This window comes from Erpetoichthys calabaricus, chromosome 2 (assembly GCF_900747795.2).
Source record: "Erpetoichthys calabaricus chromosome 2, fErpCal1.3, whole genome shotgun sequence".
Lineage (NCBI taxonomy): Eukaryota > Metazoa > Chordata > Cladistia > Polypteriformes > Polypteridae > Erpetoichthys > Erpetoichthys calabaricus.
Window position 1 is genome coordinate 106,105,309 of NC_041395.2, and position 144,179 is coordinate 106,249,487.

General features: G+C 39.8%; 3 protein-coding genes across 5 annotated transcripts; 1 reads left to right on the forward strand and 2 right to left on the reverse strand.

Annotated features, from left to right (window-relative positions):
- Window positions 1-23,195: 23,195 nt before the first annotated feature.
- On the forward strand, window positions 23,196-24,593 carry fshb (follicle stimulating hormone subunit beta). The gene is made up of 2 exons (XM_028793185.2): window positions 23,196-23,406; window positions 24,147-24,593. The coding sequence occupies exons 1-2, from the start codon at window positions 23,245-23,247 to the stop codon at window positions 24,363-24,365; spliced, it is 381 nt and encodes a 126-aa protein (XP_028649018.2). The 5' UTR covers window positions 23,196-23,244; the 3' UTR covers window positions 24,366-24,593.
- Window positions 24,594-33,717: 9,124 nt separating this feature from the next.
- On the reverse strand, window positions 33,718-44,243 carry LOC127526727 (uncharacterized). 2 transcript variants are annotated; one of them, XM_051923195.1, is made up of 2 exons: window positions 43,900-44,243; window positions 33,718-35,711 (listed from the first exon to the last, which is right to left on the reverse strand). In XM_051923195.1, the coding sequence occupies exon 2, from the start codon at window positions 35,621-35,623 to the stop codon at window positions 34,730-34,732; it is 894 nt and encodes a 297-aa protein (XP_051779155.1). In that variant the 5' UTR covers window positions 35,624-35,711; window positions 43,900-44,243; the 3' UTR covers window positions 33,718-34,729. The 2 variants fall into 2 exon arrangements, with proteins under 2 accessions (XP_051779155.1, XP_051779156.1); XM_051923196.1 differs by lacking the exon at window positions 43,900-44,243 and adding an exon at window positions 42,069-42,195.
- Window positions 44,244-59,005: 14,762 nt separating this feature from the next.
- Window positions 59,006-112,076, reverse strand: arl14ep (ADP-ribosylation factor-like 14 effector protein). 2 transcript variants are annotated; one of them, XM_051923197.1, is made up of 4 exons: window positions 111,939-112,076; window positions 69,248-69,776; window positions 60,434-60,561; window positions 59,006-59,584 (listed from the first exon to the last, which is right to left on the reverse strand). In XM_051923197.1, the coding sequence occupies exons 2-4, from the start codon at window positions 69,680-69,682 to the stop codon at window positions 59,356-59,358; spliced, it is 792 nt and encodes a 263-aa protein (XP_051779157.1). In that variant the 5' UTR covers window positions 69,683-69,776; window positions 111,939-112,076; the 3' UTR covers window positions 59,006-59,355. The 2 variants fall into 2 exon arrangements, with proteins under 2 accessions (XP_051779157.1, XP_028650069.2); XM_028794236.2 differs by lacking the exon at window positions 111,939-112,076 and adding an exon at window positions 104,209-104,472.
- Window positions 112,077-144,179: the final 32,103 nt, after the last annotated feature.

A 144,179-nucleotide genomic window follows, 5' to 3' on the forward strand; every position in this document is an offset into this window, starting at 1 on the left:
CGCCTAAGGGCTGGGGAGTTCAGGTAAGATTCTCCATGTTCGTGTTGACCAACCCCACACTTCGTCCATCCATGCAGCACTGGTGGCACGGTAGGAAACAGTCCTGAATAGGGCGAAAGTCTGATGGTAGGGCACAAGCTCGATCACACCCGCTAATACATTAATACAAGATACAATTTTGAATAGCCATTTAACTTGAACTATAAGTCTTTGACAATGCGGAATTTAAATCGGAGTACCTGGACGGAAAACCACAACAATCACGGGGAGAACGTGCGACCTCGACGCGGTCGACGTGCGGACCTGACTCGAAATTTAAACCCAGAGGGTGTGGAGTTAGTGCTGCCCTAATAATAATAATAATATTAATAATAATAATAATTAGAAGAAGAAGACGGCTACACATAAAGAAATGTATATCAGACGGTTTTAACTGCAAAAGCTGTCGATTAGTTTTGGATTGATGTCTTAATCCACGAGTGTGCGTGATTGTGTGTGTGTAAGAGGAGCATCTCTGCTACAGAATTCTGAACGAATACATACGAGCGATGCATCTGTTTAATCGTGTTGCAGAAGAAGGCTCTGTTTCTGATGCATAGAGCATTTTTCTGCCACATGATTAAACAGAGGCATCCCTCAATTATTCTTTCATATGGTGCCTTTCAATGTGAAATATACCGACTAGCGCACAGGAATGTAAGCAGCAGTGACGCCCGTGCTGTCGATACTGTGAAAGGCAGCCTTGAGCCCATGCATAATGCATGCTGAGTAAATGCGCTCAAACAAACAGCGGTATTCTGAACGATCACCTTAGTGTTCCGTAAAGGGGTGTGGCTACGTTTGTAGTTTAGCGTCAGAAGAGAGGAGCAATAGACCGCCCATTAACATTACCGACAGTTCATTTCCAGTTGTCGATAGTACACTTTTAAATTAATAACAAAAGGTGCCTTCCAGTTCCACATACAGTACGCTCTTTTTTGCAGAGAAAGGGTAACGTGTTCCCTTCTGAATGAATCGTTTTTGCTTTTAAGAGGCGCGATGTAGACAGAGAATATAAAGCTGTATTTGGGCCCGGCACCCTTGGATTTAGAATACCTAAACTCGCATGATGTCTAATGCCCAGTTAGGTAGGCAATTCAGTTATGGTGGCAGTTTCAGTAAGGCCCAGTACAAGTTATCAAGCTGTAAAGAAACAGAGGGGTGAATTTAGATTAGTGATGTCCAGATGAATAGTAGTTGCCTAATTCTTTAAGACAGGGCAAATATGCTGGTGATGCAAAGTGTCTACAGTGAGACAGTTTGCCCTGTATGCATCCATCACAAACACATGTGGAATAAACACTAAGTACTCTGACAGCCAATTCATGCCAGAAGGGAGGAATGAGTATAGGAAGGGTGTAGCACTAAAACAATACTGAAACCATTCACCCTAATGCTAGAGGCAGTGCTTTTCAGTAACATGTCTGTTAAAGTCCATCACCCTGATCTACACCCACAAAAATAAAGGTGCCAATGTGATTCCTTAGAACAATGCCATAGGGGAACCATATTTTTTTCCCAAAAGAACCATCCACATGAAGGATCAAAAAAGAACCTTTTATTTAAATCTGTAAAAGGTTCCATAAATATCCATGAATATATAATAACAAATATGTGAAATTTCAGTTGTTTCACAATTTTAAAAGGACATTTGCTATATGCAGTAACACAGGCTAAGTTCAGGTTTTCTTGATCTCTCAGTATCCTGCTAGGTAGACTGCTATACAATAAAGATTTCTGTTTTGTTTTGTCCACATGTTAGGAACCTTTTCAAAGTCCAAAGAACCCTTCCCAGAATGAAATGGTTCTTTGTCAAGCAATGGTTCCACAAGGAACCACACAACCCAGTAAAGTGCCATTTTTGAACCAATCTTTTTAAGAGGGTAGTCTCGGGTTTCCCCTGTTGTTTGGTGCAGGTTTGTGTTGTGAACAATCACAGATAATCTTCCTTACTTTTAGGACTGTGTTCAGTTTCTTCAGTTTTCTTAGATTGTTTGCTGTTTCTTCCATACAGTAGCTCATTTCTGAGAAGCAGTCTCAGGTGTGAATGTGAGCTAAATTCTCCTTCACACCAATGTCAGCTACTCATAAATTCCATGCTTTTTAACAGTGTGCTAAACTCAAGCATATCCAATTGTTCTCAAAAACAAGGAAAAAAAAATGCATTTATTTTCCAAAAAGGCTAAAATGATAAAAGGAGTTTCTTCACTGGCACTAGCCAGTCTTTCATTAAGACACAGGTGGTACGAAAATATGGCACTATGACAGATTGCACAGTAGCACCATAGTGAGATGGGGCCTGACCTACTGTTGGGTGTCATAAGTCCTGGAACCAATGAGATATTTTTACTGACAAGTTGTCCTTGACATATTTTGTGTTGTCCTGCCTTTTTTACCTTACACTTCTTGGGTTCATCTCTTACCGCAGTTCAGAGGCAGTCCCAAGCCACTCACAGGCACCATTACCTGATTGTGGGGATGCCAGGGTGTCCAGATTAAACAAGATCTCTGGATGACTTTTCCTTCAAGCACAGCTCCCCGATTGTACTCTTTCACTGATTCTTGTTGTATGAAATGTCCCCTGGGATCCCGATTACCCAACGCCCACCTCCGCCCCCTGCAGCACCCGTCCCCCTATCACAAGATATGCAGTTGCAGCGTTTCCATGAAGTCTTTCATCACAAACTCTTCTCAGATGACAGTGCCCATTGTCCGGAAACAAGTGAAGCGGGCAGAGCACAGAGGGTATGGGCGCAGTGCAGAGTGTTGTCAGCTGTTATTGTACCAAGGCTGTGTGACCGTTCAGCATTTTCAATTATTCAGTAAGAAAAGAATTGAGTGCATTTTCCCTGTAGATGGGGAGAGGGTCTGCTGATCATCAAAGGAGGCCTGAAGGTTTTTATGGTCTCTGAGCTGCAGGAATGATCTCCACCTTCACATAAATAAAGACATAGACTCTTATTTTGCCTGCAGTTTTGGAGGATACCTGTAGCTTACATCTTATTAGTTACATTTATTCAATAAAAACTTATTTTATTTAGATCAGTAGCTTATGAGACTCTAAAAGATAGTTCCATCATGATGAGATGAGATGACATTCACACTGACAATGAGATTCTGCTGCTGTGAGGCTAGTCCCATACTGATAGCTTAGTCCTGCTGGTATAAGACTAGTCTCACACTGACAAAGAAAGACAGCGCTTGAGTGAAACACAGAGCTGGATCCTGCTGGGATGAGATCAGGCTTGTATTAAGTGAGATGAGAGCAAACTCAGATTTGCTAACTAAACTGCAATGAGATGAAAACAGCCCTGCTGTCACAGAATAACTTTACTGGAATGAATGGAGGTCCACACTAACAAAGAAATACAGAGCTAGAGCAAAACCAGTCTCACACCACAGTTCCTAGACTTAGTCTCATTGGACTGAGATCAATCTTACCCTCACAGCTGGGTTGTGTTTGGACAAACTCAGTCTCATGTTTAGAGCAGACCCCTACCATGCAGAGACCAATCCCACAAATAACAATCCAATACTTGCTGCTAGAATCTGATGGGATGAGTCAATTCTCAAGCTTACAGATGAGATTTTCCGAGATACTGGACCTACAGTCACATCTGGGTGATGATGGGATGAGAACCTTCCTACACTGAAAGTTGCATCTCCTAGAATGAACCTAGTGCCACACTCACATTTACTCAGTGAGATGAGAGTAGACCTATAGTTACAGCTGGACTCTGCTGGGGTAACAGGAGATCCACACTGGCCAAGAAGTACAGAGTGGGAACAAAACCAGCCCTACAATAAAATCAATACCTGCTGGAATGAATCCATTCACACAATCTGACCTGGACCATACTAATATGAGACTAGTCCCAAACTCATATCTATACCCACATGGGCTGAGAAACTGCCCATACCGCTAGCTAGGTCCCCCAGGGATGATATCAGTCCTGTGTTTACAGTTGAGCCCAAATGGGATGAAAGAAGGTTTCCATTCAGAATAGAGCCCTAATTGGTCAGATCTAGTCTCTCATCAAAAGCTGGGTCCCTGATGGGAACGGATCACCACCATACTGCTGTCTAGATTCTGCTGGGGGGATACCAATCCAGAGCTTACAGTTGGATCATACTGCAGTGCAAGCAGATAAGTCTAATGTGATGACATTAGATGACCATTCTTAGTCAAGCTCAGCTTGGACAAGTCCAGCTTTCACTGACAACAGGACCCTATAAAGAAAAGATCAGCACCTCACTGATAACTAGACTGTATTGTGATGAGAGCAGGTCCTTTCTCTAAAAGAAAGGCTTTATTTTGAGCAGTCCATAATCACATTTTTGGGATGGATAAAATGTTGTTCCAACAGCTGAACCTAGAAAAGCAAACTTGGAGAAACACACAATGCATCTGCATTCTGAGTTAGACTCAAAAATGCCAAACCTCACCCTAGATTTTACAATTCTGACTTATCCATAGCAAATGGTTCAAAATGTTGGAAGCTATAGTCCAATATAAATGGAAAATCTCACTCACCAAACAGTCAGCTCCTGCTCTTGGACACTTTAATAAGGCATCTTTGCTCTACTCTCTGGTGGTTTTAGGATTTTCTTGACAGATGCTTAGCCCTGGCTGTATGGAGTAGAAATCACAGATTGCTTATCGTGTTGGTGGTCTCATTCCTCTAACTGTAGGTCACATCACAGTACTCTCTGAGGACAGAGGGCTTCCTCAGTAATGTAAAGGTCTCCTTCCTCCAACTATTTCTGAAGGTAAGACAAGCCTTTTGCATGACATGCTTCTTTTTAACTTTAGATCTCAAACACTCCGCCAATCAGCATTGTCTTCAGTGCCCCATGCCTTTGGAGGACTTTCTATTTTGTTCCACTTTCCTATCACTGACTTGCAGGGTCATTTTGGCTGCCCTGTCTACCTAAACACCTGTTCTTTCTCAATCCAGACACAGTATGTCTCCATTTCTTGACCCCTGGAAAAATCAATCACAGCTAGTGTGTTTAAACCTCGGCCCATCATGGTGGGCGTCTGGAAGAAAAAGTAGTTTATCTGCATGCTACTGACACACTTGTCTATCTAATGATACCTGATCTTTGTAAAAAAAAAAAAAAAAAAAGCCCAAGCACTTCCTAAGGGGCAGCTGAGGTGTAGTGGTTAAGGCTTTGGATATTTATCCCTGAGGCTGTGGGTTCAAATCCTGCTACTGACACTGTGACCATAAGCGTGTGACTTGACCTGCCTGTGCTCCAATTGGAAAGTCAAAAGAAATGCAACTAATTGTATCATAAATGCTATAAGTCACCTTGGATAGAGGTGTCAGCCAAATAAGTAAATGTGATACAATATGTTAGACTGCTGGCTTTCTATTTAAAAGCTATTTCTATTGCTTTCTATTTATCTTACTCTACTTACTTTTCTATGTACTTGCCTCACACCCCATACCTGGCAAACAAATCTTCACCTCTATTGAGCTCTCTTATTCATGTGTACAATGTCCATCATCAGGAATTTCAGGACCCAGTCTCACACTGTGAGGAGTCTCATGTCTGGTCTATAAAGACTGTCACTCTGTAAGAAGGCTTATCACCATTTCATGCAGCCATGTCCAGACCTAGTCTCAGTCTTACCTGGCAGCCTCACACCCTCGTGCCCCCACATTTAAAGTATGTTAAATAAATCCAGACAACTTCATGGCTAGTGAATGTCTTATGCACAGACTCTTCAGTGTTGGATACTTTATTGAGAACAAGCCATCAGAATAGGGCATGACTCCTCTTTATTCATGGAGCTCCAGGGCCCTGTGCAGGTCAGTCTGAAAAAGAAGGAACATCTGGTGTATTTCAGTCTGAGAACTACCTGAAGAAAAGAAAAGCAGCAGTCGAAGCTGTGCGCAGCAAGAAAAAGGCCCCCAGCAGTCCTCATTCCTTTTAGTAATTTTCAGAAGAGGATGTCCTCATAGAGCAGGTAAATGAACTAAAGGCCCTTACAGAGCAGCTAACATTATTAAAGGGGATACTGGATGAACTCTTACTAGTTGAGTGGGAAGTGTTACAGTTTTAGTCTCACTGTGAATTTGATGGCGACTTCTATACTAAGGGAGTCAGTTCTTGGCTCACTCTTCATATGACCCCCTTAGACCTGTTGGCCATGGAATTATGAGGCTTCAAGCACCACAGCACAAAGGATCTGTGGTGCACTCAAAGCCCTCTACCATAGAGCAGTCACAGTCCCAGGGGGTGCATGTCTGTCTATATAACATTAAATATAAGGCAAACAACAATGTAAACATCCATCCATCCATTTTCCAACCCGCTGAATCCGAACACAGGGTCACGGGGGTCTGCTGGAGCCAATCCCAGCCAACACAGGGCACAAGGCAGGGAACCAATCCAGGGCAGGGTGCCAACCCACCGCAGGACACACACAAACACACCCACACACCAAGCACACACTAGGGACAATTTAGAATCGCCAATCCACCTAACCTGCATGTCTTTGGACTGTGGGAGGAAACCGGAGCGCCCGGAGGAAACCCACGCAGACACGGGGAGAACATGCAAACTCCACGCAGGGAGGACCCGGGAAGCGAACCCGGGTCCCCAGGTCTCCCAACTGCGAGGCAGCAGCGCTACCCACTGCGCCACCGTGCCGCCCACAATGTAAACATTGTTTCCAAAAATAATAATTTGTGTTAATAAGTTAATAACTTCATTATTAAAATTCATTTTCAGGTATATTCTACAAACCACAGCATGCAATAAAAAAAAAAAAAGACAATGAAAGTTAAAAAGGAAGTCCGAACACATTTGTCATAACAGCATAACAATTAGCAGACAAATATCTCAAACACTGAAAAGGTGTCTTTCTATCTAAGAGGCTCAGCAGCTAAAGTGTTACCTAAATGCTAATCTACTATATAATAAAACACTACTGTCTGTGTCTGTGTGTGTATCTGGTCCCTTTGAGCAGTGTCCGTATGGCTTTGGCCTGATTGGTCAGTTTGACTTTGGTGATGCGATCATCAGAGGAAGTGCCAGGCAAGAGAGACTGAGACACACGAGGAGGATTAAAGGCGTAAAAAATACTCTCAACATCACCTTCAAAAAAGGGAAACATTTGCAAGATGATGCTTTCACGGCAGGTAATCAGGGGTAGTACAAAACAGACAGGAAGAAAGTAAGGCTCTTCAAAATGGCAGAGTCTTTTATGGAAAATAAAAAAATAGTATATTCATGTATTAGCATAAATAGAAATGAAAATTTATAAACATTAACCTTAGTGCAAGTATTAATACAAGTCAGGCATACCAAACAAATGGTTAAATAAAGGCGCATGCCATATTTCTTTTTTAAGTAAAGCTTAGCTGTAGCCACCAATATCTTATCAATTTGAGGGACAGAGAAGGGGGAGAATGATAGAGACAGCCCAAGAGCAGAGAAGGATTTTTAGGCCAACCTAAAAATAAGCGAAGCACAAGGTGAAGGCGAATAACAAAATTTGAGAGATATTGGTGGTTCCCATGAAAACTTGGGAAGCCAGCTGCAGCAGGGGGTCGGTCGGAAGGAGCAGCGAATGAGCTGTCTTGAGCGAGGTCAGCATGATAAGAAATGATTATATAAACTGTGATTTTTGGCTTGTTCGGGGATCAACTCGATTTGGCCTAATAGGGTTGAGTCTGCGTTATTGTTTTATTGCAATAAAGCTAATTACTCTGTTTGCCTATCCTCTGACTCCTAGAGCCTTCTTTCCAGTTGAGAATCTGTGGTGCACCTTCTGCCTCGACACTTTCTAGTAGGCTTTATGGGTACGCACTTGAGGGTAGAAGAACCAGGCAAGATAGGCTCAGATACAAAAGGCTACCCTGGAATGGCATATGAGTAACAACTAAGGTACACAAAGGGCATGAGATATCAACTATCAAATATTTTTAAAAGCATTCTATTACTTGTACCTAGTAAAATAATAAAGCACAGTTCCATAAAACATCATCTAGCTAGACCCCCAGTTAAAAACCATTCATAGTCTTTAAGTATCCAGAAGCCAGATTTACATCACAATGTTTGTGTGTCACAGGTGTCTGGTCACACTTATAGGTAATCTAACTTTGACACCATTAAAATATCCGACTACGCCACCCAGTTTTATTAAGAGACTGGGAACTCCTGAAATTTACCAATAATAGCACACAGGTTTCTTTAAATTGGGCGGTGAGTAAACACACAATGAAAGACACAACAGTAATTTTAGAAAAAAACAACAGTAAGTTCTATTACACAAGACAATATAAGGTACATTAAAAAGATAAACGAACATAACAAGAACTAAACATATCAGGAATCAATTTCCCTTTTTTAAAAAGGAAAATACACAGTCCACCCTCTAAAAGTCCGTTAAGAACAAGAATCGGAGGATACAACCTTTAGTGGTGCAGAGTCCAAGTTGCTCACTGTGTTACCCCAACACTTAATTGTTCAACTGTCCACGGATGCACTCTGTTCACTGGACACTCGTTCCCCTACAGAAGTTGTGTCAAATTGCTGAATCCCTGTCAGCGTCTCTTCGTTGTTCCTTTTTCTTCCACTCTGGGCTCCTTGTGTTGCTGGGACCTAGGCACGCCTCATTTCTCGTCTGTCAGCTTTGCTGGGTCCTTTCATGCAGATTCCCTCTCTCGCTGAACCCACATCCGGCGTCTCTTTGTGGAGCTGTCTCTTCCTCCCTGGAAGTGTTGCCGTCCTTGTGCCTCACGTCGTGCCAGCCAGGTACCCTTGTCTGCCTGCGAGCCCCTGTGCCCTGTCAGAGTGTCTTGGCAGCGTTTCCTGTGGACTGTCCCTCCTGCCTTCTGCTGGCCAGCAGTTTATATTTACTTCAGTCCCTGCTGTTGTCAGTCCTGGACAAACAGTTTAATCAATGGCACATCTAAAGTGCCTGGGTTTAACAATTAATGAAAACACAAGTTAACAAAATGTATGGTTACCAAACATTAATAAGTACAGATATGCTGATTAGAAACCAATATTTCCAAGCCAGGTAAATACAGACATCCTCCAAGGCCAGACTTCAAAGCAGTGACTCCCTTGCAAGACAGCAAATACCATTAATAAGTACAGACAGCCTTTTAACTTCTCACCCCCCAGTCCCAACAGTGGGTGCCTAATGGAACCACCCAGTGCACAAAAAAATGTAAAAGTGTCCCCCTCTGACATGTGTTTGTTTCAGATTTGAGAACAACAGTTAAATTCTGTCATGCAGAATGTCTCGGGCCACCTGAAGACAAGTTGTAAGATCTTAGTTTTATATTGCAACTAACGTCTCGATTTTTTTTTTTATAGATTTACAAGAAAGCTACAATTGCATATTATGGGCATAGTGTTTGTATATGAGATGACCACAGCATAATGTTAAGAACCAGTAAATGCTCTGTAAATCCCAACACTGCAGCTTCAGTCCCCTTTTAAGTCATTGAACCTGCAAGAGACCTGTAATGCACCTTGAAACCAAAGGCCATGTGATGGAATCTTAAACTGCCCGGCCAAACACTCTTCTCAGTTCTTTCATTTCAGCTCTATTTTATTTGGCAGACAATGTGATTTAATGGTTAAGATATTGCACTGTAAATCAGAAGGTTGCCAGATCAGTTCCCTCTACTCCCTCATTGTGTGACTCTGAGTCTGAAATTAAAAAATAAAGTAAATGTAACCAATGCTACATAAAGTAAAGTGTGTTTATTCTTCTACATTGGCAAATCTATGTACACAAAGTATTCACCTCTTATAAATTTCCTCTATTATTGCTTTTCTTCATTTATTCAGATCTTCAAACAAAATGTAATATCAGGTAAAGGGACCTGAGGGAACAAATAACACATTTTCCTGTTTATGTAATTTATTGAATGAACAAAGTTATTAAATACCAACAAGCAATTTGTGAAAAAGTAGTCGTCCCCTTTCATTTACTAACTGATTGTGCTACTGTATCTTTAGCTGCAATTATTGCAACCAAACGCTTTCTGTAATTCAGTATCAGTGTTTCTTTTGTGTCTCTGTGGAGGAATTGTAACCTGCTCTTCCTTCCAGAATTGTTTTACCTTGGAAAGATTGGTATGTCCTAGAGTACGATCTGCTTATTTCAGGTTCAGTTACAGCACTTGTCTTGGGTATCTGTCTGGATTTTAATGATAAAATTTAATTTTGCTTTGTTTTGTCATTTTGATTTGGACTTTTATGCTTTGGATCATTGTCTTACTGTATGATTCAACTGCACTTTCATGGACAAATGATTGGACATTCTCCTCAAGTTTTTTCTAATGCAGATGAGAATTCATAGATCTCTACGTTTTGGCAAATTTGTTTGCTGGTGTGATGTTCATAACGCAGAAGTCTGCGTTTGATATACGTCAGACACAATGAGGTCTATGTCATCTAAAAAATTCCATTTTTATCTTTTATGTCTATAGAACATACTTACTTAAGGTCTGAGGACTATCCATATGCTTCCTGGCGATGAGAGACCAGCACTTATGTCTTTTTGGTTGTCAGTGGCAATGTTCCCTCTAAGAAACAAGGGCATGTGTGCAAAATATATTTTGTGTGGGCGGTGGTGCTCTGAAACGACTTGTGCAAGGTAATATGTATTTTTAGGCTTGCAGTTTAAATATGTGATGAAGGCCTGTATTGTGATAAATTAATATAATATGTATGAAACTTTATTCATTTACCACCCAGTTATAGAGAAACATAAATACAAACAAAATACATGTAGCCAATAAGCTATCAGTATAACTGACTTGAGTATTATAGTATGACGACAAGTCAAGTAGTATAATAACTAATGCAATGTAAGTCAACTAAGTGGCAGTGGCACTACCAATAATCACACTGTTAATAACATAATGATAATACAATATCAACCATGTTCTTAAAGTATTGAAACACAATAAAACACAACAGTTTTATATATGATACAGTTAAAAATCTGGCTTGAAAAAATTAACAAGGTGGTTATTACAACTTTTCACGTCTAATTTTATATTCCTTCCACACATTATACATTTTGTACAAATCCACAGTCTTTCCAGCATATAATATAATTTTATTCGCTTAAGATAATCCAAATGAGTAACGTCAAGCTTGTTTCGTGTTTTCACTGTAACACTATTCATGAGGCTAAAACCTCGTTCACAATCAGCACTGGATGCTTGAAAAGTAAAGCAAATATCAATTAACATTGTGAGTGAGCTAAATTGTTCATCATTTAAAGTTACTCCTGCGATTTCAGGTAGTGAATTTATGGTACCAGATTTCAGTTTCTCTCTGATCCGAAATTTGAAGTCATTGTATTGAGTAATAATCAACTCATCATTTGTTGGATGTAACAAATCTTTATTCTTTACGCACAGTTCTTTTATCTCTTTGATACCAAAATCAAATGCACAGTTTTTCAAACCTGTGGGATTGAAAGATGTCCAAAATTGTAGTTCATCCCCTGGAAATCTTACCTTTAAGTGATCACAGACTGATTGTATGAACTGTGTGATTTGTCTTTTGTCAATGCCTTCATTTTCACTCAAAATTTGTTTGGCTTTATCATTCCAGTAAACATTCTCACCCAGATATTGTGCTTCCAATTTACAGATTTTAGAAAAGCAAAATTGATGTGCTTCAATTGGTGATAAATTTCTTCGTTGTAATAACATGGATAAATTAGCTAATTCAGTTAAAACATCATTTGCTGTATACAGAGCAATCTGATACAGTGGATCTCGTAATGATTTCAAAACATAATTACAAACAGGATCATTGCAATCTTGCACTTGTTCTTCACAGAATGCAGCTAAAACATCAAGATTTTTAACAAAAGTACTGACAGCAAAGTGATGTGACAACCAACGAACTTGCTGAACTGGTCGAAATGAAATTACATCTATATCATTTACATTTGCCAATTCTTTAAGTGCACCTTTTTTAACTGAAGATTGACTAAATAAAGTATAAACAGTATGCAAAAGAATCTCAATATTTTTAAACAAACTAACATCCTTCCAAGAATCAGTAAGTGCCAAGTCTTCTTGGTGAGCAACACAGTGCTGTTTAGCAAGATGAGGAACCGTTGCCTTGAGTAAAGCGGCCAATCCATTCCGATGGTCTAACATAACTGATGCCCCATCTGACGTTATCATAACCATGCGGTTCATATCAAGTCGATGATCAGTGTAGTATTGTCTTATTGCTGCCTCAAGGGCTGAAGCATCACATGCTGTTAGCTGAATGATCCCACCAAAAACGGTTTTGTAATCACACAAATTTGTTGGACGATATTTAAAGTAGATGATTAGCATTTTATGTACTCTTATGTCAGTACTTTCATCAACGATGAGTGTGTGGAACGATGCAGCTCGAAGTTCTATAAATATGTTGTTTGCAACCACTTTGTTGATTGCTTCAACAAACTCAAAGGCGTAGTTCTTACTTCGCCAACTGTCTGGTATAGAAACATATTTTCCCATATGGTCGTGAATCATTTGCACTGACAGCATCGAAGCGTTCATCCTGATGGCAAGAAGGACATTATCCATTAAGATTCGAACTTGCTCCTCATTTGATCACTGGCGCTCGTTATGCTCAATTCGTTCTTCTCACTCAGTACTTGCTTCAACCAGAAGATGTTTCAGGTCGATTCCATGCGAGCGATTGTACAAAATTTCAACATTTTCTAAGATTTTCTAAGTTCTACGCGACGATAAATGTCGTTTACAGTAGTCAAGTTTCTACGTATCCCAACGCTTTCCGGTGACATATTTGTTGTCTTTGTTAGCCTTATTACTTGAACTAGCAGCACAGAACTTACACTTAAGTCCATTCTCATCTTAGTATTCGTATATGCAACCTAATTCAACCGCAACATTCTTTGAATCTGGCGTATCTGTGGTTACTTTTACTTTTAACCACTCAGGCTTAAACGAATCTCGCGCTTTCTTATTTTGCATTTCTTTACCACTTGTTGTACATGTTTTTCTCTTCAACATTTTAAAATATCGACACGAAAACTGTTAATTTAATGCACTACTGTATGTCTAGAGAAAGCAAACTGAGTGAAGTACAGTAGACAGTACAGCGACTGGTCACTCAACGAAATAAAATGTGCTAGCAAATGTGGCTCGCTGGTTATTTACACGCGCTGGAGTGTAAATGACAGTCTGCCGCCTTTATCTCACTTCACAGGGTGACGTCACTGATCATCACTGATGATCTGTGCGTGGGATTACAAAATGACTGCGGGGCAGGTTTGGCCGCGCGGCTTAGAGGGAACATTGGTCAGTGGGTTATGCCCTGCTAGCCTCAAGTGAAGCCCATTTTTGATCAGTGTCTTTCTGATTGTAGTGTCATGAACATTGAACTGTACTGAGGCAAGAGAAGCCACTACTTCTTTGATTTTTTTTAATATATATATATAAACACGCACCATCACACACAAGTGTTTAGTGGACACTTTCAGGGCTACAACAACGTAAAGCAGTACCACTCCACACCAAGACTGAACACTGTTGCTAACTCCTTCTCCCCCTTCTTCTGTATTCTCGAAGATCACCAGGAAGCCAACTGATGTCACTTCCTTTACATTCCACCAAAGGTCTACACTTTCCAGGATGTCCACTAAATAAAACAGCCAAAGAGTGGAAGCAGCCATTCACTTTTTTACCAGTGACTGAAGGAGACAGCACTCCTGCTAACAGTACTTGATTGTGGCTGCAGCCATTTTTGACTTGAATCCCATTTTCTGATTTGCTTTTTCATTTTCACCAGTACAAGGGTTTCACCAAGGAGGTGCTCCAACTCTTCAACCTTGTCTCATTTGTTATTCCTACTATATATAGGTATGTATATAGTCATGCTCATGAAGTTGTGGATTTTCTCACAAGTAATGGTTCAGGTTGTTTCAGGTAGAAGAAAGTGAGTGGTGTGCCAAAATTAACATGATTTCCATTTCCTCTAGTATGGAAGAGGAGCAGCCGGAAGATGAGTGACTTCACTTCGAGCACGATCACCACAAAATCCATCCCTTCCATTCTCTTGATTGCTTAACTAACTCTTCAACTGGAAGTTGGCATTCACTGTCAGACGTACTTCATAGGAGGATGGATCTCCACTTCAGAAGTACTCACCAGTGTGACATCTCACACACAAAGAGGAGGATTTAATCCCATTGCACACGAAACGGGACACACACAAAGAGGAGGATTCAACAAGCCACAAGCACACAAAAAAAAAGAAGCCGCGAGCACCACACAAAGCCCATTGGACACGAAACGGGACAGACTACGGACATAGCACACGAAACGTACACAAAAACGACGATTCAGACCCACGACCACAGTAACATAAATAACAAATGACACACAAAGCCCCATTTCTAAATGAACCGTCCGTATTAAACATACGTCATCTCAACACGTTCACAATATGCAGCATAGGTAGATCTCATTACAATGAGGCACTATTAACCGTTCAACCGCAGAAAAGGCTCCATATTAACAGTGAGTGCGATCCTCCTTATTACTTATCCATATTTCTAGAAGAAAAAATGTCTCGGCTCCAAAAACGCAAAGCTCAACTAAAGCTTCTAACTAACGATGTACCTAAAAGTAAAAACTTTATGAACTGCATTAGATCCTACAATAGTTCATTTGCTTTTGCATCTACCGGAGTAAATATCAGGCCACCAAAAGGCAATGGCCCATACTGCTTTCCCATATGTGCACAAATACTGCATCGCATTGGAACAGTGCACCCTGAAACAAATCAACAACGCAAATATGCACAAATCTACATCCTAGATCCACATGACGCAATCTATCAATCAAAGTGCTGCATCGCAACAGGCACGGATTCAAAACGAAACACCTCCCGTCTCAGACATACGTTAACGGCAGCGAAGGCTACAACGGGCTACTCACACAGCACAGGTAAATCGATTACAGCTCCAAAACAACATGTCCCAAATACTACACATGCAACAACGCGCCTCTCAAACGGCACAAGCAAAACATACACCAGGAAAATTCATTCGGATTAATGAATGTCATTTGCAAACATTGTCATTCAGTTCACTTCCCTGAAGAAACAACTGGCAATACAAGTAATACATTTACACGTTGTTGTCAAAAGGGTCAAATTACACTGCCTCCTTTACATTCATATCCTGAATATCTACAGAAGCTTCTAACTAACGATGTACCTGAAAGTGAAATCTTTATCAACTGCATTAGATCCTACAAATCGGTATCCACTATGAACATTAACGGTGGCACTGCACGTGACATCCGTCTTGCAAAAATGTTAATTATTGATGAATGTACAATGGCATCCAGTCACTTACTCAACACCATTCATAAACTTCTACAAACGTTTATGAATAATAATATTCCCTTTGGAGGAAAGGTACTTTTATGAGGAGGAGATTTTAGACAGTGCTTAGCTATTCTTCCACATGCCATGCGCTCAGCTATTGTTCAGTGCACCTTAAAATACGCAGACAATTGGCATTGCTTTCAAAAGATACAGTTAGTAAAAAACATACGATGTCCAGAACCAGATCATAACAATTGCTTATTACAACTGGGAGATGGTACACTCACCAATGCAGATGGACTTCACCCACATATTATTACAATTCCTCAAGCCTTTATCTGCGACGACTTAGTTACAGACAGATTTGGAACAGCAATCTCATTAGACCAAATGCCCCTTTTAACACAACGCACTATATTATGTCCAAAAAATATTAATGTGGAAAACATAAATACACAAGTCATTCCATTACTTCCTGGAGAGACACAACTCTTTCTAAGCTCTGACAAACTTGACTCTGATCACAACAATAACCATCTTCATTGACATTACAAGTTCTGACCTGGAATTACCTTTTACACTTAAACGGCGTGTACAAAGAAATTTTCAAATAAACCTTTACACTGTGCCACACACTTTATTGTTTGCTTTCTATTTGCATCATCTACACCTTCACACTATTCTATATCTCATTAATACATCACGCTCTTTGTCATTCCCAACAATAGGGGTTGGCGAGCGAAGCGAGCAGGGGGCGGAGCCCCCTAGTTCTATACTAATACTGAGTTGGGCCTCCTATTGCACTCAAACCATCCTCAGTTCATCATGGAATGGATTCTACAAGATGTTGGAAAAATTGTTTTGAGATTCTGGTCCATGTGACATAACTGTGTCGTGCAATATCTGCAGATTTTCATGAGTGTGAATCTCCAGTTCAATCACATCCCAAAGGTGTTCTATTGGTTCAGATTCAGTTAATGGGAGGGCCACTGAAGAACGCTGGACTCATTCTCATGTTCATGAAACCAGTTAGAGATGACTTTTGGTTTGTGACTTGGTGTATTATTATGCAGGAAGTAACCATTTAAAAATGGGTAAATTATGTCCATGAGGGGATGCACATAATCAGTAACAATTCTCATATAGACAGTGGCATTCAAATGATATTTGATTAATGACTTTATTGTCTGTGTGACTCAGCAGCAGCTAAGATTCATCAGACCAGGCTACATTTTTCTCATCTTCAGCTGGCCAGTTTTTGGTGATCCTGTGCCCCCTGCAGTCTCAGATCTCTGTTTTTGGCTGACAGGAGTGGAACCCAAAATGTTCTACTGCTTTCTCAGCCCATCCGCCCCAAGGTTTGACATATTCTGTATTCTGAGATGCTTTTCAGCTCATCACAGTTGTACAAAGTGGTTATGTGTGCTACTGTAGATTTTCTGTAAACTCAAACCATTCTGGCCATTCTTCTCTGACCTCTTTCATCAACAAGGTGTTTCTGTTCACAGAACCAATACTCACTGGATATTTTTTTCATTTTTTGTATTCTAAGTAAACTCTAGAGACTGTTGTGTGGCAATCCCCGGATATCATCAGTTATAGAAACATTTATTCTTTTCTCAGAGCAAAACACTTTAGTTTTACTTATGGAAACAACATAGACACCTGTTTCATCCATTCATCCATCTATGTCTATTTGAAAAGCTAAAAACCATCCTGAAACAAGGCAGGTCTCCTCTGCACAGAGCACCAGTCCATCACACAATACATTCACAATGGGAAATATTAGAGGTGCACAACACCCTAATTGATACATTTTTATGATATAAGAAGACACCAGAGTACCTGAAGGAAATCAAGACAGACATAAGGATACCAATCAATCCCCTACACAGAACATGACTAAAGAATGAACTGAATCCAGGTCTCTAGAGCTGTGAGACAGTACAAGCTCACCTTTAACAGTTGTTGCACATTATCCAGTTGAAAACCAGCAGGTCTGATTCACTCCATGGGCCACAATTTTCAATGAACTATGTAAAAGTCCAACCACAAACACAGATAAAAAAGAATTTATGCCCATTTTCTTTCAGGGTAAACATAAATGGTAAATATAAGTTATAATAATATTAATACTTTTATATTGGGTGTGTGTGTAGAGTTGCGTTCTGGTGGACCAACCGATCCACAGTTTATTCCTGACTGTTTCTTGTACTTGTGAGGTTGGTCTGAAAACAGTAAAAAATTAATACCTTTCTCACTTTTAGAAAACATTTATCCAGCTTGTTCCACAGTGGCTTTCAGAGAAGTATCTCATGAGAGTCTTATATTATGATAAACAGTTCAGACCCTGTCAAGGTGGTGGGTACCATGCAGTCCAGTCCAATCCACTGTGTATGCATCTGTGCTTATGAAGAAAAAGAGATATTAGGCCTGGTTGGAATCAGGAGCACAGATTCGAACATGTGAGTGTATTCCCTTGACACTGGTGCTAGTCAGATTTGACTCGCAGTCAGAGGTGTTAAATAACGAAGTACAACTGCCTTGTTACTTCACGCAAGTACATTTTTAGCTATATTTCATTTAGGGCTACTTTTAGTCTTACCTCACTACATTTTTAGGTCAGGTAGCATACCTTTTACTTCATTATATTTTCCAGCAAGCCCTCATTACTTGTTACACAGACCAAACTATTATAAATTCATAGCAAAAGACCTATCAGGTGTGTTGTCAACTTAGGTTATAGTTCAATGTTGCTCAGACACAGCCTATATAATGCTATATATCATTCAAAAATTCAAATTGCAATAGCACGCATTCCACTGTTCATTTGTTAGGTCGTTCCCATGTTTCTCATTCACTGTTGAGACACGGAAACTGAATTTTCAATTTCACCACGGTTGTATTTGAAAAACAGCACATAAAGAAATATCTGTTTTCAAGAAATCATCTTCAAATTTAATAAAGCATGTTGAAGTAAGCATTTTTTCCCCTCTTCTTAAGCTGTTTTATATGGAGCCTCTAAAGTCCCAATCTTATGCAAACAAGATTTATGGGCACGAGTAATATCTTGACAACACAAGTTATATATTATCTGTGCAGTATCTGTACGGTATGTTGTACATACAAGATATTGTGGTGGATTCTTACGAGCCTGGCCACAAACATCACTGGTTAACTGGAGAAGAAAGACTTAGGGTTCCAGTGAAATCTCCTGGCCTGTGAGGAGTTTTGCTGTCAATTGTTATGTGAGAGCTAATAAAAGGAGTGTCAACTTTCCTTCAAGCAGAGAGAAGTAGTTATGTTGCTACCTTATAGAATTTGAGCTAACAGAACACTATCCTGCAGAGCCACAATGATTAAGGAAAATTTAGGTGGCTTATTAAGTGAGTGATCTAGTTGAGCTAAGGTGAACTTTGTGAAGTGATATATTTTGTCTTGGTGAATTAACCTCCTTAGCGTTAGACCCGAGAATCACTTGGGCTGCAAAAATAGTGCTTAAAGCGGTACTCCCAAGTGCCACTCAGGGAACTGTATAGACGCGTCTCACATAAGTGTTACAGCAGAGGATTACTCAGACTGCAAAAGTGCCAACAGTGTTGGTGCCGAGTATTGCTCTGGAAATGATATAGGCAAGTCTTGCATAAGTGACAGGCCCGAGTGTTACTATACACAGGCCAGAGTGTGACACGTCTTCTCCTAGCGTCATAATGGTGTCTTGTAAGAAACTTTTTTCAGCAGCCCAAGTATTGCATGCTCTTGACAGTGAGGCAAGCAGTGATGACAAAGTGAATCCGTCTTCAGGCAGTGAAATTGAAACGGACAGTGAAATTGAAAGTGATTCTGATGAATACGAAAATGATCACTCGTGTCAATCACACGTGCAGTGTGCTGTTCAAAAACTGATCAATCTGGAAAAAAGATACACAAGGAATCAAACTACTATTGTCTCAACTGTGACACTGGATTGTGTATTTCACTATGCTTCAAGATATACCACACAAACCACACATTTTGACAGTATATATTGTATTATTATTATTTTACTTTCTACACTTCTGACTTTGTACTTGTAGTGTTTTGCACATTTTATAGCATAAAGATCAGATTTAATAAATATGTAATTTCTCAAGTCAAAAAATGTAACACTTTTTAAATGTTTTTTCGAGAAAAAATGTAATGGTAAGGAGGTTAATGGATAACTACTGCAGATTTGTTATTCTCTCTTCCACTGATTTGGAACACTGCGGCTTGACATGTCCTCTCACCACAACATAACCGAAGTACTTGGCTTCAGTCAACTCAAAATAGCATTTCTCAGGGTTGATCAGCAGATAATCCCAGGTGTTGGAACAGATGTTGACATCATCTAGGCAGCACTAAAGGCATTATGAAACCTAAGCAGTCTGTCCACTACATGCTGGAAGGTGGATGACGCCACATGCAGCCCAAAGGGTAAGATTCCATCAGGGGAATCTGCCAATAGCCCTTTGTCATGTCTGGGTACCTGGCACTCTAGGCAGTCATCCACCCTGGGCATGGGGTAGGCATCAAACTGGGAGAACTGGCTGAGCCAACAAAAGTTGTTGCAGAAGGGGCAATTCCATCAATTTTGGGGACCAAAATGATGGGACCACACCAAAGGCTATGGCTCTCTTCAATAACCCCCAGTTTCAGCATACGCTTGATCTCCAGTTCCACCTCAGCCTGCTTGGCGTCCAGTAGGCAGTGTGGTGGTTCTCTAATCATGACCCCCAGGTGGAGTAACAATGTCATGGTAGATTAATAATAATAATAATTCATTACATTTATATAGCGCTTTTCTCAGTACTCAAAGCGCTATCCACACAGGGAGGAACCGGGAAGCAAACCCACAGTCTTCCACAGAGATTAGTAAGATGTGGCCTGGGTTGACATTCACCACTCTGGTAATGGAGGCAATGGCACTACGCAGGTTGCACTACGCAACTTGCTTTTCCACAGAAGACTCAGGGTCTCCATGAAGTTAAGTTAACCGGCATCCATAAAGAGCACTACTCTGGAGCTCGGTTGGCTGCTAGAATCTTTCCACTCCCACCAGGGTTTAAAGAGGATGGCATAATACCTGCACTCTCACGGGCACTGATTTGGCTAGGATACTAGATTGTCCAATTCAAACAGAGATAAACCAGTAGAGGCCTGAGGGACCTCACAGAAGGCAGACAGGACAAGAGGAAGAAGTTGATACCAGTCTCACCCTTCTGCCCACGCCACCTTCCTCAACATCTGTTTGAGCATCTGATTAAAGCACTCCACCAGATTATCCATTTGAGGATGGTATATGGATGTTTTGAGGTGAGTGATGAAGAGCAACTTCCCTGAAGGTGGCAGACATTAAAGGAAATAACCCCTGGTCTGTAAATTCCATGGGGATTCCCACCCGCTGTCACGTTTCAGCCTGCATTTTTCCCCTGACTGGTGTTCAAAGATGTGTTATATGTTTGTATTGTTTAATTTTATATTATTTATTTGTATTAATATTTCTTTTTGTTTATAATGAATCTTTTGTGGGTGGCTCCCCAGGGAACAGTGCCACCTTCCAGTCTCCACTAGGAACAGCCTTCCACCCTATTTAAGGGAAAGCCTCTCATAGTTACTGGTGGTTCATTGGATGTACTAGGGAGTGGAGAGTATTTGTGAGTTTCAGTGATATTGCTAATGTTTTCTGGATTATCAGCCCTGTGCTTTTTGTTTCAGTTTTGTCTTTGGATTTCGTTTTGGGACTGTGATTATTTATTCTTTTAACCTTTGTTCTGTTTTTGGCCACGCTTCTGGATTCTGGATTGGGACTTTGCTTGCTGTGTATTACCTTTTCTGTTCTTTTCTGCTCCTTAGAGCTGATAAAATAAACCATTTATTTTTTATAAAGATTTGTCTCTGGCCTTTGGGCATCTAATCAGGGTATTTAATGGTGTTTTCCACCTCTAGTGGGCAACTTTGGATAGGGACTCTCCAGATCATGACACCCATACAATGACCCCCACAAGTTCCCATTCAATAATTTAGCAATAGCCACACAAATGAAGATGGCTCCAGGGTATGGGGTGGCATAATTGACTATAACTAAAATAACTAAACTATATAACTAAAATGTATTTATTGCCCCATGCCGAAGGGTTCAAGCCATCCAATGATGTCTATGCCTATCTGCTCAAAGTGAATATCAATCAGTGACAGTGGGAAAAGAGACGTGCAGTCTCACTGGGACATCTAGATAAGACTTGTAAAAGCAGCATACTTCTTCATGGAGTCCCAGCTCAGAAAAATGGGCCGAGATCATCTCCAATTTTTTTGTGCACTGAGTTGGACCCGCAAGAGATGCACATGCGCCAGTTTATAAATCTTGTGCCTGTAGGGCAGCAGGACTAGGAGTTGGCTTCACCTTACTTCTTGGTGTTTTATAAATTATTCACAAGCTTAAAATGTGGCCTGGGTGGCAAAGACTCGGTGGTTGTCCTTTTATAGAGGCTAGAGAATCTGGCATAGGCCCCATGGGCGGTCCGCTCATATCAGCAGTCCCGGCCCCCATCTGTAAGTCTGCCACATTCTTTGAGGCCATCCAGCAGAAGGCAGTGGGGTACTCCAGTGAAACATTGTGGATTTCAGGTAAGACCAGCCCTTTTTCCGTCATAGTGTTGTGGCCAGATGTATTGGTGAGCAATGATGGACACATCACTGACAGAATCATAGAGCATTTGCATTTATTATTCCGTAGTGCATTAAAGTAGCAAAAAGTGTTGTTTAAAAATAAAGAAATGTATTGCATTTGCTGGACAAAGCCTTGTATCTTCTCATTATTATAAAATGTACTTTTACTTTTGGTAGTTGAGTACTTTTGAAAGCTAATAGTTTTTTTTATTTTAACTCAAGTATTTTTTAACTGAAAAACTTCTTACTTTATATCTTTCTGAGTACTTTTCATTATTCTCTGCAGTCATACTGCAGTGCTGCTTTCCAACCACCAGAGGTCAGCCATGGTTGTGAGGCTACTGTCAAAAGCAGAAGTGGTGATGGGCATGGGCACACTACTGACAGCATCACTTGGGGGCTTCTTGCCTAAATGGTATCATTTGGAAATATTAGTAGAGAGGCTGCAGGAGTGAGGCAGGTTGGAGACCCTAAGAGCAGAGTGGAGCTGGAGTGCAGTGTTTTCGGAAACACACTGTCTGCACGCCAGCCAGTCTAGTGCGTGAGATACTCCCTGACCTGACAGCAGGCAACCTTGAGGAAAATTCACATCTCTGCTAAGTATGAGCTGCCTCCTTTTGCTAGACATAACAATTCAGGGATTTCTCTGCTTTGACCTCGAGAAGTTCGCCCACGGGAGTGCCTGGGTGGGTGTGAGCTTTCAAAGCTCTATGGTGACAGGTTTAAAGCAGCTTTAGGAGTCTTTTCAGAGGCCTTAACAGCAAAGTTCCTATTGGCCAGAAGAAAATCCCACACAAGTTATTTGCGGAGGACAGGCACTATAAATCAGGCATGATTACAAGTCCCATGCCTAACCCAACTCGCTGAACTGAGGTCCATATCAGCAAAGGTAAGCTACAGCTTCTTGTCTTGGAAAGCTCTTTAGGTAGGGGTAGCCAGTCCAAATGGGCCAGGGGTTTCTTTCATTTTATTTTTGCTTAATTAGTCAATTGCCATCTAATCGTGCTCACAGTGAACTGTTCTGTATAATATAAAGCTTGAGTAACTGGCCATTGGATGTGGCTCACCAGCAGAGTCAGAAGGCCGTTTTATCAAAATGTCACACGGCCCATCATATTTAAATGAATCTCTCTTATTCTGTGTAGTGTGAAGAGAGTAGAGATGTGTCCTGCACTGTTCCTCCTCATCCTGCTGTCCTGTACCACATGTCACTATGGTCACAGCTGCTCACTGGAAAACATCACAATAGCGCTGGATAAAGACAGCTGTGGAAACTGTTTGACTATTAATACCACAGCCTGTGCTGGGTTCTGCTTCACACAGGTGAGCTGGGGCACACCATGGCTACCTATCAAAAATGTTCAGCAGCATTTGTGTTCAGCAACCAATCCTTTTATTCTGTCCTCTGTAATCTCACGTTTGTCTTCTCTCTGCAGCTCGATTTCACTGCTCACTTCTACTCTTTGCTTGTAGAATGTTGGTTGGCATTTTCCAGCTCTTTTGAACCCCATGTTCAGCTCTCTGGTTGTTACTGCCCAAGTGTGTTCTTCAGCACTTTAATGATTCATTGATGTATGGCAGTGTCAGCATTTGACAGTTGTGTTCTTCATAAAATAACTTTTGAGTGATTGATAAATTGTCTGCTACATCTATTATCCAGTAGTTCAGTGCAGTTGCTCTGGCCTGTAGTGTTCTGAGCATTCCGATGCTGCTGGTAATAATCCTTTGTGTCTGTTCATTTCTGTTTACCAACATCCACAATTTTTTGCTTATAACCCACTTCTTAGCATTGTCTGTTCACTTTGAAAGATTCTATATGAACTAAAGACCTGCTGGGTGAATGTCCAGTGTGTTCACTAACTCTGTCATTTCTTTTAGTGTTGGACTTTGCCGCTTCTTCGTTTTCAAAGCCCGGAAGCTCATTCTGCTTTTGTCTATCATATTCCAGTTACCAGTGCAGAGGGTACTGGATGCCAGCTTCCATATCTTTTGGTCTGCCTCTTGCAAATTTCTGACATTCTGCATCTGGCAGGCTGACAATTACCCTTCTTCTTTTTCTCCAGGATCCAGTTTACAAGAGCTCACTGGCACCTTTCAGCCAACAAACTTGCACCATCAAAGAGGTGACCTATGAAACCATCCAGCTGCCTAACTGCACCGGGCATGGGGACACAGTGTATACCTTCCCAGTGGCGCTCAGCTGTGAATGTGGCCTGTGCCATACAGACAGCACGGACTGTGGATCTCCCACCTTTGGCTCGACTGATTGCCCAACCAAGTAGATTTACAGCCACTGGCTTACAATTACAGCTCTTCAACAGTGTGGGTCAAGGAAGCCCTCCTGGGGCCACTGAGACTGCCTGCCCCCACTAAATAGCCAAGACTGATGTCCTGTGAAAGGTACCACCCAGTTTTTCTGCCATGGCAAGAGCACAAACACATTCAGTCAGCTTTCACTCTGTACATTATCAGCACTTGCTGACAACAGAAAAACAAATGAAAGGTAGCAGGGGTGGGAGGAGGGTTTGTAGTGATCACACCTCGTGTGACTGCTTTCAAGTCTCCCAAGGAAGAAACAGTAACTCAATAAAGTCCGCTTTTTCTCTCAACCTACTTTATTTGTCTTGTGTCCTTGGCTGTTAATCAGTAATATCTTTTGTTGCCTCCTCTTGTTTAGCTTATTTCCTAAAGTTTATCAACTAAGGCTGCAGGTCGATAGACTGCATCAGCACCTAAATGGGCAAAGGGAGCACTGCAAATCATGTGGCACATTGAGGTCAGACCCACATTTGATGGTTTTGACAATGGTTATACAATCACAAAGATTCTTAGGACCTCATGCCCAGTGTTAACCATTTAGGCAAGTGACTTCAGTACCCAATTGATAGTAGTTGATCCAGGGCTGGTCATTTGCAGACATGCTGAAGTCAACAGCTTGCATGTAGCGACAGATCAGAGCTGATTGGCTCAAGAAATAATAAGGTCACCACTTCACATACCATAATGGTACAATATAAGCAATTCAGAGAGAGACACATAGGCCAGTCCTGTAGGCAATGTACAGTGATAGCCCATTGAAACCATCTACAAAACCTTGACTTGAGTACCAACATCTAAGCAAACTGACTAGTATTGATCATTTCTCTGGGAGAGGTCAGTGACACATATGTAGCAAGTCTACAGCACCAAACATTAACACAGAACATTAACCATTTAGAGTAACTGTCCAGTACTGATACAGACTTAGCTAGAGTTGGCCCTACATGTACAGGAATTATCCACTGATGGTCATTGAGTGACCCTGTGGTCATTTCCACATATTTGACCCCTCACAGAGATCCAGTGTTCAACCTTATACTATAGCGACTGAGAAGAGCTAGTCATTAACACACATAATGTGGACAGTCTCCATTGTATAGAGAATATCTGCTCCTTAATACAGTATAGTAATGAGCCAATGCTGCTCCTTCAAGTCACAGTCAACTCAGCAAGTCTATTGACTAACCAATATTGATCATTCAAGGAGATCATAATAATAAATATTAATAATTCTTTACATTTATATAGCGCTTCTCTCACTACTCAAAGTGCTTTAAATAGTGAGTAGAAAGCTACTTCAAGCACGGCCATTGTGTAGCATCCATCTGGATGATATGATGGCAGCAAATTTGCGGCAGTACGCTAACCACACATTAGCTGTTAGGTGGTGAAGTGGTGAGAGAGATAGCCAGTTAGAGACAGGGGATTATTAGAGGATCAGAATGACTAGACCAGGGTAGGTAATTAGCCAGGACATTGGAATAAACCTACTGTTTATGAAGCATGCCCAGGAATCTTTTATGACCACAAAGAGTCAAGACCTCGGTTTTTACATCTCATTCAAAAGACAGGGACGTTTTTATAGCAAGGTGTCCCTACCACTGCAATGAGGCATTGGGATCCACACTCAGACCACAGGGTAAGCGCCCCCTGCTAGCCTCACCAACACCACTTCCAGCAGCAACCCGATCTTTTTCTGGATGGCTTGGCTTGAACATGTTTAGCTTCAGGTGGATCACCTGTTGTGAAGTGCATGTCGCATCATTTGTATAGTGAAGTCTACTAAATCACAGAGATACTGAGGTCAAACCCTACATGTCTAGTGATTGGCCAATGGTCACCAGTGAGATAGATGATGTGGTCAGTACCACATGGTATGCAAAGTTACTGATCATTCAGAGGAATGTCGCAGTCATATCTTCATGTACAGTAACTGGTCATGGTCCATTTATGCAGGACATAAGATCAGCCCCACATTTATACTTGATGACAAGCAAGAGTCATTCAGAGAGATATTGAGGTCATTAGTGATTGTTCTCTACTGACTGATGCTGAGGTTAGTCATGCATGTATACTGACAGAGTCTGAGAGACAAAAGCATTCATCCACCTGTATAGAGATCGACCTGTCAGAGAGAACTCCATCCTTAATTTTCTAAACCTGTTTATCCAGAGCAGGGTCAATGCTGAGATGAATTCCACATTTGGACTGACTGACCAGTATTAGAAAGTCAATGGGATCTGACGTCATCACTATATGCATAGTGACTCATCAGTGCTGATACGTTAAAGAGAAATGCTGAATGTATATACAGTGACTGACCTCTGAAAAGAAATGTTGAACACAGCACAATGTACTGTTGTCGGTTGAGGGCAAGACAGGAGTCGAGATGAAATGCTGGGATGCCAACTGGACCAACCTATTTACTCAAAATAATATATTGACTCAAATGAACAAGTGGGTGATGGCACGGTAAATAAATAAAAGCAAAATGTAGCTGCAGGCTGTAGCTTAAAGGCTCTGGAGAGCAGTCAAGCTTTAGGGCTAGAGCTCCTTAGCTCAGGTGGATCACCACCTAAACGAGATACTTTCTTCTGGAAGTACAATAAAATACAGTTTATTTTTGTATAGCCCAAAATCACATAGGAAGTGCCACAATGGGCTTTAACAGGCCCTGCCTCTTGACAGCCCCCCTGCCTTGACTCTCTAAGAAGACAAGGAAAAACTCCCAAAAAAAACCTTGTAGGGAAAAATAGAAGAAACCTTGGTAAAGACAGTTCAAAGAGAGACCCCTTTCCAGGTAGGCTGGGCGTGCAGTGGGTGTTAAAAGAAAGGGGGTCAATACAATACACAAAACATAACAAATCCTCAATACAGTATAAAATAAAAAATTTTTTAGAAGTAAAAAAAAAATAATAAAAATTTTATAAGTACGGAGCAGAATTTAACAGTAGATGATATCACATAATATGATTTGGATATTTTTAGAGTCCTGGAGACCTCATCTATCAAGCTGCCTCCCCCATTTGGCCATTCCACAGCTGAAACAGTGTTGGGCCAGCCAATCCGTTGAAAGGACCCCGCTTTCCCACGATCCATGTGATCCTCCATCAGGGATGACTTTACCTTAGGCAGGCAAAACAACTTGGCAGGTGGGCCGTGACACCAAGTGCCACATTTGAGTACCGAGAAGAGAAACAGAATAGGTGAGGGTTAGTATCCAATTCTAACTATCATGTTACTTATGTTTTAGTGCTAATGACTAACAACAGAGATGCAGTATGTACAGTTAATCAGCAGCTCTAGTCAGGATATGCTAAACTGAAGTAGTGAGTCTTCAGCCGGGATTTAAAAGCTAAGACTGAAGGGGCATCCCTTATAGTAGCAGGCAGACCATATGGTATGCAAAGTGGAAGTGCAATGCGATTATAGCTCGTGGATAAGAAAGGGCAGGATCAGTTACCCCCTGGTGTCCTGGGTGGTAGTGCTTACCTCTCATGAGCCTTGAAGGTGACTTTCTGACGGGCATGTGTTGCAGTGTATAATGACTGACCATTCAAAATGATGCTGGGTTTAGCCACACAAGTATAGAGACAGAACAGTCAGAGAAATGTAAGCTCAGTACCACTTGTGTAATGATTGGCCAGTCCTGAGAGGTGCTGAGGTCAATCCAACATGTTTAGGTAGTAACCTACTGCAAACTATTAAGGAATAGCAGATGTCAGTGTCAAATATATAAAGCTTGACCAGCCAGAGAAATGCTGAGGTGAATTCTATAATTACACTGTCTGATCAGTGCAAAACAGGCAGAAGAATGCGGAGATCAGCATTGCATGCATGGCGACTGACCAGATCTAACTACTTAAAAGCATTGCCAGGTTCAGTACTCTATGTATAGTGACTGACCGTCGATGGGAAGTTTAAATAAATGGTGAGGTCAACACCCTATGTACAGTGACCGACCAGTGTTGACTACTTGCAAAAATGCTGACACCAGCACTCTGTATGGTGACTGGCCACTGCTTATCAGTTTGAGGCCAGCAGCTTCGACCGTATAAAGTGACTGTCCAGTTTGAATCACACAAAAGAAATGTTCAGGTCAGCAGCTTTGTGTATAGTGACTGACCAGTCAGAGCAAAGCTGAGGTTAACCACAGAAGTGAATTGACCGAGCAATTGTCCTCCTCTCTTGCTTGTTCATGAGATGCTGAGGTCAGTTCGACGTCCCACTCTTTGGCAGAGCAGGCTTTACATTTTGAGTAAATATCCATCTGCTTGTTGCCATTTGTTTTTCAGCATCGTTAACTTGTCTCTCAATCACTTGACAGGCTGAAATATGGCTGCTATTAGAGAAGCTGTCAACACAGGAAGAGAAGCACCAAGAGAATGAAGAGGAAAAATCTGAAAGAAGATTGAATACAAGATGATTCACCCACCACATTGTCAGATGTCAGGAAAGTAAGTCATGGTTGACTGGGGAGGCAGAGAGGCCTGGAGCACACCAAGCACATCTCTAGCCTGTCCTCAGACACACACACACAGCTCAAGTCACAGTCACAGCATAGGCCAAAAGACGCCATAATGTAGCATCAGGTTTGGCTCGCTTAATTTGTTTGAGCACCATTTAAAGTGCATGGGAAGATGTGTCCTACACGCACTGTGTTGTGTTGCATCCTGGGTACTTGATTAATCCAACTCAGGGTCACAGAGAGCAGCTACCAATCCCAACGGAGTCAGGTGTTGAGTAAATTATACAGTCCACACACACACACACACACACACACATGGCCTGTTTGGATCACCAGTTCACCAAACATCCATGCTTTTGTGAAGTAAAGTGAAAATGAATGAAGACAGTCATCAAACATGGGATTTAAACCTAGGGTTTTTAGCAATATGCCACCTTGTCATGCTGGTTAGCCAAAGGTAATAGTGTTCTATAGAGGTGGTAAAAAGAAGGAAATGTAGTCTGAAACACCGGAACATTTGTAAAAGAAAGACTATACTTTAAGGGATCATTTCTACAGTGTGTAAAAGAAAGTGAAAACAGAGCTGCATTGGTGTCATTTACTTGACTGCAGTGCATAAGATTGAGTTGAGGCCATTTAAAGTGGGATTGCCAGTGCATACAGAACATCCATGAAGAATTTCCAGAGATACAGGGGTATGCAAAGGTTTGGGCACCCTTGCTTAGGATGCCTGTACCGTGAATAGTAAAGTTAGCAGAAGATAACTGATCACCTAAAGGCATAAAGTTAAAGATGACACATTTTTTCAGCATTTTATATAAGTATATTGTTTTTGTTTTATACACTTGTACAGCGGGGACGGCACGGCTGCTGTCTCGCAGTAAGGAGACCTGGGTTCGCTTCCCGGGTCCTCCCTGCGTGGAGATTGCATGTTCTCCCTGTGTCTGCATGGGTTTCCTCCCACAGTCTAAAGACATGCAGGTTAGGTGCATTGGCGATCCTAAATTGTCCCTAGTGTGGGCTTGGTGTGTCGGTGTGTGCACCCTGAAGTGGGCTGGAACCCTGCCCAGGTTTTGTTCCTGCCTTGCACCCTGTGTTGGCTGGCATTGGCTCCAGCAGACCCCCATGACCCTGTAGTTAGGATATAGCGTGTTGGATAATGACTGACTGACATGTACAGCAAAAAAAGTAAAGGAGCACCCTGCAAATGTTTGGGCAACCCAAGATACCTGAAGTCTGTGATAATTTTTACCAAGGCCTCAGACCTGAATTAGCTTGTTAGGACTATGGCTTGTGCAGTCATCATTAGGAAACCCCAGGTGATGCAAAGGGCAAAGCCGTATAAATTCTCAGACTCCTCAAAGCTCGTCCCAACAATCAGCAGTCATTGGCTCTTCTAAGTAGCTGCCTAGCACACTCGGACAAATAAAATAACTGATGCTCCTAAAGTAGGAAGGTAGCAAAGTGTTTTCAGGTAGTTGTTTCCTCAGTTCCTAATGGTATTAAGAAATGGCAGTTAACAGGAACGGTGGAGGTCAAGAAGACCAGGAATACCTCAGTGGGCTTTAACAGGCCCTGTTTTTTGACAGCCCCCACCCCCCTTTTTTGACTCCTAAAGACAGCGTTTCTCAACCTTTAAGTATTTGCGACCCGAGTTTTCATAACAGTTTTAATCACACCCCCCAACGTTTTTTTGAAAGAAGCCCACTAATACCAATTTGTTCTTTTTAATTAATGATATAGATGCATATTTTATTATACCTACTAACTTTTATCGACATTTATCTAACTTTATATTTATTTTGCTAGTATCAGAATGTAGTTTAAGTTAATTAGTTTTGGTTTCAATAGAGGTGTTTTTCATATTTTCAATTCTTGTTTTCTTTTTTCCCACATCTTTGCGCCCCACAGATTGAGAACCACTGCCCTAAGAGGACAAGAAAAGAAAGAAAGAGAAAAAAAAACACCTTGTATGGAAGAAATCTTGGATTCCCTTCCAGGTAGGTTGGGCATGCAACGGGTATAAAAAAAAATGGGGTAAATACAATACACAAAACATTGCATAAGTAATCCTCTTCACAGAGCTAGATGACCAATCTATCATTGCCACCTCAGAAATAGAAAACGGTACAAACTGCCTTGTTCTTTGGGTCAACTCACTCACGGTTGTTTTCTGCACTGTGGCCAGTGTTGCCGGAGCGACTCGGGGGCGGGGGGGGGGGATGAATGGCGGTTTGTGTCCGTCTTGCTGCACGGTATTCACTCACTACGTTTAACTTTAAATGTTCACCCAGTGAACATGGCCAGTCAAATCGGGTAAAACATTTCTTTGACGCGCCCTAAATGATGCCCACTTGAAGAAGAAGAAAAAAAGATTTCACACAAGTCTCACCGCAAAAGCAATACAGGCCACCACCTTTACCTACGAGAACCACCTTTCTGCAATTGACAGCATCAGCAGATTGCGTGTTAACTGCGCAATTCTGTGTACTGAGCGGCTTCATTCTATCTTCCACCGCCCCATTTTGTTTGTTCTCACTTCTCAATCCGCGTGCTAAATGAAGCATAATTGATTAAACGAGCGTTAGTGCCAATTGCATGATTAACGAAGATGAATGACAGCTAAACGCGTAATTTGAGACCCGAGCTCCCTCGACTCTCCGGAGGTGGATGATTAAAACGCATGCAAGAGATCAACTGGAAGAAAGCAATATGACCGAATGCCACAGTTGCCATCTACTGGCTTTCAGTGGTACTTCAGCGGCATAAATCGGCCAAATCTGCGCGAACCCTGCTATTCAAGAGAGCAGTTTGTACGAGAGCTTGGCATCCATCCTTCAGTTCTGAAATTAAACACTAGGTGGAAAAGGCTTCTGAAAATACCGTGGCACAGTCTTTAGGTCTGATCATCAGATGTCGGTGCTGCGTCTTCCTGCGCAGGGATGCAAGACCATAAGGTGTGTGGGGGGTCTAAGGCTCCTTCAGCTGCTTGGCTACCTCAGCTTGAGCTGCTGGGTGACGACATTATGTCACCTGTCAGTGTCACTTTGAAGTGCTCTGCTTCTAAAATATCTTCAGCTCCAGGCTGCAGTGGTCTGTTTTAGTAGCCAGACTAACTTAATCTTATATTTTGCAAGGAAACCAGGGCTGGGAATGGAGAATTAATTTACTGGTCATGTGGTGCACCAAGAAATGTGTCACCTGAGTAACAGAGACGCTGTGAAGATTAGCTAAACTGAACACAGGGTGGTAACAAGCCTTGTGCAGAGCTTACTGAGTCCATCCACTGCATGCTGCTAGAGCGGAATTTTTACTTAAAAATATAAAATGCACCAAATTAATGTTTGAGGAGAGGTAACTCATCAGAAAATTACATTTTTAAAATTGTGTGTCTTCATACATTTATTCTGCATGGCTTTTAAACATTCATCTGTTTTCTGAACCTGCTTATTTCAATTCATGGTTGTTCCAGCAGGAGTTAACCCATACATTAAAATTTCCTTTAAAGCCCTCAGAAGACTGTTTTGGAGTTAATATATTCAGAAGAGGGGTTATTCTGGGGATATAGGGTCATGAGTTCAAACCCTAGACTGCTCAGTTTCTGTGTAGCATTTAAGGATGCTAACATTTCCCCTGTATGAGTAAGTGTTCGCTGCCTTGCACCCAATGCCTCCAGGACACACTTCACAACCAGTGACCATAAACCAGGATATTGGGTGGAAGAATGGACGGACAACATATTCCTGTCTCAGCCCTATGCTGCAATGTGATGCAGGCTCACTCAAAACAGTGTCCCAAGTTCAAATGGGGGAAATTAAAAGAAGTGGGACCCCAAGGGGCATCATGTAGATGGGTGCAGAACTGGATTAAACAACAGTAGCAAAGAATTACGTCATAAGGACCATTTTCTGAATTAGATGATGTTAAAAGTGATGTCCCAAGGGTTTAGTGCGGGTAATGCTGCTTTTTTAGTGATCTTAATAAGATTATAAATGATCTTAATAAGATTATAAACAACAAGTTGTCATGTTTGCAGATGATATTAAACTTGGTGGAAGGGTGGATAAAATTAAATTAACCAAAACATCACAGAGAGACCTTTACAGCATATGTGCTTGGATAGATTAGAGGCAGATGGAACTTAATGTAAGAAAATATAATGTATTACATATATTAAGTCAAAATGTTAAAATCGAATACACAATAAGAGATCTGAAACTTGAAAGTATATCTCATCTCTCTCATAGCCCTCTATAGGTGAAGAACCTAGCAGTCATAAATCGAACGTTAGGGGAAAATGGTGGACTTGTCATTATCTACATCCAGACAGTGTACAGAAGCAAACAAGAAGGCTACAAGGATGTTAGGGTACATAGCTCAATGTTCTCTTCACACAGAGAACCATAAACACATGGAATAAATGACCAACTACTGTGATAGACAGTAATACTTTGGAGAAATTCAAAATTCTTGATGTCATTTTGAAGAAATGTGCTGAATGGCCTGCTCTCGTCAAAACTGTTCTAATGTTTCTTCCTCCCTGATGCTCTCTATGGATTCTTTTACCAAGTATGAATCATTTAACAAACTGGGAACCAGGTGAGAGATAATCTGTCTCAAATGGCATACTTCTATGAAAGACTGTGCCTTCACCACAGTTGTCCTTCTGTAGGGAATGTTTTAACCTTTGCCTTGGAATCACTCATTATGTCTTTTTTAAAATTGATAATCTATCTTTTAATAGTCAGACACTTCCACACTCCTTGATCCTTATTCCACTCCTTTTCACTGTCTCATTCATTAAAATCTAGTTTGCAAAAAAATAAAAAGGGAAAAGACAGCCACCCAGAGGCAACATCTCATTTAATTTCAACTTCCATGTTCTCTATCATGCCTTTGCTGCTTTGACTGTTTTTCCACATTCAGTTCCACATGCTTCCACACACTGCACCTCTGCATTAAAGACATATGCTGGTGTCTGACACTTCTTCAAGCACAGATTATATATACAGGCCTCCATTGCATTAAGATACAAGGCATTAGTCTCATGAGGTATGAGATGCAATGGTTGAGAAAGTAGAGTTGTCCTCTGCACACAGATTCTGTACTATATGGTGTGATGTGACCGGTAAATAAGAATACGATTTTGCAAAACCATATGGACAATAAATCGATGCCCTAGAATAAGAGGTATTGGTAAAATGGCTTAAAAGGCATCAGGTGTCCAATGTACAGAAGCAGATTCACCTAGACTAAATATGATACTCTGAAGCAAAGTGGTGTGGGGGGTCTAGAGCATACATGTTCAAGTCTAAAGTGACCCATAAGGCGCAGTCTGAATTGTTCAAGGGAGAATGGTACATTTTTCCAATAATGCAAGTTAAATTCCTTAAACAGTTCAAGCATTCAAGTGCCAAAAACCCCAGAGTGTGAAATGTCCATAAGCAATTGTCCAACACTCTAGGATGTAATGTGTCTGCTGGACAAGGGCTTAAGTTTACAATACCCTAAGATGCATGGTACCCAGTGCACTGACGTAAAAGCTAATGCCCTGTAAATTGTCCAGTGCTCACAGATACAGTTGTCTATGTCTTTAAAGTTGAGATGTCCACTGCACAAACCTACACACATTCAGTGCTCTAGGATGTTAATTGTCCACTGCACAAGTGTGTAACATTCTTTAAAGCATCCATTGCCCAAGCAATGCAGTGCCCAAAGCCCTAGAGTATGAAATGTCCATTGTTATGTGGTATGTGAGGTTTTCAGCGCAAAGGGTGGAATTGTCCAATGCCTTACAGACAAAGGTGCACCTGTCTTTTTCCTTGAGCAGTGAAGGTTGTTGATAAGTCCACAAAGCATCTACTTTTTGTTGATCTCGTCTATTGCCTTTTGTGGCCATTCTTGTCTTGGATGCTTTGTCACTCTGGGATTCAGCAGGCCAACTCGGAGGTTCAGTTCCGGCAGCTTCACATAAAATTGGGCTGCTGGCTTCTTACTGTCTTTGGCACTAGAGTCTGTTTTCACTGGCACTGCCACATCTGCCTCTTGTGTCCTCTTCCTGTACTGCTGAACCTCTTCCCCTTCAAAATGAAGCAGAATGGTGTGGAAGCTGCTGCTTTCCAGGACTTGGGGACTGAGAGGGAGACTCTGAATGGATGGTCCACTGACCCACTGAATGGAAGGAGTGTAGCTGCCGTGTTTCACAGGAAAGTCCTCAGACAAGCAAATCTGAGGAAGCTTCAGCACCACACTCCTACTGAGAGAAACATTGGGCTGACTGACTTCTGGGAAATTCTTTGGCTGTTGCTCTGATTCCTGCTGTCTCCGCTTGTTCTTATGTATTGCCAACAGTCTCTGCAGGGGAAATGGTTCAGTCACCACGGTGACTGAACTATTGCTTTCTTTTCTTCTTTTTTCCACCTTTCTTTTCAAAGGGTGGCTACTGCCAACAAAGGCCTGAGAGAGTTTAGTACTCAGAACTGAAGGAAACTCCCCCAAAAGGTCAACCTCAGGTAGTTTCAAAGCAACAGGCTTCCTGGGAGGGCTTTCAGACCTTCTGAAACTCAAGATCTCAGCAGCCTCAGATTGCTCAGCAGGACTGTCCACCTCTGGTGATGGAAGCCTCTTTGAAATAAAGGCTGATGTCACTGGGGTGCTGCATGGCACCAGCGGAGGCTCCCAGTCCCCATCCAGAAGCTCCTGGTAGCGCTTCCGAGCGGCCATGTACCTGGCCGGGAGTGTGCCCCTCCTCATGTCGGTGCAAGCAACAATGAAAATAAAGAGGAAAGCAAAGGCAGTAGCCAGCAGCCCAATGTTCTCCTTCACATCAGGAACTGCTCATCTGTAGCAAAACAAAAATAAGAGAGATGGAGAAGATGCACAATAGTAAATATGAATAAATGTGAACACAATCAAGTGGAGAAGCCATGTGTTCCAATACATTTTTCTGATTAAGTTTATCAAGTTGAGGGTCTGCACATCACTGGTTGAAAGGAAGGAACTAATACTGTACAGAATGTCAGTCCATTGTAGGGCACACATTTATGTTCACTCATATAGGGGTCAATTTAGAGCTGATAAATCGACGGAACAGACAAGACTTTAGGATATGGATAAAACACAGTCCCCTCCAAAAGTATTGGAACAACAAGGTCATTTAATTTATTTTTGCTCTGCGCTGAACACACAAAATCTACATGTAAATACAAGGGAATAAAAGCTGAAACTCTGATCTCTCCTCTCATATTCATCTTTTGATCTCACACACAAATGTCTTCAGTGCACAGCAAAAACAAATTTATTGAGCTGGCTGTTCCAAGACCTTTGGAGGGGACATTACTTGAGAACCTGTAGTAAAATTAACGCAGATGTAAAGAGCACACCTGAGCTTAACAAAGATGGTTGAGAGTCAAACTGTAAATGGGATGGCAGTCCATTCCCCGACATGCTCAACACAAAATGCCACATGCACTCACAAGGGGTCAATGTACAATTGCCATTAACGTTTTCTTACACTTCGTGACTTTTATCTGCACCCTACAAAAAGGAAGAGTGTTTTCTATAGACTCAGTAATATGGCCAATTCACCAATGCTAGGAACATACATTATAGGGTAATCAGCCTAATTTTAGGCCAGTTTCAAACATTCTGACAATCATAAAAGGTGTCCGGATTTCAAGAAGGTCTTAAGTGATTTTCTTCCTAGATTATTCTGTAATGTAAAAGGCATAATGAGTAATGTTAAGCTCCCCAATTTACGAATAGGCCTTTTGGAGCCTAACTGATTTCAAATCATAAATAATAACCATGTTCAACATTTACAACTCCAAATCCTGTAGTATTGGGGGAATACGGCAATGTTTTTATATGCAGTGTACCTTGACATCGTATGTGAAAGACCAAGAGAGTGACAAGCAGAATTACCTAAATAAACATAGTGCAGAGGAAGGGCGCTCTTTCTCCTGAACAAAATAGGCTTTCCATTTTTCTTCTCAATCTTTTCCTACAGAGTAACACAAATTATTGCGGCCAGCTGAACTTGAGTATTATCTGATGTTTGTTTTGAAGTAAAATTTTGCAAGATCCTAGGTAAGGAGAGTTGTGACTTTCTGAATCATCAGTTAAAATTAATGAGAAATGTTCTTTTAAATACTTAAATACTTGGGCAATATGAGGAGCAACATTTTAGAAGGCTGATGTTCACCTTTGAGTTGGCTTCCAGAACACATTGAGTGTGGACAGGAGCAGCTGAGGTCCCATTGTCATGGATGATGACTCTACAGATCATTCTCTTCTTAATTCAGTCATACAAACATAAAATTCCCAAATTAGGTAAGCTTTACTGGCTAGTCAAGAGCAGATGCCTCATAATGTGCTCGGTTAAATTAGTTTTGTCTTCTGAGAACACTACATTGCATGCATTTTTTTACCTGTAGGTTAATTCAGGCCATGCTTGAAGACTAATATCTTTTGGCTGACCTGGTAGAACTTGGGAATTGTCCAGGTGGGCCAGAAGACTGTTGGTGATGGTATGGTGACCTGGGGCCTCATGTATAACGCCGTGCGTAGAACTCACACTATAACATGGCGTAAGCACAAAAGCGGGATTGTGCGTACGCACAGAAAAATCCAGATGCAGGAATCTGTACGTACGCATACTTTCACATTCTTCCACTACATAAATCCCGATCAGCGTGAAAAGTAACGCACGTGCACGCGCCTTCTGTCCCGCCCCAACTCCTCCCAGAATTATGCCTCTTTGAATATGCAAATCAATATAAATAGCCTTCTGTGAAAAGACAATGGGAAAAGCACAGGGGAAAATATAAGAATTTCAGCGAATACCAAGTGGAGGCAAAGGAAAAACGTACTATTTGTTGGTTTAAACAGTGGTATAATCAACAAAAGAAAGTTGATCGAGTGACAGAGTGTCGGAAAAACTCGAAAGATCAAATTCACAAAGTCGCACAGTGCCCGAAATAAAAAAGAAATCACATATCAAAGTCGCCGTGAAAAGGCGAGTCGTAGCCCACCGTCTGAGTGTCATATGAAAGCGTATTAGGGTACAAACAAAAAACATAGGCACACAGTGGGAAAAAAGCACGAAATGTCAACTTTAATCTCGAAATTTCCACTTTAATCATGTAGTTTATTTTGCCATTAAAGTAGAACATCATAAACTTCATCTTAAAATCGTTTATTTTACTAGTTTCTCAAGTAGCATGTTAAAGTCTTTGTTCTGTATTTGATCTTCTATGTGCTCTATGTGTATGAATCACTACGTGCTTCCGTTCTTTCTCTTTCTCCGACAGGACACAGAATGCATTACATTCGAGATATTACAGCTCTCTGAATAATTAAAATACTGAGATGTATACGTGATATCATTTTCATGATGATAGGAATGAAAGCATGTTATTAAACATGGGAACACGGTGGCGCAGTGATTGTTCATATCTCACGCAAGAGGCTTGCGGTGCCATGTGCGACCTTCGATGAAATAATTTATTACAGAAGTACTGTCTCTTTCAAACGTACTAACCTCCAATTCCTGTCCATACTTTTCTTTCTCCAATCGCCACACAATTAGCTCTGTAATAGACGTTAAGCCATTTGTAAGCTTAGAACGCCGATTCTTCAAAACTTTTAAGGAACATTGAAATATCTTCGTAGTACATGTTTAATTATTCTATTCGTCTATCCTTCCAGTGTCGCGTCAGCACCAGCAAGAATACAGCGCAAGGCAGGAGCTATCCTTGAACTAGCTATACGCTGCGGCACCGTGTCCTCACATGTTTAATTATTAACAATACAGATTATTTAAATGAAGTTAAAGTTTTATCTGTATACTATAAGCAACATATTTTGCTGCATTTCATCTTAAAAATGATATTGTCATCATACGCGCTTTATAAAGTGGCGCAGGTTGTGCAATATTATAACTGTAGTGTAAGTTTACAGTGAGGTGATTGTACTTATAAGTACAAACAGTTGTACAAGGAGCACTTGATGGACTGATTGAGTGCGTTTATAGTTCTTGGGATGAAACTGTTTCTGAAATGCGAGGTCCGTACAGGAAAGGCTTTGACGCTTTTTGCCGTGGTTGAGGTAGTGTGTACTTGAAACTGTATACCGATAATTCTCTTTCCGATCATCTGCTGCTGTGATTCACACTCAGATACAGTAATATAAATACTCCGAGTGGTGCAGTGAGAGTAATATGGAAAAAGATGATCCGCAGTGGCAACCCTTAACGGGAGCAGCAAAAAGAAGAACAAGATGCAGTGAGCGTAAAAACGCTAAAGCAGTTATGGTATTTGGAATACTATGGCTATTCCCTGGCCCATTATATTGCTACAGGTTAATTACAATCAGATGCATTACACTAATAAACAATATGCAGTTAATTTCAGTGTATTTATAAAGCCGCGTCAGGAATGTGGAGCTAAGAAAGAAAGGATGAGCACACAGGAACAGTAGTTTGACCATTCTGTGGACCATTATATTGTTACAGGTTAATTACAATCAGATGCATTAAATTTATGAACGATATGCGGTTAATTTCAGTGTATTTGATAAAGCCGCCGCCGTGGATGTGGATCTAAGAAAGGGTAACCACACAGGAACAGTAGCACTGCTTTGACGCTGGGTGCCGCCAGTCTGCAAAACCGAGCGGAGAAATTGCGTACGCCAAGGTATGAGTTACCGTGGAAATGTGCGTGGCTTTACGCCAAGTTTAGGTTTTATACATCGCGATTTGAGCGTGGAAAGGTTCGTACGCAACATTTCTGTGCGTACGCACCGTTTATACATGAGGCCCCTGATCTGCTGCTGGCTTGGAGTGTTGTCACCACAATCCTCAACCAGCAAATCAGATCAAAAGTCAAATGAAAATATGTGAACCGCAGTAAAATAACCAAAGGAAGGATAGAAGAATAAACCACAACTGCAATTTGGCAGAAAAGCAAAGCTTCAGCAGTGATGACAGTTGTCAAAAACTTCACACTCAGGAGGAACTTTGCTCTCCAAATTACCTTGTCCTTCACTATGAAAAGTTAGGAAATATCCACAGATATGGTGCATATCATGTAAATATCTGCAATTTGTTTCACAAATTTTACATTTTTGACACTAGGTATCATAAAATAAATTCCAGCAAAGTAATTAATTTCAAATTTAATCAGTGAAAGGGATGAGCAAAAATATACATACAGTTGTGTTCAGCAGTCCAACATCACTAACATGATCAATCACTCTTTTTGGTAGAAATTATATTTCTACATGGCAAATAATTTACTAGTAGGTGTAGTAGAGTAATAGAAAACCAACTGACTCAACAGTCATGACATGCATGCTGCTGATTCTGTGTAATTGAATCATTAATTGATTCAAGTGTTCAAAATAATAGCAAGTGTGGAGTTTAATTAGTGAGGTCATTCATTCTGTGAAAAGCAGGTGTCAATTACAGCCCTTATTTTAGGCAGGAAGGCAGCAAATGGTGTACATGCTGGTTATAGTGCACTTCTCTCTGAAAATCTGAATAAAATGGGTTATTCCAGACATTGTCCAAAAGAAGAACAGCGTACTTTGATTAAAATGTTGATTGGAGAGGGGGAAACATATAAAGAAGTGCAGAAAATGATAGGCTGCTCATGATTGCAATTGCTTTAAAATGGCAACCAAAAACTGAAAAGACATGGAAAAAAACAGAAAACTACCATTCAAATGGATTGAAGAATACCCAAAATGGCAAAGACTCAGCCAATGATCACCTCCATAAAGTTACCTGTGAGTACTGTTACAATTAGAAGACGCCTATGTGAAGCCAAGCTATCGGCAAGAAGCCTCCGCAAAGTCCCATTGTTGACAAAAAGACGTGCTGAAGAGGTTAAAATCTTCCAAAGAACACATTGACTGGCCTAAAGAGAAATGGCCCAACATTCTGTGGACTGAAAATAAGATTGTTCTTTTTGAGTCTATGAGCCATGGACAGTTTGTCAGATGACCCCCAAACACTGAATTCAAGCCACAGTACATTGTGAAGACAGTGGATCATGGTGGCGCAAGCATCATGATATAGGGATGTTTCTCATACTATGGTGTCGGGCCTATTTATCGCATACCAAGGATCATGGATCAGTTTGAATACCTCAAAATACTTGAAGAGGTCATGTTGCCTTATGCTAAAGAGGAAATGCCCCTGAAATGGGTGTTTCAACAAGACAACGAGCCCAAACACACCAGTAAACGAGCAACATTATGGTTCCAGACCAACAAGATTGACGTTATGGTGTGGCCAGCCCAATCCCCGGACCTTAATCCAATAGAAAACTTGTGGGGTGACATCAAAAATGCTGTTTCTGAGGCAAAACCAAGAAATACATCCTGGGCTGGAATACCTGTTCACAGGTGCCAGAAGTTGGTCGACTTCATGCAACACAGATGTACAGCAGTTCTCAGAAACAGTGGTTATACAACTAAATATTAGTTCAGTGATTCAAAGGAAAGCAAAATCTTGAAACATTTTTCAGTTTATACAGTGAATGTTTGAGTTTGTAAATAAGAATGCGGACACTGCTATTTTTTGAACAGTCTAATATTTCCTTTTCTTCACAAATTTTATAATTTTTTCTTCATGTTTTGATTTGGAATAGAATATGTAGTGTTCCCAGTGCATTTGCGTGTATGGAAATAAAAGCTATTATAAGGATTTTGAGCTTTATTCACTTCTTTAAACACACCGCTTATTATTCTGAACACAACTGTATATACTGTATATTCTAAATTATCACATCCATACAAGAACCAGAGACATGAATACCAATAGTCAAAGCCACAGTTTTGAAAAATGAACATTAACTTTGAAATGTAAGTGAAAAAATGTATCTGGAGAAAACAAACCACCACATGTGGAGAAGAAGCAAACTCTACTCTGACAAAACTGGGCCAGGAACTGAACTCACATCCCTAAATCCATGATGAACTACACTGAGCCACCATGATGCTACAAAAAATATGTGTGCATAATAAAATAAAAAAACAAAACCCAAAGAGGATTTGTATTTACTGTGAACCAAAGCAAAAGTATACAGCATCTAGTTGACGTTTATAAATTTGTATTTTTACTCCCTAGAGCAGTGGCTACTATTTTATAATGAAGTGATTTTTAACAAATGGTATTATTTTAGATGTTACCTACATCATGTAGTTTTTAGTGATGGCCAAAGAAAAGTTGTAATCCAATGTTTTCATGCAGAATTGAAACGTCAGATTTCTGATATAATAGATGTCCATGGTGACTGATGCTGGAGAACAGGAAACCATATCAAAAATCCCATGAAAAAATCTCACATTGTGTCACATAATCATTGTGTCAAGTCATCCAGTTGTACGCTCATTACATCAGAAACACGTACATTTTTATTAAATATTCTTAAATAAATCCGTTGTCAGAATATCTTGTTCAAATTGTTATAAATAAAACCTCGGACGTCAATCCCATGACAGAGTAGTTTGTTCCAGATTTCCACAATCTAAAAATGACAGAGATTCCTGTAGTGATGTATTAATGTTCAAGAATTGTATTATGGGTTAAGTGTCCTGTTCTGTAGCTATGATGTAACTTAAATTTGTCTAACTTCAATACGGCTAGTAAGGTAAGTGATGACTTCAGGTGTTAAAGAACATGAAATTCGTAAGGCAAAGCAGAAATAACAGCTAATTTAAAAAAAGTTAGCCTTGGGGTTAAATGTGTAAAACACCTCAGAAGAAGTAATCCTAAAAGAGATGTTTCTGTACCAGCTAGTAAAATTACACCAGATAATCAGCCCACCATAGCACCCTACAAACAAATAGCAGAAGGTAACTGTAAAAAGAGTTTAGTGATTATGTGGGCCACATACACCAGAAGAAAGCCTGTTTATCCTTTGTAGGAAATGCATGTGTGAGCAGCTGCAAAGTGAACCCAGAAATTGTAGGTGAAGGTGAAGGGAGTAAGCACAATTATATGACATGGTCACAAAATAAAAAAAAAGATCAATATAAACCAAGAAATGAAATGTAAAATGGGTAGGCACAGAAATAAATGTTTACACATTTGCAAAATTAAAAGTGAACACTGTAAACATATTAGATAGAATAGAATTATTCATCAACATTTATCCAATCACCTATAAAATGCAAATAGTGTTTAATGTAATTAATTTTTTTTAGCTATGTGAGTCTACTTTTTTAGATAGATAGATAGATAGATAGATAGATAGATAGATAGATAGATAGATAGATAGATAGATAGATAGATACTTTATTAATCCCAAGGGGAAATTCACAAATGTATTATGTTTTAAATTTATAAATGTATTAGTCTCAAACATAAAACAAAGGCAAACCATTAAGTGGGAGGAGAGAAGGAGTAAACAAAATGAAATGGCGGCATATTCTCAAAATTAAAGAGTAAGTTCTTTACACCAGCTCAGAGAAGCAGATAGTTTCTGTTAGTCTACAATTCCCCAGCAACTAGTGCCATACCCCCACCACTTAGTAAGGGCTGCTTGCACCTTTACTAGTAGATCAGAGGTTACGCTGTATTGGCTGAATGACATTTTTTTAATCCATGATCAGGAGTTTGCCTTTATAGGTTTGAATGACATTTTTAATATATTAAGTGAAACAATCTAGAGATCTAAACTAATTTTACACAGAAATGAATTGTACACAAGCTTAATTCTGAAATGTCAGAATTACAGGTACGTATAAAACCTGTCCATAGACAATAAAATAAGCCTACAAACATTCCCTTCAGCTGTCACTTTCTACAAGTATCCTAATATTATTTGCTGACATATACATGGAAAATCTAAGGGCACACTTGCTTTTTAATTACATACACCGCCAGGCTGCTGTTGCTCTTCTAGCATTTCAGACTTACCGTTTTGTTGTCCAGAAATGAGCATGGCTTTCCAAAAAGTGTTTTTTTTTTCTTTATTTGTCCCTCTGTAACATAAATTATGAAGACACACTGTTAATCTCACCTTGTCGGTGATGTGCTTGCTAGAAGCCGAAGACTGTAAGAGTCAGCTCCTTTTGACCCATCCTAATCTGACGAACACTGATGCACCGCATTCAAAGACTGGCCAGTCAATCACCTGTGTTTTAAAGACCCCTGCTTTCCCAAATTCACTCTTGCTTGTTTTCTTCTCACAGTCTGCTAAATCACTATGAAATGTAAGAGGAAGCAGACAGAGAGGAGGAAATGTCATTTTGAATTTGCTATAGCACACCCAACATAAGGATTGTGTTCACGTTTGAGGTCGTTGGTTACAAGAAATAAACACACGTCCAGTAGAGCAGGACGCCTAGGTTCTCAAAAAGCTGGCACAGTTCTGGTTTAATATCAGTGTGTCTGTTCTCTGAGTCGACAGGCAGCCTGGCAACAGAGCAGGGCTGTACTAAAGCATCTAGAATTACCATGTGCAAACATGTCAGTCCCGAAAAATCCCCTTGAACCGTATCTGTCAAAGTGGGTTTGCATGTGTTTACACAAGTAGTGCTATATCAAAGGTTTGCAGATAGAGAATGAAGCATTACTTCCCTGCACAGAAAGGAGCACTGCCATTAAGTAACATAATACTGTCTTTGCAGGACTGAGACACAGTGCGAAATCAACCACACTACTCTGACGATACGGTTAAGATACTGTTATTCTGACCATCCTTTAACAAACCTGTTTAGCACAGAGTACCAAAACAGACTCTACACAATGACAACAAACATGCAGATTCAAGGACAATATGCTAACTGCAGCAGGGAATACTGACTACCATGGTATCCCAGGCATTCAAAATATAACCTAACTGCTGGAAATTTAGAATTGTCTCTGAATGCCCAATGCTGAAGGATTTCACTCAAACAAAATTTTGAATTAGAAACCTATTGTTACCGTTAATTACTTTTTTCTGTTCTTATTTTGTCCCCATCAGAAATTTATACTGCTAAATAATTTTATTTTCCATAACAAATGAAAATTTTGGGGACTGGAAAAGATTTCTTATTCTTAGGTATTCTTTGATTTTACCCAATGAGGACCACATTAGATGCTCCACTGTGGGGTAACTTTATTTTTAATAAATTTAAATTTATTTTTAATAAATTTAAAACGTTTTCTAAAATTCTGATTTCATTTTTTCATTTAGTGTTATCGAGTGTTGCTTGATGTGTGGAAAAATAGATTTAAAGAATTTAGCATAAGGTTGCAACATAGCGAAATGTGGAAAATGTTAATGGGTATGAATAGTTTCTGAATGCACTGTGTGTGTACTGTATATATATATAATACACACACATACACACTTGCATTCATACACAAGAACATGTACAGTATTTGATATTATGACTGGTTGTTCAATTACCTCACGACTTCACTTGTAAACAGAAACTGTCTCAATTTACTGACACGAGGGCCAATAGTCTTCAGTTATACTGTTTGCCTTCCCAAGTTGTATGTCTTGAATAGAAGGCAGCTAGTTCAGTGCCACACTATGTAGTGCTTTACAATCTCCTGCCAAGGAGGTGCCGTACCAGGATGTGATGACGAAGTGAAGATGATCTGTACCATGCATCTGTAGACGTTTCTGGTAACAGATGGAGAAATGCAAGCTGGCCTCAAACATCCGAGCAAGCAGAAGTGCTGGGTAGCCTTTTTGACAAGAACCACAATGTATTTTGCCTACTTCAGCTCATTGGTAATAGTTACTCCAAGACATGTAAAGCCGCTGACCCTCTCAACAGCACCCATACATAAACCTCAACTCCCTTTCTGATCTAGATTATAGTCTGATAGGAGCATCCTACTGATTTTGCAAACATTAAGGGTGAGATTACTTTGCTGGCATCACCGACAGGCAGCACGGAGGATGTGATGGTGTGAATCCACAAATACTGATGTCTGCCAGTTAGGAAGTTTAAAATCCAGTTATAGAAGGTGTCATTAAGTCCTAAATTGGGGAGTTTGGTGATCAGCTTTGCTGGTACAACAGTGTGCTAAGCTACAGCCCATAAATGGGGCTCTGAAATCACAGATTTTAATACTCAAATGTGCCTGGAGAGTATGGAGTGCAAGACACATTCTATGTACAAAAGGAGGTGATCATGACTGTTGGAATATTCTGTTTGTGTCCAAGCACCAGTCTCTCAAAGTACTTCTTCAAGACTGAAGTGACACCAGTAGGCATTCTGACAGTCAACTTTTACTTTCTTAACCTCTGGGATAATCTCTTACTGAAGCAGGCATGGGCCACAGATCACCTCAGTAAAATAAACACAACTATTGATGTCAGCTAATTGATCACTACAAGAAATGTAATTGGACTAGATGGCTTATGAAAATTAACCCAAATGAAAATTCTGCTACACATTGTACAAAAATTCAAAGATGAATCATGTGGTGCAGTAGGCAATTAAATGGAACTCTTCTTAAAAGAAGAGTGTGATACTCTGGGCAACATTCTGCTCGGAAACCCCAGGTTCTGGCATTCATGTGGTTTTTACTTTGACACACAATACCTTCCAAAAGATTGTTGCAGACCACATACACCACTTCATGGCAACGATATTCCTTGATGGCAGTGGATAGATAGATAGATAGATAGATAGATAGATAGATAGATAGATAGATAGATAGATAGATAGATAGATAGATAGATACTTTATTAATCCCAAGGGGAAATTCACAAATAAAAAATAATAATGCAGGTAAAAACAGACAATAACTTTATATAATGTTAACGTTCCCCGGGTGGAATTGAAGAGTCACATAGTTTGGGGGCGGAACGATCTCCTCAGTCTGTCAGTGGAGCAGAACAGTGACAGCAGTCTGTCGCTGAAACTGCTCCTCTGTCTAGAGATGACACTGTTTAGTGGATGCAGTGGATTTTCCATAATTGATAGGAGCCTGCTGAGTGCCCGTCACTCTGCCACAGATGTCAAACTGTCTAGCTCCATGCCAACAATACAGCCTTCCTTCCTCACCAGTTTGTCTAGGCGTGAGGTGTCTTTCTTCTTAATGCTGCCTCCCCAGCACACCACCGTGTAGAAGAGGGCGCTCGCCACAACCATCTGATAGAACATCTGTAGCATCTTATTGCAGATGTTGAAGGATGCCAGCCTTCTAAGGAAGTATAACCGGCTCTGTCCTTTCTTACACAGAGCATCAGTATTGGCAGTCCAGTCTAATTTATCATCCAGCTGCACTTCCAGGTATTTATAGGTCTGCACCCTCTGCACACAGTCACCTCTGATGATCATGGGGTCCATGAGGGGTCTGGGCCTCCTAAAATCCACCACCAGCTCCTTGGTTTTGCTGGTGTTCAGGTGTAGGTGGTTTGAGTCGCACCATTTAACAAAGTCATTGATTAGGTCCCTATACTCCTCCTCCTGCCCACTCCTTATGCAGCCCATGATAGCAGTGTCATCAGCGAACTTTTGCATGTGGCAGGACTCCGAGTTGTGTTGGAAGTCCAATGTATATAGGCTGAACAGGATCGGAGAAAGTACAGTCCCTTGTGGCGCTCCTGTGTCGCTGACCACAATGTCAGACGTGCAGTTGCCAAGACGCACATACTGAGGTCTGTCTTTAAGATAGTCCACGATCCATGCCACCAGGTATGAATCTACTCCCATCTCTGTCAGCTTGTCCCTAAGGAGCAAAGGTTGGATTGTGTTGAAGGCGCTAGAGAAGTCTAGAAACATAATTCTTACAGCACCACTGTCTCTGTCCAAGTGAGAGAGGGATTGATGTAGCATATAGATGATGGCATCCTCCGCTCCCACCTTCTCCTGATATGCAAACTGCAGAGGGTCGAGGGCGTGTTGAACCTGTGGCCTCAGGTGGTGAAGCAGCAGCCTCTCCATGGTCTTCATCACATGTGATGTCAGAGCAACAGGCTGGAAGTCATTCAGCTCACTAGGACGTGATACCTTTGGGACTGGGGTGATGCAAGATGTTTTCCAAAGTCTCGGGACTCTCCCCTGTTCCAGGCTCAGGTTGAAGATGCGCTGAAGAGGACCCCCCAGATCCAATGCACAGACCTTCAGCAGTCGTGGCGATACTCCATCTGGACCCGCTGCTTTGCTGGCACGAAGTCTCCTCAGCTCTCTGCTCACTTGCTCTGTTGAAATTATGGGTGGGGATGTCTCTCCTATGCTGGTATCAGAAGAAGGATGTGTGGAGGGTGCAGTACTCCGAGGTGAGAGTGAGAGTGGGTTAGGGTGGTCAAACCTGTTAAAGAAGTTGTTCATTTGGTTTGCTCTCTTCACGTCTCTCTCGATGGTGGTAGCCCGCTTCGAGCTGCAGCCAGTGATGATCTTCATCCCATCCCACACTTCCTTCACGCTGTTATTCTGCAACTTCTGCTCCAGCTTTCTCCTATACTGCTCCTTTGCCGTCCTGAGCTGGACTCGGAGTTCCTTCTGCACACGCTTGAGCTCATGCTGATCACCGCCTTTAAAAGCCCTTTTCTTCTGGTTCAAAAGGCCCTTGATGTCACTTGTAATTCATGGCTTGTTGTTAGCATAGCAGCATACAGTTCTTACTGGAACTACAATGTCCATACAGAAGTTGATGTAGTCAGTAGTGCAGTCAGCAACTTCCTCAATGTTCTTACTATGTGATCCCTGCAGGATATCCCAGTCTGTAGTTCCAAAACATTCTCTCAAAGCATTCTCAGCCTCCGGGGTCCACTTCCTGAATGATCGTGTGGTTGCAGGTAGGACCCTCACTTTTGATTTGTACTGAGGCTGAAGCAGAACTAGGTTATGATCTGCTTTCCCAAGCGCAGGCAGCGGGGTGGCACTGTATGCGTCTTTAACATTTGCATACAGTAAATCAATAGTCTTATTTCCCCGGGTGTTATAGTCCACATACTGGGAGAAGGCAGGTAATGTTTTGTCCAGCATCACATGGTTAAAGTCTCCAGCGATTAGCACAAGCGCCTCAGGGTTCTGTGTTTGTAACTTAGCAACAGCAGAATGGATAATGTCACTCGCTGTCTCCACGTCTGCCCGAGGAGGGATGTACACAATGACAACAATGACGTGTCCAAACTCCCTGGGCAAGTAATAGGGACGCAAACTTACGGCCAACAGTTCAATGTCCCTGCAGCAAGTGGAGACTTTGACGTTAACATGTCCAGAGTTACACCACCATGTATTAACATAGAGAGCGAGTCCTCCTCCTTTGTGCTTCCCACAGGTACTTGCATCTCTGTTCACTCTAACTGTGCTAAACCCGGGTAGCTCCATGTTAGCATCTGGGATGGTGGTAGTTAGCCACGTTTCGCAAAAACACAACAAACTGCATTCTCTGTAGGTTCTGACATTTTCCACCAGCGTAGCCAGTTCGTCAATCTTATTTGAGATTGAGTTCACATTCTCCAGAATCACTGAAGGCACCAAAGGCTTAAAACGCCACTTTCTCGCAAGCCGCTTCATTTTTAGCTTAGTGCCAGCTCTGCTGCCATGATACCGCCTTCTTACCTCGTCAGGTAAATAGGGAACCACACCGGCACTGGCATTTGTTCTCAGCGCTCGAAGTTGAGTACTTGAATAGAGTCTCGGCGTGTAAAAATCTATGCCCACGTTGTAAAAGTAAGTGTGTCCAGGGAACAAATCCACATAAAATAAAGTGATCGGAGTGATCAATAAATAAAAATAGAAAAATAAAAGTAGAAAAGTACACATACACATACAGTCATACACAGAGCTGCTGAAAAGGCTGCCACTCTCGGCAGCGCCGGAACTAACTAACAGTGACAGTCTCAGCAAGATTATGTACCCAGCCACACTGTAAAACATTGTTCGGGAATGGTTTAAGGAGCATGAAAGAGTTCAAGGTGTTTGTAAGAGCCAATTTTAGAAAGTTAAAGTTTTGAGTTAAACTCATATTAATATTTGCTTAATTTGAATAGAATATAATTTCTTCCATAGTCATAGACAATGGTATAGTCTTTTCCCCCTATAAGTTAGTAAGAGCCTTGAGGAACTCTGGGCGTATCTCATCCACCCCCGGGGCCCTGCCACCAAGGAGTTTTTTGACCACCTCGGTGACCGCAGTCCCAGAGATGGTGGAGCCCACCTCTGAGTTCCCAGGCTCTGCTTCCACATTGGAAGGCATGTTAGTGGGATTGAGGAGGTCTTCGAAGTACTCCCCCCACCGACCCACAACGTCCCGAGTCGAGGTCAGCAGCGCACCATCACCACCATATACAGTGTTGACACTGCACTGCTTCCCCCTCCTGAGACGCCGGACGGTGGACCAGAATCTCCTCGAAGCCTTCCGAAAGTTGTTCTCCATGGCCTCCCCAAACTCCTCCCAAGCCCGAGTTTTTGCCTCAGCAACCATCAAAGCCGCATTCTGCTTGGCCTGCCGGTACCTATCAGCTGCCTCCAGAGTCCCACAGGACAAAAGGGTCCTGTAGGACTCCTTCTTCAGCTTGACGGAATCCCTCACTGCCATTCGGACTCAATGTCCCCCACCTCCCTCGAGATGTGGTCGAAGTTCTGCCGGAGGTGAGAGGTGAAGGTACTTCTGACAGGGGGCTCTGCCAGACGTTCCCAGCAGACCCTCACAACACGTTTGGGCCTACCAGGCCTGACCAGCATCCCCCCCCCACCATCGGAGCCAACTCACCACCAGGTGGTGATCAGTTGACAGCTCCGCCCCTCTCTTCACCTGAGTGTCCAAGACATGTGGCCGCAAGTCCGATGACACGACCACAAAGTCGATCATCGAACTGAGGCCTAGGGTGTCCTGGTGCCAAGTGCACATATGAACACCCCTATGCTTGAACATGGTGTTCGTTATGGACAATCCGTGACGAGCACTGAAGTCAAATAACAAAACACCGCTCGGGTTCACATCGGGGGGGCCAATCCTCCCAATCACGCCCTTCCAGGTCTCACTGTCATTGCCCACGTGAGCACTGAAGTCTCCCTGCAGAACGAGGGAGTCCCCAGAAGGTATGCCCTCTAACACCCCCTCCAGGGACTCCAAAAAGTGTGGGTACTCCGAACTGCTGTTCGGTGCATACGCACAAACAACAGTTAGGACCCGTCCCCCCACCCGGAGGCGGAGGGAGGCTACCCTCTCGTCTACCGGGGTAAACCCCAATGAACAGGCTCCAAGTCGGGGGGCAATAAGTATACCCACACCCGCTCGGCGCCTCTCACCGGGGGCAACTCCAGAGTGGTAGAGAGTCCAGCCCCTCTCAAGGAGATTGGTTTCAGAGTCCAAGCTGTGCGTCGAGGTGAGTCCGACTATATCTAGCTGGAACCTCTCAACCTCGCGCACTAGCTCAGGTTCCTTCCCCTTCAGAGAGGTGACATTCCACGTCCCAAGATCCAGCTTCTGTAGCCGAGGATCGGACCGCCAAGGTCCCCACCTTCGGCCACCACCCAACTCACACTGCACCTGACCTCCTTGGCCCCTCTCATAGGTGGTGAGCCCATGGGAAGGGGGACCCATGTTGCCTCTTCGGGCTGTGCCCGGCCAAGCCCCATGGGTGCAGGCTCGGCCACCAGGCGCTCGCCATCGAGCCCCACCTCCAGGCCTGGCTCCAGAGGGGGGCCCCGGTGACCCGTGTCCGGGCAAGGGAAAGCGCCGTCCAAAGTTTTCATTCATCATAGGAGGTTTGAACCGCTCTTTGTCTCATCCCTCACCTACGACCAGTTTGCCTTGGGTGACCCTACCAGGGGCATAAAGCCCCAGACAACAGAGCTCCTAGGATCATTGGGACACGCAAACCCCTCCACCACGATAAGGTGGCGGTTAAAGGTGGCAGGGCCCCGGGGGTGGATGAGATACGGCCGGAGTTCCTCAAGGCTCTGGATGTTGTAGGACTGTCTTGGTTGACACACCTCTGCAACATCGCATGGACATCAGGGACAGTGCCTCTGTATTGGCAGACCGGGATGGTGGTCCCCCTCTTTAAGAAAGGGGACCGGAGGGTGTGTTCCAACTACAGAGGGATCACACTCCTCAGCCTCCCTGGAAAAGTCTATTTGGGGGTCCTGGAGAGGAAGGTCCGTCGGATAGTTGAGCCTCGGATTCAGGAGGAACAGTGAGGTTTTCGTCCTGGTCGCGGAACAGTGGACCAGCTCTACACCCTTAGCAGGGTCCTGGAGGGTGCATGGGAGTTTGCCCAACCAGTCTACATGTGTTTTGTGGACTTGGAAAAGGCATTCGACCGTGTCCCTTGGGGAATCCTGTGGGGGGTACTCCGAGAGTATGGGGTACCGGACCCCCTGATAAGGGCTGTTCGGTCCCTGTACGATCGGTGCCAGAGCTTGGTCCGCATTTCCGGCAGTAAGTCGAACCCGTTTCCAGTGAGAGTTGGACTCTGCCAGGGCTGCCCTTTGTCACCGATTCTGTTCATAACTTTTATGGACAGAATTTCTAGGCGCAGCCAGGGCGTTGAGGGGGTCCGGTTTGGTGGACTCAGGATTGGGTCACTGTTTTTGCAGATGATGTTGTCCTGTTTGCTTCATCAGGCTGTGATCTTCAACTCTCTCTGGATCGGTTCGCAGCCGAGTGTAAAGCGGCTGGGATGGGAATCAGCACCTCCAAATCCGAGACCATGGCCCTCAGCCGGAAAAGGGTGGAGTGCCCTCTCAGGGTTGGTAGCGAGATCCTGCCCCAAGTGGAGGAGTTCAAGTATCTCTGGGTCTTGTTCACGAGTGAGGGAAGAATGGAGCGTGAGATCGACAGGCGGATCAGTGCAGCATCTGCAGTAATGCGGGCTCTGCATCGGTCTGTCGTGGTGAAAAAGGAGCTGAGCCGCAAGGCTCAGCTCTCAATTTACCAGTCGATCTATGTTCCTACCCTCACCTATGGGTAGTGACCGAAAGAACGAGATCGTGAATACAAGCGGCTGAAATGAGTTTCCTCCGCAGGGTGTCTGGGCTTTCCCTTAAAGATAGGGTGAGAAGCTCAGTCATCCGGGAGGGGCTCAGAGTAGAGCTGCTGCTCCTCTGCATCGAGAGGAGTCAGATGAGGTGGCTCGGGCATCTGATCAGGATGCCTCCTGGACGCCTCCCTGGTGAGGTGTTCCGGGCACGTCCAACTGGGAGGAGGCTCCGGGGAAGACCCAGGACACGCTGGAGGGACTATGTCTCTCGGCTGGCCTGGGAACGCCTTGGGATTCTCCCAGAAGAGCTAGAAGAAGTGGCTGGGGAGAGGGAAGTCTGGGCATCTCTGCTCAAGCTGCTGCCCCCGCGACCCGACCTCGGATAAGCGGAAGAGGATAGATGGATGGATGGAAGTTAGTAAGAGATAGAACCTTCTAGCTAAAACTGAGAAACAGTGTGATAATAGATCTAGTTGTGTTTAGTAAACAGGGACTTGAAAGACCCATTTTCAACTTAGAAATGGGATAAGCATACAGTTTTCTGACCGTTTTGAAATGGTTCAGAAATTTTAAGTGAATAGTAACGATTTAAGATGTAACAAGATTAAGTTTAGAATTGAATTTTTCTTATTATAAATTTTTCCTTTTTTTGCTATTTTAATTTTCTTTTTTGTGTGAACTGTTTTACTTTGAAACTTAACTAAACACTTAAAAAACGAAGATATTTTGTCTGTGGAATCATTTCTGCACGTCAGGCCTTTGTTGAATCCCGTGTTTTGAGTTAGAGCTGCTGAACTTTGGAAACTTTGGGAAAACGCAGCTACATTTTCATCAGAAAACTTGCCATCTGAAGGCCCTGAACTTGAACTGGAATCTACCATCTGAGGACAGAGGACGCTTCTGCTCCAGAACTCAACGAAAGAAAAAGAACTGAGTCATTCCGAGGTACTGTGCTCTTACCTTCTATCTCTGCATGGTCGCAAATAAAAACAAGGTCGCTGTACCTGAACTTAAGAAGATTTTAAGAGACTGTGATATTATAAAGGACATTGTGGATTATCGCTTGTGTTTTTGCCCGAGTCTTTGAAGCCTCGCCGTAAGGAAGTAATCTGCTTTGTTGGAACATCCCGATTGTGACGAAGTTGCTGTCAGGGAAGCCAGCAGTCAGTCTTTTGAGCTGTTGTCATGGCAATGTCTAAGCATAACTCAAGTGAAGTTAGTAGTGATTTGAGTACAGATTCAAAGCCAGAGAATGTAATTGGAGATCTTAAAGATCATATAAGTAGAAGGAAAGATCAGCTTTCTGTGCTCATGACTGAAATCGACAGCCTTAAAGATTCTAAAGAAAATCTTGTAGAAGTAGCACAAAAGCTTGGAATCTTTCGTGATAAGCACAGTGAGATAGAGGAGCTACATAAAAGGCTAATATCAGTGCTAAGTAAGGAAGGCGCAATTAAGAAACAAAAAATGATATTCGCAGAAAGCTCCAAGAATTGGAACAAATTTATTGACATTACAGCAGCATGGCTGAAAGATACAAATAGTCTTGTTAACCCGATCATCTGACGAACAGCTAGTTAATCAATTCGAAGAGATGCAATTGCAAGAACGCAATCATACAAAGTCAAAGGTACGACAAACTTCGTCTCAGTTAAAACACGCTCTCAAAAAGAAATGCGGCTTATCAGAACAGCAAACCGTTGCAGCTTCAACATCTTCTACAGCAGTGTTGAACAATCGACACTTGAGAGAATCCTACAAAGGTTAGATGAACTCGAGTCAGAAAGGCAGGAACGACCAGTAATTACCTCAGGGGCCCGTTCGCAGACTTACAAACAAGATCTTGTTGACGTGCTCATACAGAATCAAGCTGAAAGCCAAAAAAATCAAGCCGAATATCAGAAAGCAATCATTGAAATGGCTAAATCGTTAACCCAACAAAACATAGCTACTACTCCACCACCTCCAGCTCCGCGTGTTGAAGTACCACACAGACAGGTCCCTTTATTTTCAGGTGACCCAATGACTTATGCAAAATTTATTAGAGCCTTCGATCACACTGTAGGTGACGTACTAGCAGACCCACAAGATAAATTAGATTATTTGATTCAATATACAAGAGGATCAGCTCAGGAAATGATTAATGGTTGTACACTATTGCCACCAGATGAAGGTTACAAAAAGGCTAGAAAGCAGCTTGAAAGTTACTATGGCAGCCAAGCTTTTGTAGTAGACGCATACATAAGTAAAGCATTGAAGTGGCCTCAAATAAAACAAAAAGATGGGGAAGCCTTGGGAGACTATGCAACCTTTCTCGATAACTGTATTGACTCTATGACTAAAACAAAAAATCGAGCAGCATTTAATAGCAATGAAAATATTCGTACTACACTTTCAAAGCTCCCATATTCTCTACAAAATAAGTGGGGGGACATAGCTTATGAAATTGAAGAAGAAGAAAAAAGAGATAGAAATTCACGATTTAACTATCTTTTTACATAAACAGGCTAAGATATTTATGCATCCTATTTACCGCAGCAAAGAGAAAAAGGAAAAGACTGACAATGTTAGGTCTCCTCTTAAATATGGTCAGAAATCATTAAGTATCTACACAAGTATATCCGATAATGCCGAAAAGGGGACTCAAGAAATCTGTGTCAAAAAGACTATTAATGATACATGTGCATTTAAAAAGCCTTTTGTATTCTGCAATGGCCAGCATACTCTTGCTGAATGTAGTAAAATCAAAGAACTGCCATATAAAGAATTGACTTTCTAAAATCTAAACGTTTATGCTTTCGCTGTATCAAACAGGGGCACCTTGGTAAGAACTGTAAAGAAAGAATGAAATGTCACACATGTTCTTTTCAGCACCCAGACATCCTGCACATCAAAAAAAGACAGCGGTGCAACATCTAAAGCTACAGCTAGTGTGGCAACATCTACTGAAAAGGAAACAGAGACTGGAACTTGTAACTTTACTGGGGCAGGAGAAGAATGCGCACTGCAAGTAGTTCCTGTTGAGGTAAAATCTAACAATAGTGAAAGGTATGTAGAAACATACGCCTTTATACACCTCGGCGGTACAGTAACAATTTGCACTGAAAGGCTTCAGAGACAATTAAGTCTTCAAGGAAGAAGAACACAAGTTTAAGTCTTCAAGGAAGAAGAACACAAGTATTCCTCAAAACTATGAGTAATTATGACGATGATTCAAAAATGCTAACCCAATGTTCTGTCTTATCAGATTTACAAGTCTGTGGTCTCAATGATGTTGAATATATTGATTTGCCAAAAGTCTTCACACAGGTCTTCATTCCAGTGAACAGAGAAAATATTTCACTACAAGAAGATATCAATAAGTGGGCATATCTTAAAGAGGTACACCTAACTCATATTGACTCTGAAGTTGATCTTTTAATAGGAATCAACTACCCAGAAATCTTCGAGCAGTCACGATTCATACCTAGTCAAGGAGGTGGACCTCATGCTATGAAGACTGCACTTGGATGGGTGGTTGGTGGACCATACAAAAAGATACATGACCTTGCAAAACAAAGTGGTAAGATGCCCAAACATTGAATTGTGTGTCAATAACAGAGATTGAAGATATGTTGCTGCAACAGTATAACACAGATTTTCCAGAGCGCAGTTGTGAATAAAAAGAAGAAATGTCGCAGGAGGACATCAAGTTCATGCATATAGCCTCAGAATCTGCGACATTGGTAGGTGGCCACTATTGTTTAATTTTGCCTTTGAAGGATGAAACATTTAAAATGCTGAATAACTGCTGTATTGCTGAACAGCGTGCTATTGGACTCAAAAGAAAACTGAGCAAAAATTCAGGTTTCCACGAAGACTATAAAGCCTTCATGAAAGACATTATTTCCAAGGGTTACGCTGTCAAGGTACCCAAAGAACGCCTGAATTGGAATGAAGGCAGAGTGTGGTGCATTCCACATCATGGTGTGTATCATCCAAAGAAAAGAAAAATAAGATTTGAGTGGTCTTTGACTGCACAGCCACCTACCAGGGGACTTCACTTAATGAGCAATTATTAAAAGGCCCTGACCTAACTAACACACTCATTGGCATCCTTACAAGATTCAGAAAGGAGCCAGTAGCCTTAATGGCAGATATTAAGTCAATGTTCTACCAAGTTAAAGTACCAGATAAAGACATTGATCTTATGTTTTTTATGGTGGCCTGAAGGTAATCTAAGTAAGGACCTTGAAGAATTCAAAATGACAGTACATCTTTTTGGTGCTGCTACTTCACCCAGTTGTGCTTCTTATGCTTTGCGTAGAACAACCTAAAATGCCATCTGAACTCGTTTCAGAAAATGAACCATACCCAAGAAGACGCTGAAAACAAATTAAATACATGACTGATTTATTTTGGAAAAAAGATTGGCAAAAGAGTACTTGCCAATACTTCAAGAACGTCAAAAATAGCTTGCACCAAGAAGAAATTTTGAACCAGGGGATGTTTTAATTGTAGATAAAGCTACACCTCACAATTCCTGGGTAATGGGTCAAGGTATCAAGACAATGCCAGATGCCAAAGGTGCAGTCAGAAGAGTTTGAGTGGAAACCAAAACCAGCACACGGGACAGACCCGTGAACAAACTGTGCCTGCTTCAAGAAACAGCCAATGTTTGAAATATGAAATTTTTAAAGTGTTTGTTTGCAGTGTTATTGCTAGTGATTTTGAAAGCAATAGTTAATATAAAGTTAATTGGCTCATATTGAAGTATAGTAATTGTCTCCGCTCCTGCATAGCCAATTAGGGACCGGAAATGTAAGAGCCAATTTTAGAAAGTTAAAAGTTTTGAGTTACTCTCATATTAATGTTTGCTTACTTTGAATATAATTTCTTCCATAGTCATAGACAATGGTATAGTCTTTTCCCCCTATAAGTTAGTAAGAGATAGAACCTTCTTGCTATAACTGAGAAACAGTGTGATAATAGATCTATGTTTTTAGAACAAGTCCCAGTAAACAGGGACTTGAAAGACCCATTTTCAACTTAGAAATGGGATAAGCATACAGTTTTCTGACCGTTTTGAAATGGTTCAGAAATTATAAGTGATTAGTAACGATAAGATGTAAAAAAAGATTAAGCTTAGAATTGAATTTTTCTTCTTATAAATTTTTCCTTTTTTTTGCTATTTTAATTTTTGTTTTTTGTGTGAACTGCTTTACTTTGAAAGTTAACTAAACACTTAAAAAACGAAGATATTTTGTCTGTGGAATCATTTCTGCACGTCATGCCTTTCTTGAATCCCATTTTTTGAGTTAGAGCTGTTGAACTTTGGGAAAACGCAGCTACAGTGTTGATTTGGTCTCCAAATTCCCCATCTGTGGGATGTGCTGGAAAAATAAGTTTGATCAATGGAGGCCCCACCTTGCAACTTACAGGACTTAAAACAATCTGTGGCTAATGCCTTGGTGCCAGATACTATACAACATATTCAGTGGTCTAATGGAATTCATGCCTTGATGGGTCAGAGCTGTCTTGGCAGCACAAGGTGGTGTCTAGATATATTAGGCAGGTGGTTTTAATATTAAGGTTGATCGATTATACATTTTTATATTGGTTTCAATATTTTCCATTTTCATGATTTTTCATTCCCCTTTACCAAGTGTTGTAGTCATTTAAGCTGTTATTCACTAGTTACTGTTCTAATGAGCTTGACACTGAAGGAGCCACAGCTTTTCAGAAATCATTTTTGCTTGCCCTGGTGTCTACTCTGCTTGTCATTTGTTGTCATCATCAAAAAAATGTTATGCACTATGGCAAAAAATTCTAAATTTATTACACCTGTAAATGTAAATTTCACATTACTGTAACTTTCTGAATACAGAATAAGAAAAAAAATAGAACAGCTAATTAAACAATCTTACCTGTAGAAATGGTTGGGACAAAAACCTGTAACCATGGGAGTCCCACAGGAGTGAACTTGGGAACTACTTACCTAACACATCCAGGGGTGGAAAAAAAAAGACAAAAAGATGGACCGCCACAGAGGCTGCAGTTAGGCCAGTGATCCAACACTGTCTTTGATGGTGGTACAGTGATTAGTGCCGATAACTTACAACTCTTGGACTTGCCTAAATTACAAAAACACCCCACAACTCAAGGCACCTTTCTCAAAATCTTTCTAGAATTGCACAAATGAATACAATTACATGTAATGTTTCCACTGCAGAATTCATGTAGTGACACACATAAAACAACATACAAAAATTACCTTTATTTATATTCCCAGATTACATAAATACTTCACATTTGCAATTCAAAAACATGGAATAAATTAACATTTGGGGCTAGATCTCAAATAGTATGTACATCCAAATGGCAAAAATAAAACTTTCCAGCTATATCACTCCAAACAATGGGGTATGGAAAACTTAAAAAGTCAATCTGAAAACTAAATTTAAAATAGTTGAGCTTCAGGTGTTGAACACAAAGGGTTAAAGAACAGTTAAAAAGCAAATACAAAAGTGTGACAACCATTTTTTTTTTTAATCGGAGCAGCAGAAGCAGTCAGAGATGCAGGTGTCAGGTAGAAGACAGGCACTTAACTTAGTTCACATGTTTATTTCGAATAATTTCACCACCCTCAATCTCCACTTGCTCATATAGCCACTTGCGGTCACATCGGCATTCCACACCACATTTCCGGGATTTACACTGTGGACAGGGATAAAAGCAGCCAAGGCAGTCTTCATCTAAGCAGTCACAGAGATCAAGACCACTTGTAATCAGTAGTCCTGTGCTGTCATATACTTTGCTCTTCGAGTTAATTGTCTGTCTGTAGAAAAACATACATCAAACTCCTTTATCATCTTCAGACTAAAATACGATTGAATTCATTAAAATCATACATCTATCATGACAGAACACAGTTTGTAAAACCAATATGCAAAGAGGAAGTAAAGATGGCCTGTGATTTGCATCCTTTAAACCAAAGAACTGTTTTTTGTATTGTCCTGACAAAGCATCAAAAGATACAACTAAAAAAAACCATACCCCACACATTTTAAAAATTGGAACAATACAAGCATTTGGGGATTTTTGGTATCGGAAGTAATCTTCACAAAACAAAATCATATGTATTGACAGGATTGGAATTTAATGGCTATCAAGAGGGAAGTGGTACCTAGCACAACACGATGCACCAGGGAGGCAGAAGTGATCTGTTATTTGCTTCTGAACCATTTAGGTGCCGGTACAGAAGTTCGAAAGCTGGTATTGATAACCAATGTCAAAATTTTAGCACAGATTCAGCAACTTTAATAGCTTTTTCCATGCATACATATATACATCAAATACATCGGATACAACCATATTAAGTGAGGTCTAAATCATACAAATCCTAGGGATTAATGGTCAGGTGTCTAGATCAAGGTCAGAAATACCACAAAGAATCAAAGTTTAACTTATTTTGTCCATTCTTTCTGTTAAACAACCAATGATTTTTATTCAAAACTGCTTTTATTTTTTTTAGTTACATTGTTAATTAACATCTTCATGTACAGTAGTTAAGAGTAAACACAAAAGTTGAATGTTGGAGAGAACTTAATCAGCCTTTCCTCTTAATATAAAATTTTAAAATTTAAGGTTAACACTTGTTCTTTTTTTCAGGTGGGTTTAGCTTTACCTGTCTGCATTGCTAGAGGCTTTGGGCTGCTGCCTTCTCTTGTCTCGTCTACAGGATTCAGGAGCAAACTCAGTCTGGCGTCCAGGATTTGCAAACTGGAGAGACTTTAAGGCTTTTGCTGTTCGTCCCTTAAAGAAAGAGAGAGAGGAAAAATGTTTAAAAACAGAACAGTGCTATAAACCTAGTAACAACACACCATTACAAAAATCTGAGAAAATAAAACAAGCGAATATAAAAAGGCAATTAAGAAATATTTCTGTCAATACAGTCAACTATGAAAATGGTAGTAAAGCCTGTCAACAGTTTTTGTAAGCAGTCTCATTTTCCACTTTAGACTGTAATGGCCTGACAGCATTTTCAAACAGAAATGTGGTACATAACCAAAACATTTGTTGCTGATTTTTACCTTTCAAACCATTTCATAAATTAATCAATTTTAAAGTTTTTCCAAGCATAGGTAATACAAATGTATCCCATTTACTACTTCTTTTGTTACTTAGAAGGTCGACACAATCAAAACCCATTTATACTCGGGTCAATTATGCCCCTTCTCTTCTATGGCATCAGTACTGATTAACTTAGCATAATCAACTACAGAGATCAATGTAATTAATGCTCAAAGTTGTAAATTGAGCTACACATTTTCAGCACAGTAAGTAGCTCAACTCACTCAAGTAATTAAAAAAAAAATTAACCGTTATTAAAGAAAGGCTGCAGAATGAACTTAAAACAATATACAGTACACCTTGCAACAGAGGTCCAGCTTGCAATATACTGAACCTTGATGCTTTTAGGTAGAGTACTGGGGCTCCAAGAATTGTGCCAGTTTTGAAACTAGCAGATAGATCATGCTCACCTAAAGAATGATCTGGGTATTATTTATGCATAATTCAAAAAACTTACAATTTATCAACTTTAAAAGCACATATTCAAAAATGTACAGACTGGAATAATTCAGGTTTTAATTTTAAAAGGAATTCCAAACCAAACTAGCTTCACAGACTGACAGGTTTCCTCTCACATCAAACTTCGTAAAGCACATCAAGAAACCTCAAAGAACACCATAACTACAACTGGTTGTATTGCCTGTTTAGGGGACTAGGAGAGAATGCAGGTTTAAAAATTAATGGTACAGTGTGCACTTTAGGAAATCACCATTTGCCAACCATTATCATACATTGATATAACACTACTATGTATTGATTGTTTTCAGTTTTCATTTTTTGTAACAAAACCAAACACTTATGTACTGGGTATGATGGCAGGGTGGGGATGTAAGTGAACTACATGCACATATCATTTGTTTATTCAGTAACACACACACACACACACACACACACACACACACACACACACACACACACCCTCCAGTCAAATGGATATATTCTGTATCTTTTACCCCCCTATACATGTTTATAGTTAATTGCTTTATTATAGATCTAAGCAAGAATATAGTGTATTTTTATAATAAATACTTTTGAATTCCCACAAACTGGTTTTCAAATCATTTAGGGTTTAATTAAATTTACTGAAGTCTTTATATTGAGGTAGAATTCACATATGCTAAATAGAGCCTCTACACAGGCCTGGAATATGCAGTGTGAGTTTGTGCTCTTTCACAGTCCTCACCAGGGACTAGGTCTATAGAAAATCCTGTGGTAAATCAACAGCACTCCAATCTTCTAAAGTTTCAAAAGGACAAAAATTAACCAACACATATTTGGGTTGTAAGAGGAAAACAGAAATGCACCTACTATCTTGGATAGAAAATGTCATCCTTCACACAGATAGTAACTGGAATGGCATTTGAACACTGTCTAATGGACCAATGGGTTGCAGCAGGCCAACCACTGCACCACCCTTCCCCATTTGGGTTAATTATAAAAAATTATTCAATTAAAGAAATACTGTGTAAAATCAAATAAAGTCAGGTTCACAGGAAAGATGTATACAGATATAGATGATACTGCATAATGCATTCATTTGCAAAGCATTTTCACTTCCAGAGAACTTAAAATTATAAAGCCAATAAAACTTGACTCTGTTCTGACCAATATCTGTTGTGGCTACTGTGCCAGTTTTTTTTTTTGTTTTTTTTTTTAAACTAAAGAAATATTTGAATAAACCAATAATCTGCGCTGAGCAGACTCATGTCAATCATGGAGAATCCACTGCATCCACTGAACAGTATCATCCCCAGACAGAGGAGCAGCTTCAGCGAAAGACTGCGGTCACTGTCCTGCTCCACTGACAGACTGAGGAGATTGTTCCTCCTCCACACTATGCGACTCTTCAATTCCACCTGGGGGGGGTAAACATTAACACTATACAAGATTATTGTCTATTATACCTGCCTTGCACTCTCCAACTTGCATTTTTTTTTTTTTTTAAACTTTCACTGCGTTTTTATTGCTCTTTAATAAATATTGTTTTTATCAGTATGTGAATTTCCCTTTGGGGATTAATATAGTATATCTGTCTAATCTTGGGTATACATTTCAATTGTGCACGAGTGATGCACAATTAGTGAAAGGTGACGGAGTGGTATATTGAGTGAAAAACTATTAGTGAGCAGGATAAGTTACAGATAATGTGGAACAACTGAGAAGTGTCTAGTGAACAGTGATAAAGGACACAACATGGAGTAATACTAATGCTTGATCACAAGTTAAGGAAAAAAAAACAGATGTCCTAAAATGGGTATTTTACAATTTGCTGCTGCTTTTGGATAAATAGTTTGAAATAAAAAGGTATAAACAGCTAAAGCTTTGTTACTTCGCAAGTAGGGAAATTCCAATGTGATATGATTAAACAGTGGCTAACACTCAGACTAACAGTACAAATAAACTAGTCAGTTTTATAGAAAATCCAGTACTTACTTTTTTAGAAATATAAATGCAAATAATGATAATGGAGAAGCTTCCTGAAGATCCAGTAGAAAACAGTGTCAATATAATGTAACTGCAACAGACAAGTCTCGACTCACAGATTAATGAAGCATGAAGGCAGATTTAAAACTCAGACTAGAGATTAAGTTTACAGTAGAACACGAGTACTGTGTATTAGACTGGTACGCCCATTTAGATCTGTAGCAACCAAGACAAGCCACTGAGCAACTTCTATGGATTTTTCTACCCTCCCAATTTTCTTGTAGCTTCAGGAAGCAAAGTGGTTTTAGCTACTTAATAGCAGCCAAGGAGAAACTCTAAACATAAATTGGTTATCACAAAAATCAAATGTGAAAGAAAAAATTAAGTTACTCATATTAAAACAGTAGGTATGACTGGCATAGCACAGGTACCAAAACATTTTAAACACAAAAAACACCTAAAAGCGCAGTTGTTGCAAGACTGCAGACACTTTCATATGAAAGATTTCTTCCAGCCTGTTTAGAATTGTTACAGGGCATATTTCAATACAAGTACGGAAAAAGTAAACAAATCATCAAATTGTAACTTATGAAATAAATACCAATAAACCCCCCCAATAATCTTGGGCAAGGGGAGATTACAAAAGTTTCCCTTCACTGATAGAATAACTTGTTTCACGCAGCTCTTACCAACTTACCAAATAAGAATGCATCTCAAAGTACTTTACAAGGTTTTGTAATATGGCACACTGATGTCAACAAGAAAGTTACAAGAAAAGAAAAACATTACTCAAGTAAATAAAAAACAAATACATCTGATAAAACAGATATACTGTCCAAAAGTATCGGAACAGTAAGGCCAATTAATTTGTTTTTGCTGTGGACTGAAGACGTGTGCGAGATCAAAAGATCAGAGAGAGATCAAAGAGAAAACGGATTCAGCTTTCATTCCCTTATATTTACATCTAGATATGTTAAACACAGAACAAACCACCCAGTTTAAGTGAGCAAATATATTGTAACAATGTTTTCAACTAAATGAAATTTAAAAATGCTTAATATTTGGTTGCATAGCCCTTGCTCGTAATAACTGCACCAAGCCTACAATCCACAGACTCCACCAGATTGTTTGTTTCTTCCTTGGTTTATGCCTTTCCAGCCTTTTACTACAGCATCTTGTAGTTGTCCGTTTTGCAGGATTTCTTCCTTCAGTCTTCTCTTCAGCAGGTGAAATTCAAGTTCAAAAGGGTTAATGATCTGGTGATGGAGTTGGCCATCCAAAACCCTCCATGTTTTCCTCCTGAAGGAGTCCTTTGTTGAGGTGGCAGTGGGTTTTAGATCATTGTCTTACTGCATAATAAAGTTCCTGACAATTAGTTTGGATGTACTTCTCCATAAATTGGCAGACAATAGGTTTCTGAACTTCTGCTAATACCATCATGAGTTACATCATCAATAAAAATGATGGAGCCTGTTTTAGAAGCAGCCATGCAAACCCAGGCCATGCCACAACCTCGACCGTGCTTCACAGATGAGCTTGTATATTTAGGATCAGATCCCTTCTTTCTCCATAATTTGGCTTTTCTATCACTTTGGTAGAGGTTAATCTTTGTCTCATCAGTCCATAAAAGTTTTGCAAATTCCAATCTGGCTTTACAATTTTTAATGCTGATTATTGGTTTGCATTTTGAAGTATGGCTTCTATATTGTTTTTTCTCCAAGTCTCCTTTAAAAAGTGGACGAACAGTTTGATGCCTGTTGCTCAGTACACTCGGTACACTTTTTCAGGACATTCCAAATTGTGGTACTGGCTATGTCCAATGTTTCTTAAATACCTCTGAAGGATTTCCCCCCTTTTCTGAGCTTCAGAATGGCATGCTTTTCTCCCTTAGACATCTCTCTGGTCTTCATGTTGGTCTATGCTTCTTAACTACAAATGCAGTCTTCACAAGTGAAAGACAAAGCTTAAACTGGGTGCAGATATCCAGTGCACCTTAATGATTAAACAATCTTATATGAAATACCTGGGTCACAAGAAACACCTGTCACTTTGTCATGTTCTACTTATTCTCACCTTAAAAATTGGGTGGTTTAGTTGTTTAACATATCTAGATGTAAATATTCATATTAATCTTTTGTGAGTTTGTCCTTGCTGTTCCAATACTTTTGATGGGTACTGTTTAACTAGTAGAAGATTGGCACCCTTATACACAGTCATGGCCGAAATTATCGGCACCCCTGGAATTTTCCTTGAAAATGCACCATTTCTCCCAGAAAATTGTTGCAATTACACATGTTTATTTCCTTTATGTGCATTGGAACACCACAAAAAAAAACACAGAAAAAAAGCCAAATCTGACATCATTTCACACAAAACTCAAAAACTGGGCTGGACAAAATTATTGGCACCCTCTACTTAATATTTGGTTGCACGCCCTTTGGAAAAAATAACTGAAATCAAGCGCTTCCTATAACCATTAACAAGTTTGATACACTGCTCAACTGGAATTTCCGACCACTCTTCTTTTGCAAACTGCTCAAGGTTTCTCAGATTTGAAGGGTGCCTTCTCCCAACAGCAATTTTGAGATCTCTCCACAAGTGTTCAATCAGATTTAGATCCGGACTCATTGCTGGCCACTTCAGAACTCTCCAGCGCTTTGTCTTCAAACCATTTCTGAGTGCTTTTAGAGGTATGTTTGGGGTCATTGTCTTGCTGGAACTCCCGTGACCTCTGACGCAGACCCAGCTTTCTGACACTGGGCCCTACATTGCGCCCCAATATCTTTTGGTAGTCTTCAGATTTCATGATCATTGACACAGTCAAGGCAGTGCCAGAGGCAGCAAAACATCCCCAAAACATCTTAGAACCTCCACCATGTTTGACTGTAGGTACTGTGTTCTTTTCTTCGTAGGTCTCATTCCGTTTTCTGCAAATAGTAGAATGATGAGCTTTACCAAAAAGCTCTACCATGGTCTCATCTGTCCACAAGACGTTCGGCCAGAAGGATTTTGGCTTCCTCAAGTACATTTTGGCAAACTCCAGTCTGGCTTTTTTATGTTTCTGTGTCAGCAGTGGGGTCCTCCTGGCTCTCCTGCCATAGCGTTTCATTTCATTCAGATGTCGACGGATAGTTCGAGCTGACACTGTTGCACCCTGAGTCTGCAGAACAGCTTGAATGTGTTTTGAAGTTCATTGGGGTTGTTTATCCACCATTCGGACTATCCTTCATTGCAGTTTTTTTATCAATTTTTCTCTTCCGTCCACATCCAGGGAGATTAGCTACAGTGCCATGTGTTGTGACCTTCTTGATTATGTTGCACACAGTGGACAAAGGAACATGAAGATCTCTGGAGATGGACTTGTAGCCTTGAGATTGTTGATATTTTTCCCACAATTTTTGTTCTCAAGTCCTCAGACAATTCTCTGCTCTTCTTTCTGTTCTCCATGCTTAGTGTGGCACACTCAGACACACAACAGAAAGGTTGAGTCAACTTTTCTCCATTTTAACTGGCTTCAGGTGTGATTGCTATATTGCCAGCACCTGTTTCTTGCCACAAGCGAGTTCAAACGAGCATCATATGCTTGAAATAAAACGATTTACCCACAATTTTGAAAGGGTGCCAATAATTTTGTCCGGCCCATTTTTGGAGTTCTGTGTGACAGGATGTCAGATTTGGCTTTTTCTCTCTCTTTTTTTGTGTTGTTCCAATGCACATAAAGGAAATAAACATGTATATACAAAAACATTTGTAATTGCAATAATTTTCTGGGAGAAATGGTGCATTTTCTGGGAAAACTCCAGGGGTGCCGATAATTTCGGCCATGACTGCACAGTATCATGATGCAAGTCTCTAAAGATAAGTCTGGTGATAAGGTCGAATATATCTAAATTACCAGAGTATTCTCTTTTTTTCCATGAGGTAAATGTACACTTCTATACACTTGCCTGTTCACAGTTACTACCACAGGTAGAATTTTTATGTAATTAAGTAAAAGAGCATGAAATCAAGAAAGCATCTGAAAGTGACTTTCTACTTCTTCATAGTCGTATATATCGCTGGTTTACAATGACAACATATTTGTGTAAATTCTTAGAAAAAACCTAACCTTAAAGTGTTTCATTAACTCTGGCAACTGCAGAATTCACAAGCTGTATGAAATCACCAACCCAGGTGAAAAGGTTGCCACAGAAGGAGATAGGCAATGAAGTGAAGAGCACAGATGGGCTTCTTTTAAAATGGAAGTCTCAGAAAAAACGCATGTATACAGTATGTATATTTGTGTTTCCAAGAACAACATGGATGCACCACTTTACAAAAAGCTTTTGGTCTCAACATATGAATCAATACTCAAGAACATTCTTGGTTTGAAAAAGGACATATCTGATCAATTTTAAGACTTTAGTTTTCATATTTGCACAGGTATATGAAGATTGTGTGGAGTTTACATATTCTCTCCATGTCTACATGGGCTTTCCTTCCCACATCCTAAACATACTTATGTTAGGTTCACTACCAACAATTTTAAGCTTGTAGAACTGAAGCAACCGTGGGATTGAGTGTGTCCTTCTTTGGACTGACACTTAAACTGCAGGTGGTTTATGCCTTGTGTGTTGCGTGGCTAAGACAGGTTTGTATCAAGACTTTGAACTTTGACAAAGCAAATACAGATAATAAATAAATGTCACCATTTTTCGATCTTAAAAAAAGTTAAATACTGAACTCTTACTAGGTATAATTAAATGAGATATTTCCATAAACCCATTTGGCATCAGGTTGTACTAATAGTAGTGTGGGTGTGTGTCTATATGTACGCACAGTATTTTTATTTAATGAAATCAGAAGAAAAATAACTCAAGTTACATACAATTTCACTTGGGGGAGGGGGAAGATCCAAATATCTCAATTTTTTCAAGTCAATGTGAAAGGCTGAGCCCTGTTCTTGTACTTACTGAAGATGGATGAAGATTACCAAACATCACCGACTGTCTAATATAATAGCTTTCACGAACTGAATAGCAGTAAACAATAAAATTTAAGACATTTTTAGTAATTGTTAAAATTAATCTTTCCTCATTGCATATTTTCCTGCATTAACCTGACAATTTCTAAAACTATTCTAAAAACGATGTAGTGAGAAAGAGAGCACTTACCTCTTAAGAAGCTGTCTTTAGCAAAAGTCTACTGACCTTGGCCACATGGGTCATGGAACATCTTGTTCCGGTCAGGGATAAGTTCAAGGAGATGAGGGCAGAGCGATTTGTTTGCTTAGACCCCATGTCAGCATTGAATTGACAAAGGAGGTAAACACAAAAGAGTAAAGAGAGGCTGGGTGGGAAAGAGGATTGGAGTCTTGTAGCAGGAGCACTGTGAGGAGGAGTGATGGAATTGAAGAGCAGCTGAATGAGGAGGCTGAGGTTTGGCCACCATATAATATATGGTCCTTTTAAGGTTTATATACCATACCCATTTTTTTTAGTTCCCTTGCATACCAGAGACAGCTGGATTATTTTCTAACTAAACAATAAAAGCAAAAAAAAAAAAAACTTAGTATCTATTTGAACTGGTCAGGAAAACAAATGAGACCAAACAACCCATCATAATGAATAAACCAAGTTCCACATACAACAAATGGTCACTTCTGTAATCAGAACGGAAGTGCCTTCACAATGGAGGTATGCAAGCAGACTCTTCTCTGACCTCCTGGCAAACGCATGCATACCCAACAGGCTAAGGACTACTGCTCTAGGCTGTAACTACATTGATATAGGATTATTTTTAAGCAACAACTGAAGAACATGGAGTTATTTAAAAAATAATACAAGGCAATTTTAAGACAGTCGTTAAAACTAAAATTAACTTAAGAACATCAACCTCACTAGATTGACACCGCAACCCCCTCCCCCCACCAAAATAGCCATATGCAACTATCCCATATACATACTTCACTATTCAGTCGTTTTGTTTTCCTTGCCTCGTAGTCAAGATCAATGGAGCCAAATACCAGCCGCGCACAACGGTAACACAGTTTCCAGCCAGGTACAAACTGCTGTGAGAACTTGTCGCTGAGGAGCATAGCTTCATCAACATCGATAATGTGGAGATTTCTCTTAATGCCTTTCTTGTGCATGTTGAAGGGATCGCAGCAGATTCTTTGCATGTCCTCGTAACGGTCAATGTAGACCTTCTCATGGTGAAAACACACAGTGTCCTCTCCAGTGAGGCTCATGATCCCTGTTCGCAGCTGCAAAAGCAGCATATCATTGGCAGAGAGGTCCCGCAATGTTTTCAAGCCAATCTGGCGAATATAGGTAGTCCTGTGACAGTCATAGGTGGTTTGCAGCTGCACTCCCACTGTGCAGTGCTTGGAGTCATTCATGGCTGGTCAGTACTGGTCTTACTTCCTAGTTGGGACCTTTGTCACTGTCTAACTTTATTTTCCTCTTTTGAGTATGATGGTCTTATGAAGAGTCCTAAGGGAAAGCATTAAAGGCAATCAGATATCTTAAAGTAAATTGTATGTCTCGACATACAATTGCTTTAGTTATATCTTTGAAGAAAAGAATTCTACTTGTAGTATGCATGGGAAATGCATTAAATGACTAACCTTTTTTGTCAGAATAATCCATTTTTAATTATAGTATAGACAGACTCAATAATAATCCAATCAAAAAAAAAAAAAAAAAAAAAAATACTACAAATATAATCACTGCATCATTTACTAAATATGCCAGTAAAGGGGGTTAAAAAGAATCCTGTACACCACAGAGTGTTTTCTTTTTCCCCCACATGAAGTAGATATAAATTTAACAGAACATTCTCAAACCCACTTAATCTAATTTTGTCATTTAAATAACATGAAAGGACAGCAAATTTAAATCAATAAGGCAGGAAAAAAGAAAAACAAACTTGGGAACGACGAAAAATTTTTTTTTGGTGTTCCTGCTTTCATCCTCCAAAACATTTGTCTAGTATAGCAATAGCATAGGTGTTTAGACAGAAGCAGCCTGTTTAGATCCTCCAATAATAAAACTTGAGATAGACAAAAAGGGCTCAAGATTATATCTTTTGGGTTACAACTTTCTGCACCGCTGTTTTTCTTTTTTTGGCATTTTGCAGATTTTATATATTTCTTAAAAGAAAACATTACTCTGCTACAACACACACTCTGCATATGGGATGACTATATGAGAAATATTACTTGTGGAATTATGTCCATACCAGTAAACCCCCGATTCTATAATGAATCGCAAATCCAAGAATGGCAATTACTTTCTGTTCCCTCCAATCTTCGTAGGGATGAAAAATCACGGAGGGTGGGAGCGTCCTGGGAAAGTTTTCATTTAATTAAATAAATATATTTGTACTAAAGCGGTTTCTTTTTGGAGCCGTGACTCCTTTGGTTCTGGTGTTTCAGAAGCGCGTTGTAGGCGCCTTCATTCATTGTTTTTATCTATGCAGTCTCGTTTTTGTTTTTCTATGGGTATGTTGTTAGCTAGAACTTGTTTGCTGTTAGGAATCATAATTGAACTTACTTTTAACACTGAATTACCTTAATGTGATTCAAATAAGCCACACTGACAGCTGCCACACAGTGCTGGCACAGTGGACTAGAGCACACTGACTGGTGGCACTGTGCAGTGGAGTAGCTGCTGGTACTGTGGATTGGAGAACACTGACCGCTGGCACTGTAGAGTAGCTGACTGCTGGCACTGTCAGTAGTCACCACTACCTCAAGTTTAAATACATACACATATATAGACGGCGCATTTACTGTGTTTCCCAGTCGACACGATACGTAAGCGCGTCAGCCTTATTGCGAGTGGCAAAAGTGCGATTTAAACTAATACAGGTAGACGTGGAAACTGGGTTTTCTGATGAAAACACAATGTTTAAAACAGTATCGTTTACATACAACAGATTTTGGCGAATCGTTTAAATGCAATTATTTAAATCAATTTATACACTAATAATAGCAATTATTAAATAATCATAATTATTATTATTAAATAATTCCTCCCATATAAGTAACATTTCGAGGACTGCCTTCTTCTATCTTCAAAACATTTCCAGACTTTGTCCTGTTCTTACGCAACACAGTACTGAAGTATTGGTTAATGCCCGAGTCACCTCATGTATAGATTACTGTAATGCTATTCTATCTGGCATGCCACAAAAACTCATCCATCGCTTACAACTTCTTCAAAATTCTGCTGCCAGGATAATATCCTGCTGTTCTAAATCCACTGAACATATTACACCTATTCTCTCTCAACTTCACTGGCTCCCGGTTAACTACAGAATACAATACTAAATACCGCTCAACATTTAAAGCTCCACAACCTCACTGATTTCCTACAGACTTAAACTCTGTCTCGCTCACTCAGATCCTGTAATTTGAGAGTATTCAGTCTGGCAATATGGTACAACCTTAGTTTTTGGAAGACAGACACAACTAAAGACATGAGCATAAAATGATGGTTGTCAATTTCAAACTGTTTCCTCAATGTGCTCCTTGAGAAAAAACATCATCAAGTTTGAGAAATGTTAACAGCTAACAATCTACATAGTTAGTGACTAAATATGTTTAGCCAAAACGTTGTTTGGAGGCTCACTTGAGCATATAAATGCAAGGCTTTGCTAGCTTAGCTAAAGATTATAAAACGGGATTTTCTAATGGCCAAATATACCCAAAACAATTGTTCAGCCTTACCTATGAAATGAAATCCCCCGGGGATCTGGTTTGGAGCGTACAGCAGTTTGTACAATCCCAAGCAGCACATTATTCATTACTTCACGCCACAGCAGTGCCACTCACAATATGGCGGCGACGTTGACATACGATTCTGCTGGTCATGAGGCGTCTAGTTATTCTATGTCTATGTTTAAATAGGTCACCATGGCAACTTGTTGGCATGCACGCTTTACCTCAAGTTTAGTTTACAGGTTGTGTTGTTTGGGCGCCACTTACAGACTCTGGGAAGCCGCTGGGTTTGACTCTGGGGTGCTGAGGCACTTTGCGAGTGTGCTTTTGGCACGGGTTGCGTCTGGCATCCGTGCATATATACAACCTTCGTAAACATTACTAAACGAAGGTTGTATATGCGGTGGTGTGCGTGTTCGGGCGGCGGTTGTATTGTGACCTGAAGTTTAGTTTACAGGTTGTGTTGTGTTGTTTGGGCGCCACCTACCGAGTCTGGGAAGCCACTGGGTTTGACTCTGGGGCACTGAGGCGCAGTGCGCGTGCGCTTCGGTGCGTCTGGCGTCCGTGCATATATACAACCTTCGTTTAGTAATATAGATATATTTGTAACTCCACGGCTACTGTGAAAGTTTTAATAGCTTCTATAGAAGCAGTGGTAGCCGCTCCTCAAGAGAGGAATAGCTGCACTGTGCTTTCAGAACTATTTTACATGCAGAAGGTAGGACATTCAGCTACCTTAAAACATTGTAAACATACTTGGGTATACATAGCTACTAAGAGGGTCACACTGTTGTCTACTATGTTTGTAAAACAGTTGTTTACAAATTGAATGCAAGTTACAGTGAAACAAGTATGTTTACCTAATGTTTGAGACTTTAATAGTTGGTCTTATTTATATCCAGTACTATGTATTAACAGATCATTACCATGGTTTCAGCTCCTTTTATTTCCATGACAAAGGACTATAAACAGAGGCAGATTATTCCAGCTACTACCAAATGATTCCCAAGCAAAACAATGGTTACATTTATTCAACTTTCAGGTATATGCCGTGTTCACTTTATTTCTCCAAGACAATGCGTGAAGGGGCCAGGACTTTGATGGAACAAGACAAGAAAGATGTGGCCTCATCCTTAAACTCACTTTTATCTATTGCATTGTAGGCTTTAACACTGTCAAACTTTCTTACTCAATTCAGGTTCATGGGGGCCTAACCTAGCAGCACAGGGCACAAGGGAAGTAAAGAGTCCTGAACAAGGTAACAGTTAACATGGGGCCCATTCATCCACATGATTACACTCACTATGAGTAATTATTTGAGTTGTCAATTAATCAGGCATGCATGTCTTTCGGGATGTGGGAAGAAAATCCACATTTATAGGAAGAATGAGCCAACTCCATAAAAATAATGTCCAGGACTTAGACCCAGAACTGCTCTGTTAAGGTAGCAGTGTTTACTGTGCCATTATTCTCATCAGAAATTTTATTACCATAGGCAAAGCTGGGATGGATGTAATGCAAGCAACTGTTAGGTTTGTTAATGTTACCAAAAAGGAAGTTTAAATGAACACAATCACATAAACAAGTGAAACTGCTACTGAAGTTTTCAAAAGTTAAACAAGCACACAGCAGTAAGTGATGGGTGTCCTATACGGTCCATGTTAATATAATTCAGCTTCTCATTCCATTTTACTTCTTAATGTACTAAACAGAGCTACCAAAATAATCCAAAAAAGTGTATAGTACACATCTCTGTATGAAATATATTACCAACCTCTGCAATGAATTTAAAATTGCTTGCTATATGACAGTGAGTGTGTTTGCATGCACAAGCACAATAGTGATAAAGCACTAAGGGAGAAACCTGGCTTCTTAAAAATTTTCATTTACATGAGCAAGTACATTTCTTTTCACTGCTATGCAGATGATACACAGGTTTATATTCCCGTCTGCAACTCTGCAATAAATCAACTGCACAACTGTCTTTCTGAACTAAGATCCTGGATGGCTAATAATTTTCTTGATCTGAATCAAAATAAAAACAGAGGTGCTTATAGTGTGTCCACCAGCTAAAGTCCAAATTGGTCTTGGACTTCTCGGCTCTGTCTTTTGCAAACCTCAAATCCGCAATCTAGGTGTTATCTTAGACAGTAACCTCTCTTCTGAGAAACAAGTTAATTCTGTAGTCAAGAGTTGCTTTTTCCAGCTTTGTCTGTTAGGTAAGATCAAGCCTTTTTTGTCTTCTAGGAATCTTGAGAAAGCTACTCATGCTTTTATCTTTTCTCACCTTGATTACTGCAACTCACTGTATTCTGGGATTAATAAATCCCCGATACACAGGTTACAGTTGGTCCAGAATACTGCCGCTCGCTTTCTGGTTGGGGCAAGAAAATATGACTGTTTCTCCAATATTAGCTTCTTTACACTGGCTGCCTGTCAGTTTTCGAATTGATTTTAAAATCTTGCTATTTTTTAATCTTTACATGGGCTTGCTCCTGCCTATTTATCCGAATTATGTGTTTTACACCAGCCATCCAGAGTGCTTAGATCTTCTGGTCAGTTGTCTCTTGTTGTCCCTCGTACCAAGTGTAAAACAAAGGGGGACAGGGTTTTTGCAGCTGCTGCTCCTCGCCTGTGGAACTCTTTACCACATCACATAAAGGAGTCGTCTACAATTGAATGGTTTAAATCAAGATTAAAGACTCACTTCTATTCATGATGGTTTCCTCATTGTGCTTATGTAACATTACTTCTATTTATTGTTTATTTTATTTATGTTTTTCTTTAATTCTATTATTGCAAAGCACTTTAGCCACAGCATTCTGATGTGGTTTTAAATGTGCTATATAAATAAAGTTGGCATTGACATTTCTGGGGTTCTCCTTTGGTAAAAACAGTTTATTATCTTGTGTTTTATCAATATGATTAGTCCCTCATATGCTCTGAAGTTAACACCATTTATCCCCTTTTTACATCCTTAACCTGAGCACCTGATGATTCACAGTATGAACACCTGCTGCTACGTCAGCTGATTATACTGTTTCAACATAAGAGCATATATAGCAAAATGCTGGACTAAAACTAAACTGACACGTTATTAAAATGTTTGTTACCAGACTGCATACTTCTGCTTGGCTGTGCAGCTGAGCTCTGCAAAGAAGTGGCACACTGGTACATGTGCTTCTTATCTTACACCCAGTGGTGCTACGAAAACACTACTACAGGTATTACTTCAATAAATAAGTATTGCGTTAGGCTACTCATTACTTTAAAAAGTAGTCCGACTACATAACACACATTTTAATAACCCCCACCCCACTCTGTTTGTTCACACCCCAAATGGTAAAACTCTGCAATGTATTCACGAAGCATAAAACCTGTATGTCTGCTTGAAGAACTTTGCTGAAAACCACACCTCTTTACCAAGTGCTGATCAATGTATCTAGAAAAATTAACAAGGACCCTGACATTTGTAATCCCTTATATTTGTTTAAGCATTTCTAACTATAGTCTTCATTGTGGCACAAGGCCAGTTTATTCTTTATACAAAAACCAATGTTTTTCTGGTTCACACATATGCAATAACATACTGTTCCGGAAACCTGTCCATAGAATTTGTCAACTTCCACATCTCTTATCATCTTTACTGCTGTTTTCGAAGCCAAGGAGCGAGTCAAGTAAAGTGACAGCATGTGTAGGTCCAGCAGATGTATTACTAATGTATTATTAATTACTACAGTTGTGCTTGAAAGTTTGTGAACCCTTTAGAATTTTCTATATTTGTGCATAAATATGACCTAAAACATCATCAGATTTTCACTCAAGTCCTAAAAGTAGATAAAGAGAAACCAGTTAAACAAATGAGACAAAAATATTATACTTGGTCATTTAATTATTAAGGAAAATGATCCAATGTTACACATATTTGTGAGTGGCAAAAATATGTGAACCTTTGCTTTCAGTATCTGATGTGACCCCCCCATTGCAGCAATAACTGCAATTAAACGTTTCTGGTAACTGTTGATCAGTCCTGCACACCGGCTTGGAGGAATTTTAGCCCATTTCTCCATACAGAACAGCTTCAACTCTGGGATGTTGGTGGGTTTCCTCACATTAACTGCTCGCTTCAGGTCTTTCCACAACATTTCGATTGTGTTAAGGTCGGGACTTTGACTTGGCCATTCCAAAACATTAACTTTATTCTTCTTTAACCATTCTTTGGTAGAACGACTTGTGTGCTTAGGGTCATTGTCTTGCTGCATGACCCACTTTCTCTTGAGATTCAGTTCATGGACAGATGTCCTGACATTTTCCTTTCGAATTCTCTGATACAATTCAGAATTTATTGTTCCATCAAATGAAGGCAAGCCGTCCTGGCCCAGATGCGGCAAAACAGGCCCAAACCATGATACTACCACCACCATGTTTCACAGATGGGATAAGGTTCTTATGCTGGAATGCAGTGTTTTCCTTTCTCCAAACAGAACGCTTTTCATTTAAACCAAAAAGTTCTATTTTGGTCTCATCCGTCCACAAAACATTCTTCCAATAGCCTTCTGGTTTGTCCACATGATCTTTAGCAAACTGCAGACGAGCAACAATGTTTTTTTTGGAGAGCAGTGGCTTTCTCCTTGCATCCCTGCCATGCACACCATTGTTGTTCAGTGTTCTCCTGATGGTGGACTCATGAACATCAGCCAATGTGAGACAGGCCTTCAGTTGCTTAGAAGTTACCCTGGGGTCCTTTGTGACCTCGCCGACTATTACATGCCTTGCTCTTGGAGTGATCTTTGTTGGTCGACCACACCTGGGGAGGGTAACAATGGTCTTGAATTTCCTCCATTTGTACACAATCTGTCTGACTGTGGATTGGTGGAGTTCAAACTCTTTAGAGATGGTTTTGTAACCTTTTCTAGCCTGATGAGCATCAGCAGCTCTTTTTCCGAGGTCCTCAGAAATCTCCTTTGTTCGTGCCATGATACACTTCCACAAACGTGTTGTGAAGAGCAGACTTTGATAGATCCCTGTTCTTTAAATAACACTGGGTGCCCACTCACACCTGATTGTCATCCCAATGTTTGAAAACACCGGACTCCAATTTCACCTTCAAACTAACTGCTAATCCTTGAGGTTCACATACTTTTGCCACTCACAAATATGCAATATTCGATCATTTTCCTCAATAAATAAATGACCAAGTATAATATTTTTGTTTCATTTGTTTAACTGGGATTCTCTTTATCTACTTTTAGGACTTGAAACTTTAGGACTTGAACTTGAGTGAAAATCTGATGATGTTTTAGGTCATATTTATGCAGAAATATAGAAAATTCTAAAGGGTTCACAAACTTTCAAGCGCCACTGTATTAGATTTTAATCTTCCTGACACTGTTGTTGATCCATCGTCCTTTTCATCTGAAATGCCTGTTTGTACTTTAGCTTGCAACTGGAACACTTGCTCAGGTATCAAACTTGTTTCCTAAAACTTGGGTCCAGTGCTGTAGCAAATATTACTGTTTGGTGTGGGGCAGGACTACCAGAAATTTAGTTCTACGTTTAATTCCAATTTCTACGGCCTCATATGGAAATTTTGCTTGTTAGCAGGGTTATCATAGGCAGACATGGGGATTACACAAAAGGCATGCATAGCATATTCTAAAATCTACATAGTCCAATTCAAGGTTAGGTGGGGTGGAACTTATCCTGTCAGCACTGGGTGCAAAGCAGGAAGCAGTCCTAGACACTACAGTCAACTCACTCACAGACCATATTTACATGTTGCAAATTTAGAACTGGAACCTTAAGGAAAGTGTGTGGAAAACCAGCATAACCAAGGAAAAAACCCATTAAGACAAAAAAAATTAAGTGGAGCTTCATGCAAAGACTCCTCAAAACAACTAGGCACAGGATTCAAATCCAGGATCCTGTGTGCATTTGTGAGGTAGGGCCGTATAATTTCCGCAATGTGGAAAACATGGACAGAATCATGGACTTAACACTTAAAAATGGATTTGAGATTTAAAAACGGAAATGTGCGGAATTTAGAGGCTGAAGGGGTGACTGTTACAAAACTTCCCAATAAATGAAACAATTGAATAATCTGTAGTTCTGTCAATCAGATACTATTTTCTAGTTTGTTGTTTTTCAAGAGAATCTTTAGTCGTGTATCTATTTGTGCATGTGTTTCCTGTATGTTTTCTTGTTAAAGGCACACCACCCTAACCCACTCTCACTCTCACCTCGGAGTACTGCACCCTCCACACATCCTTCTGCTGATACCAGCATAGGAAAAACATCCCCACCCATAATTACAACAGCGCAAGTGAGCAGAGAGCTGAGGAGACTTCGTGCCAGCAAAGCAGCGGGTCCAGATGGAGTATCGCCACGACTGCTGAAGGTCTGTGCATCGGAGCTGGGGGGTCCTCTACAGCGCATCTTCAACCTGAGCCTGGAACAGGGGAGAGTCCCGAGGCTTTGGAAAACATCTTGTATCACCCCAGTCCCAAAGGTATCACGTCCTAGTGAGCTGAATGACTTTCGGCCTGTTGCTCTGACATCACATGTGATGAAGACCATGGAGAGGCTGCTGCTTCACCACCTTAGGCCACAGGTTCAACACGCCCTTGACCCTCTGCAGTTTGCATATCAGGAGAAGGTGGGAGCGGAAGATGCCATCATCTATATGCTACACCGATCCCTCTCTCACTTGGACAGAGGCAGTGGTGCTGTAAGAATTATGTTTCTAGACTTCTCTAGCGCCTTCAACACAATCCAACCTCTGCTCCTTAGGGACAAGCTGACAGAGATGGGAGTAGATTCATACCTGGTGGCATGGATCGTGGACTATCTTAAAGACAGACCTCAGTATGTGCGTCTTGGGAACTGCACGTCTGACATTGTGGTCAGCAACACAGGAGCGCCACAAGGGACTGTACTTTCTCCGGTCCTGTTCAGCCTATATACATCGGACTTCCAATACAACTCGGAGTCCTGCCATGTGCAAAAGTTCGCTGATGACACTGCTATCGTGGGCTGTATCAGGAATGGGCTGGAGGAGGAGTATAGGGACCTAATCAATGACTTTGTTAAATGGTCCGACTCAAACCACCTACACCTGAACACCAGCAAAACCAAGGAGCTGGTGGTGGATTTTAGGAGGCCCAGACCCCTCATAGACCCAGTGATCATCAAAGGTGACTGTGTGCAGATGGTGCAGACCTATAAATATCTGGGAGTGCAGCTGGATGATAAATTAGACTGGACTGCCAATACTGATGCGCTGTGCAAGAAAAGACAAAGCCGGTTATACTTCCTTAGAAGGCTGGCTTCCTTCAACATCTGCAATAAGATGCTGCAGATGTTCTATCAAACAGTTGTGGCGAGTGCCCTCTTCTACGCAGTGGTGTGCTGGGGAGGCAGCATTAAGAGGAAAGACGCCTCACGCCTGGACAAACTGGTGAGGAAGGCAGGCTCTATTGTTGGCATGGAGCTGGACAGTTTAACATCTGTGGCAGAGCGAAGGGCGCTCAGCAGGCTCCTATCAATTATGGAGAATCCACTGCATCCATTAAATAATGTCATCTCCAGACAGAAGAGCAGCTTCAGCGACAGACTGCTGTCACTGTCCTGCTCCACAGACAGATTGAGGAGATCGTTCCTCCCCCAAACTATGCGACTCTTTAATTCCACCAGGGGGGGTAAACGTTAATATTTAACATTATACATAGTTATTGTCTGTTTTTTTCACCTGTATTATTATCATTCTTTAATTTAATATTATTTATTGTATCAGTATGCTGCTGCTGAAGAATGTGAATTTCCCATTGGGATTAATAAAGTATCTATCTATCTATCTATCTATGAATTAGCTAGCTGCACGAGACAAACGTTGAAACGAGCAGTATCAGATACCCTATGTCGAAAAAACTAACAAAAACAAGCTTTACTGCAAACTTGAGGGCACAACAATATCCTGGCGACTTTTACGAATCTGGACAACCACCTTTCCACAAGTTTTGCCAGTATATCAGAGACTGGACACGAAAAGATATTTGCAATGACCACATCAAATCTAAAACCCATCTCAAGAACAAGGAGAAATTAAGATCAAAAAGTGTTCCCTTTCAGGTAACAACAGAGGAAACAACAAAATCGTCAGATGGAAGATGTCAGTTTGTGGAGGACTTTGTGGTCATGCGAGTCAGACATACCGCTCAAAAAAATGACGAAGATACGTCCTTTCTTTATTAAGAATTGCAAACAAGGAGGTGTGCTGCCAGAAAATGAGAGCAGTCTTCATTAAACTCATTTGTCTTGTGTATTTCAACAACATATGGATGCCGTTCTTCGAAAGATTCGTGGCAGTAAAATTTATGTTGTAGTTGATGAAACCACAGATAGCGGAGACCACATAGTTCTCAACATAGTGATAGGCGAGTAAACATTTGGCTGTATGGTAATTTTTATGTGGGCAGTTATAAATGTACATGAAATTATATTTAACCGGTATTACAGTCTTTTCCCGTAGAAAAATGTTATTAGTGAATGGCACTGGTTGTTAACGGGTTCCCTTTTAAAAATTAACTATGTTTCTGGATTTAATAAATGTTTTTGCCTCGCGGTGACAAGGCACGCAAGATCCACATTTGACTCTTCCGTTATAAACTTGGCACCTACAAACCTGGGCAGAAGAGCAGGCATCTCCTCAGATGCAACGAGCCCTTAAAAGTGGGTCTCTTTCTCTCTTTTTTTCTGTTTAATTCCTGGATTTAGCATCTTGCACATTAGTTTGCTTTTACTTTGTAATTAATTATTTTAAAATATGGAGTAAATGAAGCTACAGTTGTAATGATGCCCGTTTTCAATCCATAAACATTTAAGATTTAAGAATCCTTATAAATAATTTACATGATTAAAACTACAGGTACTAAAGACCAGGGGCCTCATGTATAAACGGTGCGTACGCACAGAAATGTTGCATACGAATGTTTCCACGCTCAAATCGCGATGTATAAAACCTAAACTTGGCGTAAAGCCACGCACATTTCCATGGTACCTCATACCCTGGCGTACGCAATTTCTCCGCTCAGTTTTGCAGACTGGCGGCACCCAGCGTCAAAGCAGTGCTACTGTTCCTGTGTGGTCACCCTTTCTTTCTTAGACCCACATTCCTGACGCGGCTTTATAAATACACCGAAATTAACTGCATATTGTTTATTAGTGTAATGCATCTGATTGTAATTAACCTGTAGCAATATAATGGTCCAGGGAATAGCCATAGTATTCCAAATACCATAACTGCTTTAGTGTTGTTACGCTCACTGCATCTTCTTCTTTCAGCTGCTCCCATTAAGGGTTGCCACAGCGGATCATCTTTTTCCATATTACTCTCACTGCACCACTCGGAGTATTTATATCACTGTATCTGAGTGGGGAATCACAGCAGCAGCTGATCGGAAAGAGAATTAATCGGTATACAGTTTCAAGCACACACTACCTCAACCACGGCAAAATGCGTCAAAGCCATTCCTGTACGGACCTCGCGTTTCAGAAACAGTTTCATCCCAAGAACTATAAACGCACTCAATCAGTCCATCAAGTGCTCCTTGTAGAACTGTTTGTACTTATAAGTACAATTACCGGTACCCCACTGTAAACTTGCACTACAGTTATAATATTGCACAACCTGCGCCACTTTATAAAGCACATATGATGACTATATCATTTTTAAGATGAAATGCAGCAAAATATGTTGCTTATAGTATACAGATAAAACTTTATTTAAATAATCTGTATTGTTAATAATTAAACATGTGAGGACATGGTGCCGCAGCACTAGCTAGTTCACAGATAGCACCAGCAATAATACAGCGCAAGGCAGGAGCTGACGCGACACTGGAAGGATAGACAGACAGACTGAAATATCTTCGTAGTACATGTTTAATTATTCTATGTTCCTTAAAAGTTTTGAAGAATCGGCATTCTAAGCTTACAGACGGCTTAACGTCTATTACAGAGCTGATTGTGTGGCGATTGGGTATTTGGAGAAAGAAAAGTAAGGACAGGAATTGGAGGTTAGTACGTTTGAAAGAGACAGTACTTCTGTAATAAATTATTTCATCGAAGGTCGCACATGGCGCAGCAAGCCTCTTGCGTGAAATATGAAAAATCACTGCGCCACAGTGTTCCCATGTTTAATAACATGCTTTCATTCCTATCATCATGAAAAAGATATCACGTATACATCTCAGTATTTTAATTATCCAGAGAGCTGTAATATCACGAATGCAACGGATTCTGTGTCCTGTCGGAGAAAGAGAAAGAGCACGTAGTGATTCACACACAGAGCACATAGAAGATCAAATACAGAACAAAGCATTTAACGTGCTACTTGAGAAACTAGTAAAATAAACGATTTTAAGATGAAGTTTATGATGTTCTACTTTAATGACAAAATAAACTACATGATTAAAGTGGAAATTTCGAGATTAAAGTTGACATTTCGTGCTTTTTTCCCCAACTGTGTGCCTATTTTTTTTCTCTGTACCCTAATAAGCTTTCATATGACACTCAGACGGTGGGCTACGAGTCGCCTTTTCACGCCAACTTTGATATATGAGTTCTTTTTTATTTCGGGCACTGTGCGACTTTGTGAACTTGAGCCTTTGAGTTTCTCCGACACTGTCACTCGATCAACTTCCTTTTGTTGATTATACCACTGTTTAAACCAACATCCATCCATTTTCCAACCCGCTGAATCCGAACACAGGGTCACGGGGGTCTGTCGGAGTCAATCCCAGCCAACACAGGGCACAAGGCAGGAACCAATCCTGGGCAGGGTGCCAACCCACCGCAGTTTAAACCAACAAATAGTATGTTTTTCCTTTGCCTCCACTTGGTATTCGCTGAAATTCTTATATTTTCCCCCGTGCTTTTCCCATTGCCTTTTCACAGAAGGCTATTTATATCGATTTGCATATTCAAAGAGGCGTAATTCTGGGAGGAGTTGGGGCGGGACAGAAGGCGCGTGCACGTGCGTTACTTTTCACGCTGATCGGGATTTATGTAGTGGAAGAACGTGAAAGTTTGCGTGCGCACAGATTCCTGCATCTGGATTTTTCTGTGCGTACGTACATTCCCGCTTTTGTGCTTACACCATGTTATAGTGGGAGTTCTACGCACGGCGTTATACATGAGGCCCCAGTACTTTTTGGCAGATGTCTTTGTGGAGAGCTGTAACGTTTCCACCTTTTCACAGGCAGCACTTCAGTCCCTTCACAACAACCAGCTGAATCTTAATGACATTTTAGCAATGGTTACAAAAAAATGCATCATACTGTCTGAAAGCATACCAGGAAGTTTTAAAAGGGGTTATGCCTAACAGTGTATATTCAACCTGTTTGTGTCACGTCATCAGTTTGGTTGGGGAGACCTGGAAGCACTAGAAATACTTTAGTGATGCTGCATCACTAGTGATGTGGGTAAAGTCTACCTTCTTCAAGAAGCCGGCCAGGATCCCCTGAGGCATGAAATACTATGTGGAATTGCTGGTTCGAATCAGTAGGTACCTTGCTGAATACATTCACCTTTACAAAAACTTCTCTTTCTGGCTGAGAACACATCAGCTCAGGCTGTAACAAATATCCTAGACCTTAAAAGTGATGCTAACCTTCATCTGAGAAGGATGCATCAAACTAGTAACAGCTCTTACAACTCTGAAGGGCACTCTACTAGTGCAGTCTCAGTATACAGTATCGTGAAGGATCTGGGCTCCTACCTAATGAATGGAACTGCAAAATAAGGTTCAGTTGTGCTAGTGTGCCGTTTCATTAAAAGGAATGTAAAGTGCCATTTCACTATTGTTTGTTTTGAATCAAGGAAAAACAAAACAGTGAAAACCGAAAATCAATAAAAATAAAACAGAATTTGTGAAAGATGAAACTGATTCCATAGGACACTAATGAGGTGGCAGCTCTACCCAACGTGTAACCATGTCATCCAACAGTTATACAATTTTGTACAATTGCCGTAGATACTCGCGTATTAGTTGATCTCGCTGATAAGTAGAGTGTATTTTTAAGCCGAAAATTACGAAATTTGTTATGACTCGCGTATAAGTCGAGGGTAAAACCTGTCAGCTTGCAACCTTTAACACTATGTACCAGCCGACAGGCACGCGCAATCGTATCCGCTATATGCCGGCTTGCTCCGGCAACCTTTAACACTATGTACTGGCCGACAGGCACGTGCGATGGCAGCCGCTAGAAGGCACGTGGCAGCTAATGGTATGTTTGTTATCCAAAACCTGCAAAAGCTAATGCTCAAATTCAAGTATTTCACAGTATAAAGAAATATTTAACGAAATTAGAAAAAAAAACTAGCTAATTAGCAATAGTATTGCTGGCTTATAATTATTTCAAAGACCATGGGAAATGGCAGATGACCGGTGACTTAACACCATGAAGCGTTGAGTGTACAATGTCATTACCCAAACTCTATGGACAATTGTGTTGCCCTGTGGATAAGTCGACCCTGTTTTTTCTGAATGAATTTTAAGGCATAAATTTTTCGACTTATACGCGAGTATCCACGGCAAGTACCATATTTTTTGAACCATAAGACGCACCTAGGTTTAGAGGAGGAAAACAAGAAAAAAAATATTCTGAACGAAATGGTGTACTAATATGTTTAATAAAATATAGCAGAATAAGATTTCAACCATGTAAATTCAACAGCGGTATTAAGAAACATCACCGTCATTAACAAATAAGGAGAGACTTTAAGGTTCAAGCACTAACTAGTTTTATGGAAACCCCAAGAACTCCTCATCGCTAGTGTCAGAATTTATGAAGCTCAGTTGCTCACAATCACTTTGCAGGAGCACGTACCTATCATCACGCGGCATAACCTATCCAAAGCCACCAGGGGACAAAGCACGTTTGGACCAATGCTCCCTGAAGTTACATCGCCAGTCTAGTCCCATCTATATTTGTAATGCCACAAAGCCCTTCATCTCGTGTTTTGTTGTGGGTTTCCAGTTTGAAAAACAAGAATGCGGTGCAAGCACAACCCTCGATTCAAAAAATTGCTCTGCATACCCGTTTGTCTCGTCTGACAGTAGCTGAAAGGCAGCTTCAGGAAAGAACAGCCTGAAGTAGTCCAGCAGCTGGTAATCTGTCGAGTCCAACAGCAAGCCATACTGTCTAGGTATTCCTCCCAAACGAACCTTGCCATAGGTGTATCGGCTGCACGAATGCGCTCAGCTGGTGTCCCGATCAGCTGATGCCAGTTCCTCATGCTCTTGTTCGATCTCCTGATCACTCTCAACAAAATCAGATTCTGAAAAATCAGAGTCCGACTCAATGATAATGCGCAAAACATCGTCTGCTGAGTATTTTGTTTTCTGCACTCGCTTCGCTCCCTCTTGAGATGTCGATGTCATCTTGCCTTTGCTTACATTTCGCAACTCACGCACACGCAAGGATTAGATGCCGAGTCAATGAGTCTAACATTCCTCCAAGCACAGAGGGAACGCCTGTAACATAACTGAGTTTTGTCGCCCTCTACCCCTGGATGTCGACTTGTGTCAGATAATACACATCATGGTCTGTGACGCAATATTCACTCCCTAAGACGCACAGACATTTCCAACCTTCTTTTGGGGGAAAAAAAAGTGTGTGTTATGGTGCGAAAAATACGGTAATAGTAATATACAAGAATGCACATGCCACTATATAGCTTAAATACAGGAATTTCTTAATCACATTCTAAAAAAGGTGACAAAGTGGTTCTCACATGAAGATTCCAGAAAGAACCTTTATTTAGAACTGTAACAGGCTCCTCAATAGCCATTAACAGATGATAACAGACTTACGAAATATCAAAAGGTTTGTGATTTAAAGATCACAACGTAAAGATTAACGTTTTCAAGCATCATAGAATACTGCAAAGTTAATTCTTCATGTTACTAATAAAGTACCATATAAGAAGTACAGCAATAATACAGCAGTGGAATAATAAATGTGTGATCTATTAGATTTGGTAGTCAAAGTGCTTGGATTATGGTATGGAAAGGTATACTCTCTAAACTGGTGTTTCTTCAAAATGTTTGTAATGGGTAGACACACAATTGTCCACGTCCACGCCAATCACGTCTTTTAGGGCTGATACCAATCACCAATCTCATGTTACTAAATTGGTCAATTCTGATTCCCACACAACCCTCCGTTTAATATAGAAGCCTTATGCTCTACGCATCTGGTTATGGAGGAGCTTAGTGTAAAAAGTTTTTTTAAAGTGTTAACTTTGGAAGTTTTACAACTATAGACTACATATTTTAATTTTTATTGACAAAATGAAATTCTGTAGGCTTTGTTCTTTGACCATAAAATAGTAAAATAAATAAAATTACTTTAAAGCACATGCTTTTAAATTTAACTAATACAATGTGTACAGATATAATACAGATGAAACAAAAGAAAAAAAGTTTCTCATAACTAGAAGCTGTCATATTGTTTAATTTCTTGTGTAACTAGGGGGCTCTGCCCCCTGCTCGCTTCGCTCGCCAACCCAGAGCACCCTGCTCGCTTCGCTCGCCAACCCGTGTTTGGTTAATCCATCCATCATCCAACCTGCTATATCCTAACTACAGGGTCACTGTGGTCTACTGGAGCCAATCCCAGCCAACACAGGGCGCAAGGCAGGAAACAAACCCCGGACAGGGCACTAGCCAATCGCAGGGCTCACACACACACACACACACACAGCAAGCACACACTAGGGACAATTTAGAATCGTCAATCCACCCAACCTGCATGTTTTTGGACTGTGGGAAGAAGCACCTGGAGGAAAGCCATGCTGACATGGGGAGAACATGCACACTCCACGCAGGGAGGACCAGGCAAGCGAACCCAGGTCTCCTAACTGCGAGGCAGCAGCGCTACCCACTGTACCACCGTGCCACTGTTTGGTTAATCGGATATACAATTTTAGAAGTTTTTTTCTCTTTGGAATTATTTCAGTTTCATTATTTGCACTTTTTACTCTAGCAGTGTTTCTCAACCTCGGTCCTGGGGACCCATTGTGGTTGCAGGTTTCTGTTCCAACCAGCTTCTGTTTTTAATTGGACTCCTGGGCTAATTAAGTGAACTGTTATTTCCCAAGTTCTTTGTTTTAGGAACAATATAGAAATTAGAAAACTAAGTTTGGTTAAAAATAAAAAAAATAATATATAATATATTAAAATGTACCAAGAAGTTACAGTGGGGCAAAAAAGTATTTAGTCAGCCACCAATTGTGCAAGTTCTCCCACTTAAAAAGATGAGAGAGGCCTGTAATTTTCATCATAGGTATACCTCAACTATGAGAGACAAAATGAGAAAAAAAATCCAGAAAATCACATTGTTTGATTTTAAAGAATTTATTTGCAATTATGGTAGAAAATAAGTATTTGGTCACCTACAAACAAGCAAGATTTCTGGCTCTCACAGACCTGTAACTTCTTCTGTAAGAGGCTCCTCTGTCCTCCACTCGTTACCTGTATTAATGGCACCTGTTTGAATTTGTTATCAATATAAAAAAACACCTGTCCACAACCTCAAACAGTCACACTCCAAACTCCATTATGGCCAAGACCAAAGAGCTGTCAAAGGACACCAGAAACAAAATTGTAAACCTGCACCAGGCTGGGAAGACAATCTGCAATAGGTAAGCAGCTAGGTGTGAAGAAATCAACTGTGGGAGCAATTACTAGAAAATGGAAGACATACAAGACCACTGATAATCTCCCTCGATCTGGGGCTCCATGCAAGATCTCACCCCGTGGGGTCAAAATGATCACAAGAACGGTGAGCAAAAAATCCCAGAACCACACGAGGGGGACCTAGTGAATGACCTGCAGAGAGCTGGGACCAACTACCATCAGTAACACACTACGCTGCCAGGGACTCTCATCCTGCAGTGCCAGACGGTGTCCCCCTGCTTAAGCCAGTAAATGTGCAGGTCCGTCTGAAGTTTGCTAGAGAGCATTTGGATGATCCAGAAGAGGATTGAGAGAATGTCATATGGTCAGATGAAACCAAAATAGAACTTTTTGGTAAAAACTCTACTCGTCGTGTTTGGAGGAGAAAGAATGCTGAGTTGCATCCAAAGAACACCATACCTACTGTAAAGCATGGGGGTGGAAACATCATGCTTTGGGGCTGTTTTTCTGCAACGGGACCAGGACAACTGATCCGTGTAATGGAAAGAATGAATGGGGCCATGTATCATCAGATTTTGAGTGAAAACCTCCTTCCATCAGCAAGGGCATTGAAGATGAAACGTGGCTGGGTCTTTCAGCATGACGATGATCCCAAACACACCGCCCGGGTAACGAAGGAGTGGCTTCATAAGAAGCATTTCAAGGTCCTGGAGTGGCCTAGCCAGTCTCAACCCCATAGAAAATCTTTGGAGGGAGTTAAAAGTCCGTGTTCCCCAGCGACAGCCCCAAAACATCACTGCTCTAGAGGAGATCTGCATGGAGGAATGGGCCAAAATACCAGCAACAGTGTGTGAAAACCTTGTGAAGACTTACAGAAAACGTTTGACCTCTGTCATTGCCAACAAAGGGTATATAACAAAGTATTGAGATGAACTTTTGTTTATCGACCAAAAACTTTTTTTCCACCATAATTTGCAAATAAATTCTTCAAAAATCAGACAATGTGATTTTCTGGATTTTTTTTTTCTCATTTTGTCTCTCATAGTTGAGGTATACCTATGATGAAAATTACAGGCCTCTCTCATCGTTTTAAGTGGGAGAACTTGCACAATTGGCGGCTGACTAAATACTTTTTTGCCCCACTGTATATAGGAATAATGTATTTTTTTCTTTTTAACAATATTTTCATCTTCATTCTACTTTTCTAGGTGTTCCAATTGTTTAATTAATCCATTATTTACTAATTAGTGGATCTGATGCTAAAGTAGTTGCAGCCTTTGCTTATTCAGTGTTTGCTAGCGTGTCTGCTCTGCTCATTTTTAATTCTCATTAATACAATACAACAAAGGGGAAAAACTGCACAGAGAAAGGGCAAAATATGATGAAATCAACAAAAGAGAATTAAGCATTTAAATCTATAGCAAAAGCAGAAATATTTCTAAATATCTTATAAATGTAAAAATCATGCTGCTGTGCTTTTCTGAATGTAGGATAAAAGAAAAATACCAGCTAATATAAATGAGATCAGTATTATCAGGTGTTGTCACTGATTAGGAATCTGGTTTGTACAAAAACCTGCAGCCACAGGGGTTCCCCAAGACACAGGTTGAGAAACATTGCAAAGGTTTATTAAAATCAATATATGGAATTACCTTTTCTTCAAGATCGTATTGAATTTTGAATCCGTTTTTAGAGATACATTGTGACAACGCAACGTATAATACCCCCATGAGTGAATATTATTTCTGTTTCTCTAATACATAATCCGTTTTCTAATGGTTGTCCCTTTGATTTGTTAATTGTCATAGCAAAAGCTATTCTCACGGTAAACTGTAAACATTTTAATATGAATGGCATATCATGATCTCCTTTGTTGTCTAATGTTATTCGCGGAATACAGTATATACATCACCTTACTTGTCGCCTGTTAAAATTTGCATTGCTTCTCCGTCATCATAATATACATCTGACCGAATTGTGTATTCTTTGAAATTAAACTTGTCGTTGCTTTAACTGTTGTGGGACGACCTTGCTTTGTCCTGCTATTTTTTCCCCAATTACACCTGGCTCTGATGATTAATCACCTTTTGTTTGCGCTAATGAGATCTTTACCATCTTTTTTTTTTTTTTTTTTGATACTGTAGTGACTGACGTAATAAAGTGTCACAAAAGTTTTACTTGAACAATCGCCGACTTCGTAACCCCAAACACAACTGTCCAGCACCCTCTCCGACCCCTCCCCCTTACCGCAATAATCAGTAACCCACTATCAGGTCCAATTGAGGGGGGCGGAGTACAGCACTGAAGACTATCAGTCACTTAAAACAAAAAAGGCTTCAACCTGCTGGCGAGCTGCCTGCTCTGCTTGTTGTTGTTTTAAGAGCTGGGAGCACATTATGCGTGTCTGCCAAAAGCAATCCAACAACTGCTTAGTTAGAGGTCTGTGGACTTGTTTTAAATGATGGCTCACTGGCTTATCTCGCGTGACGTTGTAAAAACAATAATTGTCCATTATTTCCGGCCCAGGCATGGTTAAATCGCTTTCTTGCAGGACGTATAACGCTGCTCCCGTTTATGACGTTCTAATCTTTTAATTCTGAGCCCTATTGGACGTGCTTTGTTTTCAATTCCACTTGTTCTGGGCTGATTATCACTTTCCTTATTTTCTAAATTTGCACCTAGACTACTGTTTTTCTTTTTAGCATTTTTTTCTCTCCACCACATTTGGGTCTCTTTTCTCTGCGCTTTTCTTTTGTCTTTGTTTAGTCGTCGATGTTTCATTTCTACCCTATTCATTTCATTTCTACCGTATTGACCTTATACACTTTATATGCACTGAGAGCCATGGAGCTGTGTGTGCTGCGTGAGTGCCTTTACACTACTGATTTTTTTTTTCTGCCCATGGTCTTATCTTGTAAGTAGGGAGTGTCTTGCATCGTGGCAAGTGTCTTTGGTCGCGCGGGTCTTTAAAATTGTCTTTCAAGAGGAACACGTATCGTAGCCTTGCTTTTGCTTTGCTTTCCAGGATTTCCTTTTATAATAGAGAGATAAGCTTATCTGAAACAAAGCTTAATAATAAAAAATAAAAAAAAAAAAGTTTTTTTCCCCAACTGCCTAAGAAAAGCCACTGTTCAAGACGATATCCTGAAGTTCAAACCAAGCATGGGGAAGAAGGGTGATTTAACTGATTTTGAATGCTGCATGCTTGTCAGTGCCATACGGGCTGATTGGATTATTTCAGAAACTGCTGATCTACTGGGATTTTCACACACAACCATCTCTAGAGTTTATAGAGAATTGTCTAAAAAAGGGAAAATATCCAGTGAGCAGCAATTCTCTGTGGAAAATGCCTTATTAATACCAAAGGAAAATGGCCAGACTGGTTTAAACTGATAGAGAAGCAATAGTAAGTCAAATATCTACTCGTTACAACTGAGGTATACGGAAGAGTACATCTGAACGCACAATATGTTGAACCTTGAAGCAGTTGGGCTAAAGCAGAAGACGACACCTAGTGCCACTCCTGTCAGATAAGAACAGGCAACTGAGGCTATAATTCACATGGGCTCACTAAAGACATCTCAAACTGGTTTCATGAACAGGACAATGAGCTCACTGCACTCAAATGGCCTCTACAGTCACCAGGGGCCTCATGCATAACGCCGTGCGTAGAATTCACACTATAACAGGATGTAAGCACAAAAGCCAAAATGTGCTTATGCACAGAAAAATCCAGATGCAGGAATCTGTGCGTTTGCCAACTGCCGCGTTCTTCTGCTACATAAATCCCGCTCAGCGTGGAAATAAACGCACGTGCACACACCTGCTGTCCCGCCCCTACTCCTCCCAGAATTATGCCTCTTTGAATATGCAAAGCAATATAAATAGCCCTTAAGCCCAGTATTCTGTGAAAAGGCAATGGCAAAAGTACGAGGAAAAATAGAAGAATTTCAGTGAATACCAAATGGAGGCAAAGAAAAATGTACTATTTGTTGGTTTAAACAGTTATATAAGCAACAAAAGGAAGTTGATCGAGTGACACAGCGTGTCGGAGAAACTCGAAAGCTCAAGTTCACAAAGTCGCACAGTGCCCGAAATAAAAAAGTTGTCACATATCAAAGTCGGCATGAAAAGTGTCATATGAAAGCTTATTAGGGTACAGTGGAAAAAAAAGGCGCACAGTGTGAAAAAAAGCACAAAATGTCAACTTTAATCTCGAAATTTCCACTTTAATCACGTAGTTTATTTTGTCATTAAAGTAGAACATCATAAACTTCATCTTAAAATCGTTTCATTTACTAGTTTCTCAAATCCCATCTTAACTAAAGTAGCACGTTAAATGCTTTGTTGTGTATTTGATCTTCTATGTGCTCTGTGTGCCTGAATCACTACGTGCTCTTCCTCCAACAGGACACACAATCCATTGAGTTCGTAATATTACAGCTCTCTGAATAATTAAAATACTGAGAAGTATACGTGATATCATTTTCATGATGATACGAGTTAAACCATGTTATTAAACATGGGAACACGGTGGCACAGTGATTGTTCATGTCTTACACAAGATGCTTGCTGCGCCATGCGCGACCTTCAATGAAATGCTTTATTACAGAAGTAATGTCTTTTTCAAATGTACTAACCCCCAATTCCTGTCCTTACTTTTCTTTCTCCAAATACCCAATCGCCACACAATCAGCTCTGTAATAGACGTTAAGCCATCTGTAAGCTTACGACGCCGATTCTTCAAAAATTTTAAGGAACATCGAAATATCTTCGTAACGTTTACTTATTCTATCCATCTATCCTTCCAGTGTCGCGCCAGCCACAGCATGAATACAGCGTGAGGCAGGAACAAACCGTGAAGGAAGCTCAAGCTCGCTAGCGCTGCGGCACCATGTAGTTAGTTTTATCTGTATAATAAACAAATTTTGCTGCATTTCATCTTAAAAATGATATTGTCATCATATGTAAATACGCGCTTTATAAAGTGGCTCAGGCTGTGCAATATTATAACTGTATCATAAGTACAATTACCTCACGGTAACTTGCAAGTACAAACAGTTCTACAAGGAGCACTTGATGGACTGATTGAGTGCGTGTATAGTTCTTGGGATGAAACTGTTGGTGAACCGCAAGGTCTGAATAGGAAAGGCTGTGAAGCGTTGGTCAGATGAGAGCAGTTCAAATAGCGAATGGCTGAGGCAGCGAGTGCTTGATGCTGTATACCGATAATTCTCTTTGCAATCGCTGTAGATCTGCGATTCACACTCGGATACAGTGATATAAATACTCCGAGTGGTGCAGTGAGAGTAATATGGAAAAAGATGATCCGCTGTGGCAACCCCTAATGGGAGCAGCTGACAGAAGAAGAAGAAGGTGCAGTGAGAGTAACAACACTAAAGCAGTTATGGTATTTAGAATAGTTTGACTATTCTGTGGACCATTATATTGTTACAGGTTAATTACAATCAGATGCATTAAATTTATGAACGATAAGTGGTTAATTTCAGTGTATTTGATAAAGAATGTAGAAACGGCAACACTATTTATATATGGTCCACCGTTTCAAAGAACCATAATGTTGTGGACAATTGCCATCACGTGTTTGCGATTACTCAGGTGCATGTCATTCCTTCATTAGTACAGGCATAAGATATCTAGGGTTGCTTCTAAATACAAACTACCGTTGGAGTCTGTAGTTACCATTGTTCAACATGAGGGCAAAAGCCGTGCCAATGAAAAGTCAAAGAAGTCATTTTGAGGCTGAAAAACAAGAATGAAACCTTTAGGGACATCGGTAAAACCTTAGAATGATGTAAATCAACTGTCTAGAATATCATTAAGAAGAAAGAACACACTGGTGAGCTCAGTAATCGTAAAGAGACTGGTACACCAAAGAAGACCTCCTCTGCTGATGACAGAAGAAATCTTCAGTGTGATAACGAAAAAGCTCCAAATGCCTGTATGACAGATCTGAAACAGTCTTCAGAAGACAGATGAGTGATGTCACACACTATCTGCAGATGACTTCACAAACAAATACATAAGCCACACAGCAAGATGCAAACTACTAGTTAGCCACAAAACCATGTTGGCCAGATTAGTTTGTGAAAAAGTACTTAAAAGAGCCTAAAGAATTCTGAAAAAAGTTCTTGTGGAAAGACAAGACAAAGATAAACCTGTGTAGACACGAAAAGGAACTGCCCGAGATCCAAAGCATGTAACCTCAACTGGTAAACGTGGTGGGGGTGTTATGGTTTTAGCATCTATGGCTGCCACATTTACTGGCACACTTTATCTTCATTGATGATGCAACTGCTGACAGTAGGGAAATGATGAATTCTGAGGTGTATAGAACCATCTTATCTGCTCAAGTTCCAGTAAATGCCTCCAAACTCATGGCACTTCATCTAACAACAAGATAATATCCCAAACATACTGCTTAGGCAACACAGTAGTTTTTCCAGAGGTAAAAAATAGAATATTAATAATAATAATTCATTACATTTATATAGCGCTTTTCTCAGTACTCAAAGCGCTATCCACACAGGGAGGAACCGGGAAGCGAACCCACAATCTTCCACAGAATATTCTTGAATGGCCAAACCAGTCACTCAATTTAAATCCAATTGTGCATGCACTCCACATGCTAAAAAGAAACTGAGGGGACAAGCCTCCGAAACAAACCTGGTGATGCCTATGAATCACAGACTTCAAGCATTCATTGCATGTAAGGGATATGCAACCAATTCCTAAATACGTCTACTTTAATATATCATTCATTGCTATGCCCTAAACATAATGGTGCCCTGAAATGGCAGACCATGTATAAAAAGTATTATTTCTACACGCCATAAGCAAAATGTATGCAAATACCCTTATATGAAAGTCTGCAATGTGCAGTTTAATCACATAATTGTTTGATTTGTAATTTTAAACTATGGAGCATAAAAGCAAATCAAGGAAAAAAGGTGTCTTTGTCCTAAAAATTATGGAGGGCAGTTTTGTGTGTGTGCATATGTGTCACACATTGATTCAAACAATTGATATTGGCAGTTAAACCCAGATTAAATATACATGCACTTATAGTTTTTAATAATTTTAATCATTAATTACACTACTTTATGTTATACATACATACTATACTTATACAGCTTAAAAAAAGCAAAGACTGCACCAGCTAGAAATTCATAATTCTTAATGTGCAATTATACAGTAAATATGGATTAATATTTTAATTATGCAGTTCTTGTTTCTTATCAAAACTTAAATTACCTCGTGACTCACACAAATAATAAACACAGTACAAACCCTTGAAAACACAGCAAATCTACCAAATGTTCATAAGATACTTGTCAAGGAGATACAAGGCTAACATGCTTAACAACCTTACAACTAAAATGGACAAATTTTGCTTTTATACTAACAAGCCTATTGTTCAGTAAGCAGCAATTTCAAATTTTTCTTCATCAATTCTTTTTCTAACTGAAAACGTAAGCCGTTGTATTAAACAATCTAGCTCACAGTCCAAACTAGATAAGTATGTCCTAACTGGTTCTAACTGGTCAGGACTACTCCACTTGTTTATTTTTTCTCAGTTTATTATTCCACTTTCTTTAATGTAAAGGCTAATATTCTGGTCTACTTTCTCTCTCTGTTTACAGAGTTTGCAGCAAAGGGGGGAAAAAAAACAAAAAAAAAAAGAATAAATTACCGCTAATCTTTGCAAACCTAATGTTGGAAAAAAATGTTTTCTGTGATTGGCCAATTTTACCTATCACCAATTGAGCCCTTTGTAGTAAAAATCACAAATAAGCTTGTGAATAAAGATGCAGGAAAAAGATACAACCATTTTCAGGGAGCAAATTGGGTGGTAGTATATATTTAGTGTCGTGGCCATGAACAACTGCTTGGTACCTTAATGTGTGTTCATTGTTATGTTAATAAGTTTAATATGGCTCAGTGAGGAAAAATTTACACTTGTCATACTTTTTTTTTTTTTTTTTTTTTTAAAAAGTGGTTCAATAAATGAAAAAAAATGTGAAAAATTTGTCAGACCACTGAGAACTGTGAAAACACCACAAAATATCATGAGAGAGACAAGCAGCAGACATTCAACATGTCAGTCAGTATAGAGTTAAAAATTCAAACTAAACCATTTGTCAAAATTATTTAGCAAGAATTAAACAATAACCTGTATAAAATAAAAATATGGCATACATTTTTGGGATAATTCTGCTTATCATTTATATGCAAATGATTCTCAGATCTACTGTAATGGTAAAAGTTTAAGTTCAGAGCTTTCCCAGCTCACAACTTGCCTCAGTGAAATTAAGACCTGGATGGAATACAACTCTTTAAAATGAAACTGCAAAAAAAAAAAAAAAAAAAAAAATGATAATTGGCACTGGAGCTCAGCTTAAGAACAATGGGACAGGAGCTCCTCAATCACCCTTGGTGAAGATCTGGGGGGTATTTTTCGTATGTTGCTTAAATCATCCGAGATCAGGTGCCTCATCTTGGATAAGTTAATGCCGGTGACACTCATCTAGGATAGGTCGGTTTTTCAAACACAGCCGTGTATTAGATTAGTGGAGCTGGATCTAATCCTACGAGATGAATGCGTGCGCCCGCGCCGAGTGAAAAGCACATATATATTGAGTCTAGAAAACATGATCAGCAAGTCTTTGATAGGCTGTAACAAAATGACAAAAGAACGAGGGCATTTTTTTTCCCCCCACACACGTGGCGCAAGAACGTTTATTCGAAGGACATGAAGAATTTCAAGATTTAATATGCACAAGCGGTAACACTGCAAAAGCAGCCCAGACCAGAAAAGACGGCTGGCAAAAAGTGGCCGACAAATTAAACGCTAAGTAGTGTGCATTGTACTTACTGAAAGCAGCGTTTCATTTCCTATGTCATAATACCACATCAAACGTGAGCACAAGGAGAACATGGGAACCAAGAATATACTTCAAACTGGTAAATCTATAATAATAAAAGGCAAAGCCCTCACTGACTGACTCACTCACTGACTGACTCATCACTAATTCTCCAACTTCCCGTGTAGGTGGAAGGCTGAAATTTGGCAGGCTCATTCCTTACAGTTTACTTACAAAAGTTAGGCAGGTTTCATTTCGAAATTCAAAGCGTAATGGTCATAACTGGAACATATTTTTTGTCCATACACTGTAATGGAGGAGGCGGAGTCACGTATCGCGTCATCACGCCTCCTACGTAATCACGTGAAGTAAAAACAAGGAAGAGATTTACAGCACGAGCCACACGCGGGAACGAAGGTAAATGACGTTAATTTTTGACTGTCTTTTAATACTGTGTAAGCATACATATTAACACATGTGCAATTAAACGTGTGCATTTACGGGGTGATTTCTCAGGCTTAAAAGCTCACCTTTTATCAAACGCGGGAACAAAGGTAACTGACGTTGTTCACTGTCTTTTAATACTGTGTAACCATACATATTAACACATGTGCAATTAAACGTGTGCATTTACGGGGTGATTTCTCAGGCTTAAAAGCTCGCCTTTTACTAAAAAGGTAAATGCAAAACTATTTTCAATCAGTTTATTGAAACGCTCCCGTTAAGGATTGCAATAACATATTCGCGAGATAAAAGAACGAAGTAGGGGGAAATGGAGGAACAGCCGGAAACAGCGAAGAGCAAAAAATTAAACAATTGAGAACGGAGCGAGTGAAGCATACAAGCATGTTCATAAGGGAAACAAAGCACGGTGTAAAACGTAAGTTTAAATTAAGTTTATAGAAACGCTCCCGCTGCGGATTGCAATAACATATTCGCGAGATAAAAGTTTAATGAGAGGACACGAGGTATAAACGAACCACACGCCGTGGCGCAACGTTAAGGGCAACAGTTTCAACCATTCTATGATCTGCTTCTCGCAACTGAAAGACGGCACATGGCGGATGTTAGCCGACTTGCTGACCGCAACGTTAGGGGCTTCAACTGTGGCGCTGACGCCACATCTCAGTGCCAACACTTTGCAGACTGTACTTAAAAGACACGCCCTCCTCACTGGACAGTTAAAAAGACCAATCAAACTAACGATGACATCAAGTATTACCCAATCAAAAGTAGGAAAGGAGGCATCTTCATAAAATGCGTGTGGGATGATTTGCATGACACGCTGCTTTAAAAAAAAAATTATAAAAAAAATCCGGGATAAATCCCGTCCAGTATTGATTCAAAACGGGACGCGCAATTTCATTCTCAAACGCGGCACGATTCCGTATTTTAAAGGACGGGTGGCAACCCTACAGTGCCAGGTAACCACCCATACAATCAGATTGTGATTCAGACTAGGAATGCAATGAATGTAATTACCCCGATCTACATACAAGGCGAAAGTCTTGCAACATTCAAAGATGATGGTTTGGGATAATTAGTACTTATTAAGTACACCAGTGCTCCGCAACCGGTGTGCCGCGGCACACTGGTGTGCCTTGAGCCGATACAGGTGTGACGCGGTCAAATAAGACAATTTTCTAACTAAATAATATTTCAACGGTCCTCCTTAGAAACACAATAACGAGAATACGTGCAATGAAATATTCGCGTAAATAGCCTTTTAAAGGTTTCATAATTTTATGTGTCATTTCTCTGAAATAATAAATCCCATCGCCTGTCGCCTACGACGTAGGCCCTACGTAGTCGCCAGACAACTCCATAGTATGCTTTGATAGGCAGATCGCTCCGTGCCCTCACCTAGATTCAATTCAAGCTGACGTATTAGTCGTGCTACGTCGCATTCACTCGTCTTGCGACAGTAGTTATCATTCATTACTATTAGTTGTGTTGCTGAATTGTGTATGGTTAACGTTCTTCGTGTGATTCATATTTAGTTTTATACCCCTTTAAATATGGATAAATTTTTACGTGGAAAAGATTCGTCTTCACGTACAGATGATGAAGAACCCAGCACAAGTGTTGCAAAAAAAAAACAAAGAAGATTGTGAAAAGGAAGTACAACGAAGACTACATTCGATACGGATTCTCGTGGTGTGGTGACGAAACGGCTCCAAAGCCACAATGCATCATTTGCGGCGATCAGCTATCAAACGAGGCAATGGCACCCAGTAAACTAAATCGCCATCTAAATTCAAACCATCCCAGTTACGCCAAAAAAGACAAACAACTCTTGTGTTAATTAAAAATGATAAGCGGTCATGCTTAAAAGATCTTGACCAAGAACTTCGGGTTGCGCTGTCAAATATTGAGCCGAATATAAAACTTTTGTGTTCATTGAAACAAGCGCAGGTATCACATTAATCAGTCATTATGTTATAATAATTATTAAGATTGCATAAAAGTTAATATAGTATAGTTTTTATGTATGTATACTTATAATAAAAAATGAAAATTTATTGTAATATTTGTGTATTAAATTCATATCTATATATCAGTGGCGTAGCTGGAGATCATGTTGCCCGGGGCGGTGAAAAATTTGACGCCCCAAAGCTGAAAGAAATTTTTTTTTTTGCGCCTCCTCAAGGAACAAAAAAAAAAAGAAAGTACCGTAGTTTGGACGCCCCTAAATAGCTGACGCTCGGAGCGGTGCCGCCTCCCCCCCCAGCTATAGCGACGCCACCGCTATATATTTTAGCTTTTGATGTGCCGCGGAATTCTAGGAAGAACTTTGGTGTGTCGTAGGTGAGAAAAGGTTGCGGAGCACTGAAGTACACCATGGCACATAAAAGAGCTTATGAAGCCTTGAACCGAAAAAAGCAAGATCTCAGAGATCGTAAAAAAAAAAAAAAGGAGGTAATGTCGTTTTACTCGCTGTACATTTTAGTCAAACATTACCAGTTATTCCACGAGGGAGAAATCCATGCTTCTCCCACGCTCGGTTATATGTCGCGTGTTCTCGGGTAGGTACACCAAAAAATGTATACATTTAAGCATGTAATGGGCAAACAAAAAATGAGGTATACCCGAAGGCACTGCAGTAATACTCAATGTAACTTTACTTCTTAAATGTTAATGTTTTACTGTTTAATAATTTATACGCTTCTTATATATTGTTCAAATTCTTTTATCAAAATACCAGTGACAGCGCAATGCACGATAACATGGAGTGAATACACCATACGCATCTGCCCACGGCCGCCCTATTGTGCGCAGATAGGACTTGATTCTAAAATAAAATAAACATAAAAAGAGTAATACAATCATCACCCATAAAGCGGATAGCAGACGTGACGTATTATATGTGTACCACATTTCAAGTCAATAGGTGAAACGGTTTGCAAGCTACAGGTCATTTAAAATCCTGGACAGACCAACGAAAAGCCACGGTAGCAAATTATAGAAGAAGATTTTACTGTTTAATAATTTATATTTATATGAAATGTGCTTCTTATATATTACTTCATATTCTCATATGATAATGATGTTTATGTTGTTTATATTGATTTCTATGTTATTGTAAGTGCATCTATGTGTGTGTGTGTATGTATGTATATATATATATATAAAAAATATATGTGTATATGTATATATAATATATCTGTATATGTGTGTGTATATGTGTATATGTATATATATATATATGACAGCAACACTCATAACAATAACACAATTACATTGACAATCATGTTACATTATTTTTAAAATGTTTCCTTTCCTTTTTCATAACCTCTTTAACACACTACTTCTCCGCTGCGAAGCGCGGGTATTTTGCTAGTATTGGTATATAACTATTTAAAGAATTGCTGACATAATCATATATAATATAAAAAACATTAAATTTTAAAGCTAATAAGAGAGCAGACAAGCAAAAAACAGGTGGAGGTCCACACCTAACCCCTGCAAAAGAGTTGGCTCTCCAGCAAAATGCCCATCGCCCTGTTTCTGAGGGCATTCCATGGGGAAGCTCCTCCTCAGAACCAGTGGCAGGATGCAGTGGTCACTTCATTTCAGGTAAAGGATGGTCATTGCATATTTTGTCCTCCATGTGTGCCATAGGTATGTTCCATATAGCCCTCTTTTTTGTTGGGTCAGTTGCAGGGAATATCATATCCCTTGAACCTGTGTCTGACCAACGAGATACTGACGAAGGTCAAATATTTGATGAAGACACTGTGTCTGATTATTCATCAGGAGGAGAGGTACATTTTCCAAATAATGTGTGATCAAACTCCACTCTGATCAGTCCCATGTGCCCCAATCACATTTGGAAATCCTGGTAATAAGAACGTTAGGCTGATTGAGATTCTTCATGGAACTGTGGGTGTTTTAGTCTGTGTATTACCTACCTGCAATGGCATAAAACGCCTCTTTTATTGTCTGCACACACAGGTGTCCAGGAAACACAATGAAAACCCGAAGGAAATATTTCAGAGCCAAACAGACTTTACGAATTGCCTGGCAAACTGCACTTTTAGTTAGATTTTCCGCATCGCCTACAGTATATAAAAAAGTGCCACTTGTAAAAAACCTCAAAGCAATGCATACTCATACTGTCTGTGTGGTTGTGAAAGCCCGACTTCGCCTAGTTTGACTTCAAATATAAGGTGCTAATAAATCTTTGAGGTACAATTTTTGCCCTCGGCTAAAGCGGTATCTTTTGAAAAGAATTTCCTCCAGGAGCAATAAAGGATCTTGCCGATCGCGCAAAACCCTCTCTATATGAAATTCTCTTCGTATAATTTGCACACCAATATCAATTGGTCGCTCATTCATGAACGGCGAAGCCATGAGTGGATGACTTCCACGCACCATCACCGATTACGTGTGTAAACTAATCCTTGTTTACGTAGAACAAACCATTAGGATGTGTTGCTATGACAACACTTCCAGCAAGAGTTTCGAAAAACCGACAGATCCAGGATCAGGCCAAATCGTCAACAATTACATCTGGCTAAACGACTAATCCACGTACGAAAAATACCCCCCTCTTCAGACATTTATCTTCTTCTGCTAGGAATCTTAGCATCACTTTTGTTTCTTCCCTTTCTTATTCTACCCACATTCATAACATTAAGAATTTTTTTTACTTCTACTGTCGTAATATATCCCATGTTTGCTTATGCCTCTCCTTTTCCAATGCTAAGAAACCTGTCCATTCTTTCATATAGATCATAACCACTTATAATCTGTTAGTGCAGTTCCCGTTGGTTCAGAAGTCTGCTGCAAGGGTCCTTACATAGGCCCGCAACAGGGATCACATCACACTCATTCTGCACTATCACCACCATCTCCCTGCGACTCACAGTATAGAGCATACAATTCAATATGTATCTTATAAAGGTTTACATGTCCTTGTCCCAGAATACATCAGTAACCTCCTCCATCACGATGCCCCTGATCACCCACTAAGGTCCCGATTCTTGCATTCTTGTTATACATCACAAAACAACCTATGTTCTATGGGTGACAGAGTCTTAAGTTGTATGACGCTCAAACTTTGGAACAATCTCCCTTGATTAATGAGATCAGTTGACTCAATTTATTCTTTCAAAAAACAACTTAATACTCATTAGTTCAGGAAGGCATTTAAACTTAACCCCGACTTTCTGACCTTTATTTCAGTTAAAGCCCTCTGTCCAGATTCCCAGGAATATGTGTTTACACCACTAATTCTTATTTGTTCAGGGTTTTCTTGCAGTATTCTTATGTTTGCATTTTACACTGTTTTATTTTCACCTATTTTATTTCAAATGATTTGTATAATCTATTTTCTTTAGTATTTTATGCAGATATTATTTATATCCAATGTTGTATATGCCCTGTTGTACTTTGTGAGGCAATTTGAGCATGAGTACGGTGCTATATACAGTGCATCCGGAAAGTATTCACAGCGCATCACTTTTCCCACATTTTGTTATGTTACAGCCTTATTCCAAAATGGATTAAATTCATTTTTTTCCTCAGAATTCTACACACAACACCCCATAATGACAATGTGAAAAAAGTTTACTTAAGGTTTTTGCAAATTTATTAAAAATAAAAAAAATTGAGAAAAAGTGATGCGCTGTGAATACTTTCCGGATGCACTGTAAATAAAATAACTTGTTTTTAACACTTGGTTAATTGAATGAAAAAATGGAAACGGGGAAATGTTAAAAGTATTTGCAGACATATTTTGAAAAATTATAAATGATGGAAAAACATTTAAAAAAAAAAAAAAAAGTTAGAAGACCAGCTAAATAAGATGCATGGATTAGCTAATTTTTAAAACTACTATGAACTACATTTCTGGCACCCTGATTCAAGTGAAAAAGTAACCTTTAATGCTATCCCTTCAAAAATCCTCATATCCTTGTGTCCCAAGAACGTCTCTCTCTCAGCTTTGCGGCTAAGCATTTCCACTGGCAGTGATACACCTCAGGAATCTATTTCTGTTTTAAATAACTGTTTGTTCAAGCCCCAGGTACACCCTGTGTGAAGTTTACATGTTTTCCCCATGTCTGCACCAGTTTCCTCCCACAGTTCAAAGGCACGCAAAGTTTACTGGATTTCAGATGCTCAATTGGTCCCAGTGCGTGTGTTCACCCTGTCAAGAGACTGATCCTGCCTTGCATTCAATGCTTGCGAAATGTAGTATTGTTTTAAAAATACGTGTGTTTTACATTTTTCTCTTTTTGTAATATGCATGCGAGAAATATGCTTGAAATGAAAAAGTTCCATTTTATCATATGGCCATTATTGCACGTTTCTTTATGCCTCCACTGTACTATCGATTCATATGATGATAATCCCCTTTTTGAGTCACAGTACCATATCGATATTTTAAGTCCTCAAAATAAACAAAAACATGCAAGTGCCCGTGCTCTAAACTAGTTACCCACTCACAATTGTAATTAAGTCAAATAAAACCTGGGCGTCTCTAAAATGTCCCCATGGTGTTTAGTACTGTATTAAGAACGCATCTTTACTTAATTAAAAGTATAAAGCCGCGTGTAGCGAAACGAAGAGTTAAACTTAAATGCTCAAAAGCCTGGGTACAAACCCTGACTGGTATTAAACAATTTATTATTATTATTATTATTATTATCATTATCATCATCTGCCGGACGTCTTTATTCAAGGTAGCTTACAATATTACTGGATACAACTGGCTGGGTTTCCTTTGTTTTTCAGTTCACCTCCAAAAAGGCTACCAGTTCATAATAAAATGCAAAAAGAATACATTTATGACGGGTGTCTCCCCCGTGCCGCCGACTCTTAAACTGCTCCTCGTTTACTTTTCAAACCAAGACCGGACAACACTCTTTTATAGACTGCTCGCCCTCGTTGACCCCGTACTGTTTGCGATCTCCAACCATTCACCGCCCACACCGTGGCCTACAAGCCGAGCGGATGAAGGGCTCACTCCAGACCTGTCTCGCCTACAACTTTCCCCGTGCGCGCGTTCAAACGCACCATATTCTTATTCCATGTAACTTTGGCCGGGGCTGCGAAAGCAACTTGAGAGCCAATTTCAAGTCTGCCTCCTCAACTCCCAGCCTAGAACTCACCTTCTTCACTGGAGGCATAGTTCTTCGGTAACACCCAGCTGTGGCCCGACCACCTTTTCTTTCTTTTTTTTTAATGTTCACCCAACAGACGAGTACTATTTCTCCGCCCCCAACACAACATCGCCACGCCTTTTCTACTATTTTAGCTACTTCCGCATTTTTTCTTAAATAAACTGCTTAGTTAAAAAAGGATAAAAGCGACGTCTCCATGTTATTTTGTTTTCTTTTAAACTTAATGCAGCTTGATAGTACAACCATAGACATCAAAACAAAGGCTAGCGCTTCAGGAAGTGTCGCGCGGCAGGGCGCGTTACACGGCCCTCTTGGAAAAGTATTGGATTTCCCAAGGTTTTCTTTTACTACATTTATCATTGTTCTAGCGCTAGAAAAGTTTGAAATGTCCAGTTTATAACAAAAAAAAATGTTCCAACTCACTACCATTGTGCGGAAGCGGAATCTGAGGCCCGAGTTAACATCTGACATTTATCATAATCGATATCCCTCTGGACGGCTAAAGCATCAAGACAAAAATAGGACTTCCACCCCTGGGTGGGTTACCCGACATCTCATACATAATCTGTCATACCATGGAATGGTGAACAGCAGATTTCTTTGGAAATGCCATTATAACTCGTCCCAGGCTAATAAGCAGCGGCGGCAGCAGCAGCAGCAACAATAACAACTTTTATTCTACGTTTGCTATACAGTATAGAGATTATTTGGTATCACAAAATAAGAGTCTTGTCATTTATGTACACTTGGAATCATTTACTGGTAATCCTCTAATCATTTTCACATGTCATGGTACACCTGCTTCTAACTACATAGTTTATATTGGACCATTTTTTCAAAGCATAATGAAAAAGTGCATATTTTTGCGAGTCATTATCAAATTACTTTTACCTAGTATTATGATTTGATGGACTAGATGACTGTCACATTGATTCAAATACTCTCATGTTACACCTAGTGAGTTTGATAAACAGTATTGTCTCTCATATGGCAAACTTTTATGTTCCGCTAGCTGTGTTACCTTGTTTTGCCTGAGATATTTCCCAAGACAGTGGGCCTCAGTTATAGTGCCTTTGGTTAAAGTACTATTTAACTTAAGTACTTTTCTGTAGACAATATCTGTAGGTGTTTTAAGGGTTAATATTATTGGCAGGCAGTATGATGTGATGGTTAAGGCTTTGGAACTTGGACCTCAAACCCTGAGGTTGTGGTTTGAAATTTTGCTACTTGTCACTTCACCAGACTGTGTTGGAACTGAAAAAACACAAGAAATGTAATAAATTGTATCTCAAGCATCATTAAAACACTGTGGAATCACTTACTGTTAAAACATGCTTAACCAATAATAGATGACATCATAAAATAAAGAGTGAATGTTTCTATTGAGCACATTATACAAGTATGTAATATAAAAACATTGTGCTAACTATACTGACGTTTTTCTTACAGGAACTGCTTATGTGTTATGGAAAATGTAAAAATATATCAGGTAAGCATATTTGTGTTTTCTATTAAATAAAATAATTTTTTTAATACATTCTTGATATCTTGGCACAGGAGACTGGCTACTTGTTGCATGATGCTTGAACATACAAGGAATGATTTCAGTATGCTTTTTACAAATATATAATACTACTATTACTACTACTACTACTACTACTACTACTTGCATGACTGTAGGATGTGGAAGAAAATCCACACAGACATTGGGAGAATATAGGTATAGTCATATGAAAATGTTTGGGAACCCCTCTCAGCCTGCATAATAATTTACTCTACTTTGAACAAAAAAGATAACAGTGGTATGTCTTTCATTTCCTAGGAACATCTGAGTACTGGGGTGTTTTCCGAACAAAGCTTTTTAGTGAAGCAGTATTTAGTTGATTTAGTTTACAAATGTGAAAAACTGGCTGTGCAAAAATTTGAGTCCCCTTGTAATTTTGCTGATTTGAATGCATGTCACTGCTCAGTACTGATTACTTGCAACACCAAATTGGTTGGATTAGCTCGTTAAGCCTTGATCTTCATAGACAGGTGTGTCCAATCATGAGAAAAGGGTATTTAAGGTGGTCAGTTGCAAGTTGTACTTCCCTTTGACTCTCCTCTGAAGAGTGACAGCATGGGATCCGCAAAGTAACTCTCAAAAGATCTGAAAACAAAGATTGCTCAGTATCATGGTTTAGGGGAAGGCTACAAAAAGCTATCTCAAAGGTTTAAACTGTCAGTTTCAACTGTAAGGAATGTAATCAGGAAGTGGAAGGCCACGGGCACAGTTTCTGTTAAACCCAGGTCTGGCAGGCCAAGAAAAATACAGGAGCGGCATATGCGCAGGATTGTGAGAATGGTTACAGACAACCCACAGATCACCTCCAAAGACCTGCAAGAACATCTTGCTGCAGATGGTGTATCTGTACATTGTTCTACAATTCCACAGAATTTGTACAAAGAACATCTGTATGGCAGGGTGATGAGAAACAAGCCCTTTCTGCACTCACGCCACAAACAGAGTCGCTTGTTGTATGCAAATGCTCATTTAGACAAGCCAGATTCATTTTGGAACAAAGTGCTTTGGACTGATGAGACAAAAATTGAGTTATTTGGTCATAACAAAAAGAGCTTTGCATGGCGGAAGAAGAACACCGCATTCCAAGAAAAACACCTGCTCCCTACTGTCAAATTTAGTGGAGGCTCAATCATGCTGTGGGGCTAGTTCAGGGACTGGGGCCCTTGTTAAAGTTGAGGGTGAGATGAATTTAACCCAATATCAACAAATTCTTCAGGATAATGTTCAAGCATCAGTCACAAAGTTGAAGTTACACAGGGGTTGGATATTCCAACAAGACAATGACCCAAAATACAGTTCAAAATCTACAAAGGCATTCATGCAGAGGGAGAAGTACAATGTTCTGGAATGGCCATCACAGCCCCCTGACTTGAATATCATCGAAAATCTATGGGATGATTTGAAGCAGGCTGTCCATGCTCGGCAGCCATCAAATTTAACTGAACTGGAGAGATTTTGTATGGCAGAATAGTCAAAAATACCTCCATCCAGTATCCAGACACTCATCAAAGGCTGTAGGAGCCGTCTAGAGGCTGTTATATTTGCAAAAGGAGGCTCAACTAAGTATTGATGTAATATGCACCTGTCTAATTTTGTTATGATGCATATTGCATATTTTCTGTTAATCCAATAAACTTAATGTCACTGCTGAAATACTACTGTTTCCATAAGGCATGTCATATATTAAAAGGAAGTTGCTACTTTGAAAGCTCAGCCAATGATAAACAAAAATCCAAACAATTAATAGGGGTTCCCAAACTTTTCATATAACTGTATATGGTTAGAACCAGGATGCTGGTCCTGTTAGCACAAATTAACACTTTGCCACTTATGCTATATTAATTATCATTAATTCATTTTAAAGAGAGACTCTTATGCTGTTTGCACTCAACATTTACTTTTGGAGTGCAAACAAGATTGTTGTAATATGAACAATATCTCTAATACTATTTTTTATTTCTGTCACAGTCTGCATTATCATAATAACAATCATAATAAAGCACAGTCTGCTTTGTTCACACACATTTATATCGCAGGCTTCTCTGAAAATTCTAACGATTGCCCATTTTAGTAGTACAGCTATTCACAAGTTTAAAAAGAAGCAATGTTTATTGTACTTGCTAACATACAAGCTTGTGATTGATGTGGTCATGCAATGGAACAGTGCTTTGGAAATGCTAGAAAGGTTTTTGGAACAACAGCGAGGCATCTCAGCAGCTCTGTATATAGGCAACGAGGTTGCTTCTGGTGTGTCTGGCATGCAGCGTTCTTGTCTGCAACACATTCACCACTGGTGCCACTGGCCTGAGAGGCGTGGCAATTCTTTTCTTGAGATCCTACTTAAGCCTTGGTACAATAATTTCATTTAAGTGCTTTCTGGCTTGTATAGCATACAGCAGTTCAAAAATCTGTATCATTTTTCAAAAGCCTTTGTTTCCAACAATGGTGTAGGGTCTATTAGCTTTACAGATAAAAGCTGCTACAGATTTTGTTATTTTTTGGGCATGAAGCGAAATAAACAGAAGCTTGGAGCAATCCACTGTTTCCAGTGTAGATTTTTTAGACTCTACTTGTTTGGATGTCGAGTGAGATAACATTTATGGGTGACATCAGGGTAAATGATTTCTCAAATTTGTTATATTACAACAATAATTAACATCTGACTTGCACAGCTTACATATGACTTTGCTTTTATCCAGCTGTTCTGTATTAATTCACCATTTGAATCTGTAGTAAGTCCACACATCTGATTTAAGTGTCTAAGACACTGATTTCAGTTAAAGAGGGCACACCATTTTATGTGAAATAGTAAAGTGCTTTTTCTGTAGAAAGCCTCAACAGTGCAATTTACAGGATCGGATGCCAAAAATGAAAATAAGCAAAAATCTACATATAGCAATTGAGCACAATAAAGATTCACAAGATCGATCTTGAGACTTTAAGAATCGACATCGAATTGTTTAAATGAAAAATAACGATTAATCAGAAAATTGATATTTTTACCTAAGCCACTGCTGCATTACATGACTGAAGTCACTAAGCATATCAAATTGGTTCAGTCATATGCTGCTGTATGTGTCAGTTTCACTATCCATGTCAACATCTGATGACATTCAGCTTCAGTCTGTTCTAAAATTTACTTTATAGGTTTTCATTTACACGCTATTGTGTTTTGGTTAAAGGCTCAGCCCACTCCTGAATATTAATGAGTTACTTTAGACTGGCAAAATGTGTAGAAATAATCATCATTTTTGCAGCATTGTTATTTTACCGGTAAATAGCAGCATAATACTGTCCCAATCATTACTCAAGCATAAAAATGTAAAGCGGTTCATTAAACATCACCCTGCCCGGGGTTTGTTCCTGCCTTGCGCCCTGTGTTGGCTGGGATTGGCTCCAGCAGACCCCGTGTTAGGATATAGCGGGTTGGATAATGGATGGATGAATTAAACATTATCTCATGTCTGACTCGTAATTAACTTTAATTACATAGAATTACAAGCCCAAGTCGTGCTCGGAGTTAATGCCAAGAAGGTTAAGAAGACAAAACTTTACCTAACTAAAAGTAGCTGACATGGAAATGAAATCAAGTTAAAAAGAAAAAGAAGAAAGCCTGGGAAAATATTATTTAACTAAAACTGCAATTTAGTTACTTTAAAAAAAATGAACTAAATCAGTAAATATCCATGCTGTGCATTGGAAAGCATAAGCAAAATATACATAGCAATAATATAAACACATTTGGTACGTACATGTCTATGAAATACAAAAACATTTATAACAAAATCTAAACAAACCACGGAGTAGCATTATTGATTTCTAATGATTATTATTGCACAGTTGTAGTAAAAGTATGCTGCTGAACTTCAACATATGAAAACATTTTTTATTTTCAAACCAAAATTAGCAGCCTTGTACCAACAAGCAGCCTTGCTGGTTTCAAACTACAATTATTATTGTGTTTGTCTAGCAAAGTAGGCCCTTCATCAACTGCAAAATACCTCATATGTTTCCTTACTGGATTGAGATTTAAATCCATGAAAACAATTCAACATATTTTTATTACTGTGCAAAATTATTACAATTTGAAATAAGTAATAAATCTGTTATTTAGATTGATGTTAAAATGTTGTTGCTGATGTTGATCTCTAATAGGAAATCTGTATACTTCATATACTAAAACTTTCATAATTTCTAAATACAAGTTAACAATGTAGTCTATAGTTATCATTAGAAAGCATAATTTGAAATAGCAAAGACTTCTCTATAGAGTAAAAAGCCTACAGTTTTGCAGACAAAGTGCAATAGCAGTCAAAACAAATTTAAGAGGTATAATTTGCATAGCACCAGCACATAAAAGCAAAACTCAAACCACAGTTAATATGTATCTCTAAATAGTAATGTAGAACACAGATGAGCAAGCTATTGCAAAATTCTTGTGCTGCACTCCCTCAAATAAACGAGTGTAGGAAAAAGAAAAAAAATGTAAGTAGGTGGTGCAGTAGATACTGACAGATTAGCAGAAATTGTTCTTTAATGAATACATATGTCATCTTCTGGTTATGTGTGTAGTCAATATATCATTCAAAATTGTAGTCAAAATTTATCCATGCACCGTGGCTGACAGGAAAAGCCCAGCAATGTGTACTGCTGACAAGTAAAACAGAAAAAGTACAGTAGCATAGGCACACAGGTTTCTTGACAGGAAAGGAACTATGATAAAGTCTGTTAACAGTGAAACACATTACACAGGCCAACTAATCATTTTCATGGCAAGCACAAGTTGTACTCTCCAAGTGCATCATACATGACCAAAGAATTGGAGTTGTGGGCTTCGGGTCCTTCACATGTAAGCATGACCACATAAAATGGATGACATGAAAAGAGCTGTGGCAACAGCATAGCAGTGAATGACATTGCAGCAACCCTAGCAGAGTGACCTGGCATGCTGTGTTTCATGAGAGGCATGTGCACCACTTTTCTTCAAGGACTGAAGGTCTCAGTGTTACTGGTATACACTAGTTTTATTTCACTTTATTAAGAATTTGGTAATTTTACTGACTGATCTATTTAACTTTGAGGAGGCATCTTGGCCCAGTGGTTAATGACTTTGCTTCACAGCGGAGACATTCTGGTTCTCTGCCCAGTCACTGTTTGTGTGAGGTTTTCACGAGTGTTGCTCTGGATGCTTTGGCTTTTCTTCCCAAATAGATGCTAAATTGGTCCAGTGTGAGTGTGTTTGTATGTACAGTATGTGTATGTGAGTAAATGTTCTTTACTATGGAATGGCACACCATGTCTGGTATATTCCTTCTTTGTGAATGGATCTTTCATTTTATACATAAATTGGAATAACAACAGATTTTGTTAAAAAATAGACCAAACAAAGATAGGGACAATTAAATGATGTTATCAATTATATGCCCATTCGATTTATGTTTGCAAAAAGAGAGTACAAGAAAAATGTAGTTCTGGAAAGGATTTTAATCAATATAAGCAACAAAAATATTCTTAGACCACTAACATATTGTATGAACTGTTTTGAAGTTGAAACAACACAAGCAGAAACATTATAACAACACTATAAGCAAATGAAAGTTAAAAAACAATTATTGGGAAGAAAACTCAGCAGTTCTCAGTCTCTGTCAGAATTGTGGAGGGTTTAGATGCCCTGGTGAAACTTTTCAACACTGTCTAAACCTGGTTTTTATGGCTCCCTCTAAATAACTAACTTATGCTGGAAATTAATGTGTTAAACAGTTCTATATATTTTCATGATCCTTGTACTATCAGGTGCATTGTGTTTATTATAAACTGTCAACTTTTAACAATTATAAATCTATTAAGTATTCTAAACAATTGTATAATTAAAATCAGGAAAACCAATATTTCCTTGCCCGTGAAGCCTAAACAACCATTTTTAGTGGCCTGATTAAATATGGAAATGGAAAAAAATAATAGGATACATAAATCAACCTTTTCCTGTGAGAGAAGAATTTAACATTTGATCAAGATATTTGTTTAGGAGCAAAGTCCACCAGCCATTAACATTCCATAAAATCACTCTGAAAATTGTTGTGTAAATCAAGTGAGGTGAACTTCTTTAAATTCTTTGGGACTGTTATTTAAACAAGGTTGTCTTTCTGCTACGCACCTCTTTCATCCGTTGCCTCCTTTCCCTTTGCCTTATCCTGGCTTTGGCCCTCTCCTGCTCTTTCTCCTCCTCTGACAGCATGCTATATCGGTATTTCCTCATTCTCTTCCTTGGTGTCTATTTATTTCAGTACTTAAGCTGTGTGTCACTTTGTTGTGGAGGCCACCTGTAAAACATTTAAATATTTTTTGTGATTACCCATAGTGAGAAGTGGAGTCATCAGACTGGATTAATGTTAATGACCTGATAATAGCTAGTAAAGTTGCTTCTGAAATCTGACAACATCCAGATATGGAGCAGAAGCAATTGTACACAGGTAAAATTTTGTACTGTTCAAAGCAGAAGTTAGTTGCAATCCATATTAAAAATCTTCAGACAGAATCATTAAAGTTACTTCAGCTAATGACAAAGTACTCCTAAGTCAGATTCAAGAGGTGACACAATTAATAAAATCAAATCTGATAAAATTGACGATAAATTAAACCCTAACTTTTTGGAGTCTCTCAGTCAGGATTTCAAATTCAATCTCCCAAACAACAATATAAATAATTTATAAAACTAGAGATATTAAAGCTACCAAACATAACATAATCAGTACTGAAAGCAAGATAGGAAAGAGCCATGGACAGGCTGCTTTTTGTTAATTACGAAAATGACTCTATGACTGTTTTTGCAAAGGTAGGAGCCATTTATAAACTAAAGACTGACCAACACCTTTGATGTCTGTTAAGTCTTAAGAGTACTATTTATTCCTAAATGTTCACAAAGAACTCATAATATATTGTGTTGTGCAGAGCAGCCCAGTGGTAAAACTGCTAGAGTGGAAACTGTAACTAAGGATGCATTCAACTCGTACTTAGTGTATAAACTTTAGAAATTTTGTCCTGACTACATGGAAACAATTGCACTTGTGATTTGGAAATGGCCTTCAATAAATGTGACAGCTAAAGAATTTAACGTACTGTAACCTTCTCCACACCTTAACAAGTACCTTATATTCGAAAACATAACTGCATGGGAGGACTGATTTACCGTACTTATGCCCATATTGTGATGTGGCCGCTGTCATGTGTTATAAATGTAAATGTTTTAGCGAGAATTAAATATTTTGATCTTCTAGTCTACAAAGTGCCTTAGGGCACGTGTGCCCCCGGCTGTGTCTACTGCTTTACTATCTGACACAATATACATCTTTACCTCATCCCCGCTGGAAACCATATATGGTTCGCCATTTGCTCAGTACGTCTAGGTTTTTATATTGTGCTTCTCACCTTAGCCTTTAATTGAAGACATGCATTTTAACAGATTTACAGTCCTTAAATAAAGTGAGGCCGCACCTGCTAGTTTTGATTTGCATCGTTTTGTTCTGTAAGATTTTAGGGCTTCTTTACTGGATCTCGGCTCAGCGCCTCATATGTATTATTAACATGCACCGAATGGTACTATAAAATAGATCCGTTCTCCTTAAGTATGCCAGAATTGAAGTTAATTCGTCACTGGTTTACAGTCCTAAAAAAGACTTTCCTTAATTTCTACCGACATGCGCACCAAACAAAAAAAGAAAATATCGGCAAACTTCCCCTTTACCATCTACTGTACCTTAAAGACGGGCGATCACTAAGCTGAAATAAACAGTCTTGCCACGATCGCGAATGGGTGACCGATGTCCTCTCGCATCTGCGGTGCTTTGTTCTACAATGGCTGCGCGCGGTTCTTTTCCAGGCTGCGGTCTACAGGAATTCCCTCTAGTGGACGCAGACGGCCAGTCCCGCTCAGCAGGCAAGCAGATAACGGCCAATCGGTACCACTAAAGGGAGCACGCCAACATGGCGATATGGCCGCTGGATCGAGATGCCCGCTTCTACACTTGGTCGGCTGGGTGGCTACCCGAGTGGAAGAGTTTCGAGTAAGAGCCGTTTAGAGTTGTGATTGTTGTGTGTGTGCCAAGCAGCCCACTCTGACTCATCCACAGGCGTGCTATTTCGGTTGTGCAGACCACGCATAGTCACAGTCTGATGGCGTGTCTTTTATTCCTGAAGGTGGTGCCTTTCGTTTTGGGAAACGAAGAAAATGCGACATGATGTGTATGTCAGTGACACAGATTGGGATAATATGATAAACGCGGTTACGCCACAAAATCGTATTCATGGTCGGATTGCAAATCAAACTTTATAAATGAAACGATAACGAGATTCTAAGAAGTACAAAAACAACTAAATATTACATTTTTCAATGATGCCCGCCTTCATTTGCAAGTTGCTGCTGCACGGGAATTAATTGGCCAAACACGCAACTAACCGTCGCGAAACTAAGAGCACCAAGGGGACGTAGACAATGCTGGTACCATGGGGGAAAGACAGGAATTATCTGTGGACAGGGAATAAGTAACCACCTTTAGCCTCGTCTGTTTTTGAGTATCAAATGCATCTACATCAAGACTGAAGTAATGGCTCATCGTCCTGTCAGCTTCTGCTGTTGAAGGTCGTGGTCTGAATTAATATATAATAAAAATAAAGAATAATTGAAAATGGTTGTTTTTTACAATTTTATTTAAGACGAGGGTTTAATGGGGTGACAACACTTTTAATTAGTGCTGCCTCATTGCTTAAATAAGGTTTGTTTTCATATGCTCCATAGCCAGTGGAATATCCCAACACATACTGAGAAGACACGATTTAAAAACAACTGTTTAAAAAGCATGTGTATATATATATATATATATATATATATATATATATATATATATATATAGTGTACATCGTTTAGCATCACAGTAAGGCTAGAAATTGCCTTGGTTCAACTAAATATTGTAGTTTATATGATTAACCTTGGAGGATTTGCCTAAGTGTATTAGTACTAATAGTAGTAATACAGTAATGTGTATAGAGCACGGTGTACTTGAATGTCCAGCCAACATACATACAGTACAACACGTCCTTTCTCTCCAGCACTATGAAAAACAAGAATAAATTAATGTACAGAACTTAATTATAATTGGTAGAAAACATAAATTTGTTTGCCTGATATACTTCTTATTCCAGTTTCTGTGCACCCATTACCTAAAACCTTGTTAAAAAATAATAAAATAAATAAACTAGGAAAGATGGTTTGTATGCATCTTAATACTGAGTATATACATATCAATGTATGTATGGTATATGCTTTTGAGAATACACTGTATGTTTCAGTACATCGTGTACTTTTCAGTATGCAGCGTATGCCATTTACATACTCTCAGGTGTTTTCATTTCCAATAAATGTTCAAACTTACTGTCGTGTATTTAGTATGATTAAATTAGTAAAGTAGTAAGAATGAATTATGCTCTAAACTCCAATTCATAGAGGTCCCTTCAACATATACACACATACATTTAAATGTTACTTTACAGTAGTGTTCACAAGACATGTAAATTATAAGTATGCCTGTATGCTTGCAGCACAGGTGACAACTGAATGTGGACAGAATACACAACAGTGACATAATATGGACTTTTCTATAGAGTGGGCATTTTGCCTTGGAAGAAGGCATTCCTTCCTTATCCCTCACCTTAAGGTACCTTCAAATGACATCATATATCCATCCTTTAACATTAAACATATTGCAAACGTATTCACATGCCAAACCTGTTTTGCTTCAGGTATGACATTGTCCTCAAAGGTTCCTGTTTATACAGTAGGTGAGAGTGGAGAAGTTTGAGGTTTGATCCTGTGTGAAGGATGATCAAGAATAAGCACTCAAGAGTCAGTTCTATCTTAACTAGGGGGCTCCGCCCCCTGCTCGCTTCGCTCGCCAACCCCTGGTGTTGGGAATGACAAAGAGCGTGATGTATGAATGAGATATAGAATAGTGTGAAGGTGTAGATAATGCAAATAGAAAGCAAACAATAAAGTGTGTGGCACAGTGTAAAGGTTTATTGGAAAATTTCTTTGTACACGCCGTTTAAGTGTAAAAGGTAATTCCAGGTCAGAACTTGTAAGGTCAATGAAGATGGTTATTGTTGTGATCAGAGTCAAGTTTGTCAGAGCTTAGAAAGAGTTGTGTCTCTCCAGGAAGTAATGCAATGACTTGGCTATTTATGTTTTCCACATTAATATTTTTTGGACATAATATAGTGCGTTGTGTTAAAAGGGGCATTTGGTCTAATGAGATTGCTGTTCCAAATCTGTCTGTAACTAAGTCGTCGCAGATAAAGGCTTGAGGAATTGTAATAATATCTGGGTGAAGTCCATCTGTATTGGTGAGTGTACCATCTCCCAGTTGTAATAACCAATTGTTATGATCTGGATCTGGACATCGCATGTTTTGTACTAACTGTATCTTTTGAAAGCAATGCCAATTGTCTGCGTATTTTAAGGTGCACTGAACAATAGCTGAGCGCATGGAATGTGGAACAATAGCTAAGCACTGTCTAAAATCTCCTCCTAATAAAAGTACCTTTCCTCCAAAGGGAATATTATTATTCATAAACATTTGTAGAAGTTTATCAATGGTGTTGAGTAAGTGAGTGGATGCCATTGTACATTCATCAATAATTAACAGTTTTGCAAGACGGATGTCATGTGCAGTGCCACTGTTAATGTTCATAGTGGATACCGATTTGTAGGATCTAATGCAGTTCATAAAGATTTCACTTTCAGGTACATCGTTAGTTAGAAGCTTCTGTAGATATTCAGGATATGAATGTAAAGGAGGCAGTCTAATTTGACCCTTTTGATAACAACGTGTAAATTCATTACTTGTATTGCCAGTTGTTTCTTCAGGGAAGTTAAGTGAATGACAATGATTGCAAATGACATTCATTAATCCCAATGAATTTTCCTGAATAGTGGACTCATTATTGAACGCGTTGTCAGCTAACTGGCGCAAGCGTTTAGCAGGTGTCTGTCGTTGATGTCTGTGACGTGTATCTTTTGCTTGTGCCGTTTGAGAGTCGCGTCGTTGTATGTCCATTATTTAGGACGTGTTGTTTTGGAGGTGTAATCGATTTGCCTGTGCTGTGTGAGAAGCCCGTTGTAGTTTACGGCGTGAATTGTTTGTATTGAGCCTTGCCCGTTTTTATATGTTGGTCAGTTGAGCTTTCTCTTTCTGGAGCCTTGCGTGCTTGTTTTCCGGCAGTCCAGATGCGCGGTGTAGACGTCTGCGTTTATTTATTTTGTCCCTTCGCTGCCGTTTCTGTATGTCTGAGACGGGAGGTGTTTCGTTTTGAACCCGTGCCTGTTTCGATGCAGTACTGTGAGACGCGCGCTGCATGCGTCCACGTTCAGTGTGTCTGTCCATTTGGGTTCGTTTCTGTAACTGTGTTAGTTGAGCTTTGCGTTTTTGGAGCCGAGACATTTTTTCTTCCAGAGTTTCAGAAGCGCGTTGGAGCCGACGTGTATTGTTTTTTTTCATGCGGGTTCGTGTGTTTGGTCCCGTTACTCGAGCCGTATCGTTTTGTACCCGTGATCGTGAATTCATGAATTGTTTGTTCTTCAGCGTTAGAAATATGGATAAGTAATAAGGAGGATCGCACTCACTGTTAATATGGAGTCTTTTCTGCGGTTGAACGGTTAATAGTGCCTCATTGTAATGAGATCCACCTATGCTGCATAGTGTGAATTGTGTTTGGTCCCGTTATCCGAGCCGTATCGTTTTGTACCCGTGATCGTGAATTTATGACTTGTTTGTTCTTGAGCGTGATAAATATGGATAAGTAATAAGGAGGATCGCACTCACTGTTAATATGGAGCCTTTTCTGCGGTTGAACGGTTAATAGTGCCTTATTGTAATGAGATCCACCTATGCTGCATAGTGTGAACGTGTTGAGATGACGTATGTTTAATACGGACGGTTCATTTAGAAATGGGGCTTTGTGTGTCATTTGTTATTTATGTTACTGTGGTCGAGGGTGTGAATCGTCGTTTTTGTGTACGTTTCGTGTGCTATGGCCGTAGTCTGTCCCGTTTCGTGTCCAATGGGCTTTGTGTGGTGCTCGCGGCTTCTTTTTTTTGTGTGCTAGGGGCTTGTTGAATCCTCCTCTTTGTGTGTCCCGTTTCGTGTGCAACGGCGTCTGACTCCTTTTTTGACTCTGTGGACTTTCCCATTAAAGAACTATTGCTATATGGTTAGTAATTTTAATAATAGTATAGAGTCTACAGTATATAATCATTCTAAAGAAAAAATGCTTTACATTTAATGGTTATAATTTGTTAACAGCCTGATATATAATACAAGGTAGATGTTGATAAGTGAAATATATCAATCAGAAGCTACAAAAGGGAGTTGGGGATTTGAGACAGATGTTATTTGGTGCCTGTCATGCCTACAAAGAAAGAGTGAAGGGAATATGCAGATGTTTGACATGAGTTTTTTTATGGGTGACCTTTAATGTTTTCATTAATAATGATTAAAAATGTAATCACAGAGACAATGAAAAACTACTACTAAAACTAATTTACGTAATACAGTATATAAAGAATATGGACTATTTTTTAACTGCAAAATGTAAGCTGTACTGGTAATCAATCTATTTATGAACACTCATGTAAATATCAAACCTTACAGCAGTTATTGGCAATTTTGTGCACGTTTTTATATGTCACTGTAATACAAATATGCACTGATCAGACTTTTTAAATGATTTCATGTTGTTTTGGACATATAGGATCTCTCAGTTCAGCAAAGTTTTTAATATGCCAAGTGCACTTGGTACATTATATGCTCACTGCATGATTTCCAGTCTTTTTCACTCTACTTCATATCCCATCTGCATAAAAATGTTTTTAAATTCTCATGTTATCGGGAATAGTGTATGTCAATCAATTGTTCAGCACACTTTCTCAAGATGTACCATTTTTCATGTATATTAGCCCAATTTTGCTAGTCAGTATTGCTTAAATAGTTATTTTTTTAAATCAAACACATAAAGCTATCCTTACAATAAGTCCCTAGACATTTATATACATGTGCACAAACAAAATGTTTCACAGCTAATTTGGAGAACTGTTATGATAAAGGGATCAGCACTATTTCTGCTTTGGTGCAATTAGCACCAAGTAATACAATTCTTTCTCTGTCAAAACTGCAGTGACTCACTAGGACTGTAGGTGACAGTGCTGTGTCAGTCTAAAAAATACATCCCAGCTCCACACACCAAGACCCTTCTGACAATCTGAATGCTACTATTAAGATAACAATATCTGCAATATATGGCTTAGTTAAATTTAGTTAATTCTTACTCCTCACACAGCCTCATGTATGATCAGCATGCCATACATTAATTACAAACACTGTATACATAAAATATAATACAAAATAATATGCACTAAAAATACAAACCCTAATTTTGAAACACCACAGAAAAGCAGCTTGTGATACCAGAAATAATCAACATTTTTAAATACTAAAAAATGTTCTGTAACACATCAAAAGATTTTTAGTCTCAGATCCATATTGTTCTACATCATCAATGATTCATAGCACAGCAAACTACAACAATTTCAGCAGAACACCTGGGTTTGACAATAAGTTCATCACTGACAACAATACATCTTCTCTGAGATACACTAAATGACATTGCAACATTCTGAGATGAGAAAGAAAATTTGAGAGACTTAATAACTGCTAAACAAAATAACTGCTACAGGTAATAAATAAGAACATGAACAGCCTCAATAGCTGTTCTAACACGCATATGCTAATGTAAAATAAAGTCTTCAACCAAAAGAGTCTCTTTAATATGCATAGGTAGAGCATTCCAGAATTTAAGAACGCTATAGTTGAAGGTTCAACATCCAACAATAGTTTTCTTACAACTAAAGTTTTAAGTAGTACTGCATCTTAAGAGTACAATTTACTCACTAGAGCAATGTTTCCCAACCTTTGGGAACACTTTTTGTAACCAAAAACATTGCAAGGCACACCTCTATCTTACTAACCAGAAACACATTAAATCTCATACACATATGCAACTTTCCAAAGGGGTGGGACTACCAGAGAAGCCGGTTAAAAGGAGCTCTGAGATCAGCATTTGCACTTAGTGAGCACTTTGCTGGCATCTCCCAGCTGCTTCGTCCCTTTGCCCACCCCTCTCTGCCTCAGAGGCAACTCGTATGCCCACTATCCACCAGTTCTGTGAGACTTACTGGTGACCACACGCCCAGGCAGATGGACTCTAGCAGCCAGGGGATGCTTCCAAAAGTGCTCTGAGTGCTGTGTCTGCAACATAGCAATCACAAAGCTGCTTTTATGCCAGCTTCTGCAGGTAGTCCTGTCCTCCTAAGACAGGTCTCAGCTGCCTGGGGAGCCCTCTCAGGTTCACACTCAGATGCGATGCACTAATAATTCCATGGCACACCTGTGTAGCTCTTATGACACACCAAGGTGCCACAGCAAAATGGTTGAAAAATATTACCCTACAGTATGAGTAAAAGTCCTGTAAGGCATGTAGGATTTACACTATTATGTCCAAAAGTGGATTTAAAATTAGCTCAAATCTTAACTGCCAACCAGTGCAGTGATTAAAGAACTTTGGTTATAAGCTCATAGTTCTTACTTCTTCCAGGAGTCTCAAACGTTCCTCTTGCAAGAATGTTGAGTTAGTTGCCAGCTCCATAATCTAGTGTTAGTGCTAGCATGTGTTGGAACAGCATCTACAGTGAACTAGCACCCTTTTCCATTGGTGTTTCGCACCTTGCACCCAGTATTACTATGTTAGACTCTGGCCCTAGCAACCCAGAGTTAGATGAAATGGGTTGCAGAATGATGGACTGATGACTTCTTAATTCTAATTAAGATGATTTTTACTGTGGTTTGAATTAACTGTAGAGTAGCAAATGAATTATCGAAACAGCCTGACCAGTATTATAACAGTCACTTTTGCATGAAGTGAATGAATGTGCAATCTTTACAAGATCCTACAAGTGATCTTAATATTAAAATGTTTCTAAGCTGGAGAATGAATTTTTTAGCACAGTAATGTTACTAGCCTGTCATGCAGGGATATTTAGTGGAAAGTGGAACCAAATGCCAAAATAAACTAAAACTTTATTTTTAAATGATTTTTCGCTGGGGATAACGGGCAAGCCTTTTTGGTGGGCACTGTCCACCTGTACCCACATCCCTGTTTTATAAAGTATTAAAATATGTTGAGTGAAATAAAATTTATGTCAAATACAACTTTTAAATTACAGGTGGATTCAATGCATCTGAATAAATCGCTTTAGTGTTTACAGAATTGTCATCCACTGAACTATTATTTTTCAGTCTTCCACTGTTGTGCCTCACTAGTTAATTAATGATATAATCAAAGAAATATCCTTTACTTTAACATATATCAAAAAAGTTTTGAATTGTATCATACAAAAAAAAACCCCAAGAATTAGTTACAGAACCGATCTCAGCTCTGCATGAAACATGTCTACCTGCAGATAGGAATTAGTAAGAGAATGAGTGACACTGTGAGGCAGAAAATTCTCTGAAACCTAAAAAAGAAAAATGTAAATTTGAAATTGATCTGTAATTTTAAGAACATCCATCCATCCATTTTCCAACCCGCTGAATCCGAACACAGGGTCACGGGGGTCTGCTGGAGCCAATCCCAGCCAACACAGGGCACAAGGCAGGAACCAATCCCGGGCAGGGTGCCAACCCAATGCAGATTTTAAGAACATTAAAATCTGAAATATTATTTTAATAATTGGGCCCTTGACTAAGGCCCTTAACCTGCAATTGGTTCATCCTGGGTATGACGTTAATCTGCATCCAGCCCTGCAAGCAGGTCCTCCAACTTGGGGGTTGGTGGCAGTATTCGCACTGTTCCAGTGTGGTGCTGAGGTGCCACCCACTGCACTCAGGTCCCAATTTAGGTGGTTCATCGTGTGGTGGTAACAATACCAACTTTAAAGGAACCAGGGACAATACCATTTAATAACAATATATTAGTTATTTGACTTATTACTAATAAATTATTTAAGCATTTGCTGTGCAATATGTGTGCAAAATATTTGACAAAGAAAATAATGTATAGTTCAAGGTCACAATATATTTGCTAAAAGTAACCTGTACTTATGTCAATAGTAGATCCTGAGGAATGGATAAAAGAGACTGAAAAAATTACATAAAGTAAAGTTTTTCTAAAAAGAAGCTATAAGTATTAAAGTGCATATTTTTAATTGACAGGTAAGGAAGAAACAAATGAAGAAAAATGAAATTTTACAATGGAAAAGACATGTATAATCAGAGATGTGAGTGTGATTAAGTGTAAAAGGTAAGAAGTTGAAATTTAATTAAAAAGGGGTAATCACAATTTTCTAAGAATGCTGGTTATGGAAGAAGGAGTTATTGAGATTATGCATTTTAAGAAAATGTGGAAGACTAGTTAAGAAAAAAAGTGAAACAAGATCATAACTGTCTTGTGAACAAAAAAGAGAATGTTATAAATAATGTAAAAGAGAATGAGAAGTTATAGGCATGGATTTAAAAATGAATATAGCAAAAGACCATTTACATCTTTTCAGTTAATAACCAGAGAGAAATGAGGAAGATTTACGTTAATTTCCCAAATTGACAAGTTAGAAAAAGGAACTGAAATTTAACATACCCTTGATTCACTACAAAAAAAAATATCAATGAGAAAGTGGACTATGGGAACACTTGGTGAAAAGAGGAAAGTTCTCCTTCTGATCAAGTGAAGCGTAATATGTAAAGCAAGAAAAGCAAACTAAGTTCCCAAAGAAGGCATAAAAATACTTTTAAAAATGTGTAGTTATGGGGATGAAGAGAATATTATTTAAGTAAAGATACTATACTTAAGATCATACAGTACAACCTGAATGCAAGTAACAAAAGAACACACGATTAAAGTAAGCTTAACAGAAAGGAAAGCATTGGAGGCAATTTCTTCAAAGATATGATATATGGTTTCAGACATTAAAAAAAGTAAAAACCCACAATATTTATTATTCATTTTAAACTAGCAAGGAGCTTTATAAAATAAGCAAAAAATTGAAAAAGGATGCTGCATGTATAAATTGTCATGGCATAAGTGTTAAAACACTACAAGCAACTTTAATTATAATATAAATGTAAATATGGCAACAAAAAATAGGCATACAATAGTAAATGAAATTTGGATAGAAAGAAATTTACACATGAATCATACTTTTTTAAAAGCTATGTATAAATAAGCAAATGAAATAAAATAATATTAAAATAATGCAATTTAATAATAAAATGTAAATATAGAGAAGAAAATAACACTTAAGAAACAGTGTTAGGTAAATGATCTTACTTCCCTGTCAGCACATTGTGATAGTTCACTCTGGAGGTAAAATTAACTAATTTGCAGTAACATAAAGTGCCTAATAGTAGTTAGGATCTTAAATTCAGTACATTGTCACCTAATGTCATCTCTAAGCTGGACTACTGCAACTCTCTGATGTCTGGACTTTCACTAAAGGCAACACGACCACTTCAATTGATCCAGAATGCAGCTGCAAGACTCATTTTTAATATTCCCAAATTCTCACACACTACACCTCTGCTGCGGAACCTGCACTGGCTCCCTGTGGCTGCCCGCATCAGGTTCAAAACCCTAACCCTTGCCTTTAAGGCCAAAACTGGAACTGCACCACCTTACATATCAGCACTGGTTAAGCAGCGTGTCACTTCTCGCTCTCTCAGAACATCAAGCACTGCTCGTCTCGAACCACCCTTACTTAAAAGAAGAGGACGACATGCATCAAGACTCTTTGCAGTATTGGCTCCTCAGTGGTGGAACGAACTTCCTCTTGCTGTACGAACAGCGGAGACCCTCACTGTCTTCAAACGTCGTCTGAAGACACACTTCTTTCAACAGCACTTGGACTAAAGTCCCCATACTTTTTTTCTACCCTTTTTCTCAAAAAAAAAAAAAAAAAAAAAATTTTTGTACTAACAACTTACTATTTTCTTCTAGCATGGTTTTGTGTACAACTTGGTCAGCGGTAACTTGTTTAATGACAGTAAATTTAATCCTTGCCTTAAAGACTGAAGAACAGTCGTAGACTACTAAGCACTGTTGTAAATCGCTCTGGATAAGAACGTCTGCTAGATGATGTAAATGTAAATGTTTGAAAATACTAACACAGTATTGCATTTTACCTTGTAGCTTCCAATAGGGCTTTATTGGTACACCAACACAGAATCAACTTAAAGTGGCACCCCATGATATCTGAATTTCCCCATGGGATTAATAAAGTTTAATCTATTCTAATATGAAGCAGCTTAAGCCGTTGCAGCATTCGTTACACATACTGTGTACATCTATAATTTTCATAGAACCACTTTCTCTGATCAAGTCCAACAAAATGATTATGTCATTTCATATAATTACAAAATACACATCTGGGGTTCAATTCTATGGCAACCTCCCCTTTTAGGCTATTGACCTGTAGTATGGGAGGGGGTTGTTTGCTTGAAGAATTGGTTTTCAGCCTAATGGAAAGTTGGCCATAAAGGGGGGGGGGGGCTGCCATTCAAACTAACTGAGCAAAACATTGCATTTTTTCTTTCTTTTTTCACCAGCGCATATCACATATCTTAAATATGCTCATTCTGCAGAAACTGCATAGAGTGACCCTGTGGGGCTCACTATCCATCAAGTCTGCTGCTTTGCCAATTAGACATTTATATGAAAGATAAAACCAGCTATGGACCCTGACTGAGTTTAGAGGTCAATGTTCTCTATCACAACAGAGGATGGCATTAATATATCAAATCGGACTCCGCAACCAACAAAGATGGGAGTCCTTCAAATTCAGGAATCGCATTAATTGTAACAAAATACTGAACATATTGTCAGTATTCTTATTGCTACGTGAAAAACTCACACGCATCAGATGAGGATTATGAAGTGGAAACCGTCTTTGGAGATAACAAGACGAGAGGAAAAAGAACAAAACTTTACAATACGGTATAAACAACATATAGTAATTAAAATCAGAGCGCTGTTAAGTGCTACAGATTTTATTTAATATACGTCCCCCCATAAATACGTTTTAATTTCGGGTAATACACATATAGAACTTACTCTGCAATCAAAAGAATACGGCTACAGTATTGAACATCACCAACTCCGACACTACACGGGGTGCAACAACAAAAAAATGCACATTGAATCCTACAGGTGATTGGTTGGATGGAATTGATTGACAGCTATACACTCCCTTTCCTAAGAATACTTCCGGGTGTACAGGCAGGCGGAGTTACGGGCAGTGGAGGTTGACACTCCTGACAACGAAACGTCAGTGTTTTCAAAATGAAGTCGCTGAGAAGGTTATGGTTAACGGGTGGCAGTATTGTTTTCTAGAAATGAATGAAACAGCAAGAAACTTGTACGAAACAGCCGTGTTAAACACAATCACCGGAAGTTCGCTACTATTTAAAATCTAAACCGCTTATTAACAATTTTTAAGTTCTTCGCTTCAACCATTAGAATAAGATGAAACAGTCGGCTTTGGATGCATAGTTGTTCAACTGGATCACTCAACATATAAAGTGCAGTTCCTTTCAGCACGTTCAAATACCTTTTAGTTGTTTTTGTTGCGGTACTTGTTCGCATGGAAACGCGGTGATGTTGTTCGGCCAGTTTGTTGTTGCCTTTAAGCTTGTATGTCCAGCGTCTTTGACTCATTCCTTTTTTTTCGTGCTTACTTGCTTTTCCAATTACATGCACTTCGTATATCAGAGAATCAGCAGAACCACCACAACCAAATCCGATTTTTCATCTTTCTCACAGCTCCATTGAGCTATACTGTGTAAAGATGTTTTAAGGAAGTCCCCGCAGTCCTTGCAGGATTCCTTCCCTGCGCACCTTACTTTTTATAGACTCTTCAAATATCGTACGTTGTGCATAATTTGAATCGGTTATTTTGAATGTTAGCGTGTTCTGAATAGTGTTGAATAATGATTACATATAATAATTAGAGTGGGACCTCTATCTGTTAAGCAATACGTTATTTTAGTAGTATACGATGTGATTTATAGCCACCCTCGTGGGATTTTGCGAATACTTGCCCGTTTTTGTTCCGCTTCAGGTTGTTAACGACATTTTTAAAGAAAACAAGATTGCTAATTTGGTGTTGTATTCGTCAGCTGCGGTTGGAACGTTTTCGAAAATTTTAAGTTTTCGTTTTACTTTGTCCTGTTTACGTAATTCAGCACTCTTCGACTCTTTAAGTAACAGATTGTTCACAGTGTTAAGATGTTTACTTCCCGGTGGCGGCTTATCGACGTCACTTAAAGTTTTTGATATAGATTGTGTATATCGATTAATGTTAAGTTTTATAAATCCATGCGGTTATACATTGAGTAAGCAAACATTATAAAATGTATCTGATTTTGTATATTCAGTGAGAATAGAGCTGTAGTCAACACGTCATGGTAATTGTGGGCATTCAATGGTTTCCTTGAACTGTTCCTTTTCAGGGGTGGAAAAACTATACAGCATACATCGTTAATGACTCTAAAAAACAAGAGTTTGGTGCACAAAGTTTGGATTTATTTTGGATTTTCCAAAATCCACACAGTCAAAATTATACATACAGGCCCAAATATATACATTCACTCCAACTAATATTTGGTTGAGTGTCTCTTAGCAAGGTTAACCTTGACCAGACGCTTTTGGTAGCAGTCAACATGCTCTGTCATAATTCTGGCTGAATTTGACCGCTCTTCTTGGCAGAATTGGTAGAGTTCATTTAAATTTCTTGGTTTCCTGGCATGGACTTGTCTTTTCTGCACAGTCTAAAATTTTTCAATTGGGTTGAGGTCCGGGCTTTGAGAAGGCCATTCCAAAAGCTCAATGTTAGCATGCTTTATCCATTCCATAGCTAGTTTTGGTGTGTGTTGGAATCATTGTCCTTTTGGAATACCCAGTTGCATCCAAGTTGCAACACTCTAGCTGTTAATTTGAGGTGATGTTCAAAAATGTGGAGGTAGTCCTCCTTCTTCATTGTTCCATCCACACTTTGTGCAATGTACCAGTACCACTGGCAGCAAAACAGCCCAAGAACATGTTTCTACCGCTACCATGCTTCACAGATGGTTCAATATTCTTGGGTTTAAAAGCCTTACCTTTATTCTGTCAAGCAAATCTCTTGTCATTGTGGCCAGACAACTCAATCTTTGTCTTGTCTGACCATAAAACTTTCTACCAGAAAGGTTTTTGCTTGCTCTTGTGGGTAGCTGTGAATTTCAGTCGAGCTTGAAATGTGGATTTTGGAGCAGGGGCTTCTTTTTTGGACAGCACCGTCTTAGTCCATGGTGATGGTGAACACACTGGTGTTCCAGCAGTTTGCAGTTCATGTCAGGCTTGGGCCTTGGTGGTTCCTGGGTTGTTCCTGAACATCCTAAACAAATTTCCTCTCAGCTGAGGGTGACAGTTTGGGTCGTCTTCCAGACCTTGGCAAAGTGGGGACACCTCCTGATAACTTGTACTTAAATACAATTGTTTGAACTGATGATTGTAGATTCTGCAGTTGTTTAGAAATGGCTCTAAGAGACCTTCCTGACTTATGTGAATCTACAATTCTCTTTCTTAGATCTTCACTGAGCTCCTTAGACTTTCCCATTGTTTGGAGTATCGGTCAATCCAATGAACCAAAAAATATGTGGGCCTACATATATATATATATTTGAGCCTGTATGTATAATTTTAACCCTGTGTGGATTTTAGAAATCCAAAATTAATTCAAACTTGTGCACCAGATTCTTGTATTTTAGAGTCATTAATGATGCATGTACAATCATTCCACCCCAGAAAAGGAACAGTTCAAAGAAATAATTGAAAGCCCACAATTACCATGACTTTCATTTCCATGTTGAGTGTATGCAAAGTTCTGAATGCAGCTGTATCATTTATCAATACATTTTGAAACAGGGCACAAGTGTGAATGAAATGCTGGCCTACATGATGTGGGAGGAATTGCTTTTACATATGATCAATATTTTTGAAAGACACAGCCTTTTTCTAATGAGTTGTTTTATGGTTCTAATAGGTATTTTCAATATTTTTATGCAGCATGTTGAGCTAGATAATGTATCACTGTATTGTAAAGAGGCATGTTAAGGTGAGGGATATATTGGTTATCATGTGCAAAGTCATACAAACAAGTATTTTTAACAGCTTAATTAAATAGTCTAAATGATGAAAATGTTTGTCTCTTTAAAAGTGGTAGTTTTTTTCATAGTGACTTTTATCCTTTGTCCCAAATCAATAGGGTGTAAATATTTAAATTGAATGTAGGTTCGGGTCTCAAATTGACATTTCTAATGTGTACAAACACATTTCTTTGACTGTAAGTGGAATTTACCAGTGCTAGTAGGTTTAAGGATAAAAAGATACAAGAAAAAATGAAATGATTAGGAGGACTGTGATGATGTGGGTTCGCTCCATGCTCCCGTGCAGCTTCAGGAAGCTGTTGAACCTGACACCGTCGGTAATGTTACCGATGAGCTCGGCAGTTAGGCACAACAATGGAGCAAGGGGATGGTGTAAAAGAAAGTGCCAAGTGCTTTTATTAAAATAACAAAACAAGAACAAAGTGTCCATCCAAATAAATAGTGTAGTGTATCACAGTCCTTCAATAAATAAATAATCCCAAAAAAACAAGTGCTGAGTGGAGGTTAAAACACAATAGAAAAACTCTTTAAAACCTGGCGGCTTCCCTGCTTCTCCCATCTGGGCCCCGCGACAGGAGAGTCACCTATCCTGCAGCTGACCTTCTTCCTCATATGACTGATCTGGAAGCTTCCCGATCCCTAGCTTCGGTTGTGCTCTCCAAACCAAGATTTAGGTTCCCCAAAGGCTAGGATGCTCACAATGGGGAATCCCTCACCCAAGCCTCCTGACTCCCACTGCCTTCTTGGTCTTACGCGGCCAGCTGTCCTTCATCACCGGTCACTTCAGCTCCTTGTTCACTCAGCTGGAGCGACCGTTTCCTTCTGCCCCACTGAGTGTTGGCCAAACACCCCTGCTAGGGCTCACTGTCCAGCTGCCTGCCTGCTCTCTCGCACCGGCTCTGTTTCTCCATGCTGCTTCCACAACCTCTGGCTCTTTTTCCTTCTTTCGATTTTCCTCTCCCCTAACCGCCTCGCACTTCTATTTATGACGGGGACATGGCAGCTGTGGCAATGAGCAGCTTCCGAGAACAGTTATGGATGCGGACGATTTCTCACCTGTGCACTTAGGTGAGAAACACCCCCATTACGAATCGCTTCAGCTACACAACCACCACGCCCCCTCTCTAAGCCGCGAGTGCGGTGATTATTTATTTTAAAAAGTGGCCTTTTCACATGAGCTGTGGACCTGCTACACCACAAGGACTGATGATAAAAAGTTATGTTAGGATGTTTTTTTTTTCAAGTGCTTTCAATATATCTCAATTTAATTAGAGAGGATTTCAAATAATTGCAAGTAAACCACTTTATACTTAATAAAAATGCCCTTCAGTATTCCTGTGCCATGGTCTCTTTATGGTGAACACCAAAACGTTCTGTTTGACTTCTACAGAGTACATCCATCCATCCATCCATTATCCAACCCGCTATATCCTAACTACAGGGTCACAGTGTTCTGCTGGAGCCAATCCCAGCCAACACAGGGAGCAAGGCAGGAAACTTTATTAAATGTGCTGAACTGGTATCTTCTCATGTGCAATAGTAAATTCATAGTCATTCACATTATCAAAATGCTTACAGGGATTTCAAGAAGTACTAATTTACATTATACAATGCATTATACTGTGTACAATTGTATGCAATTTACTATTTAGAAAACATCATAGGGCAAGTGAAATCATTGAGCAGTCATGGCATGATGGCAATAAAACAACATCGAGAAGTTGAGAGTAAGCCTAATATTCTTAGGGTTACAATTTAGTTGCCTCTGTTATTTGGCAGTGAAGCTGGAGTATAAACAAGATGGAGAGTTGAGCAGGTTATGTTAAATTATTTAAAATAGCTGAGTTTGGCAGGCTGCTCCCCAGATTCCTCATCATTTGTTTCTGAGTTCTTGTACACTTTGAAGGGTCAGGCTCATTCTTCTATTTTCAAATAAATCATTCTTAGAGTCCAGATGGAAATACAGAATGATTCTTTATTTGCACATAGATATGCACAAATGTCTTAGTTCATGGAGTGAGCAATCAATAAAGCAATTCATTCACTTTTATACCTTTCTATTGCCATTACTTTATCTAATACATCATGTCATCTGACTCTTAATATGCAGAATTCTGCCATCTTTTCCAACCTACTACCCCAACCATTAACTTTGTATACATGTCAATTCTTTCGTTATTCTAAATACCGCTTCGTTAATAGGGGTGTCCTACGGATTTTCCCATTGATCTTATCACCCCTTTATAACAGGGCTGTTTGGGTTTTCTCACTAGTGTGCTCTCGCTATTTAAGGGGCTGTTTATTACTCATTTACTTCATCTTAACCTTATTAATTACCTTGATGGTTCCTCTTAAGAGCTTTAAGCTGCGTTTAGTTAACCCTTTAGTCCTTTTCCTTATGCTTTTAATAATCTATTGATACAACTTCATTTAAGTATATACTTGTATTAAATTGTAAAAATAACCATATATTGTTTAAAAATATTTTATTAAAATTCTATAAACCCAACTCTTTGGCTTCTGTTTTGCCATCATGCCCTTCTGTCCCATTAGTTTATTATTCCCTTCCTTTCCCTTCACATGCCCACAGTATCTCAGACTGCTGTTCTTCACTATGTAACTTGCTGTCTCCTCAGCAATCTTTTCAACTCTTCGCTCACCATCAGCTTGGAAGTCACGTTTACCTGACCTGATCATTCTTTTCTCAGTCCTTTCCAACTTTGTTTAATGTGCTACCTTCATCGACCATATCTCACTGCTGTTAAATGCTGGCTGTTCTATTGGCAGACATGTCTTCATCCCATCCACATAAAATTATGTACTTTAAATATATGAAATTCTCACAAGAAGTCTATTCATAATACTTAAAATTTTACCTAATATATGACCATCCTGCAATCATATCGACTGTTGTGAGACAGCAGTGCTTACCCTATAGCACCTTACCACCCCTTAAATGTGGTTGGGCAAGCCCACGTACCTTGTTTGGTTAACTTGTGTACTGATTATGCTGATTTATGGCATAAAATTTGCTGTATTCATACTCAATCTAAAGGCAATATATTTAAAATTTTCATTTGCTGTTTTATTTATTAAATTTAGCAATAGCAAATAACACGTACAAATTTGAGTGTAAATACAAAAACCTAAATCCATCTCCAGAATTTGTATGCTTCTTGTAGCTAAAGATATTACATCTTGTATTTATGTGTAATACGTTTATCACCTGCATGCCTATGCTGGAATGCATTTTTTTACTTTTTTGAACTATTTTTGCTGTCTGCACATTTTTTTACTTTACTTCCCATTTTGCTGTTTTCTGAAAATTTCACAAGGTTACGCAAAAATAAATAATTCTGCAGTGCCTTCAGAAAGTATTGGCTTCCCATGAACAACTGCACATTCTGTTCTCTTACTTCCTGCATTTTAATGGAGCCAATCTATTTTCTCACCCTATGACTCACAAAATATTCCACAAGTTTAAAGAAAACATTTTAATTAAAAAATAGTATTTTTAATTTTAAAATGTAGCTTCCAGAGTAACTATTTCATAAAGGCACATTTTATACCATATACAGCTTTGAGACTGCATAGGAATACAAGCATAACAGTTTCATGTCTGGATTTGGAGATTTCATTTAATCCCCCCTTTTAAATTTGCTCAAGCTCTGTCAAATTGGATGGAAATGTTGTGTGAACCAAAATCAAGTATTTCTACCCATTTCTAAAGGGATTTGGATCTTAGCTTTGTTTGTGTTGATCTCTGTGAGACATTGAACCTCTTCTTTTGAGGCAGCTCCATTGTTGCTTTGGTTGTAAGGTTAGAATCGTTGTCCTGTGAATTAGCATAACATACCATTTTTGCACCCACTTAATCTAATTCAGTATGTGCTATACCAGTAGCACTGAGCACAAGGCAGAAAAAAACAACCCTGGGCAGGGCCTATTCATGCACACAGATAATCTCAATCATACTGGAAGCAATTTAGAACCACACATTAACATAACATACATCTTTGGGAATTTGGATGGAAACTGGCTTATTTGGAGTAAATTCATTCAGATATGATCAGGCATGAGATTTAAGCCAATACTACAAGATCAATGAAGTAGTAGCACTAACTATTGTTCTGCCACATTTTGTAGTGATTACTCATTAGTACCTGGCAAGGACCAAGCAATTCCAGAATTCATCCCCTTTGTAGAGTTTCATTTAGCCACCACGCATAAGCTTTGTTAGGGAGGCACTCTTTGAGACTTGGCACAAGTATGCAAAGTTGCTCCTCATTGTTAGTCACTGAAATTTTGGTTTTGTACAAAATTTACTTCCTTGGTGAATGTATTTAGTGACCACACCTGCACTTTTATAACATCTCCTTGTTTACTATAATGTGTCTCTAATACATCAGAATATCTTCTCCACAAGGGCTGTCCTTTATTTGACTGTATTCATTGTTGTCCCTGTTGCTAAAAAGCTCCAACATAACATGTGGATCCCACCATTATGCCTTATACAGTTGTTGTCACTTGGACTAGTTCTTCGTTCTTTGCTAGGACATCTGGTGATTCTGTCAGTATGTATACAGGGATCCTGGTCACAATGTTCTTGTCTTATTTCACATTTTAGGAGGACAGCTTTCTCTTTGAAGAATCTGGGTAGTTCAGCCCACTTTACATTTATCCTGTGTGTTACAATTTAAGTCTAGCAAAGCAGAATTTCTTTATAGTCCTTATATAGTATGCCTCCTCATAATTTGAAAACTATGTTTGAACAATTTTTCTTTATTCTTCATGGAGAAGTTTCTGCCCTAACATACACTGTTAATGTAGGAAACCTTACGTGTGGTGGTACATTTATCATGGTGTCACTGAATAACAATCACAATAGGTATTACGTATGCATGGCTAAATAACATGCATTTATTTATTATCAAGTCTGCTTAATGCATTATAGAATTGTCAGGGGCTGGCACAAGGCAGGGAACACCTTGGATGGGGCATCAATGAATCTTAACCATACTCACTCATTTAAGAGTTACACATTAGCCTAACACACATATTTGTGAAATGTGGAGAAAAAAATAGTTTACCCAGTGAAAAACCCATACAGACACTAGAAGAATATGCAAACTCCACACATATAGTGACTGGGCAGTAGTTTTAAGTACTGTACCACATCTGGTCAGATAATACCTACAATCACTTAATATCAAGACAATTTAGAGTTGTCAGTTAATACATTTTTAGAAAGCAGGATGATGTCAGAGTCACTGGAAAAAGACCACCTGAATATCGGAAAAATGTCCATGTAAACATTTTAGAAACTAAATGCAGGGTTCTGGAACTGTGAGGAAACTTGTACTAACCTACCACAATGCCTGACTTTTAAAAATAAAGTCCCCTCAATTACATTTATTATTATATTCTGCTTTGTTTCAACCATTGATGCCAAAGGATCAATGGAGCTTCCATGTTCAGTTAACTTAACCTGATATGACTCTATCTGTTGGCAAGTGGAAAAAGAATGTATTTCTCAAGAACACAATGTGAAAATGTGATAATTTTAATCAGCATAAGATGGTTGGGCCCCCCATCAATAACTGTGATGAAAAAGAAGCATAGCCACTTCAAGACTCTTATTTCCCAAAAAGGTAATGCATTTCAAAAACACACCATGTTAACAATTTTCTAGATTTCCTTCATGCCATTGCTTGATTTTCAATAATTTGAACTAATTTGCTTACCTTCGTAGCTTATACAGCTATTTTTTCACCCAGATCTAATAGTTTCAGTGGTTTATACTGGTCCTGCAATCACACATTTTTTGTTTTCCACATACACAAACGTATAGTTGTTTATAAATGGCTATGTTTTTTTTTCAAAATTATGGACAAATTTATGTCATCTGAAACTTCCACATCAATGAGTAAATGTGGATTTATTTTCTACCAGTTAAGATCGGTTTACTTTCAGTTTGGACTACAAAATCATACCTTAAAATAATGACCTCAGTCTTAATAACTTTCATTAACAGGTGCATGATTACACTGTATAAGTAAATTGCCACCTGAATGCAAAGCTTATCAAATATTATCAAGGTGAAGTAGCTATAGAGGCTTTTGTGCCCGTTCATCCATTTGTTTGGTGCTAGAAAATGAGCAACCAGCAATTTAAGTACTCTTTCTATTGATACAACGTCCAGCATTTGGTGCCCTGCTGGTGGTAAGTGAATAAGAAGATTCATGATTTGAATCATGTAAATCTGATTAGCTTTCCTATATATGTAGCTCAAATGAAGACATGGTTTTGATAAACGGTTGTAGATTTTTTCGTCAATGAGCAAGTTTTCATTTTGCTCTTGATCGTGTCCACACTAGCAACGGGTGCTTCAGGTGTTTGATGTTAATTCTCTCCCAGGTGCTGAAGGAGTCCCCCACCTTCAGAAATCTCTCATTCTTTTTCTTCTTTGTGTCTTATATGTTCCTGCTTTGCCTTCATTTTATTTTAGCATTTGGTTTCTAGTTCCCTGAGATCGTGTCCACTGCCATTTTTAGGCATGTACAGTCTATCCACTTCAAATTTCAGATTTAAACAAGTATAGTTTGTTAGTATAATTCTGTACTCCTGTCCCTGTTGTAAGACTGTTGTTTTGTCTTATTGGTGAAAACTGTACTATGGTTATTTGAAATGGCTAAACTATGTATAAAGTCTGGGTTATTTTCTCAGGAGATGATGATGCTGAAAATAAACTTAATTTACTGGCAAAACTCTTTATTTTCTCTTTTTCTAAAAACAGTTGCTTTATAATAATAATACAATAATACATTTTATTTATATAGCGCCTTTCCCATGCTCAAGGCACTTCACAGAGTCTTAGAAAAAACAGCAGGGTATATGTAACATTGGATACAAATGTTTTCCTGAATAGAATCCATATCCATATCCATATCCATATTACTAAACGAGAATGGTAAAACGGATATGGACGCAGGGACATGCCCGTGGACGCAAAAAACACACAAAGCCCCCCTCCAACCAACGGAAATCGCACAAGATATGGTGCGCCCACTAACAGAAATGAGGCAACGCGCCCATAGCACACACAAAAAAAAGGAGTTAGACGCAGGCCCACACAAAGCCCATAGCACACAAAAAAGAGGATTCAGACCCACGCCCCAGAGTGTGAGAAATGAGGCAACGCGCCTAAGAAATTAGCACACAAAAAAAACGAGTCAGACGCGGGCGCCACACGAAGCCCATAGCACACAAAAAAGAGGATTCAGACCCACGCCCAACAGTGAAACGGGACAGACTACGGAGTCCACACACTAACATAAATAGGAAATGAGACACAAACCACCCCTCCACTAACAGAAATAAGAAATGAGACAACGCGCCCATAGCACACAACACAGAGGAGTCACACACATGCGCCACACAAAGCCTATAGCGCACAAAAAAGAGGAGTCAGACACACGCCCGAAAGTGAAACGGGACAGACTACAGACTCCACACAGGGTCTCCCATCGAGACCGAGATTACGGCTCAAAAACGAAAGCCACAAATACGGACAAAACAACATATTTGAATCACATTATCCCCGCCTAACAGTGAAACGGGACATACTTCGGAGTCCACAAAGGTTCACAAATCACGCCCGAGATTGTACGGACAAAGAGTGGTCACCCCCCCGCACCACAGTAAAACGTCACAGACTACGGAGTCCCACTACACAGCAGTATCCACAAACTTCTAAAAAGTCGGACGCGGACACCCGCCGTCATACATAACCAACAAGAAAACAGACCAAAATACATATTAGAATCACATTACAGTGATACGATCTTAACAGGACACTCACAGATAACACAGACACAACACCTGATGGGTAATAATAAGAAGAAACAAACGCTCCGTATTAAACGTACGTCATCTGAACACGTAAATAATTTACATCATAGGTGAATCTCATTACAGTGATGCACTATTAACCGTACAACCACAGAAAACGCTCCATATTAACAGTGAGTGTGATCATCCTTATTACTTATCCATAGATATCAATGGCAATGCCAAGCTTTACATTTGGCCATGAGACATCATGACGGTTGCTTTAAAGTGGATTGGCAGCCCTGGTCCTGGAAGGTGGCAGTGGATACAAGCTTTTGTTCCAACCATTTTCTTATTTAATATTAATCTTGTTAGTAAAATCCTCTTGTAATCTAATAGCTGACAATAGCAAATTGTTATTATGTCAGATTGCTTCTCCTTGAAAATTAGACATTAGCATATTTCTGCCATGATCTCTTCAATTTCTACTCTTTGGCTGTGTTTTTTCTATATCCATCTTCCATCACAATTAGTCTGTCTCCAAGCACTTTGCATTCAGATTTTGTAGCTGTTGCTTTTTCGTCAGCAGCGGATGCCAATTGTTTAGCTATTTCAATACGAGTGCTGAACATTTTCTTAATGTCTTCAAGCTGAGCATCAAGTGCTCCAAATTTGTTCTCGACTTTCTTCACATTTTTCCTATATTTTAATCCTCAATTTTTTCTAACATACCTTTAAAGTTTGCCTCAAAATGATTACTTAAACATTTCTCCTGGTCTTTAATATCCTGAAGCAGCTTTTCGTTTGTCGTGTTTATGTAATTTATATCTTTCCTTATATCATTTGTATCATTTGTAACCTTCATTATATTACTCTTTAGCTCCTTTATGAGCCTCCCAAGAGAGGTAGTTACTGCAGTAATCATTGCTGTGATCGGTACCTTCAGCTTGGACTGTTTGGTCTTCTCTGAGCTCTGCAGGTGGAGTAGCAAGCCAAGTTGGAGTTGGTGCCGCTGATTATCGGGGTGTAGTTGACAACCATGCTCAGTTCCAATGAACCTTCTGGAATCGATGAGTTCTCCTGACCCAACTCACTTGCAGTTTTGCTCCCACTTTTGCTCTCGGCTGGAGCCGATGCTGCAGTGTCAGGTCTCCCGAGATCTGTTCCGTCTCCTATCTTTTCCAGTTCAGCCTTGAATTTGAACTTTAACTTGAGAACTGTTTAGGCATAGATGAAGCTTTAGCTGTCTTTACCATTTCCTTCTGAGCCTTTTTTTCTGTTGGTCATGCTTGTATATACTTGCATATACCGTAAAGACTCTAAATTTAAGTACAGGATACCTTAAGATGATAGTAAAAAAAAAAAAGGAAAATAACATCGCTGCACATGGAGTTCCATATTAGACATCCATCTCCCGAAACGGAGACCAAACCCTGGCTTTGTTTTAATTTACTTATTTTTCAAGAATTTTGAGTTAGTCATAGTTTCTTTTTATTGACCAGAAGGTAACTAACCAAGAGTTGCAATTGATAAAGTACAGAACAATTAATCTGAGAAAGTGGTGCCATTTCACTAATATCTTTAAGTAACCACTTTAAAATAAATTTGAAAAATTTGAAAAATCGGGTGTGTGCTCCCCTCGACTTTCTCATATACTGAGGTAGAGGAAAAGGACACCAGAACCACTTCCAGTTGCGCAATATTGCTCAAATATCATATCTTTTTGTTTCTCATAATAACTAATTGAAAATATCAATACATAATCATTTATCTCTATTTATAATCAAACTTTATTTTAAAATGATATTTTCGCACTTAGGGAGGTCGAAAATGGTGGTGGAATTTTTCTATGATTACATATGCATTACATAGATTACGTGCAAAGTAAAAAGAGTTACAATCACCTAAAAACATAGAAAAAGTGTTAGTATTATATAATTGTTGCAAATAATTGTTATAGGTAAAACTGTATTTAGCTACATATAATTATGATAATGATGGCAGAAATAAAATTAAATGTATTACCAGGAACACAGCGGGGAGCAGCTTATTGTTCCCATTACATCTTTTTATTTACATGGCATATTTAGTGTTTACACTGTCACACACGTGCAAATAGGAGGAAGCTGAGTGGACCGAAAGAAGGTAATTCCACGCCAGGCCAGGGGGTGGTGGGGTGCGCTAAGCTTTCCTCTGTTTTCTCTGCAGACCAAATATGGGAAAACCTGCCTGATTTCTCTTCAAAGACTTCACTTCCGGCACCCCAAAAGACATCACATCTGGTCCCTGTGTTCCGAAAGACGTCACTTACGGTTCTGGCGCCATCTTGAAACATCACTTCCGGTCCCGGCATCCAAGATGACTTCACTTCCGGGACCTGGTATATAAAGACGCCATTTTGTTTTAAGAAATCAGTTCATACTGAGAACTTGAACTGTGCACATCAGTGCAACTACTAAAAACCCTTTGCAGCCAGGTATAATATATGGGGTGCCCTAAACCTTTCTGTGTGTCTGACGCTGATTTATTTTACAACACATTATTGTTAAACTGATGATATATAGATGAAAATAAAATTAATAACAGTTATTGAAAGAGTATGCGTGATATTGAATATAGTTTTTAATATAGTGTACACATTTATATTTACATGATACAAAAAATGTGGATGGTTGTTTAAATAAAATATTACTTCTGGTTGAGTAATTTTTCTCCAATTTCATATCCGTTTGCTTTTTGTCATTATAAATATCTATACAAAATCTGAATCATCTATCTGTAATTATAACCATAGTTTACTTGAAAATTTGCTAAAGTATTCAGTTAAAGTACCACTTCTGAGTGCTGGAAGTGGCCCAAAACTTGATAGGATTCCTTATTTTTGATTTAAGCAGGTGTACAAAATCTCATTGACCCAGGTCAAAGTGTTTTCGAGTTATCATGTTTGCACACAGACAGACATAATTCCAAAAAATTGTATCTTCAGACTCAGAAACATCTAAAACGTGAAGATTCATCAAGATCTCAAGGTAGAATTTTTCACGATTCCTATACGTTCTCTATACTATATATATGAGAAAGTAAAAATATAAAGTAAAAATAAGACAATGTTGAAAAGTGTACTTTTTTTAAAACGTTTTCCTAGAAAAGTAATGTTTAGGCCAAAAGCAAACAGAACGATGCCTCAGCATACAGTGAAAGGTCAGGTCAGGTCAGGTTTGGGAGCATGCACTGGTACAGCGTGTTGCTGCACCTACCACATGATGAAACAGCTCGATATCCTGATTGGCAGCCCCCCAGGCAGTCATGTGGTTCAGTCCCATACTCCGGAAATTACCATCTATCTGCTGCAGCTAGGTGTTACTTGGGCGTCCCCTTGGCCTGGATCAGCCACTCGAGAATCGTGCCACATGGCCATAATGCCGTAACTGACACTCCTTTTGCATAGATATCAGGAGCGCCAAACACCCCTTTCCAGCAACCTCATGATCTACCACCACCAATGCATACCTATTCCATCTACTGACTTCATAGGAAGAGTTACTAGAGACATAAATATTGCTACTAAGGTAAGTGAACTTTTCAACAAGATCGACACTCTCTAACAAGAAACATACACACTGCTGATGGCTGTGCCCTAGAGGTCATTAAAGGCCTGGATCATGGTTTTTATCCAGGGCACTCGCAAGCCCAGGCACTCGGACTCCTTGCTCAGCCTCTCAAGAGCCCCAATCACAGCCTCCATTGACTCCGCAAAAATCACAGCATCGTCAGCAAAGTCAAGATCAGTGAATCTCTCTTCATCAACAAATGCCCCACAGCTTCTGGACTCCACAACCCTGCCCAACACCCAGTCCATGCAAGCATTGAACAGAGTAGGAGCAAGAACACACCCCTGACGAACCCCAGAATCAAATGGGAAAAATGCAGAGGTTCTGCCAGTGTACAGGCCAGCCATGATATCCAGCAACTTTGAGAAGATTCCACAAAGTCTCAGGATGTCCCACAGGGCAGCTCGATCAATTGAGTTGAATGCTTTATGAAAATCAACAAAGGCTGCAAAGAAACTCTGTGGATATTCGAGTTTGCACTCCATGCATACCCTCAGTGCCAGGGTGCGGTTGATGGTAGACTTCTTAGGCATAAACCCAGACTGCTCCGGTCGCTGGTAGCTAAGCAATTGATCATGGATCCTATTGACGACCTTACGTGGCACCAAGAGCAGTGTTATCCCCCTGTAATTGCCACAATCCAGGCGATTACCCTTCCCTTTCCATAAGGATGATAAGTTGGTAAGTTTTCTAGTCAGTTGGGATGACGCCCGTCTCCCAAAATGGATGGAAAGATTGCTTGCAATGCCTGGAGCACAGCCTTGCCACCAGCCTAGAAAAGTTCACCTGGATACCACAGATTCCCCCAGCCTTCCCTACCGTCAGCTGGTTCACCACCTGTGCAATCTCAGATTAATGATGTCATGTCTGTGAACTGGGTGGTTCACAGGTAACTGGAAGATCAGCCTAAAGGACCATGGACTCAGAGATAATCCACGTCATAGCCGGGGATCAGCCTTAAACAGCTGCTCAAAGTAGCCAGCCCACCGGGTCACAACTGCAGTGTCATCCATATAGACCGTTCCATCAGCCGCCCTGACTGCAACTCTCCAAAGAACCGTTTCAGCTGTGCGTAATGCTTTAATTCCTCTGTAAGAAGGACATGGGTCACTAGACCATAGATGGTGTGTTACTTGCTCACAAATTCCTCTAACATCCTTATCTGCCCTTTGAACCCTTGCAGCCTTCCTTATCATTTACCAGTACAGACTAGAGCTGCCATCAAGCTGTGTACTGCGACTTCTCTCGATGATATCCAGGGTGCCCTGCGAGATGAAACATCTCATTCTGGGAACACTGGTAACACCAACACAACCTTTAGGGTCTTGTCACAAAAGGTCTCCCACATCATATTAGAATCAGCAGTTGCACCCAAGTCTGTAAATTCCTCACACAAACTGCAAGCAAACTCACTAGAAACAGTCTGATCTTGGAATCTGGCCAGGTCCAGCCTCATTTTCCTAGTAGATGGTAGCCTACCTAGATCTTCAGAGTAGCAACAACAAGTCTGTGGTCAGAATTCATAAACTGGGCACTTTTGTAAACCCTGCAGTTTTGTAAGAGCCTCAGGGGTCTCCCGAGGAGGCTGTGATCGATCTCCCACACCACACCACCAGTACTGGAGTAACAAGTCCAACGATGCTGCTCAGGGTGCTGGAACCAGGATCCACCTATCCATAACCCCTGACCTTTTGCAAAGTCAATGAACATGGAGCCACTTTTACCACGGTTGGCAGAACCATCGGGATCGACACAATCCTCCTAGTCAGCCCTGTCAGTGTCAGTGGTCGCATTGAAGTCACCCATGACCAGAGGAGTGTCACCTCACAGGCACCCATCAACCACTGAGCAAAGTTCAGAATAAAATGTCTCCCTTGCCGAGACATCACTTACTGTGGTTGGAGCATACACTGAAACAACAGACAGGGCGCTCAGAGAGTGCCTTAATCTGAGTCTCATAATATGCTCATTGAAAGGAGTGACATTGGACACCATCGGAAGGAGCCAATTCGTTACAGCAACAGCTACTCCCCCAGTATGACAGCCACCAGAACGACCAATAAAAGGTGTACCCACCTATAGAGATCTGGCCAGTCGCCAGTCTGCGCACCTCAGAGAGTGTGCCACTGAAAAGCAGAGTTTAGAAAGCTCCTCCGACAGCAGAGGAAGATGATCATCATGCCAGAGAATACAAGAAGTTTCACACGCTTACCTGGATGGGCTGCCTCAATTTGGGACAGAGTACTGCCTTGCAGTAGGCGATGCCTCAGCACCACACCAGTTACGATCCCCAACAGGCCTGATCCTTTTAACTCTTCCGGGGATGAGGCTCCCCAGGGCTTCCCCGTTCTCCTTTATAATGTGAGCAGCCTTCCTATGGATGGCTGTAGCAGAGCTATTCCCGTGGTGAGCAGCAAGCACTCCTGCCTGTCGTCTCAGAGCTGCAAGAAGTTTTTTGTTTTTTTTACGATGGCTGGAGTGCCAATCCTGCCACCAACCCCCATGATTTCCCTGCAAGTTGGAGGACCGCTTGCAGGGCTGGATGCAGTTTAACATCATACCCAGGACATATAGTGAAAGGAGCAGAATATAAAGTGGCATCAGGCATAAAGCAAAAAATTGTCAGCATTTTAAAAATAATAATAATAAAATAAAAACGTACCCTCTGGGAATTTGTTTGCTCACTCTTGCTTTAAAGGATTTGTCTAAGCCAAACTCTATTTTATGGCATTAAAAAGCATAACTATGTCCACCTCTTGACTCACATGACATTGGTTTGGACAACAGGTCAAACTGCTGGTGTGTCACAGCTGACAAATCTTTCATTGTTATTATCAAAATATATCATTATTAAAGCAATCATTTAAACTTGAATTATTTTAATTAAACACCTAACTGATATCACTGCATGTGTCAAGAGAGACATTCTTCAGTATGAACATTGGTTTCCTTTCTAGTATGTTTGCTGTTTTAGTACTGTTATCTTACTGATGCTGAAGTGCATATGTTGCAATTGAAGGTCAGTTGTATATGCCCTGTTTACACCAGCCTCTAAACGTATCACAGGATGACACAGAAAGATTGTCTTTGAGTAAACTGGCAGCTGCAATTCTGTTGGTAAAACCTCCCTTTTCTTTCCAAATGTGTTGCCTAAATGAGCTTGTAAAAATCTTTCTGTGTGTACATTTTGATTTAGAGTGCAATAACCTGACTTTTAAAGTGAATCTAGGACTATTAGGTCAAAAGAGGACACATCATCAATGCCGAATTCACTGGAACATCTGCAGAAAAGTCCATGTATGAAATTCTGTTACTTTAAGCAGGTCATACAATTATTGTGAGCATGACTCTTTACATCCCAATGTGCCATCCTAACCTGGAAAAAGGAGTTATAAGGTAGGAAGGAAGCCTTTATTGTCATTGTACCAGTGCAATGAAACTGTTAAAGCTACATCTGTAAATGGTGCAAGTACAACAAACAACAAACAAATAATATAAAAACATCCTGTGACAAATAAATACATACATAAATAAATAAGGGACAGAAATTAGAATCCACTAAAGTAATCATTGTACATACAGGGGAAAATATATAACAGTTCTATGTGTTTTTAGAATTTAAAATGTTGATGGCCCAAGGACAAAAACTTTATGCAAATCTTTTGTTCTACTTTTAATGCTCTTGTACCGCAGTAGCGTGAACAGTGAGTGACCAGGATGGGAAGGATCTTTATTAATTTCCCCGACTCTGCAGAGGCTTTGGGCATAGGAGATATCTTCCAGGGAGGGCAGGGGTTTTCTCTGCTGTGGATATTACCCTCTGCAGAGCTTTCCTGTCTACTGCTGTACCCCTAGCATACCATTTTGAGATACGGTATGCTAAAACATTCTATCGATGGTTGAGCGGTAGGTCAACAGCAGCTATCCCTTCATTTACACTGTCTGGAGAAGTCTCAGGAGATGTAGTCGCTGCTGGAACTGTTTAACTACCACCAGGGTGTTTGCTGTCCAGGACAGGTCCTCAGAAATATAAGTTCTCAAGAACTTAAAGGAGAGGACCCTCTCCACTAGGTCCCCATTGATGTATGAAGGGGTTGTTTTTTCTATGTACCTCCTGAAGTTAATGACCATCTCTTTTGTTTTGTGGGTGTTGAGAGTGAGGTTGTTCCTGTAGCACCACACTGGCAGCTTTTGCACTTTGTCTCTGTGTGCTGACTCATCATCACTGGTTATGAGACCAATTACTGTGGAGTCATCAATGAACTTGATGATAGTGTTGCTAGAGTAATTAGATGTACAGTCATAAGTGTACAAGGCATAGAGAAGTAGGCTCAGTATGCAGCCCTGTGGGGAGCCAGAGCTAAGTGTGAGGGTGGAGGAGCTGTGGAGGCCAATTCTAACAGTCTGTGGGTGGCGTGAGGAAATCCTTTATCTAAGTGTAGACGGAGGGGGAAAAGTTCAGGTTATGCAGTTTATCAGTTAGTATGCTAGGGATGATTGTATTAAATGCCGAGTTATAATAGAGAAATAGCATTCATACATAGGTCCCTGATTGTTCCAGATGGCTCATCACTGTATGTATGGTTGTATAGATGGCATCATCCTAACATCATTTTGATCTATAACCAAACCAGTGAGCATCGAAGGTGGGAGGGAGGC

Coding starts and splice junctions, on each gene's coding strand:
- arl14ep (XM_051923197.1), bottom strand. CDS start 69,682: ATGAATGACTCCAAGCACTGCACAGTGGGAGTGCAGCTGCAAACCACC. Junction 60,562..69,247: donor CAAAACGACTGAATAGTGAA/GTATGTATATGG, acceptor TCTTTCTTTAAG/GGACGAACAGCAAAAGCCTT. Junction 59,585..60,433: donor GCCTCTAGCAATGCAGACAG/GTAAAGCTAAAC, acceptor GTTTTTCTACAG/ACAGACAATTAACTCGAAGA.
- fshb (XM_028793185.2), top strand. CDS start 23,245: ATGTGTCCTGCACTGTTCCTCCTCATCCTGCTGTCCTGTACCACATGT. Junction 23,407..24,146: donor CTGGGTTCTGCTTCACACAG/GTGAGCTGGGGC, acceptor CTTTTTCTCCAG/GATCCAGTTTACAAGAGCTC.
- LOC127526727 (XM_051923195.1), bottom strand. CDS start 35,623: ATGAGGAGGGGCACACTCCCGGCCAGGTACATGGCCGCTCGGAAGCGC.